Genomic DNA, 144,179 nt, shown 5'->3' on the forward strand with positions numbered 1-144,179 from the left:
TTTTAGGGGTGTCATCTGTTTCTCACAGTGCACTTTTAACAGCTACATGACAGAAATTCAGCAGGTAGTGTTCAACTTCATGCTTGAGAAAGCTTCATTTCGTATTTCTGCTTGTCACAAGCAGCTTAAAGGAACAGGGTCCCTGCCAGGAAAGCAGAAGGGTGGGGTGGAAACTTAAGCTTTCCACTAACCTCTTGCCAGATAGCGAAATTCCTCACCCCCAAATAGTAGAACTATTATTGGCATAACTAACTATTCGAACTAGAGCTTTAAAATGTGGCCTGGAGTGGCAACTGACATGAGAACAGTCTTAACACTACTGTAGTTGTTTTCTACGAAAATCAAAAACCCTCCCACTTCTCATCTCACTGGCTGTCTCCTATGATGGGTGGAGGCAAACAACAGTGGGGTGACCGAAAGGGTTGGATTTCATGCTGCGTCCCAGACAACGTGACTTTTGTTCCTGAGGACGTGCTGTTTATGCAGCATCTATGATCAGTACGTCAGGACTAGGTTGGAGATGTCACCAGTGTCTGCATTTTACAGCAGTAAGGACAACACGATGATCATTTACTTTTCTCCTTGACGAGAAGCTTATATTCCAGGGGGAGAAATGATTTATTTTAAACACAGTATATCACTAGAGGGGAATATTAGGACACTGCCTGTACAAATGTGATTGTTGGAGTTGGAACAATAATTCTGCTTCTAAACCAACACACATAATTCTAAAAACTACCCAAAAGTAATTGTTTAGTTGGCACTGGTTAAATGATTCGTGCACAAGTTAGCTTCTACTGAGCACAGGTTTGTATAGTGATAGTAAATAGATTCAAAGAAGAGGGAGAGTAAACAATCATTTCCTGTTCCTGCCATTAGATCTAAGTAAGAATGTTTTGAATTACTGGAAACTTGCATAAAAAAATGTGAGCTGGTATGCAAATACAGGAACACTGAACTTTATCATATGCTACAGGGAAAAGACAAGGTACCCAAGGGAAAATAAACTAAAACAAGACATATGAAGTAATATCAATAGAAAGAGCGGACTAGTTGTGAAAAATAGAATTAGGCAGTATATTTTCAGGTTAGACTAGGCAAACAGCTATTGCATAATGCATGTTTAATATCAATGGAAACAACAGTTCAAAAATTACTGGTGAAAAAAATATTAGAAATAAAGGAGGAGAAATAAAAGTATTGTCATTGAATTTGGTTATACAATTTTGACAGTATATAAAGGTGTTAAAGGCCGAGGTTCAATATTTCTTTCCTGTAATGTATTGTGACAAAACTCAAAACCAAAAACATTTAATTCCTAGTGAAGGTGCAATTTAATGCAAAAAATATTTTAACTGCTTTTGCTAAATTTAAACTAATATTGTTAAAATTACACCTATATAAGCCAGGAGTTGCCCAGGGATATGAGAAATGGACAAAGTATACAGTAGTTTGTATGCCGCTCAGTCCTGCTTCTCTCATAATCGTCTCTTGCTTTACTTTTTTTTGTTAGGTTGTATTAAATCAGACTTAGACTTTTGTTCCACTGAACACAGTGAAACACACATCCAAGTAAACATGCATAGGATTGTGCTGCTTGAATATTTAAAATGTCAAAAAGACCATAAGGCTATTAAAACTCTCTTGAATACTTTGTAATTGCATCACTTCTTAAAAATCAGTTGCTTGACTGAAGTTGGAATGTCCTGACATGTCACAATATTTGTGCCTGAGATATGCACAATTCTCCGCAGAGTAATAATACTGGAAATAAGCCCTGAGTTTTATTTAGGGAGTTTTTCAGCGTGGAATCCTGATATTAAAAACTGGGCTAAATCTATCTCTGATTAGTCCAAGGATACAGGAGGACAGAGGGAAAGGTAATTTCTTACATTTACATGTGTATGCCTCCCTCCTTTCTTTCCTCCTTTGTGGAAGTCAAAGCAGAGTGCATGTGGTTCTCAGGCAGCCATCCATCCATCCAGGCACTCATCTGCTTAGCTTCAGCTAAGGGGTGGCCTCATCCAATCAGACCATACCCTGAGATAATATCTTACTTCAACATTTGTATGGAGTTGACTCAGAATATTTTATATTTTCCATAAAACTACTGAATTATTAGACAAATGTTGCATTAAAGGAAATAATATTTGACAGACAACCCTATAACCTGGTTCACAAATCACTTTAAACTACAGTATTGTTAAACTTAACTATGGTTTAAAGGTAAATATGCAGCATATACTATTGAAAATTGCAACCACTCCGTTCCTACCCCACCCCTGCTACTGGTATGCTGCTGGGACCTAAAATGTGGCTTGGCTTAGTCAGTGTTGTGTCGAAGCTGGGCACATTCTTTGTTTGTTGGGGGAAAACAAACCATGTGCCTGCATTTGGACACAATGCTAAGCCAAACTGTGGCTTAGCTCCCTGCAACCACAAGCGCAGCAGGAGGGTGGGAAGAGGAAAGCAGCTGTGATTTTCAGCCTGTGCACCAGCACACTGTATTCACCTTTAAACCACAATTAAGCTTAACTACCGGTAAGCAGTATGCAGACACTGACAGTGTTGGAAATAAGGGACCCTCTTTAATCCTTTTCATTAGAAACATGGAAACATTAGTACTGATTAGTTCTTTTTCCTCCCTTATCTATTTAAAACATTTTAGGCTACTTTTCCATTTTAAAATATTAAAAAGCTGATCTCAAAGGTAACAACATATCCTAAAGAAATTATTTACACCACTCAATAATTGATCCATTTATAAATAAAGGCAAAATGAACAATAGGAATATTAGCCAGGATTACTATATAACTCCACCCTTGTCTCTACCCTTATCCATATAGTTTCCTTCCTTCCCATATTCTGTATATTGTGATAACTGCAACGTGCCACCTATGTCTCAGTGCCTCCTGCCATGGAGCTCTGTAGGTCAGGAAGAAAGACATATCCAATACCTTTTTTCTTCTGCATCATTGGTTAGCTGCTGGGACCGGGATGGGAGGGCGGGGAGAGGAAATGGAAAAGCTTCAGTTTGATAGGATTAATGTCTGCCTCCTGTCCTCTGTCTGGTTCACACAAGAAGCAATCACACATAATTTTTGAATATCTTATGTATGCTGACTTTTGTTGCTGTTGAAGACCTTCACTATGGTTGAGACAATATTAACTTACAAATGAGGCTCTGGTGTGTTGGATCGATCGCAGGTCTATCAAAACATATCTAAATTGATGTTCTGGGAGAATATCACAATCCAAAACATCCATAATAGTCAATTAGGGCCCTCCAGTTTTAAAATCAACCGTTACATAAAAGTATATTGTGGAACTATACTGTGAATCGGTGTTTTTGTTTTTTTGCAGAGATTGCAATTTTATCAGTGTTATGGATTGTGAAAGCTGTTAAAGTAGGTCAGAACCTTGATTAAGGATTACTGTGTTAATTAAGGTGGCAGTGTTTTAAAGCAGTCAGCACATTAACTGATCACTGTGGGTTCATACGCACACTGGAGCACAAGTGGGGTAAAAATGACTGTGGCCCACCAGTTACAAAACAGTAATACAGAGCCAGAACAGAATGGTGATGGGTTGAGGCAAAGATTGGCATAATCTGCTAGGAATAACCAACATTTCCTATTGATATGTAATCTCTCTTTGGAAATTGCCACATTGTTTGCCCCTGTTATTTCCTTGTGGTAGGGGATGCCACAGTACTGTGGAAGTACAGTAATGTCTGTACCTAGCCTTCTTCCAGCTAAGTACAGACATTAGCTCTGGAGGTGTTGTAATTAACCTTCTAATTTGAGACAGAATTTGCTGAACTATAGGCTCTAAGTCAGAGGTTCCCAAACTTATTTTGCCTACCACTTCCTTTTTAAAAAAAAAAAATTGCTCTCACAAGAAGTAAATAAGGAGGCCATTTACAGGATAAAGGAAGTCTTTTATTTTTATGTTATGTTTTCTTTGTGTAAGGGGATAGGAGTTTAATTTTGATAATTAAATTGTCAATGGTGGTGGGTTTCTTTGTATGTATGAGTTGTTGTGGACTATGTTGCAAATAATTTTTAAAAAAATAATAATAAAATATAATAAAATTGTTCTGCGGCCCCCTGGAAATATACCTTCTTTAAGCGAATATACAGAAAGGTGCTGCAGCATGCCTGCCCGCCTTCCTTTCTGTTCCTGTTTAATTCCTAATTTCCTTCAATGCTCCCTCAGTCTCTTTCCATTCAAAGAAAGGAGGGATGGGGGCTTCCTGGCTCAGCAGGAGACTTAACTGGAGGAAGGAGGACAGAGTGTGTATGCGTGGAGCAGGGGGACCCAAAGGCTTTGAAGTAGCCCTAGAATGAGTCTTCTACTTTTTTCCTTTCCTTCATTCTGACGGTAGCTTCTGTTCCCCTCCCTTTCTCCTCTTCCTTACTTTCCCTCACAGACACCCAACATGTCAAGGACCTTGAGGAGCTGGAACTGGTGCTGAGGATCTCCTTGAGAGGCCATCAGGAGGAGACACCTGCTGAAGAACATTTTTGCTGTCACAGGAGAAGGTGGACCCACCTTCCAGTCCTCGGGAATACTGGCACCAAAAGGTCCCGGTCCGGGCTGAAGAACAACAGCATAGTATGCGTTCACAAACTTCACAGACTCAAGAGTCATTGCGTGGCTTGTAAGCAAGCAATTCCTGAAACATCTTCACTACCAGCAACTGTGGTTAGGGTGTGGTCTACAAGAACGGAGTTTTCAAGGTCTCCCTCTTAGGCTTCTGTTCTCTAGAAACAACATAGGTTTTGGGCTCCTTGGTGTAATTTGCATGCTTTGCTGTGTTGTATCTTGCCTGAACTCCCTAACCTTAGACTGCTTAGTTTGACTTTGCCTCTGGATCATGTTTTGGACCTGAAATTATCCCCTCCGCTTGACCCTGGTTTGTTTTGACTGTGCTGCACCTTCAGCTTTGCTCTCCTTGGTGAATATTTTGCCAAGTTGCTTATAAATCCTGTGAGGGCCCTGAGGACACCCACTGGAATGTGACACAGCAAGAAGGAATCGCAGCTGTTCACTTAAGACTAGTGAAAGTGAAGGGGTACGCTCAGGTGGGTGGTTCCTTGTCCCTGGATGGACCGTAAGAATTTACAGTAGCTTATTCCTATCTTCATAGCTCCATCCTGGTTTTAATTACTCGGTCACATTAAGTGTGCTGCTATGTTGGAACTGATTGATCTGGCCTAGTTATCTCTGAAAGAACCAGCAAAATAATATATGTTATTCTTTGCTTGTATTTTTACTGCAGCTTATCTGCAGGCTAAAGAATACTAATTACCCTACAAAAAGAGAGAAAAAAGACTCAGTAAAGGAATATAGTAAAAGAAGTTTAGGGAAGTTTTTAATGTTTTATTGTGCTTTTAATTCTGTTGCTCGGTCCCAGCTCCTGCCAACCTAGTAGTTCGAAAGCACATCAAAGTGCAAGTAGATAAATAGGTACTGCTCCAAGCGGGAAGGTAAACGTCGTTTCCGTGTGCTGCTCTGGTTCGCCAGAAGCGGCTTTGTCATGCTGGCCACATGACCTGGAAGCTGTACGCCAGCTCCCTCGGCCAATAACGCGAGATGAGCTACGCAGCCCCAGAGTCGGTCACGACTGGACCTAATGGTCAGGGGTCCCTTTACCTTTACCTTTAAGAGCTTCTGCATGCCTGGGATAATTCTTATTTCCTTTTGGATTGAAGACCCTCTTGCCATATAACAAACTGCTTTTTAACTTCTTCCATTTTCAAAAGTGGTTTCTCAAGCAGCGTGAGCAAAAGGAGGGACAGCTGTTCAAGATACACAAGTCTCAGTCCTCTTTAATGTACAAAACTCATTGCATGGTTCTTATGCATTGCCAGACGTAATTTTAAAGTTTGTTCACACATTTTAATCTATGCAGGGTATGGACTTTATGCCACAGGCAGTAAGTGCATAAAATGTTTTCCGTGGGTACTAGACCTAATTGACCCATGTTAGCCACTGAAATCAATTATTAATTTTGTTGTTCAGCTTTCTATTTCATTAGTGCTTCCAAAAGTACTGACTTTTGGCCATTCTATATCCAGTTATCTAAACCCTGAAGAATCCACCTCCCTGTGCTTCTTCATATTTTGCTGGTGAGATCATGTTGCTCCTTGACATAATTGACACATTGCTGTGCAGCTTCAAACAAAGTCTAACCAAGGCTGCTGTTGTGACTATTGATTGTGGAGAGCAATGACAATGAGATTTCTCTGCAGTTGCTCCAAAACGGCAACCAGTGTGTGTCTGTATAATGGGGAAAGGGGTTAACTGCAAATAAAAAACTACCCATAAAATTTACTAAAACAGATGGGCAAAATATTTATTTATTTATTTATTTTTAATTACTGTGCATGGAACCCTTCATCAGGCAGAATGGAAATGTGATTTGTTTTCCACTTAGGTTGTCTCTGCACTCAGAGGCTGATGCCCATTGAGACTGCTAGGGCCAAAGGAAGGGAGCCCAACAGTAGGTGGAGCCAGAGCCAATGACAGGCAGAGCCAACTACGGTAATTATAGTTTCACCTCCATCCTCCTTCCTGCTGAATTCTTCAGTGGCAACACTGAGACAAGCTGACAGCCAGTGCCATTCTCTGGAGTCTAGACTGGTTGTAATTGCTCCACCAACCTCAGTGCCCATTTGCCCTCCACTGATCTGCATCATACATAAAATGCTCATGGCATTCTGGATCTCCGGGGGATTGGATTTTGTTCCCCATCCCATGTCTACATAAAAGCTGTTCTCTCTCAGTGCCAGGGCAGGGATTAGGATTAGCCTGTTTAGCCAGGATAACTCCTATCTAATTTCTGTTTCTCTTTTTCCAGGGTAATTCTCCATAAGGGAGAGGGACATCCTAGATGTGTAGCATTTGGTTAAGAAATAAAGCTTTTAAACCTCCATTGTTGTCTGGTTGTTTATCCTTATATCTTTGCATTGCCTTTCAAATAAAACTCATTGGCTGTGTTCCCAGACCCGAAAACCTTGTCACACACAGCAAGGCTGTTGTTTTGAAATTCCAACTCTAAACGGGATCGTAGCAAATCAATAACTTCATTGTGCATCTTCTCATAGCTCTACAATTTCTGTGGTTAATCGGAAAAATAATTGAAATTAATGTGTTGAGAATTATCCAAAGATTATTCCACATTGCTTTTTTTTGTCAGCAGAGACTGGTGTAATAAACTATGTGAAAGCAGCATGTAATTCTTAAAATTAAGTATCTGACTGGCATTTCTCTCTGAATTTTTAAGCATGCTAATTGCTACAGATACCAAATGTTCTTTTCAGATATGTCCTCAATAATGACAAGTGAACCAATAATTTAAAACTGAGGGTACATCTTTCTGACATTTAAGATTACAGCTTGGCACTTGAATAACTCTGTCAAGACCTTAACTGTGCTCATTTATTCATTATTTAAGGTTCCTCTTGTGATAAAGACACTTCTTTATCTACTGGTGCTCGGTGGAAATTAAGAAGGAATTTCAGGAATTAAAATCACATTTATTTCCTTTGATGTTTTATCAGGACTATAAAAGCTTTGTTCTCTATGTGGCCTACTGTCACGGCTCTCAAAGTGTGAGAATGAGATACAGGAAGTTGCTAAGGAGATTGGAGCAATTGCCAAACCCTTCCAAGTCTAGTTCTGTGAATTATTTCACTGGAACAGGAAACAAAGTGCTCTCATATAGCTTTCTTCCAGTAAAACAGGCAGCTGAGTGAAACATTCTGCACCCATACCAGTCTGGCATTACTCTCAGAAACAATATAACAGTATTTTTTGTTTGCTTGCTTGTTTAGAGGCCCCTCACAACCCAAGACTTGAAACTCTATTTTACATAGCTTGTGCATAAATCCAGCACTGGATGTTAATGGTAACACCGCAGGATCAGGAGAATAGATGGGATCTGTTGAAAAAAAGACCCAGCATTAGGAGGATTGACCCTGCAGCAGGATCTGAGAGCCTTGTGGGTGCCAGGAAGTGTTTCAACTTGTCTTTCATCACCGATCTCTACTCTGATAGGAGAACTACAAGATGGATGTATAGGATTATAACCAAAGTAATGTGGAAAGACCTCACCCTTATAAAAACTTGAAGGCCAGACTTCCTCTGTGCATAGCTGCCAAGTTTTCCCTTTTCTCGCGAGGAAGCCTATTCAGCATAAAAGAAAATCCCTTAAAAAAAGGGATAACTTGGCAGCTATGCCTCTGTGTGAGCAATAAGGGGACTGAGCTTCCTATTGTTTCCTGCCACTGTTGTTGCAACTAACAAGAGTCCTGTTCATGCCTTGTTATATAGATTGTGCATACACATAGCCTTTGAGACACACGTGGGTCTTTTTTTAGTGTGCTTTTGTACCCTGCAGACTGGTCTGCAGTCAGTCAAGAGTTTGCACAGGAGTCTCAGGCCTTCCTTTGCTGCTTCAACAGCCCCATGTGGCATTTGGTCATGCGCAAGATTATGAGTTTTTAAGTAAGGGTTGACACATGTCCCAAATAAGGGAAGGTCTTTAAATTCTGAACTGTCACCACAAGTGGTATTTTGTAGCATCTTGTTTTTTAGAAGTGAAGCTATGCACAACAGGTCCCCTGCCTGGCAGGGAGGACCATGCACCACTACTACACAACTACACTTCTCTGAGTTAAGGGGAAGGGATTTTTGGCAGCAACTACTCTGTTGCCGAAACATATGGAAACAAGCCTTAATGAGACTAGCATAGGAATTTAAATGCAATGAAGGTTTGTTAATCTGAACTAAATCTTTGAGTGAACATCAGTCTGAAGAACCACATATATTTTCCTGTATACCTCAAGATTTTATAGACATGGAAATGGCAGTTGATGCATGGCACTGAAAGCATTCTAAATTAAGCATCATTTTCAGGAAGAAACTAGATTTCTTAGCAACAGGTATGTGGTATGTTTTTGCCAAGTGCTATTTCCTCCTTTTTCAAGAAAAGGAAAACACTTGGCAGTCTGCAGAATTTTTTGCTCTCGCTGGGAAATAGATCATGTTTTACTGCAGCTGTCTGCTAAGAACTGGAACAGTTGTTTTGTGAGGATTACTGGCAATGTGTATTTCCCTCTTTTCAGTATAAATAATCATCCCAACTGTAGTGAAAGCACTTTGCTTATTTTGTGTGTGGGTAGCATTTACTGTGGAACAATGTGGCCGACAGCAATAAATACATTTCTTCAAAGTTTAAGATGCAGCAGCACTACATGGTTTTATATCCAGGGATATTGAAGATCTGCCAGCTGGGAGACTATAGGATTTGGCATAAGCCCCACAACACAACAGATTGTCTCTTCCAACTCTACAATTCTCTGTGTCTATGGATATGCCAGCATAACTCCCCTAATACACCAGTGATCCCCTCATGAAGCCCCTGCATTCATATCAATTGGAAGACTTGTGTTTAGGTTTGACTATACAGAAAAAATGTTTATGTACAGCACATTTGTTTACAACCTTTAATTTAAAACTATTTTGACTTGCAAGGTGGTGCACTTAAAAAACCCCACTGAATGGCCTTATTTTACCAGATGCACAAGCTTCTGTGTTTCATGAGCTACTATATCCAGTAGGTCCAAGGATTCTGTACAATTAAAAAGTCCCCTCCTCCATCTAAGCTATACTACTGCTATAATATTGTCTTGCTTGATTTGTCCACCGCTAGATAGATTTCTGACCTGACTCATGTGCACCCAGGAGTAAATGCTGCATTGGGGTTGATAGCTCCATTGGTAGAGCATGAGACTCTTAATCTCAGGGTTGTGGGTTTGAGCCCCACATTGGGCAAAAAGACTCCTGCATTGATGGGGGCTGGACTAGATGACTCTGGTGGCATCTTCCAACTCTCCAGCTCTATGATTCTATAGTTCTATGACTTTCAGGAAGCCAAACTGGAATTCCTCTGCATAAGATCTTGGAGAACCACTCTGGTATGAGTAGACATTAGTACATGTTAGAAAACTTATAAAATATTACCGGTATAAACATTCCCTTAATGAATGAAAAGAAGAAAAAAACAACCAAAAATGACAGACACTAAGCTAGATAATTCACATTCTATAATGTTGATTTATGAGAGAAAGAAAATGCAAATATGACAATATGTGAAGATACGTTTATAAAGAACCTTGATTCCAAAGTAAAACATAAACACTTCCTATAGTTTAACTAAAAGTCAGAAAACGAAAGTCCCCCTCCAGCATTTGATCAATTACATAGGGTTTAAGATTGCTTTTCCAAATTCTCTCTAGATGTCTCAAATTATTATTTTTTAAAAAATAATATTTATGAAAGATTTTCTTGGTTTATAAAAGTACATGCATTGCCTCTTTTTCAGGTTGTAAAGTCTTCTCTACAGATCAGTTACATTTGAGATGAGACATGTTATGCAGTATAGGTTCAGGGAGGAAAAGGGGTGGCGACGAGGGGTGGTGTGGTGAAACATATTCTTTTATATAGTGTAAGTGTGGGGTTTTGTGTCAGCATCAACTAGATAGGTTCTTTTTCTATTCACTTATTACATTTCCTTGGTAGTGAGGAGTCTAAAATATTTTTATCCCAAAATTGAGTTTTGGGTGTTTGGAATATGACATACGTTTCATCAGAGGCAGCTAAAAACAAATTCAAAAGTGTAATCCACAGATTTTAGCATTATAGCCACATCATCCCAAGTACCACAAGATCTACCACACCACTGCATTGGCTCTACATCAGTGTTAGTAAGTGTAACCCAAAGGGTTCTGATTTCCTCCTTCTGCCCCCAAAAGGCCCAAAGATCAAGTAGTTGAAGGATGCAAGGACTATTAATGTGCTTGAACCAATGTTTCTGCCATTCCGTTTCAGTATCAGAAGTGCAGAAGCAAACACACACAAATTTGCAAAGCCACCCTAAGTTTATTTACACTTTTACCATAACGTCTCTTATTTCAGCTTTCTGTTGGTTCTGCTATTATTGTTACTATTGTTATTTATTCAATTTGTATACCACCTTTCACCGAAAGATCACAGGGGAGTTCACAACGTAAAATTTTATGTTTTAATGTAGCTATGTGGGCTTTATTTTATCTGTTTGCTTGTTAGTAGCTTTATATTGCTCTGGAAAAAATAAAGCGGCTGGCAAATTAATTAAATAAAACAAAACTTTATTCTTCTACGACAGCTCCGATTATATCTGCAAAGGGTCGCCTGTTCTGGAGGGCTCTGCCTTGCTGGAGCGATTCGAATTTACTGGCGCCTTGGGATCCTCCTTCTCCGGGAAATTCCAGATGCTAGGACCAAGAGACAAATACTGATTCAAAATGAGTAACTCTCGGGCTCCCCTTCCTCTTCTTCCAAGGCTTCTTGGCCACTTGCAGCTTCCTCTGGATCACTCACCGCCCCCTGCCGGCTTTATTCTTCCTCAACGCGGCGCGTCACTGAGCGGGGGCGGGGCGGGGAAATCAAACTAGCACCGCCCACCGCCGCTACCGCCACGTACCTTCCCCCAGCGCAACGTACCTCCCCAGGCCTGTTTCGCCGCCTGCGCAACCGAACACGGCTGCTTCGTCGCCGCCCAATCGTGGCCCTACGCGATGCCCAGAAGGGGCACAGGCTCCGCCAATCCGCGTGCTCCGAGAGGTGGTGCCTATTACTATGGGAACGGGGAACTAGGTTTCGCTACAGATCTGCTTCAAGGGGGTGTATCGGCGAAGAGAGAGGCTGAGAGGAAGAAAGGAAGGAAGGCAGGGAAGGGGAAGGAAGGAAGGAAGGAAGGCGGGCGGAAAAGAAGCCACCAGGTGCCTGGCAACTGGGCTTCTGTTGCTGGGGGCTCTGTAGGCTGCCTCTCTCTCCAGCACGCGAGTACACAATAGGGAGAAGCCACATCAGCTGGAAGACGCTCAGGATCTCTCTGTCTCCATAGCTATGAATCATAGCGAGATAAAGGTAAGTCAGGTTTCCTCTAAAGCTGGACCAGAAGGGGCGAGCTGGCTGCCCGCTGGGATGGTGCACTTGCTTAGACCCCTCCCTGGGTGATGAGCTGAATGGACAGGTGTCACTCTTAAGTTTCTTCTTTGCCCAACAGGTTATTCTGGCAGCACATTTTAAGCCGTGGGCAGGGTGGGAGTCTGATGGATTTATTGGCTTTTAAACTAAGGGGCTGTCAAATTGGATGGTGGTGAGCCATGGCTATTGTTGGCCCTGCAGAGCTTGCCACCTTCTGAGAAAGTGTGATTGCCAAGGTCGGAGAAGTGTAGAATTGGTTAAATTGATGGAGAGGAGCTGGTCCAAGGGGTTAGCTGCACCTGGGATACTCATGCTAGCTAGCACATGTAGTCAAAGTTCCCTTTTGAATGACAGAATTCACTCCTGTTACTTTGTGATGACATCAGTTCACCTGGGGGAAAAGAAGTGGGCTTTTAGAAAGTCAGAAGTATGCCCAGTTTAACTCTTCTTAACTCATCAATGGGATGGAGTGATAAAGGCTTTATGTGAGGAACTCTTTTCCTCAAATATACAATGCAGCAAAAAGTTGTGTGTGTGTGTACTTGTTGGGGTACAAAAGTATTTGAAGTATAATCAAGTGCTTTCTGTTTTACTTCTTGAGATGGGCATGGTAGGACCACAATCTATGAGTAAGCTCTCCAATTATTGCACATTTAAGCCTGTCTTATGCTGAATGTTTGTATGTTTCAGATCCTTGTATTTTATTTTTTTATGCAAGGTGTCCTTAATATGTCAGCTACATCAAAGTTAATGTGTGTGTGGGAAATTATACTTAAGTTAATCTGTGGGTAAGCAGAGTCAGCTCCTTGATGTAGGCATGTGAGTTGTTTCCTTTAAATGGTAGAATATTGCCACTTTATTTTATTGTGCTATCAGAACAATGATTGTTTAGTTCTTTAAAAACACTGTGAAATAACATGGTTCTAGCAATGAATGAAAGCAGGGACCTGTTGCTGATTCATCATAGCCCTTGATATGTGTAAAAAAGAGGGTGGGGGAAGTGTGCAGGGAAGCAAGCTTTCTTTACATTCACAATTTCTTTTGGCTGAAGTGGTTTTAATGCATTCAGGGCTTCATGTTTTCAGATAAGATGGATATCATTAGTCCTGGCTAGGTCCCTTGTGCAAGATGTTCTCAATGGGTGCCATTCCTGAGTGTGCCTACCTCCTCACTGGTGTCCCAACTAACGATTAACTTGCTTTCTCCTTCTGGTCTCAGTCTGTATATCTGCCCAGAGGCAGAGAGTTGTTCTTTCTTGTCACTTTTGCTACTGCTTGAATACTTGGAGAAGACAGGTGAGCAGGTAGTGACAGCAGGAAGGAGCAGCAGAGCCAGGAGATGTTGGGAATTGATTGTGGGCCTGCTGCAAGGGTGTGGTTCTCCGCAGATGACAAATAATGCCTACCTCTGACACTCGTTTCACATGTCACTATTAGTACCTGTGGTCCACCCCTGGCTTCTCAGAAGATTTTGAAAGAGGACTTCAGTGATTGTGGCTTTTATACTGTGACAATTATTTCAGCATAATCATATTACCTGATTTTATCTACATTGTTCAATTCAATAAGATATTTATTTGAAAATGAGGAACGGTTTTCATATTAAGTACAGTTTTGTCAACACCCTGAATTTAGCAAGGTAATTCATTTCACATGGGTGGGAATCTTTTTTTCCATTTTTGATTGGCCAGCTGCTCCACATAGAGCAAGGGCAAATTCATCCATTTGAAGATTTTCTTGTTGCATTCTTACCCTTCTGCCTTGCAGGAAACTTGTAAAACGACAAATAACCATATGGGAAGTGTAGTAAGGCTGACTGTTCCTCGTCCTCCTCTGATAAGGACTCTCCCGGCTCAGAAGACAAACTCCCAAGTTCTGTGCTGGCCCTTCAGGGTGTGCAAACTCCATTTAAAGCCAGTTGCACACCTCCATTCAGATGAACAGACTTCCCAGCACACAGTACAGCTAATCTCTAACCATTTGCTATGCTGGCTGGAACTGTTGGGATTTCGAGTTGAACAATATCTGGAAGGCCACAGGTTCCCCATTCCTGATGTAATGGATTGGTGGTGGTGTTAAACAAATTATTCGGAACACCTTTGCTTTGGTGCCAGAAATTTATGAGATGCTAAATAGAACCACATTTTGTTAACTTACTTGTCTTGCATGAAACAAGTTGGTTGATACAGCTGAACATGGTTTAAGAGTGCCCCTTAGAAGGAATTTTGGGCTTCATAAAAAATGTATTTTGCACCTGGAGGTTTTCCTCATTCCTGTGATTGGTGCCTTCCTTTTTGTTTTGTTTTTCTTTTAAAAAGGTTATAGAAAATAATAATATATTGGCATGTATTATTGGAAATACTGTATCCAAAAGTTGAGAAGGGAAAAAATGAGAGCATTTCCTCCCTGAATATATATGCAATGTGTCTCTTCCTTCAAATCCCTCATTACACCCTTTCTTGGGTGGCCTTGGCTTACCCCCTTAATCCTCATGCCATTAATCCTCATTTCCAACTGTGACCAGTTTTAAGAAGGTGTAACTGCATTTGGTTACATTCATCCCTTCCTGCTCTTGTCTCTCTGTTGCATTTTCCATTGCATCCTCTGTGGACTCAGGAATAGTGATGGTGCTGTATAAAATAATTATTAAATGTCTGAGGAAGCATGATGCAGTAGATAAACCCCCCCCCATACACTTAGCCATGAAGCTTACTGACAGACTTGGCCCAGTCACTATTATTTTAAAGCGTTTCTCCTTCGTTTGCTCTTTAAAAACTTCCAGTGTAGGTTATGTTGAGGATAAAATGAGGATGAGAGAAGAAAAACCACATAAGTTGTATTGAGCTCACTGGAGAAAATACAACATCAAAGTGTTGGAAGTACATCAAAACTAATACCATGTTCAGTTAAATTCGAGGTACAACCACAGACCACATTTTGACTGTTTAATGTTGAAACTGTGGAGAATGGCTTTAGCAAGATCTTCCTTCTTTTTTGAGGTTTGCATCACTTTCTTAGCAGGGTATAATTAACCTGAAGAAAGAGGTATGAGCTGAAATATTTTCAAAGTATTCAAATATTTGAAATCCATTGAAACAGGAAGATTTGTTCAGTTTTGACAAGAAGGGATGTTTTTAAAACCACTACCAAAGATTAGGTTTGGGTTAAACTGAGAAAGAACACCTGCGTACTGTATTTAGTTCAGTAGATGAATATTATTCCTAGAGGGGTGCAGAATCTTTCCCTTTTTCACACTTTTAAAAGAAAAGTGAGCAGTTGTTTATCAATGATTTTTTAAGAATGGGATATAGGATTAAAAGATCCAACTTTGAATCAGGTTACCCAAAAGACTAACTTTCCCTTTATTTCCTGGTAAGGGCATTGAGATAATCAAATAGAATCAAGTCAGTCTTGCCCGAGTCTTAATAATTATCAGCTTATGGTGATGTGGAGGAAGGTTTTTCACTGATGTTACAAAGCATGCTCCCTGTTGAAAGAAGAGATGCCTTATCAGTATTGGTGTTTGCCAGCTTCTGAATACCTGGTTACCCAGGCATTCTCTTGATCTGAGCCTCCGACTTCCATTGCTATGTTGTTTAATTGGAATTATTTTATTGTATATTTTCATTGTGGATATAAAAGGGTGGTATTCAACAAAGTAGTTGGGTGCTTGTTTACATTTATTTATTATTTTATGTATCACCTTCCACAATAAGTTCCAAGGTGATTTACAGCCATACAATAAAAGCAACAAAAATAGGTTTAAAAACAATACAGAAAACATAAGTTGTAAAGAAATGTGATGTATTCCAAATACACACTCTGCTTCTTTGGTTAGTTATGACTTACATAACCTTGAAGGAATATATCCAGGATAGCTTTTCTACAAGTTCCAACTTGTACAGAAGAAAAAAAGAGGAGTGGGGAGGCTGAGTATTTTTTTTACAATCCAGCCTCCTTTGGAAATTATAGTCAGTAATGTCTCAAAAAGAAAAAAAGAGTTTGCTGGCTTCTTAAAACTAACGAATTTATTACAACATTAAATATGGCACAAGACTGTTCAGTATTTTTTGCTGCAAGAGACTAATATGGCTATCCCTCTGGAAACCAAAATCAGGAGGTGGGGGTGGGGGTGGGAGGCACATAGATTGTAATGACGTGTCATCTTAAAGCAGGCTGACTATAGATTAGAGTTGAAAAGATATTGTCTTCTGCTGACAGATCTCAAGAGAACTACATTGCTCCAGCCATCCCAGTTCAACCAGTATAGAAAAAAAGAGGGCGAGGCCAGATGGGGTTGAGGCTCAGGAAAATATGGCTGTTGCAGATGCTAAATTAGCTAGGAAGCCAGTAAAGGGATTTAAGGAGAAAGGTCATATGATCTATGAGGGAATTCCTGTTTGGCCAGTCAGTTAATTTGTGTTCAGATGAGCTATAGAGAAGAAGGGGACGACAGAGGACGAGATGGTTGGACAGTGTTCTCAAAGCTATCAACATGAGTCTGACCAAACTGCGGGAGGCAGTGGAAGACAGGAGTGCTCTGGTCCATGGGGTCACGAAGAGTCGGACATGACTAAACAACAATGAGCTATAGAGCCAGCTAGTGTGATCAAAAGCTCTTAAGTGTAACTTTCCCAAATTTTCCAAATCATGAAATGGCTTTTCAGCATCATACATGTAAGGCAATGTGAAAATTCTGCCTTTGTGTTGATGGCACATACCGTATGAATGGGCTGTAAACCGCCCTGAGACTTCCGGGTGTCAGACGGTAAATAATTTCAAGGTTAGGTTAAATTCACAGTGCAATCTTATGTGTATTGACTTCCTCCTAAATTCCCATTTTTGGTTAGAGCCACTAAGGACAAGGGGCTGGGCTCAAAAGTGCCAAGATAAGCTTAGGGTTTATAATCTTCAAATGGAGAACTCTTAGCCCACGTGAGCTTAGAAATTGGATTTTTGATCAGGATGCCAACCAAGACAGACAGAGCATCCATCATTGCCCCCCATTACTCTACTTCGTACCCCTAAATTAAGACCAATTACTCAAGGCCCCGTTACCTTGAGACTCTGACCTTCCCACAACTACGCTGGGCCTTTGTAGAAATAAGATTCCAACAGATGCCCTCAGCATATTTAAAGGGGAGATATAGGGGAATTCCCCATATGGATTGCAAATGTATGGATGCAATCAGGTAGAGGACATTACACACTATTTGCTGATTTGCCCCCTGTATACAATGCCCAGAGGAAAATTTATATCGCCAATTCTTAAGTGGCTTCCAGGTTGATCCACACAGGAAGTGACAGTTGAACTCCTATCAGATAAACATCTATACATTATACACCAGGTAGCCAAATTTGTGCTGGCAGCCAAGAAGCTCCATTCCAACTATGTGAACACACTTTAATCTTAACTGTTAATATTGTGAATTTCTTCTATGTTGTAAACTGTTACAGGTTACATTGTATGGTTTTAGATGAAAGTTTTCCTTATATTCTCTGTCATCCATTGTAAAGGCCTTTGGGTATATACAATAAAATTGACTGACTGGCCTAAATTCCCATTTAGGATTTTAGGATAGGCTTATGTTTTCTGGGAAATCTGAGAGGCTTTCGGAAGCTGTAGAATTCCCCCAGGCAGGGCAATACAAACATACATGGTTCCGAGTCCATAGTTAATATTTGTTATGCTGATGTGTGTATCTATGAATTTAAATCGGCATGCTTTCTTTTTGCTCACCGTCATCATTGAATCTATGAATTTTGCATTGACTGGAGTCACTACCCTTATATTGCATTCTACGTCAGAGCTGTGACTCACAGCTATACCTGTCTCTGTTCAAAATCTGACTCATTCCATAGTTCTTGAATGGGGTGTGCTGATAATCTAAGGACATGCCACTTTGCATTTGATAATATGTTTGCCATGCTACTATAGCTTGCTACTACAGAAAGTGAATTTATGCATGGTCACAAAACGGGCTGTGACTGCTTATTGTATCATATCATAAATGAAACAGTGGGATGTCCCTAAATATCTGTTGATGTCAGAGCAAAAGCCCCAGTGAAGGGTCCTTTTTAATCCCCAGTCCTGATAAATGTTTTGCTGCTGTTACTAGCTCATTGACTATCCCACTTTGCACCTAGCCTGCAAAGAGACATGAATTCAAGTGTAGCTGAATCACAGGCTACTGAGATTTTTATCTCCTGCAGTCCCAAAGAATGGTGTAAGAGTTCTGATTTCTCAGATATGAACCTTTGAGTCCATTGTTCCCTAGTGTTTTCTTTGTTCTGCCTTTTCTGCTACTATGGATGCTGAATACTGGCATTGTAATTGCTCGTGTGCACCAGTGGTAGCAGCAAAAGCAGGATAGCTCAGTTGGTTAGAGGGTTAGAGGTTGATAATGGCAAGGTTTCAGGTTCGACCCCTGTATGGGGCAGCTGCATATTCCAGTATCCTGGGGGCTGGACTGGATGATCCTCAGGGTCCCAACTCTACAATTCTGTGATGGTGCTAGACAGTGGCTGGGGTGATGAACCGCTTTGGGATTCGTTCTTTAAAATACAAAATAGTATTGAAATGAAATTAGTTATAAGAATAATTTTAGTCAAAAAGTTGGGTGTGGTGACCATAACCTGGGTTTAAGGTGCCAATTGGCAATTAGCTTATATATCTGAGTTTCTAGCACTAGGTGCTGGTCCCTGGTTACTGGAGGGTGAAGTTCCACCATGCAGTGTTATTTTTTTAAAAAAAATGCCTAGGGGTACTCTCATTTTCCTACTCATATTGAAATACTGTCCCTTAATGAGGCCAAACTTAGATTCACAAAATGTTTAGGGGTATGTGTACCCCTGCAACCCCCCCCCCCGAAAAAAGCACTGCCTCCATGTAAGTGGTTTCTTTTATCTTATCAATACTTCTGATTAGAATCATTAATATTTACGTATACTGGGTCAGTTGATCCACTTACCTGCCACATACCTTTAGTAGAGGCCACAGCTTTAAAAAAAGTTGCCATGCCAAGTGAGAGCTAGAAATTAATATACCCCAGTGGGTTGGTTTGGTTAAAACTCTAATGCAGCCATAGTGAACAAAGCTTCCCAAGACAGACAGTACTGAAAACAACACACAGTTGTGACAGCACAGTTGGTTCTAGTGAGATGATGTTGTGGTACAGCTTGACCCAAGTACGTCTTCGACCACTCAGCATTTGCTTAGGACTGATTGTACTGCCAAGACGATATCACAAAACATACTGGTGTTACAAAGGCTTGTTTTATTGGAAATGTTTCAAGGCATTATTATAATAACAAATGAAGCTGTGAAATATGGAAGGAAATATTTAGAATAAGCAATAATATTTTTATTAGTGTCTGCAAACCAGTAGTTCATATTTGGTACAAAGCTGTCCTGGTATATTAGCTCGAGAGACTGCTTTTTGTCAATATGAGACAAAACAACAACAGATAAACTTTATCTTTTGCTATTGCTGTTTCTCATGTGTGCTCTTCCAAGGTTTGAAAGTTCCAACCCCTGATTTGTTTTTCCCTTGGAAAAACAATTAAGTCAGGGACTAAATTGTAGTAGTAGTAGGATCAGTAATAATTGGACCCACAGTTTGGTTAAGCGAACATGCTTGGATTTCATAGATTTATTTCAACTGAAGTGTGGTCTGGCTCCTGTAGGTTACTCAGGTTGCTTCTGCAGCTCAACCTCCAAAATTTGTTATGCCATCACTGGATTTGGGGGAAATGGTATCAGTTCTCCATTTGTAAAAAGGGAGTAAGCAATGTTGTTGTGAAAATGAATAGAAGGATGGTAAAGGTAAAGGTAAAGGGACCCCTGACCATTAGGTCCAGTCGTGACCGACTCTGGGGTTGCGCGCTCATCTCGCATTATTGGCCGAGGGAGCCGGCGTATAGCTTCCAGGTCATGTGGCCAGCATGACAAAGCCACTTCTGGCGAACCAGAGCAGCACATGGAAACGCCAATTACCTTCCCGCTGTAGCGGTTCCTATTTATCTACTTGCATTTTGATGTGCTTTCAAACTGCTAGGTTGGCAGGAGCTGGGACCAAGCAACGGGAGCTCACTCCGTCACAGGGATTCGAACCGCCGACCTTCTGATCAGCAAGCCCTAGGCTCAGTGGTTTAGCCCACAGTGTGGTACCGTACTATAAAAATGGTATGAGGATAGTACAGAAAATGATGGCAGATGTTAAGATGCCACTACCAGACACTTTGCACATGGTCTTACATGTTCATCTCTTGCATTATTAGCCAGAAATGTATAAACTTGTGTTCATAGTTAGTACCAGTCCTGAACTGTGTTCATACTGCTTACTAATGCTAACACCTCAGTTTTAGCCCACTTCCGATGTTGCAGCTTGAATTCACGAGAGTGCAACTATAAATCACTCCTGTCATCCCAAAAGGTGTTATACTTTAGCCTCTTTTATGTTGACAAGGCATGCCTCTGGGATTCCACATGCTTCTGATGTGATTGCTTTTGCCATGGGAACAATCCTGGATAAAGAGGGTTACATGCTTAGAAAAAAATACTTTGCTGTTTTATTTCAGATAAGATGGAAAGCTGTTTTCTTACAACAGTGTCTTTTGCTCCTGACCTATCTTGCTATTGTGCTGGAAGCAGTGCCTATAGACATAGACAAGACAAAGGTAAAAGCAGAAGAACAAGTAGAGAATGCAAAAATAGATAATCCGGTAAGTGAAATAAATACCTTGTAATGGTATCAATGTCATAAGTATATATTACCATTACCCCTGAACTGATGGAATATTATTTCTGAATTTAAAATATTGATACTGTTCAGGGCCATCTGTGGCACTCAGGGTCTGAATTTAGGTCTTCTTCTTTTTGTTAGCTTTGTGAAAATATTGTAGAGAGGAAAAATTAGAGTGAGGAAATGAACTAACCAGACAATTTTGCCTCTCAGAGAAAGCAGCTTGCATTCAAACCACTTTATCCAGTGTTTGGAATAGGAAATTTCTCAGCAGAGAAAAGAAATCCTCCATTAAAAAAAGAGAGATAAACCATATGATATTGGAAAAGGAGTTAATATTTCTGTACTGGAACACCAGACACCAAATATTATTTGGGCTCAACTTGGCTAATTTTTAGCCAAGAAACCATGGGGATCCAGTGATTTACCTCCCCATATCTCATTTAGTTTGAGACCTAAAATTAACTGGGTTCTTAAAGCTAAAAGAAAAACAAAGGAAGGAAAGCTATAGAGACAATATCACACATATCTTATTTACTGTATTCCCTTATAACCTCTGTTGTCTTTCTCTTCTGTACTACTGAGTCCTCCTTATAAACAGCATTTCTAAAGAGCTCAGTTAAATCCACAGAAGTTGCAGTTCCCCAAATAATGTGTATTTATAGCTGCTTCATGTGATTTATCTTCACCACTAGATAAAACAACATGGACACTGATAGTTAGGTCTTAGAATCACAGCTGGGCTAAAGATCACACCTAATTTAGTCTGAAACATCTCTATAGAAAGAGAAATGCTTTTCCTCCCTGGTCCTCTTTCACTAAATTGATATTCATTTTCCTGAAGGATACTGGGCTTTATTACGATGTGTACCTCAGGCAAGTGATAGATGTCCTGGAGACAGACAAACATTTCAGAGAGAAGCTCCAGACAGCCGACATAGAGGCAATAAAGGTATGTAGTTTTAACTGTGTAAGCATACAGCTTGTATGGAAAAATAAGAGAGAAATAAGAGTACAGTGGTACCTCGGTTTTCGAACGCCTCTGTAGCCAAACGTTTCAGAACTCGAATGCATAAAACCTGGAAGTAAGTGCCTCGGTTTTCGAACACACCTTGGAAGTCGAACAGGAAACGCACCTTCTGTTTTGAGTTTTCTGTATTGAGGCTTGGGTTTTGAGGCTTCTGCTTTCGGTTTTCGAACGTTTCGGAACTTGAACGGACTTCCGGAACGGATTATGTTTGAAAACCGAGGTACCACTGTACTCTGGTTTGTCATTTATAAGGGGGCTAGACAGATTCATGGAGGATAAGACCATCAATAGCTACGGGATCCAGTGTTAGAGAGTGAGTATGCTTCTGAGAATTAGCTGCTGGGAATTACAAGCAGGGAGAGTGCTATTGTGCTCAAGCTCTGCTTGTGGGCTTCTCATAGGTATCTCCCTGGCCACTATGAGACCAGGATGTTGGGCTAGATGAGCCTTTGGTCTGCTCCAGCTGGGCTCCTCTTATATTCTGATAGGAGCCAGTGTGCCATACAGGTGACATGGAGTTTGTTCTCAAAGCCAGCAGACCTGATGGGATACCTGCCGGTCTTCAAAGTGGGTGGAATTGAACTTAGACAGCAACTTCACAAGCTCATCAAAAAAGTCTGGGGGAGAGAGGAGATGCCTAAATTATTGGTCTCTTTTTTAAAAAAGGTGATAAAACGGATTGCTGAAACGATCGAGGCATCTTTTTATTAGCTGTGGCCATCAAAATTCTTGCAAGGATCTTAGCAAACCATCTCCTAACAATATCTGAGGCTACCCTTCCTGAATCCCAAAATGGTTTTCGACCTTCTAGAGGGACCTTGGACATGATTTTCACCGCTCGACAGCTTCAAGAAAAATGCAGAGGTCAAAACCAACCCCTGTATCCCCTGTATATGGTGTTCATTGACCTGACTAAGGCCTTTGACACTGTAAATCGTAATGCCCTGTGGACTGTCCTTCTGAAATTGGCTGCCCAGATAAATTTGTGAACATCCTCCAGCTCCTTCATGATAATATGATAGCAACAATTGCAGATAGCAATGGTTCTCAAAGTGAACCATTCACAGTGGGATCAGGTGTTAAACAGGATTGTGTTATCTAGCTGCTCTTTGATTGTGTGGGAGCACCAGTGTGTGGAGGTTTCTGTGCAGGACTTCCTCCTTTCTTTAGATAAGGGAAGTACTGCTTATCTATCTCAGCTTCATGCATTGTGTTCCCCCACCCCTAAGTGAAAAAGGAAGGCCTTCTAAGCATAAGACCTCTCTGTCAGCAACATAGTGCTCACACAAATTTGGACTAAAAATTGGATTGGATCCTTAACTGGCTTACTGTACTCATTTATTATATATGGAACCTGTGAATATTAGACTTTGGGTTCTGTTTCCATTATAAAAGCAGGTAATATGTCCTTCCAGTTGCAACATGTCAGTTGTGAAATGCTTCATCGTCTTCTCTCTGTTAAGAACCTAGTAGAACCTAGTTACCTTCTAAAAAGAATTAACTGACTACCTTTATCAATTGCTTGCTTTATTGACAGAGTGGAAAGTTAAGCAAAGAACTAGATTTAGTTAGCCATCATGTGAGAACAAGGCTGGATGAACTGAAAAGACAAGAGGTTGCAAGATTAAGGATGTTAATTAAAGCCAAGATTGATTCATTTCAAGGTAAGAACACAAAGCAAAAATGTTTCATTTGCCTGTCTTGTTTACAACAGTAGCAGAGATTAATAAAAAATAGAATGGTGTAAGAGCTTTGGTGTTTCCTTTCATCTCATTACACAGTCCTTTCCTGTTTGGAAATCTAGGAGAACAAGACAGACCAGTTCTGAGGAAACAACAGACACACATTTGGGATAATGGTTCAAGAAAAAAGACAACTATAGGAGTTCCATTTTGATATTGTCAAATACTTTTGTAGCTTCTTCATTAATTTCTCTTGAGCTTTGCAAGTTTTACTTTTCTCACTGAGGATTAGCAACATACTTAACTGGAATATAAACACTAATGTATTGATGAACTGCAAAGTACTATCTGATCGGACCACCTGTTTAGAAAGGTTTTTTGAAAACAAAGTATAGCTCAACGGCTGCCAGTTTGCAGGGTTATGAGAATACAGAGCAAAAACAAAATAAGTCAATACTACCCCTGTAATACTTATATTATGAAAATGAAGTAGCATCGTGTTCCTAATTTTTGTGTGGAAGTTAAACACTTAACATCATTTTTCCAAAATGCTTAAATTGCAGATTGCATTGCAATGAATTCATTGAAACAAGGTTAATTAATCCATGGACTAGCAGGTATTTCTAATATGCATAGCAGAACTGTGAGAATTATCTTTTAAGCTGAATGTTGTTTTATGGTTTATGGGCCTAATCAAGCTCAACTGGGCCCATGATATTGTTTTGGGCAAACTATGCCACCCTTTGCTGGGCCTGACTTCATATATGATGTGGGCAGGGTTTTTTTTCCAGCCGGAGGTGGCCGGAACTCAGTTCTACTATCTGCCATTCTAAGAGAACGAGGGAGGCATTTATGGTGATTTACAGCAGCTCTTTTTCTAGAAAAATAGTACTGGATGTAGGGTACAGGGAAGTTCCTACTGCAGCTTTAAACTTCAAGCTGTGGCTAAAAGGAAGAAGAATCGGAATTGATTTCTTAAGTGCCCTTCTGATTCTTCCTTAGCTTCAAAGAGTCAACCCTTTTTCAATTGGCACCTTATCTTGCCACCCTGCACTTTCTTTTTGATGCAAAGGAAGAATCAGGACTATTTCCTTTGAAATTATGTCTCCTGACAACATGGTGATGCCAGTTGATTGACTGGTAGATGGCGCTGCCTACCTATCAAAGTGACCCACAATGGGAGGAGAACTCAGCATCTGGCGCATTGGCCGTATCATGTGTCGCAGTAAAACTTGATTAGAAAAATCACACCTTTTATTGGCAATATCTTGAAAAATGTCTAAAGGAAATAAAACATAGATTTCAGAAAACCAGTAGATATTATGTCCTGTATGATAAAATACATATTCTTCAAAGTACCATGTGTAGTTATCATAATGCAGGTGCAATACTTATCAAAACAGTGACACTTAATAAACACACACACAATTCGTGCAAAATCATTTTTCTGTTGCCGCTGTCCTTGTTTTCAGGTGTAGTATGTAGAAATAGGAAGGAGAAAAAGTTTTGCAATGTGAAATATGGATATATGGATGACTGGCCTGTTCTCTACAGCATTTGAAATGCTTACATTTCAATCAGCAGTAAATGGTGCTTCAGGGGAATAGAGTGTAAGGCCAGGCTTTATGAAGATGGATTATCTAGTTCATGAAACAGTTTTCATTCTTCTCTAAAGCAGTTAGGGCCAGTTCACATGATTATCCATTACAGATTCCCCACCCCCCACCCCTTGACCTGCTTTCACTGTGTTCATGGCAGAAAGATAATCTGAATTGTTGCACACCAGAGCAAATCACAATTCTGCTCAGCAAGCATTAGGAAGGTTTGGGATGGGGGGAAAGGGAGAGTTTAAAAGAAATGCTTCTGCTCTTAACTCCACACACAGCTGGTCTTACCTTGCTGGGTCTTGTTTAATGAAATATTGCTTCTTTTTAAAAAAGTTCACTGTTTAAGAAGAGAAGAAGAGTTTGGGTTTGATATCCTGCTTTATCACTACCCGAAGGAGTCTCAAAGCGGCTAACAATCTCCTTTCCCCTCCTCCCCCACAACAAGCACTCTGTGAGGTGGGTGAGGCTGAGAGACTTCAGAGAAGTGTGACTAGCCCAAGGTCACCCAGCAGCTGCATGGAGACGTGAACCCGGTTCCCCAGATTACGAGTCTACCGCTTTTAACCACTACATCTCAAAGCAGACTTTCATACAGCAAAATTATTTGGGCAGTGAGAGGAATATTAGTAATAATTTTCCTGGTTAGCGGTTGCTGCAGTTAGTGATATTTAAAACTTTCTTTGCTGAGAGCCATTTCATAGAATTGTAGAGCTGGAAGGGACCATGAGGGTCATCTAGTACAACTCCTTCAATACAAGAATCTTTTGCCAAACGTGGAGCTTGAACCCACAACCCTGAGATTAAGAGTCTGTTGCTCTACTGACTGAGATGCCAATATAGAGGGGGAAATGTGCAAACACATCTGTAGATGTATACACAGTGGGGGGGCATCTAGTTGTGTCCATTCTTGAGTAGAATAGACTTCTGCACACATGGCGGGACTTCCCATTCCTCTACACCACCATCCCGCCCCCCTGTCCCCTACATAACCCAAAATCTGCATTGGGGCAGCAGGGATAGAAAAGGAAGGGAAAGTCTTGCTGGGCAAGTGGAAATCCACTACCTGGGACATTATCCCACCTTTGTACGTATGTGCATATGATGCGTATCTGCCTATGATGATCAACATGAGGGTTGTATGCAAAGAAAGACAGAAGTCTTTATTTGTAAGAATTGTGTCACATTTCAGAAAGCCATTGGATCTCCCCCCACCCCATCATTTCACACCCAAGCTGTACTCCCTCCAATCTTGCCAAATATAAAACTGAATTAATTTAGAATCCAAAGCCTTCAGTGCTGGTGCAAACATAATATTACTCTGTCTTTTACCCACATGTTTCTCCTGCAGCCTTCCTCATTTGTGTGGATTCCCCCTCTCCTCTCTTATACTGCAGAGCATCTTAACTAGTGTTTGAAGATGGTTTAACAAAAAAGCCTAGTCCATTTAGCAGGAAATAGCCAGAACATAATATAGTTAAGGGAGAAAGGAAGATGCTAGTGAAGGCACTACAGATTATCACAGCCTGCTTCTGGATTTCCCAACTCTGTTAATTGGGGAACAGTATATCTGCACCTCACCCATTATACTGGCCTTTACTTCTTCAGAATACTAGTCATTGTTAGGCGGCTCAAGCAGGCTAACACTTTTTTCTTTTCCAAATGACACTCCCCATCCCATGGCTTTTGTAACTGCTGAGCATGCTCAGTCCTCACTGATTCCCCCCCCCCCCCCGGATTCCCCCCATTACTTTTTATTTTAAGTTAAATACCTCTTAATTTTACTTCAGAAATTCTATACTTTTGTGTCCCTGGAGTATGTGGAAATTGCCACCTTATTTGTAGGTTAGTTGAGTGCCAATCTGCTTAGCTGCCAAACTAACACCTAATCATCCACATTTGCTATTAGAGGAAAGGATGGATATTGGAACTGGTTTAAGTGCAGAATAGTTGTAGTGTATGTCTGCTATAGTATGCATTTTAGTTTCTGCCTATTAAAATTGTAGTGTAATCTCTCAACGGTTTGACAGTTGTGTCCTTTAGAGTGTCAATATTCATTTTACTTTGGCTAAAGCTCATCCTTGAGATGCTCTTGAGGGCTGTAGCATATAAATGTGATTTTAAAATACATGTTTCTTCCCTCATGCAATGCCAGGAAATTTAACCTGTTATCCGATATATATTGATACATGTAGTTAAATCATTTCTGTCTTTGTACGGGTTGTTTTTAGATTCTGGCATAGACCACCAGTTCCTTCTCAAACAATTTGAGCATCTGAACCACGACAACCCTCACACTTTTGAAGCTAAAGATTTAGACATGCTAATCAAAGCTGTAAGTGTTGAGCAAATATTTTCCAGATGCTTGCTTGCTGCTACTGCTGTATTTTTCTTTAATGGAATCCACCTTTTCTCCCTTCCCCTGCCTCCATTTTGAATAACTTTCATAGTTACCTCAAGAGTCATAGTCTGAGAATCCCATTTGGCTCCGTAATGTAATATTGTGCCACAGGAGACATTTCTGTGCATTTGAAAACAGTCTGCTCATTTTTCTCATAGTGCCTCATGCGACTTGCATCCCCAAGCCAATATAAGCAATCTTTGAAGGTTTTTACAGAGCCTTTAAACTGAGCGCTCTTTTGACCTTTGCCAGCTAATACTGGCAAATTTTCTTCTCTGATTCCTTTAGCTATTTTATGTAAGTGTATTTGTATGTCTATGTACCAAAGGATTTTAACTACTGGTAGTTTTGCGTTGATTAGTCACCTGTATTTTAACTACCGTGTTTCTCACATTTTAAGACACCGTCTTATAACTTTTTTCCCTCAAAAAAACACTGGGTGGCTTATTTTCAGGGAATGTCTTGTTTTTATTACGTCAGGAGCAGTGCCCCTCTTGCTCCCTGGCTCCCTGCGGGGCAGGATTCTTGACTGAAAGAAAAGGACGGGCAACAGCCACCACCAAACTCCGTGAGAGGGAGTCTGAGGGAAGGGAAGTGTGTGCGTCCCTGGCCCAGCCCTCTCTCCCCGGCCCTGGGATGTTCGTGAGGGAGGGAGGGAGGGAGCTCCTCCGAAGGGCTGCTCTCTCTCTCTCTCTCCTCCCAGGTGGGGACTCACTTAATAGCAATCTGCTACACTGGAGCTTCTTAAATTTAAACCAGTACAGTATAATGGAATCTATCTGTGTGATGCAGTACGTATAGCAAATAAGGATCTCTACCAGCCAGCCCAAGACTTAAGAGCGAAAGTTCCAACAATGTAGCACTTTGTAGCACTGATAGCAAAGAGGCTACCGGCTGATAAGAGATACTGTAGAAAACAAGGCAGTTGAGCAGCAATTAAAATGGTAAATGGTAGCAATTGTAGCAATTGAGCCAGCAGGAAAGCGGGGTGAGATAATCTGCTGGTCCTAACTGCTTCTCTTACCCACAAAATGTTAACTTTTAGCAGCTCCTAAACAGCGAGAAGCCACCGGCAGCGATCCCGGTACCAGTAAAAATCCTTAAAGGGGCAGCTCTACAGACAAGCAATAGAAAGAAAAAGAATCCTCACTTTTTAAAAGGTTTTTAAAAGGGGGGAAGGTGGGGGGAAGCGAGAGGTGGGCTCTGTGTGTGTGTGTGTGTGTGTGTGTGTGTGTGTGTGAGAGAGAGAGAGAGAGAGAGAGACACGCAGGGGAGAGAGAGAGAGAGAGAGAGAGACGCGCACACAGAGTCTCTCCCTAAAGGGGAAGGCAGCGTCTTCAATCGCCCCTCTTTTCTTCCTCCTGTTTCATCTCCTCCCCACCGCAAATGCCACTTTTCTCCTCTTCACTCACACAGCCTAGCTAAAAAAAAAAAAATCGAACGGGAGGGGAAATCACGAGTCTGCAGCAACCAGCAGCTATGGCTCTTCGGTGCATTTTTACAAGCTTTTAAAAGAAATACGTGTCTTTGGAGCGACAGCAAAATGGGGAGAGATTTTTAGGGGGGGGGAGTTTGCTGGCGGGAGGGGGGAAGGGTCTATCACTATGTCTTATTTTCGGGTTATGGCTTATATCGCACAATTGCTTAGAAATCCTGCTATGTCTTATATTATGCCTACGTCTTAAAAAAGGAGAAACACGGTAGTTAACTGCTTTAGGTTTAGACTGATTTGCATTTTGCCAAAACCTGAAGATAGGTTCTTTTGAAGTAGCAAAGAATAAATGAAACTTGCAAATAAATAAACAAAAGCTGCAACACCATCTTCAGAAAGGGCATTTTTCATTCTCTCTTTTGTCCACATTAAACTTGATGGAATCAAAACAGGCTCAAAATATAAGCAGGTGTTTCCTAACATGATCATAATTGGTCTCCATAGATCAAAAGCAGGGATGGAGAACCTGTGACTCTCCAGATGTTATTGGACTGCAGCTCCAATGAGTAACAGTTGGAGAGACCACCGGGTCCCCATTCCTGAGCTAATGAATCAGCCAATTAAAGCTGATTGCTCTGTTTTTGAAATTGAAAAGTATGTTTAGATTTGCAATCCATCCTCTACTGAAGGCTTGGGGAGGGTAACAGTATTGCAGACACAAAAACACCAAATAGGCCCCTTTGCTTAACTAAATAATTGGGAAGGACAACTGTCAGAGGCGGGAAAGCCTTACAGATACAGTGGTACTTTGGGTTATGAACTTAATTCGTTCCGGACGTCTGTTCTTAACCCGAAACCGTTCTTAACCTGAGGCGCGCTTTCGCTAATGGGGTCTCTTGGTGCTGCTGTGCCACCGGCACACGATTTCCGTTCTCATCCTGGGGCAAAGTTCTCAACTTGAGGTAACTCTTCCAGGTTAGTGGAGTTTGTAACCTGAAGCGTTTGTAACCCGAAGCGTTTGTAACCCGAGGTACCACTGTAAATACTTATTAATGTTATAGTACTTTAGAGTGTTCAAAGAGTGGCAAATAAGTCATCTTCGTATTTGCTAGCAACAACCCTTTAAAAATAACTAGTACCACATTATCATCATGAAGTTGCAGATGGCAAGGCTGAGACTTGAGCATAGTGAATTCTTAGCTCCCCCTTGTGAGTTCTTAGCTGAGTGAAATTTCCACCGGGAGACTTTGTGACTCATTGTTAGCACACTTTCCTTAAGAAAATAGAGAATTGAGGAAATGGGACTGAGTTTGCTCTTGAAGAATGACTGTGAGAACCACTGTAGAAAAATGGACAGAAGCATAATCAGAATGGCACTACTGGCATAGTCAGCTGCATTTTCAGGTTATTCTAAACCATAGTTTAGTTGTACAACATTAACAACTAGGAATGTGTGGCGTTGCTACGTATGATGAATGCGTGCCGTCGCTACATAGGACACGTGTGGTGTTGCTACATACAGCGCATATGTGTGACACCATGCATGCGTTGTATGTAGTGGTTTGCTGTTGGCTGCAGTGGCGATGGAGGGATCCCACCGCCGTCCGTATGGCGCTTGAGCGGCACCGGCAGCAAACCACTATGCACAGCGCATGTATGGCGTCACTATGTACAGCGCATGCGTGTGACACCGTGCATGCGTTGTATGTAGTGGTTTGCCACTGGTGCTGCTTGAATGCCATACAGACGGTGGCGGGATCCTCTGCTCGTGGCTGCAGCCGCGAACGGAGGATCTCCCACATGCGGCTGCGGCAGTTCAGCAGCTGCTCGCGCCGTCGCGCCTGGGGCAGCAGGGTGAGCACCCTGCTGGGTGCCTTCTTGCCACACCCCCAGACATGGCACCCGGGGCGCACCACCATCACCCCTTCCCCCTTGTGACGCCACTGGCTCCGGTGTGCTGTAGTACCCACCCAGTCAGGATCAGCTTGTCCAACTCTGAGCACTAGATGTGGCCAGGAAGCCACCAGAGACTCCCAGCTTTGCAGGGGCCCACTCAAATGTCAAGGGGAAAAGGCAAAACTAATACCTTCCTCATTCATGTAGTGGTGGCAGTTCATTTCAAAAAAGAATGTGTTGGGCAGCTTAGCTCCCTGCCCTCAGCTAAAGGCAGTGCCTGGTCGATGGTACTGGTGGTCAGGGTCAGATGGAAAGGGAAGAGGGCAAAGGCTGAGTGATAACTTTGAAGTTTTATTTCTCTTTGGCTATATCTTTACATTTCGGGTTAGGGGCACACTAGTTGACTGTTGTACAAGGGGCCCACAAAATTGGGGAATCACCTTTGAGAATCTGCCTCTCTTATAATTTTAGCATTGCTTAACTCCCTGGATTTTCTGTGTTGCATATCTTATTGTTTGAGTTGTGCTTACGTCAAAATTGATGTAGCTCTTCAATGGTTAGTGACAGATTTTAAACCACTTTGTGTACGCTTTCCTTTCATAAGTAAATTGGAAGGAAAGTGTGTGCTGTTCAGCATGACCTCAGACCCACTGCTAGGACACACACAAAGCTTGGATAAAAGGAGTATTTGGTGCTTCATATTGCAGTGGTCAAAAAACACCGTATTCTTAATTGATTTTTAATTTGTAGGCCACAAGTGACTTAGAAAACTATGACAAGACTCGTCATGAGGAGTTTAAGAAATATGAGATGATGAAAGAACATGAAAGAAGAGAATATTTAAAAACACTGGATGAAGAAAAGAGACGACAAGAGGAATCTAAGTATGAAGAACTGAAGAAAAAGCACAGTGATCACCCCAAAGTAAACCATCCTGTAAGCACACAGTTTGTGTCTACCATATAGTGAAGGTCTATTCAGGCATTATGCATTAAAAGGAGAATAAATAAAAGCAGTGGGGTATTCTTTATAGATCTAAATAAATTTAGATTGGTTATTGAACTGGCAGGTTGTTGCTGACTTTAATAAGATGATTTTATACGCTTCCTTTCCAGCCATTTCTTATTTAATCAACATTTATGAGAAGAGATTGAGATCTGTGCTTCCTTTGAAAACTTTTCTAATACATGTTTGAGCTGCTGCTTCCATGACAACTTTTTCTATGGGAAATGGAACCTGACAAAGTTCTACCTACCCTTACGTTATGCCCATCTGTTAATAAGAGTGGCATTGTAGAATGATCCAAATTGTTCTTGACCATGTGTAATGTATTGTTTCATTTTTGTTATCCCCTCTGCTGACAATTTAGGAATTCCTACTGAAGATGTTGACATTAATGGATGATAGATCTGTGCTTTTCAGTGTGTGTGGAGGGGGAGGGGAAATAACTAGATTTTGAAGCTTTTCTTAGAAAGGTAATATGGATTTATTTGGCACAATGTGGTTGCAAGAAATGTCTATCTAATCATTTGCATTATTGCTTTTTGTGATCAACTTACAGGGAAGTAAAGACCAGTTGAAAGAGGTGTGGGAGGAGGCAGATGGACTGGACCCCAATGATTTCGATCCAAAGACTTTTTTCAAGTTGCATGGTAAGGAGCATAATTTTTTTCCTGTAAAGAATGAAGCAACTTGAGTGATACTCTTGGGATTGCCTTCTCTGGAGCAATACCTTCATCATGTGACAACAAAGAATCTTAAATAAATTAACATCTGTAGTAGGATAAAATCCCATTATGCAGATCAGGGCTGAGGTGATACAATTTATCAGACAGTTGAGTTCTAATTCAGCATTTTCACAATGAGTGTCCCTTTTGTACTGGAGTTTATTTACATATGTATAGATCCTTGTAACACAACAGTTTCAATAATTGGTGGGCTTGTTGCACTTATTTTCATTCTGGCACTATTTACCTCAACAGTCTGGAGTCCATACTGAGGAAGAAAATAATAATGTTTTGAAGAAGGAATACAACTTAGATTCATTTTCAGCTTGCTTTGTATTTTTTAAAACTCATGGCAATCACCCTTTCAAGGACTTGAAAACTACATGACCTACTGGACAGATTGCTCAGTCTTTTGAAGGCTCTTTAAAGTTGCAATAAGCAGAATTTCCAAAACTGCTAAAGAATTGATATTCAGATCTGGGCAAATGGGCTAGAGCTTATAAAGCTATGCTCTGCAAATAAAACCCTCTTTTGCTGTTATTGTTAGGAAGTAAGTCTGGACAGGGTTGTCCCAGCTGCCCTCCAGCCACTGGGACTAAAGACGCTGCAAAATATCAAGAAATGGGACTAAGATAAGCCCGCCTCATTTCTGTTCTCTATTTGTTCTGCTATTACACCCTAGAGTTGCACAATGACTGTGTGTGGCAAAGTGACTTTATCAACATTATGGTGTTGTGACAAATGTGCAGGGCTGGACAGATCTGAAGCAGATACATATAAAGAATAGTATATGAGACAGATAGTTAATTCCTTTCTAAGTTAAATAGCACCAACAATTTCTAAACAGCAGTTAGGCACTGAAATCTTACAAAGGTCATGGATGTTCACACCCTTGTTTAACAGGCCCTTGCTTCAAAAGTTAATTATTAAAAGTCAAGCTGCCATAATTTCATACAGATAAACATGATTCAATATGGGTGTGGCTAAGTGGGATCTTATCAAGGGGAGAAGGGTAAAGAGAGGCAATGTATGAATTTTGAATCTATTCAAGGGCTATTTATGTATTATGATTTTATTTTGAGCTATGTTTTGGTTTCCAATTTCATTATAAGAGAGTGGAAGCCCGAAGAGGAGAATTGTCAACGCCTCTAGGTTTTCTTTGCTAATAGAACATAAAACCAAATAGTCAACAGCAACACTGGTCAGTAGCTAAATAGAAAAATAAATGTGCTGTGCTAAAATATTTTGTTAGATATACAGTAGATGTTAATCAAGTTGGGATTGTAGCATGCTAAAAGTCAATTAGACCTGGTGTGCATGAGTGTGCTATGTGATGAACTTACCCTAGTAGGAAATATTTTGGTTTCCACCTGTATGAAAAAGGGTTAATACACCTCCTACCTTGAGTGACAGCACATGATTATGGGGGCGGGGTTATGGACATTCTAGAAGGAGGGAACTGCAGTTAATGACAGTTGAGAGGGAAGAAGAGGGATGAGGGAGTGAGAGAGATATAGTGGGAAAATGGGGAGTAGAGTGTTAGAGAGGGATGCAGGAGCTGTATTAACAAGTCTGTGTTATATGAAAAGAAGATATGTGCTTTTAAGAACCAGAGAAATTCATGTTTATAAGTTAAATAATAAAGTTAAATGTGCTTAAACGTTCACTGACTCGGCAGTGTCTCTGTACCTTCAGAGGTGTGACAAAGAGGCGAGAACAAAGCTTTCCTGTGGAGAAGGAAACTTTGCTTTTTTTCCTGTCATACAAAGGGCTGGTTAGCGAAGCCAGAGGAGCCACATTGTTGCCTAAGGGAGAGGCACATTGTAGCAGTAGGGATCCATGTGAGGGAGACCCCACTGGTGGCAATAGGTTTCGAACGCAGTGCCTGAGGTACCCCAGAGACAAGTCCAACTTGGACACTGGAGGTTTTTCTCCTGTTTGTAGAGAAGCACAGGGAGAGCCTCTGTTGTTAAAGCAGAGGGGTGGGAAACTGGGAATCCCTCACATGCTAATGCTTCCGTGTTCTATATTTATATGTATTATACTTTTTATAGATGTCAATAATGATCATTTTCTGGATGAGCAGGAGTTAGAAGCCCTGTTTACTAAAGAGGTATGTGATGCACATTACATGGAAACTCTTCCTTACAATTGGTTGATATACGGGCTTCTGTCTATATAAAAATGGCAGCACTGGTAATATTTATGTATCCATCAAAGATGTGCTAAAGGCTAAATATTTGTTTAACAAAACAAAACAAAACCCAGGTCAGTTATTCAAGGAAAAACAATATATTCTGGAGCAGGGAGCAGTACCAGATAGTTACTTTCAACACTTTGAAAGTCCATAGCTAAAACCTATAGATGCAAGGGCAAAACATAAAAACTTTATACCAGGAACTGATGCCATTGATTTCATATTCAGGCTGGGACTAGCTACCTGGCATGCATACTTCCAGTGTCTAGGCATAGAAATGCAAGGAGGTTTTACATTTCTCTACGTACAGAGTGGACCAATGCCCAAATGTCTTGGTAAGTTCAAAATTTGGAAAGTTGATATACTGGTCCAGTCTGAAGAGGATAAGCCAAAAGAATTCAATTCAATTCAAACTGATTATATACCAATATGTATTGTATATTGGCATAAAAAGCAGTAATTTCTTGATTTGAAAACAGAAGCCAACTCTGTTTGACATATTTATATAGTTAAGCAATAACAGGGATGGATAATCTGTTTCAAGCACATTCCTTAAGTTCAGTGATGTATTTGCTTCTGTTTTAGCTAGAGAAAGTGTATGATCCCAAAAATGAAGAAGACGACATGGTAGAAATGGAAGAAGAGAGGCTACGAATGAGAGAACATGTCATGAATGAGGTGAGGCCAAAACATCACTCTTTTATAAATAATTGTAGTAGGGAAAACCCTGCTGTTACCACATTCATTTCAATGAATGATATATATATATATGTGTGGACATTTCACACCCTAGTGTCTCTATATCCCTGGTCTGTTCCAGGCAGCTGCTGGTGGGAATCTGAAATTCTCACATAAGGATGGTGACAGTCACAGTGACAAGCAATTCTAAAATGTTATCACTAGGACGGCAGTGTCCCTTGTGGTGGGCACTAATGCATTCTGACCCTTAGACATTAAAAAAAATAGGACTGGAGGAAATACACACAGTTGCTTGGTAACATTTTATAGTATTTTCAGTGAGGAACCCAAGCTTGTGAAGAACTCTCAAGAATAATTAACTGTGGACCTTAATTAGGACCTTTGAACACATTGGGACTTACTTCTGAGTAAACATGCATTGGATTATGCTGTGAGTGAGTGTGCGGGGGGGGGGGGAATTCATTTGGCCACACCGAAGACTTTGTTTTCAGTCATCATTTCCCCCTCAGAATAATGCAGTGCCTGTGCTGTAACATTAAAATACTGTATGCTGATTAATCTTTTGAAAAGCTGGATGCAAATGCAAGTTTGATGACCTAAAGTGTGCTTATCCACTTGTACCTCTTATAAAAGGTTGACATCAACAAGGACCGGTTAGTGACTTTGGAAGAATTCTTGAGAGCTACAGAGAAAAAGGAGTTTTTGGAGCCAGAAAGCTGGGAGGTAATCCTGCCATTTTTAAAGTAGAACATGCTGCAACCACCATCCCTGACTAGGCTTGCCAGACTCAATAGTGGACAAGACTTCTGTGCCTTTAATTGCCCTGCTCTCTTTTGAGTCTGGAAACCTTAAAGAGAAACCAGCAGACCCTTTGTTTAATTTCCAAGCAAAGGGTCTGCCGGTTTCTCTTTAAGGTTTCCAGACTCAAAAGAGAGCAGGGCAATTAAAGGCACAGAAGTCCTGTCCACTATTGAGTCTGGCAACCCTATCCCTGACCCAAACCACAAGTAGCCAGTTTGCCTCAAGCCTTCGATTCTCTTCCCCCCTTCTTTGTTGTATTTATCTGTGTTTAATTATTAGCAACTTTATCAAAATAAAATCTGAACAGTGAGTCCAAGGACACTGTGCACAAGCTGCTTTATGGGACAATCTTAATGTTTGTGCAGGCATTTGAAATAGAATAAGCACAGGCATTTTGACTGCAGTATTCTTTGAACAGAGCAGTCAGTGATTTATATGGGAAATATAGAGAAAGAATTGTGTTATCTTTTTTATAAAGTCAGGTTTATGCCATTTCTTCCCAGATCCTGAAAGAAACGGAGAACTGTTAAGTGCTGTAACGCTGTCATGTATGCTTGGAAGCTGTCTTCCTTACAGTAATATCTCTATAAGCACAGAAGGAGTTCTCTTTGGCAAACAAGATTCTGTTGCACTTCACATTAAATGAGAAAGAGTGTGGGGAAAGCCCAGCAGCATAGAGCAGATAATTGCTCTGTTACCACAAATACAATCTATATGCATAAGCAGATTTCCATTCTTATTATTTATTAAACTTGTTAGTCGCTTTATCTTGCTCAAGGCAACCCAAACCAACACACAAACAAACAAACAAAAAACCCCACATAAATACAAGTGAGGGGGGGACTTTCTGGACCAAAGTTTGTGTATGTAGGAAGGTGGGGATGAAGAGGAGCAGAGGAAAACATACAAAAAATGTGGGCATACTGCTCCTGCATTGTGTGTGTACTGTTGAGCAAATGATCACTTCTTGAAAGTCTGATGTTGTCAACCATCTTTAAGAAGCACAGATCTTTCTATACAGGAGAGTGTCTTCTGCTGGCAGGAGGTCCTGTGTGGACCCTCTTGTGGGGAAAAGCTATGTAATGCTGCAGGCTGATGATTTTCCTTATCAGTCCAATAGGCAGGTTGACTGCCCTTAGTCTTTTCAAAGTCAAGTTGCTGTCAAGGTGTGTGAATTGTGCATGGACAAAGATCAGGAACTTGTTAGAAAAAGAGAGGGGCACTCTTGAGGAACCTTGCTATTTCCCCCCCTTCTGGTAAGAATTTAACTAGTGTAAAATGCTTCTCTTTATCAAAACTTCGGATCATCATCAAAAATATTGTATCTTGCACACATATTTCAAAAGGTGGGTCTATAGAAAAATTTATGAATTGCTTCTTATTTTTTTCAACATTGAACCTTCTCTGAGGGGTTTGCATTTTATTCTTATTGTTGTTAAGACCCTGGACCAACAACAGGTCTTCACTGAAGATGATCTGAAGGAATTTGAAAGTCACATTTCCCAGCAAGAAGATGAACTGAACAAGCAAGCTCTAGAACTTCAGAAAAGGAAAGAAGAACTACAGAGGCAACATGACCACCTTCAAGCTCAGAGACAAGAACTCCAGCAGGTACCAGCTGAATAGCTGCAAATTTCCTTTGGTTATAGAAATGGAATTCATTGTATTTATTGTTTAGTAAGAACAGAACAAATTATCATATCTTGTTCTGAAAGTATACTGTCTTTGGAATGCATGTTAGCTGGGTCTGCTGCTCAGACATACCAGACCTCGAAAGGTTGGAGTGATCTTTTAGGTATTGTGGTCCCAAGCTGCATAGGGCTTTATACACCAGTACCTGTACCGATAGCAGCACCTTAAAAATAGCTTGGTCGCTAATTGGCAGCAAGTGCAATTTATTTTTTTAGCAGCAGTATAACGTGATGGTGATATTCTGTGTTAAAGAACTGTAAAGTTGCTTCATTTTGCACAGTACTGAACTAGATTATTGGATTTGGGACGACTGTATTTTGTTCCAGAGAAAAGAAGAATCCATGCAAAGCTGAGTTTATTTAAGAAGGCATTTTGTTGCAGACATTACTGTGATACACAAGAACTGTATGGATGTTCATATTCAAAGATATAAACATACGGCATATGTAACTTTATTGCATGAAATTAACACTCTGATACACCTTCGATTACCTATTTTCCATTTCATTCCACATACACTTGTAACTGCCCAACAGGCTGTCCAGCAAATGGAACAGAAGAAGTTACAGCAAGGACATCCTGCTTCGGGACCAGGTGGAGAACTGAAATTCCAGCCACGTATGTAAATTATTCTCTTTCTCTCTCACACAGACATATTATTGATGATGGTGTTCATTATTTGTGAGAGAAACTATTCATGCCCACAGTGCAATACAGAACCAAACTTATAGCTTGGCACTTAATATTCTGTTGCAAATAAGAGAAGGAGCCTGCCAACCCATTAGATTGGAATGTAACATGTTTGAACACTTGGATGCCTGAAACTGAACCCCTACTCATATACTTTCCTTGCCAGATAATTCAAATGAAAGAATCTATCATGTTTTACTGTTAAATCGGGGCACCTTTCATACAAGCTCCAAATATATCTCTTAGCAGCTGTACATGAAAGAGAGAGAGGTAATTTGGGCAAGTGTGTCTTTGTATGTGAGAGGGGGAAAAGATGCATTTTCATAAAAGAGAGCCAGCTGGATACCATTGAAAATGGAGCTCTAAAATCTTACTGCACATAAATGAACAAGCAAATACCGCAGACCTTCTTTGTTCTCTGAAAGGTGATTTTATGCAGGGGGTGGGGTGAATCTAGTACCATAAATATGTGGAGTTCTGCTCCAATAACCTTTAGGGATGTTTTGACTATATGTGATTTCAGCTTTATGTATAACCCCCTGTAATGTAACCTGCACGTAAAATTTGAGTCTACTATAATATGTAAAACCACACTTTCTGAGATTTGGATTACCAGGCAATTGCTCAACAGAACTAACCTTTGTTTTCCGTATTTTGTGTTACAGCTGCACCACAGCCAGTTGGAAATGTTCCAAATCATCCTGCGGGAGGCAGTCAGCCTTTACCACCAGGAAGCATACCAGTACAAGAAACAGCTGCAGGATCAGATCACGTTCAGTCTCACCCTTAACCACATGTGCCTCAAATTTGTACCATAGTTTTGGGAGAGAAGTGGGAGGGGATGTGGTCAGAGAAGTAAAAACAAATTGGGAATTGAGCTTAAAATCCCCATTTCAAATCATTGGATTCATGAAGACTTTCAAAGGCACAAATGATACAAGGCAGGTTTATAAAGCTGCTGATCTTTCAGGTGAGAAGGGTATATTAAAATATTCTAATTTTGTAACTAGATTTAAGGATATCCAGATTTTATCCTCAGGAAAACATTATTGTTTGACTTCAATGTAATTTGGCTGGCTGTCTATCATTTGAGCCTTGGAAAATCTCCACCTACTTCACGGTCAAATTAAATATGTTTTATAATCTGCCAGAAGACTCACCAAATGTTCATTTGTAAATGTTCATGATGCTGATAGTTTTGATTGTCGTTGGGTGTAAAGTGGAAGTTTGCTTGATCAAGACACAAGTCTATGACAATATTTTCCTAAAAGTGCCAACAATGGAGAGCAGGAATTTAGGATGGTGTAGTGAATGAGGGTGGTTTCCCCGCCCCCCAATCTCTTTGGTCTTTGAGACCAAATGAATAGAAACCACCTGTGATCTGATTTCAATAAATTCTGCACATAAAAAAGGAAGTCTAATTGGAGCAGGGAGTAATGGGCAATAGTGAATATGCCTAAGAATGGCAGTATAAGAAGCCTTCAACAGAAATAGTGAATTTGAAGTGTATTGATTTAGCCGTCCTTATTGTTGCAAACCAAATGCAGTGTTTCAGCTGGCTACATCCCCCGTAAATCAGCTATGAAGAGGATACTTTCGTCCTACTTCCTTTCATAATATGCCAGTTGCATTTATCCCTTTATGAGCTATGAAAGTGAGCTCTTTTGATGATAAAGTATATTTGCAGAATTAGCAAAGACCTCTCATTGTCTTTTCTTGGACAAAACAGCTTGGCTCCTGATGTAAAAGACTCCTTTGAAAATCATCAGTATGTTACAAACAGCAGTTCTCAGAAGCTGCATTCTGAGTTTAAGCTAAAATCAATTAACACTGGGTATGATTACCTGAATTTTAAAAGGCACGCAGTTTAGATGTGGATATTTTCATGGAAGCTTGAAGCCGGCATCTTCAATAATAATTCAAGTTTCTCCACATAACCCTTTGTTTTTCTGTGAACTTGGCTAAGAGCAACATGGCTTTAAGAGTTCTTTACCATTTTAGCTCAAAAACAAGCATCCAGTTCATTACAGCTGAAACCCAGTTTATCCTTTGAACATGACTCCTAAAGGCATTTTTTCTTACCGTATTATTCCTACTTGAATTTTTATTCAAAGACTACTGAAGCAAATGAAATGACAGTGGCATTTAGACTGTATTTAAAAATGAGTAGGGGAGTATTTTTTTTTTCTGATGGTTGTACTGATGGGGCAGAATAGGAGGTGGCTATTAAAATATTGAAGAACTGTAATGATTTCTGTTTCTGGGAAATTGGCCGTTTTGCTATAACAGAATTATTTATATAGGGCTTCAAGATTTGCAGAGATAAAATAAAAGGCAGGCCTTCCCTATACAAAAGTTAGGGAAGGAGAATTCGGTGCACAGTTCGACACACTAATGTAGATTCTTGTCTTCAGTTGGAGTAGGTTACTTTTTTACAGGAGAGTTTTTAAATGACAACTGCTGGCCCTTGAGCGACCTTGTTCACACTGTATATTACACATAATTGGTAGCATATTTTCCTGCTTGTTCATTTTAGGGCCTGTTTGCATAAGACCGTTAAGCATGTGGTGGATACTTGTGCAGGTTTTCTTCCTGCCCTTGATGAACCGGTAGTGTGTGACTCCTGTCATGCACCAAATTCTCCTTTAATAAAACCATCAGAAACGTCATAATATGAGCACATCTCAAAACGGATAGCAAATACTCACAGGTGGCTTCTTGGAGTCAAAGAGGCCAGGTGGGCAGCCTTTCCATGGAACCAGCCCATGGCCAGAGTGGCCTATGAACCAGTCCTGTGCTTCCCTTTTTCAATTTCCATGATCTTAACTGAATTTTGCATTCTTGCTTCTTGGCATCTCCTACTCCTGCTCGGTGTCAGCCACTCTTTCCTTTTTATGGTCCTGAAATGAATATGGCAATGTAGTTCTGACCTATAGGCTGAATTGCCTTCCTGTAGCCCTAGACTTCTTTTTCCACAGCCCATGATGACCAGTAGAAGAGCCAGCACAGGCAACTGCAACCATGCATAGGAACAGGATTATCGGACTGATACCCATGACTTAATTTATATTAACCATACAGAAGTCCCTACATGAGAATTAAAAGAAGTTCCCAGAGGAAGGCTATTTCTCTACAGTTTACTTGAAACAGTACATTAGACAGCTGCTTAAATACAGGTTGTGATCCTTGTTTGAGGCTCATGTACTACAACTGTTGGAAAGTTATCTTCTGTACAGTATTTTGTTTGCAGCCTCACAAGTATATACAAACCAAAAAAGCATGCTGTCGTTAAATTTTATGTGGCATACATCCCTCTTTTAAGATTATAAATAAAATCATATGACAAAAATAAAAAGTTGGGTTGCAGTATGATTCCAAAAGCTTACCACATGTTCTAATCAAGAAGTTTTTAAAATGTTCACGATACAGAATTTATGGTGTTTCATTTACCACTACTGTGAGCCAAACCACTTTTTACAAAGAAATATGGCACAGTCATGGCTGTGTATGGGCCAGGCTATTCAAACTACTCCATCATTTAAAATGCTGATAAGTGGCTATGGCCATGCTGAATGCAGATGACATCAGGCACAACCAATGTATCTGGAAGAATTAAAATAAGGTTCATTTAGTATTACTAATCTAACATTAAAAATGAATCTGCAACTGATTAGCTTCTGTTTAATTGTTTTATAAACAAATCTTATGCTTGGGACTTTCCCCCACCCCCAAGTATAAAACTATGACACAAAAAGTATTACCAAGTTGCAATCCTAACCACTTGCCTGGGGGCAAGCCCCATTAAATTGAGTACTGACTTCTGAGTAGACATAGTTGCTGTTTTTGTATGGGGACAGAGAGCTTGGCAAAGATTGTTCACTTCCCTTGGTAAGGAAAAATTCCTATCCTGCAAAGTTTTCAGATCAGAACTCAGTGATGGAGCGCATGGTTTGCATGGTGAAATTCCCAGGTTTAATCATTGTCTCCCCAGCTAAAAGAAATTAGTCCTAAACTTGGTATAAGAGACAATTTCATTGGTTTGGTGCTTCATTCTTAAATGCATTTTGTTCAAAGTATTGTTCATTAGTTTTTAGTGCCACTTATTTCTCTAAAAAGGAATATTTAGGATGGTGGCCCAAGTCTCATGAAGGTTGTTTTTTAACTCCATTTTGTTTTATGACATGGAGACTATGTTCCCTTGTCCTTCACCCTGCCTCACATTGAAACTTTTCAGCAAGAGTTCTTTGGCACATAGAAAGCCATTGCCCATCTAGCTCTGTACAGGCAATGTCTCTCCCAGTCCTACCTGGAGATGCTGGGGGTTGAGCCTGGGACCTTCCACCTGCAAAGAAGATGCTCTGGGCTACTGCCCTCCCAACAGATGCATAGGTACATATCTCTGTTATTTCCAGTGCAATACTGTATTTGTATGAAGAATGTTGTTTCACCCTTACTTTGTATACATTAGGTATAAATCAGATTAAATTGAGTTTATAGTCAGTTGCTTTGGGTCCTCTATGACCATCTTCTTCCAGTGATTGTTGTGGCTGAATTATGTTTGGCAGAATTAAAAACAACAACAACACTAGATCATAAACAAGGATGCTTAACATTTAGTATTATATTTATTACATTTATTAGTTGGTTACTACAGAAAATGTGTTGAAGCAACAAACAACTGTAGAAAAACACAGAGATTATTTGTTGTCAATGTGAGACAATAAACCAGAAGCCTATGGGGGAAGTGAGACTTGGAGCATGAATTGATTACTCAGGGGGCTATGGGTTGAGATTTTATTTAAACTCAAGATTAGGCTTAAATTGAGCTGTCAACCATTAGTTAGATTTGCTGAGGTGCTGCGCCCGTTTGGTTTTCTGTTTACCTTCTATATTTCAACCCGGCTTACTCGCTCTCCTCAGCTGCCTGAGAAATGAGGATTTCTTTTGACGCTACGGATACAGGCTTCGAAAGTTTATTGCCTAGTACTCAGCTGCGTACAGGAGCTGTTTCTTGGTCGGAGTTTTTATTTATTTATTTATCCCAGTTTAACTACTCAAGCTGTTGAAGTTGACTTTTGACCATGCGAAGCTTCCGTGCGATTTTAAGTTTCGCGGTCGCCCCCTGTCCACTATCTGCGTCAGGTCCAAATACAACCAAAGCTCACAATATCATAAGCGAAAGCGAAATCTTTCATAGGAGAAAGCCATTTCCAGGAACCTGCCGAGTCCTTCGCGAGGAAGGAAAGGGCAGCGCCTCACCAGCGAGACCCATGGATCGGGGAGGTGGGTTGGCGGCCCGCAGGTGCCTCCTGCTCGTCTTCTCGGTGTTCCTCCGTGGCGTCGTCATCCTCCAGCCGGCAGGTAAAGAGAGCGGGCGAGAGGCAAGACTCGAAGCCGCGAGGGGCGTCGCTGCTGCTGCTGCTGCTGCTAAACTAAACTAAACTAAACTAAACTAGACTGCTCGGCAGCCGCAGGGCGACTCGCTCCGAGAGTTTGGCTCCTGCTTGCGGGGAGAGAGAGCGGAGGGCGCTTTCGCCCCGGTGGAAACAAGTGGAAGGAGAGCTAGTAGGGGAGCTGGGTGGGGCAGCACAGGCCAACCACTTCCCCTCTCTTGGAGAAGCGAGTTTTGTGACAAAGGGCGAGGCGGACCGGACGCTAACTTTCCTCCGTGGAAAGCCCAGCTCTTCCTTGCGCCTCTTCCTAGCGCCCGCTAGGCCCGATAATATACAGTTGTGCTTTTGAGACTAGGGAGTTTTCTCTAAGTATTTCAGGGGCATGGACTGGAGCCATAACGCGTGTGGAAGGAGAGAGAAACCCTTAACGGAATCCAGATTGGACATCCGGCGTCTTCAACTTGCATTGGGGAAGCGGGAGAAACCACCCCCTATTGGTTTCAACGGGAGTTTCCCTCTCGGTGTGCTAATTTCTAGCGCTTGAGGAGAAATCCCTGAGAGCAGAGTGTTAAATCCGCCAACCAGCTGCGTTACCGTCTGGATCAGGCATCCCCAAACTGCGGCCCTCCAGATGTTTTGGCCTACAATTCCCATGATCCCTAGGTAACAGGACCAGTGGTCAGGGATGATGGGAATTGTAGTCCAAAACATCTGGAGGGCCGAAGTTTGGGGATGCCTGGTCTGGATCCTCGTGAGGCACGTTATCGTTATTTTTATTAACTAAATTTCTATACTGTACTGCCCTTCATCCGAGGATCACAGAGCTGCTTACAATATAAAAACACAAAAATACATAACATAGTAACAAACTGAAGCAATAACCCCCTCACAGGTCATATAGATGGTGTGGGAGAAGAGGAATGTTTTTGCCTGGCGCATGAACGTAGCCAAGGAGGGGGGTAAAACAATAGAAATACTTAACTGGGCAATCACGTTGGTTCTGCCCACTAACAAAAGTCCTGCCCCTCAACACAATTATTATCCATTTCTGCATGGCCTGGCACCTAAAGATGTGTCACAAAGGCACCAGGCAATCCTTCCTGGGGAGAGCATTCCACAAGTGGGGAACCACCACAGAAACGGGCTGTTGCCAACCTCCAGACTTCTCACAGAGGGGACACACGAAAAAGAGCCACAGGTGACAATTGCAGGGTCTGGGTTGGTTCCTATGGGGAGAGGCAGCCCTTGAGGTATTGCAGTCCTGAGTCATTTAAGGCTTTATAGGTCAAAACCAGCCTTTCAAATTGGGCTCAGATACTAATTGGCAGCCAGTGCAGTTGGGCTAGGATTGGTATAATATGCTCAAACTGTCTTGCCCTGGTGAGCAACACCTGGAGTTTCTGAACCATCCTCAGGGGCACCCCCACTTATAACATGTTGCAGTCATCTAATCTAGAGGTTACTAGAGGATAGGCAACAAAAGTTAGACTGTACCTGTCCAGATAGGGGCACAGCAGCAGGAGCTGATGGAAGGCACTCTGTGCCACTTGGGGCCACCTGAGCCTCAGGTGACAGCAGTGAATCTAGAAGCACCTCCAAGCTGCATACCCACTCCTTCAGAGGGAGTGTAAACCCATCAGGAGTTTTGGAAATTTGTGTAAAAATGAACAAGCCTTCATTCCTGGCTAAAATGTGGCCCTTTGGCATGCTATTGACCAGGGGTAGGCAACCTAAGGCCCAAGGGCCGGATGCGGCCCAATCGCCTTCTCAATCCGGCCCGCAGACGGTCCGGGAATCAGTGTGTTTTTACATGAGTAGAATGTGTCCTTTTATTTAAAATGCATCTTTGGGTTATTTGTGGCACATAGGAATTCGTTCATATTTTTTTCCAAAATATAGTCTGGCCCACCACATGGTCTGAGGGACGGTGGACCAGCCCATGGCTGAAAAAGGTTGCTGAGCCCTGCTGTTGACTTTCCAGAAGCCCTAACTCAGCAACAGGAAATTCTCTGGCCTCTAGATGGCACTGTGAACCCCAGAAAAACAGTTCAAGTTGAGAAAGTCAAAGAAAAAAACAAGTCGTTAAATTAAAAAATCCTCAAACCAGAGCAACAGCCTAATAACAGTTAGTGACAGGACATCAGCTCGATCTTTTCATTGCTAAAAACAATATAGGCTACACAAACATAAATGAAATATAGAAAAAGAAAGGGATCCTCAACATTTTGCCATTGTCTATCCTAAAGTATTATTGACTGCCCATTCCTTAGTGTTAAAGATTTGAGTGAAGTTCACAGGTGAAATATAGGAGACTATGGTTTTTGTCTTTATTTTTTGGCAAGGTGTGTGCGTGCTGCAAAAGAGAGCATGTGATCTCTTTTGCAAGGGAAACTATGAGTGGGCAGTGAGTTCCTAACAAGTGTTCATTCAGCAAAACAGACACTTGTGTTCCCATCCCAAATGACTGTAGACACCTGTTTAGGGGAAGAAACACCCCAAATTATTATCCATTTCTGCATATGCTGTATCAACAGGAATAATTTCTTAAGGCTATCTAATTCATTCTCAAAACTATTCTGTGATGAAGGGCATTGTTACTCCAGTTTTAGAGATGAGATATGAGAGGAAGTAAAATTCCTAAAGCCAAACAGAGAGTTTTCATATCCAAGTAAGAATGTTTCTTCTGGGGTGTGTGTGTGTGTATAACGTAAGGCTGTCATCACACAGCTTCTACTGGATGATTTGTAGTGCCTCATCACAATCCTGGATGTGCATGACATCAGGGCAGGGGAGGGAGCAAAAGAGAAGGCAGAAAATAGACACAGAAGCAAAAGGTGGTTTAAAACAACAGCAGGGGTGGAGAACAAAGGGGGGAAGTGGCTATTTTAAACTGGCAAGAGGTTTGAATAAAGTGAGCAGGAAGGGGAAATAGCATTTTAAAACAAGGTTTGAGACTTGAGTACAGAGAGAAGGCAGTTAAAGAAAGGCTCTGTTGTGCTAGCTTCTCTGTACCTATCTGTACGATTTCTCTTTGCTAAAAGTGTTTTGTTTTGTTTTTTTAAAACCAACCCCTTAGTATCCTTCCACCACTCCTTTACTCAATCTTCTGCTTAAAAGCCACAGAATCTTTTGCAGTAAGTATAAGCACTTGGCATTTTCCTCAGAAACAGGCTGGTAACCAGTGAATATATTTTAATAACATATTCAAAATAACCAGTCACATTTATAGCCAGAGTCAGAAGGCTATATCCCAGCAGGCTGCACAACCACTTGACAGAACATGTCTTTCTTCCCTTCACATCTGTGCTTGGCCTAAATTAGACAGACTGCAAGTTTGGAAAAAGTTTGCAACTTTATTCTGCTTGAGACAACTTAACTGTTTTACTAAAGCAAGTGTAACCAACATGATGCCTTGCAAATGTGGCTGGGAACCAGCTCCCATCAGCCCTAGCCAGCTATGCCAACAGCCATGGATGGTGGGAGACAAGCAACATCTGGAGGGCACCACGCTGTCTACTCTTGTGTTAAAGAATTCATTGAGTCACAAAATCCCCTCTAGCAAGGGGCATCTTGCTCACTCATGTTGTAAAAAGTTGCAGAGTAATAAACAGTGTAATGTTGTACACGCAGATCCTGCTATCCACCCACTTGTTATCCACCAGTTCACTTATCCAAACATAAAGAATTATGCCCAAACCTTGCTATACACTTTGCAGCTTCAGATATCTGAGCAACTGGAGCTTGCCCACTTCCTTACTTGTTGTGCTTTGCTGGTTGGCGGCAGCCATTTTTGAGCAGAAACCACGGTGAGAGAGAGAGATCAGACAAATCCCTTTTCCTTTTCCTCTTGCTGGTTGACTGCAACCATTTTGAGAAGAAACCATGGCAGGAGGGGGAGAGAGAGCACTGATTCCCATAGCAATTAATAGACAATGTTAGCCCAATACTTACTTAATGAACAATTTCCAGGGAATGCATTGTGGGTGGATAGTGGGACCTGCATGTATAGGAAGATGAATGTGTAGATAAACCTGGTTTAAGAAAGATGATTAGGTACTTTCCAACTATCTGATTTCTGCATTCAGGGGTAGTCAGTGTGGTGCTCTCCAACTGTTTTGGATTATGACTCCCACCATCCCTGACTGCTGCCCATACTGGCTAGGGCCAGTGGGAGTTGCAGTCCACATCATCGGAGAACACCAGGTTGGCTACCACTGATTTATATTATATGGGAGGAACTCAACATTGCACCCTTCTGGTCATTCAGCGCAAGCATTTCTGATTGCCAGGTAGTACAACCCCCCTCTCCTCCTCCACCTGTGCAGGGTTTTTTCCCAACCCTCCAGAGCAATCTCAGCTATAGCATCCATGACAGAAGGCCATCCAACCTCTGCTTAAAAACCCCCAAGGAAGGAGAGTGCACAACCTCCCTAGGGAGACCAGTCGTTCGTGACTGGTCTTAACTGTCAGGGGTCTTTTACCTTTTTAGGCTAAGGCAATTTCTGTGTCAGTTTAGGAAAAAACCTCCTGTTTCGCTTATTTTTCAACTGATTGGACTTATTTTGGTATCAAAGTAAAGGTAATTGTGATCTCTTTCAAAATAAGGTATAAAATAAGGTATCAAAATGGTATTAAGTGCCACAGAAAAGGGCCACCGACCATTCAATGGGAAACAAAAAGCTATTTTGTTTCCCATACATGTAATATGGGCAGTGATGAATCATAGCCTCCTGCTGTTAGAAAGGTCAAAAGACTATTTGCAATAATGCTATTTTTTTCTTTATGAAGAATCTCTGAAAGTGACAATGGAAAGTCGGATGGTGGCGGTCTTGGATATAGATGTGATGATACCATGTGAGATCTCTGAATACAGTACTCCAGAGCTAAAGATCACAAACATTGCTGTTGAGTGGTATTGGAAGGCCTCTTCCAAGGAAGTGGAAAATATAGTATACACCATTGTTTCTGGAGTGCCTACATCTTATAGAAACGGTGCAAGAATGGATGAAAGTGAACTAAAAAAAGGCAATGCTGCACTTTTCCTCCCCCAAATACAGATTAGTGAAGAAGGAATATACAGATGTTCTGTGACTGTCACCCCAGTTTCAGATGAAGGAACCACTGTTCTAGAGTTAATTGGTAAGTATTTATGTTGTACAAGTTTGTAGAAAACTTACAGAGAACGAACTTGTACATTTCAGAATTTCCCGGTAGTTTTAAGGTCTAAGTAAGCATTATATAAGGAAATGTATGTGATATCACCCATCATTAGAGAAAAGTCACTTTGCAAGACAGTAATTTAGAACAGAGAACTATGGGGGTGGGGTGCTTAGTCCTTTTCGCCAAGCACCAAAATACATTCCAAGCTGCTTCAGTCCCCCCCCCCCGTGGGAGATGCAGGTTCTAAATTGTAATAATCCTATGTATGTATACCAGTGAAATTTGTTCTGTATCCTTCAGTGTCAAAATGCTATGAATAAATAGCAACAAAAATAACAAAGCAGAGGAAGAAAAAAAAATACCTTCATATCAATGGTGGGGAAAAATAAACCAGCTGGTATTTTGAAGGACCTGGGAACATAAAATGCCCCTCCAGGTCCGCCATGTACTTTTCTGCTTTTTCCATCCAGTTGTGCAGAGTCGCTCGTAACTCTAGTTTTGCCCAGTTTTGGTATTCTCCTGGAGTCCTTTCTTCAACTCTTTCCCTCCACCATTATTTCCCCCCAAGTTCGTTCTTGTTCATTTCTATTACCACCAAGGCTCTTGACCAGCCTTCCCTCCTTCCCACCCATAGCTCATAGCTCCTCTTGACCCACAAAACACCTTCCTCAGGACTTCTCTTCTGTGCCTCTTGCCCCAACATTCTCCTTCTACTTAAATAACCCTCACCCCAGGTTTTTAGTTTAGACCATGTCCTTCTGAGAAATCAGGAGTATCATCTATGACTTTCACTTCAACTTGTATTGGATTTTAAGTGCTCTTTGTTGGTTTGGAAACCAGTTTTTGTCTGAAAAAACTGTATAAAAATGCAGCAAAACCAGGAAAGAAATTGACACTTTTTATTATCTCCATGCAGCTCAGCCTTCTATAAAGCTGTCTCCCAGGACAGTTGAACTAGAAAATGGCAAGGAGAAGACCCTGTCATGTACAGTGAATAAATTCTATCCTCTTTCGATTGAGGTTCATTGGGAGAAAAAATCTGAACATGGCAATAATGAAGTTGTACCTGCAGATGATATTTGCACAGGGGTACCTGTGAAAAATGGAGATGGCACTTTCAATGTAACCAGTAAACTGGGGCTACAACCATCTTTACAGGATAATGGAAATGTCTATAGTTGTGTTGTGGGACACAAATCATTTTCCATACGGCAGGCCTTCAATGCCACTTTGATAGTAACAGGTATTCCTTCTGTTGACCTTTTCTGCCTGTGTGTGTGTGTGTGTGTGTGTGTGTAATAGTGGCATAGCTGCCAAGTTCTCCCTTTTTTTTTAAGGAAAATTCCCTTATGCTGAATAGGCTTCCTCGTGAGAAAAGGGAAAACTTGGCAGCTATGAATAGTGGGTCACATCCAACTGGTGTACTTCCATGAGTGTAGGGGCTTTTGATCCAGAAGGAGAGGGGATATTTGCCCACACACCCTGGAGCCTTCAGCAATTTCCACTAATTCTGCCCTATGTTCTGAAATGTTCTCCTTTCTCCAAAGATTCATATTGTACTTACAAATGCATTAGTCTTTGGGACTTCCATGCAGGGGCATCACAAGGAAAGGGATAAAAAATATTGTAATGCCTTTATACAAATCTATGGGAATCTTGTGTACAGTTCTAGTCGCTGCATCTCAAAAAGATTATTGTGGAGCTGGGAAAGGTGCACGAAAAGGGCAACCAAAAATGATATTAGGGATGGAACAACTCCTTAATGAGAAAAGGTTATGGCACTTGGGGCTTTTTTTTAAAGGCAAATACGAGGAAGGGACATGTTAGAATTGTTTAAAATTATGTGTGATATGGATGGAAGTTGGTTCTCCATTAACACAATATGGGATCATCCAGTGAAGTTGACTGGTGAGAGGTTCAGGACAGACAGAAAGAAGTACTTTTTCATGCAACACATGCTTAAGTTACAAAATTTGCTGCCATGTAGTGGTCTGTTGATGGCCATTAGCTAAAATGGGTTTACAATAAAAAAATTCCTTCAGTAGCACCTTAAAGACCAACTAAGTTTATATTTTGGTATGAGCTTTTGTGTGCATACACACTTCTTCAGATACAATGTGATTGGACACAATTGTGTACTATAAGCCCACCAATGGCTACCTCCAATATCAGAGGTGGCATGCCTCTGAACAGAACTTTCTGGCAAACGACAACGTGAGAGGTCTTTATGTCCGGTCTGGAAACCTTATAGTCATGCTAAATCAAATTAGTTTTTGGGCTGCTCCAGCAGGACTTTTCTTATGTGCAGTTGGAATAAATGAGGCTAAAATGACTTTGCCACAATTGAGCAGCTGAATATGAAATATTACTTGTCATCAAAAGGTTGCAACAAGGCTGAAACATTTTGCTATTTTGTGTGATAAGTAACAAGAACAATTTTTCTCTCTTTACAGAACCACCACCAAATTTTATCTGGTTGGCCGTGATACTTGTTTTATTATTACTTGGTATGATTCCTGTAATTCTGTACATCAAGTACTTTAAGAAAAGTAAGTAATGGGAAGCATTTAATTAATTAATTTATTAATTTTTTAAAATTAAGATAATTCTATACTATTCATCAAAGGTGGTTAAGGGTGGTTTACAAAAATAGATTAATATGAAACATAATACAGGCACGTATTCATTATTATTAAAGTAAAATTAGTATTTTTGTGAAATCTTAATCTTTGGTAAACTTAGGTCTGAAATGACAGTATTCAAAAAGTCCTAGGCACCAGTACACCAGGCACAAAAAAATCTTGCTTGTGGTTAAGAATTTTGACTAAGTTTTCTTTTAAGTGGCTAAGATTTCTTTGCTGAATCAATTAGGGAAGGGCCATACCTCAGTGATAGAGCATCTGTTTTGCATGTAAGAGGTCCTAACTGGTTAGTTCTAGCTTCAGCACTATCTTGGAGATGGATGGCTATCAGTGACAGAGTGGTGGCCCCAGATTTATCTGCTCACTAGAAAAGACTCATGGAGTCTATACAACTGAAGCTACTATTTGACATTGCAAGTACTCAATTAGCAACCAATAACATCCACATAAAATAAGTCCTGGAAGAGACCTTGAAGGTCATTTAGTCCAAGCCCCTGTCACAGATAAAGCACCCTTTCTCAGCTCTTTTGCTTCATTCTACATGATACAGAAATAGCACACTGTGCAAGATTCTTAATTCAGGACTACAAAGCTAACCAAAATCCTTGGGTGGGATATGTACAAAAGGAGTAAGAAGGAATGCTTAATCTGTGGCTACCCTGCACTGAGTGGGGAGTGGGGAGTTGGACTGGATGATTAAGGTGTTAAGGAATATAGCTAGTGTGTTAATTCCATTAGTGAGGAAAAAGCTGACTCACTCTGATTCATTTCCAAAATGCATCTGACTCAATTTTACTTCTTTATCAGTTTACTGGGCAGATTTGGTTGCCATGTGTCCTCTTATTCCAGGACACGTCCTCTTTTTCACGGGTAAAATTTCTGTCCAGGTGGATTTTTAAAATTTCCCCAAATGTCTCTGGCTATACTTTCTGGATGAGACATAGACTTGTTTTCCTCTTCTCTTCCCCTGTCCCCCTCAGCATTATATCACAGCATCTATATCCTACATATAGTAGAGGTATTTGAAATGAAAGTTGTCATAGTGTCCTCTTTGTTGCTCTTCAAAATATGGCTACCTTAGTAAGCATGTTACTCTGTGTATAAAATGGCTTGGATTAGACAGTATTGGTTGTGGGTTGGTGGCTGTTATCAGGAAGGAGTGAGTCATTGTGAAACACTTTGAGGAGAGCTCATCTGAAAAGAAGGCTTGGGGGATTGTCAGTCTTCAGGACTCTGGAGAACTCTAAGCTGTTGCAGGACTCTCTGTAAATTGACTTAGAACTTGCATGTGGATTTTGCTCAGCAAGGATTTTGAATTACACAAACCCCTCTGGGACCAAAGATAGAAAAGCCTTTGTGTAACCTGTATATAGTGTGTAAATATAGAGTGTGTATTTTGTGTGTGTCAGGTAAAACAACTGCTTAAACAAGAACTGTTTTGGGTTGGTGAGCTAAGCAACTTTACTGAAGCTTCCAGGGCACACACACAGAGAGCAAGATATATAGATTGAAGATAGCACCCCCTATACGGTTCTTTTAAACTCTTATTATTCTGTGGGAAAGGTACACATAGCCAGTACACTTCCATCCGTTATGTGTTAATGGGTACTCATAACATATCATGGTGGCTTCTGCTTAAGCCGGAACTAATCACAACATAGGATATCTACTCATATCCATCCATATTGTCTAAATAACACCTCTGTTGAGGGTGTGACCTTTAACAGCTGCAAAAACCAGCATTTTGGAGCTTGAGAGAACATGAAACTTAATACAATACATTAAGTTGTTTTTGTTCACTGAACTGTCACTATTTAATGTCTTATTGCCACAGAGGAATTATGGAAGGAATGATCTTCCAAATCAGAAAGATTCTTTTTGCAAATTCATTTGCTGCAAAAATCTTTTTAAAATCCCTGCTCCTACCTTCTGGCTTTCTATCATATCACCCCCAACACTTGAAAGCTAAACAGTCTTTGTTAAACTGGCTTCTTAAGTATGGCTGTTGCTATACTCAACTGAACCTCAAACAAACTCTTCCTAGTCTCATGGAGGCTTCATCCAGGACTGTCTTTTTCTTCCAGTTATGCTTTACCTGATCTGCACTGCAAGCAGTCTAGATAGGGATTGTGCCACTTGATCTTTGATACAGCATCTTGCATACATTGTTCTTCACCACGTAGCAGTCACTGGCATTTGCAATAGACTGAATGTGATAATTACAAAAAGGAAAAATTCAGTCATACCTCAGTTTAAGTATGCTTCGGTTTGAGTACTTTCAGTTGAAGTACTCCGCGGACCCGTCTGGAACGGATTACTCCACTTTCCATTACTTTCAATGGGAAAGTTCGCTTCAGGTTAAGTACGCTTCAGGTTAAGTACAGACTTCCTGAACCAATTGTGTACTTAAACCGAGGTACCACTGTAATGCTTTGTTGTAAACTGCAGTAAGAATGTTCCTCTTACAGATGACTTGTTATAATAGTGTCAGTTGAAACACTGCTACAAGTTTCTACACCTGAAGTTCTTCTTGAAACACTCATTTGTGAGTGTTTTTGTTTTTTGTTTTGTTCTTTATAGTTCAACCAGGGAAATTTTCAGCAATTAAAAATAAAGAATTGAAACATTTGGAAGAAACACTGGTGGTGTTCTTGCTGCAAGGCTTTCGTCCAAAGCGTTTAGAAATAGTTTTTTTCTTAAAACTCCCAAGCTGGAATGAAAAACAGGAAATATACTCTTGGAATACTATGACAGCCAGCAATCCTGAACACGGAGAAGATACACCTCTTATCATCACTGGAAAAGGAGAAGAAAGTTCTGATCTTGTCATGAAGTTGAAGACCATGTTTACTTTTGATCCAACTTTGCAAGTAAAACAAAGGCGCACTTTTGACGTTTCCTGCAGTGTCAACATAGTTCCAGATGTAAAGCTGCTGAAGGAGTTTGAACTTACACTTGAAGTTAGACACGAGGCCTTCCCAGATTGTTTGTCTACTGAAACAATATCATTTAAAGTCATAGGTAAGTAGGAAATATGGGCTGAAATGATCACTTAGAATAATACTATTTCACTGGCTATTATAAGAATTCTGTCAACAGATGAAAGGTGAGAGAGCTGCATGAATGCAATGGGATACTTTCTGCTGCCATAGCCAATGATGATACATAAAGGGAAACAATGCAGGATTGTAGCTAAACTCTTTGATCAGTCTACAAAAAGTGAATGATAAGATGGGAAAGCAGCATAGGTGGCTTGTGTGGAGATTATTTCTCTTAAACACGTTCAGTTTGACTAGTTCCTTATAACTTGTGAGCTCATACAAAGGGCGAAGTGATGACCTTTAAAGCATTTCATGGTATAAGGCCTGCATGGGATTCAGATCAGAAATTCATATGTGGACAAAAGAAAGTCCATACTTATTATCTTCTCCTGTTGCATTCTACTTACTAATAATATCACTTTTTTGGTATTTATTTATTTACAGAATGTACTCCCAAAGTCTCCAAATTTGAATGTGAGCCTCCTGTACCAGAGTGTGGGAAAATCATCACATTATCTTGTTTAGTAGAAGATTTCTGCCCACGGGAGTGTGGCATTTGTTGGCTAAGAGGCAATAATGAGCCTTTGGATGCTACAAGTAACACAGAGAAGCCACAGCTGGACCCAGTGTCAAATCTGTATTGCAAGAAAAGCAGAGTATCCTTTATACCTCAACCAGAAGACCACGCGGTAGATTTTATTGTTCAAATCAACCATTGTCAAAAAGTTATAAGACATAGTTACCCACTCCTGTTAAAAGGTGAGTACTTGGCAAGTTCTTCTGCAATGAACAACTACTTGTGCTTCCTGTCTAAATAGTTTATATAAAACTGGAGATACACAATTGAGTTGTTTCCTGTATCTGTATTTGTTGTGGGTCTTTGATCACTTGTAGTGAAAGAGATCACTTTTATCTCTTTGTCATTAGGTGATGCTATCGTGGGTTTGTCCCATGGAAAACATGACTCAGAGAGCCCTTGCACAGAAGTGTCAAGTCCTTCATAAAATTAGAGTTTAGAACCTTTTCTGGGTGAAATCAGCAATGCATGTTCATAGCTGATATATGCATCTTCTCAGGAAAATTATAGTGTCAGCTAGTGGCAAATTGCAAACATGACAAGCATTATGGTGAAGCCAATTTAAAACATGAATCAAATGAGAAATTGGAGCTCTCATCTGTTTCAATCCAGAAGGTCAAAGATGGCACACTTTGTATTCCAACCAGGATAAAACAGCCACGTGTAATCATATACATTTAATAACAAATAATATATATATTATATTATATATAATTATATATTATATATGGGTGTCAGATATATTAGAATATGTTACAGACTGCCAATGCTCTCCTGCCATTATATGCATACTGTTATCATTTCTTCATATACCATATCGTGCGGATTTGAACTAGTTAAATCTGCAAAGCTTTTAATTTGTAATTTTTGTGAATTGCTGCGATTTCACAAAAGATCTGACTCCCAGAGTTCATTGGGAGAAGCCATAACATCTAAACTAGGCAAATCTGGTAGTTTTGACAAGACTGTGGTGTTAATTGCTCATTCTATCCTATAATTTCCACAAGGATTGTAGTGAAACTGAAAGGATAAGCAACTGAAACTGAAACTGAAAGCAAACCTATCTCTAGCTCTTTTTTGAGAGAGCCTGTGTGTATATATCCATGTGTGTATCCACTGAGAAAAGGAGTTCATGCATCATATGACATAGGCTGTAGTCCATGAAAATTTATGCCATGATGCATGTGTTATAAAGTGGCACTAGGTTTGGTTTTGCTTTAACATACTAATGTGACACCCCATCTGCAATTTGTCACTTCTGATTTACTGCTTTACAATACCGGATGTACTAGCATTCTTTGAATTTAAACTAATGTTTTCAATTCATTTTGTTTTATCTGCATCTGCATTTTTTAGGTTACCCCAAAGTTACAGATATTACATGTGAACCAAATGATCCTAAATATGGAACTAAATTGTCTCTAACCTGTAAAGTCACAGATTTCTTTCTTAGTGACATAAAAATTAAATGGCTTGATGGGGGTATTGAAATAAGTGAAGGTGTGGACACAGAGAAGCCAGTCGAAGGCTCAAATGGCTGTTTGAAGTTGTCTTCTAAGCTCCAGCTGATACCAACTGCTTTGGATCATAATAAGTTCATTACTTTCAGTGTGACATATGGTGACCTGAAAAAGCCCATTGTTAGAGATGTGTATCTAAAGCTCCCAGGTATGTACTGAGAATCCTTTGGGTTCTTTCAACTTTTGGCAAATGGCAATTTGAGCTTGTTTATTTAACAAAATTTAAACCACTTAATTTTAAAAATGTCGGTAAGTGATTGTAAAAATGTCTAAGTGGTTTACATAAAATAAAATGTATATTAAATTGAGGATAAATGTAGTATTCTGATATGAATCGGTTCCCTTTGCAACAAGGGAGGTTTGACATATTTGTGTACTCTGATAGGTGTATGTCTCTACTAGCAGTCATGTGTCCCTAATATCTGCCAGTTTTGTTTGTTTTTTTGAAAGTCCAAACTATCTTGCAGACTTGCACTTAGTAGTTCTGAAGATTACCTGATAGAAAAATCAGGTAAATCTAATAAAAAACTAAGAAAGCAAAAACATATGTTCACACGTACACTGATGGTACTACTTCACTCCAAGTTTTTTTGAAAATCAAAAATCATATTATCGGATGTATATTCATTGAAGATGAATATCCTGGCAACCCTGCTGATCTGAAGTGTGATTTAAACAATGGCACATTTAAATGAACTTGTCTTTCATAAAATTCCTTTATTTTTTTAGAATAAAGTTATAGAATAGGCTCACATTGGGGAAGGGGAGTAGAACATCCAGGTTTAGTCCCTAGCATTTCCAGCCAGGGCTGGAAATATCCCCTGCTTGAAACTGTACAGAGCTACTGCCAGACACTCTAAACAATACTGAACTAGATGGATTAATGGACTGACTTGGTATTAGGCATATTTTTATGTTCCTGTTGTCTTGTATTGTTACTTCAAGTCACATCCTTTCCTTCCCATGTAGTTCACCGCCCTGAGATGTCTGAAATAAAGAAAACACCAATGCAAAACAGTGAGAGCATCTCTTTGGAAACTGTCATATCAAATTTTGCACCTTGCAACATAAGAGTGACGTGGTATGAAGAATGGGAAAAAATATCTGAAGACAATCCCAGGAACATTCAGATTGGAGAAAACAAGTTAGGTTATTTTGTAAGCAAATTACAGGTTAGTCCAAAAGGCAGAGACTCCAAAGAGACAATTAGATGTGAAGTTTTTCACCAAGCGACACAGGATTTTAAAGAAAAAAGCTTTGTGTGGGAAAGCAAAGGTAAGAACATTTTTTTTTAATCTTTTCAGCGCAGAATGTACAGAATTTATGTAAGGGATTCAGACATCTCCCTTCAAAAAACACTGCTAATGGGGGAAAAGGTGATTCCTCTTCTCAATTAGCATTTCCATTACTTAGGACTCAGCTACATTAGTACCGTAAAAAACACACCAGTTTTTTAAATCCATTATAAAGATGCAACACCAGGTGGCACTGTAGAGCACAAAACCTTTTTCCTTTTGTTTTTTCTTTTGTTATAACAATATAATTTATAATTTAATTATAGCATTCCCCCCCCTCGGTCACGGCTGAAAGGTGGATTTGTAGTCTTTTTGGGTAGCTATGATATTTCTGGTGACATGTGATAGAATTCCCCAATCATTGGGAAGAGGGGTATTTAACTTAAATTTTATTTTAAGTCTTTGAACACTGGAGTGACTCAAAGAGTAGAAGCACTTATGACTCAAAGAGCAGGAACACTTACAGCTGCTTTTTCAAAGTGTTCTCCAGTTTCTCCTCACCCTAGTGCATTGTGTTGCAATGCATTGGTTCTTTTCCCACCGAAATTACACACCACCTGAGATAGTAGTTTGAGATTTTTTTCTCCAGCTCTCAGTAAGTGCCTTACTGAGCTAGTGCTAAATTAACTTTGCTTGCCAATATGGACCATTGAATTGTAACAGACCTCAGGTGTACTTGGGGGCTGAATCAGCACAGCCCATGGTCTGTACAACAATGTAGGTTCTGCTTTATTGCTGGCCAGGATGTTTTGTGATTAGTCAGGTCAGTACTTTTGGTGATTCCGAGGCCTGTGGGCATCTAGCTCCCACATATGTTTGGCTTTTGCTGGGGCTAAGCTGTCTATATTGATATGCATGGAGAAAAGGGAGCCTTTGTAAATTGATAGTGCTGTTAGGGGGTGAGATTGTAGAATGAATCAGCATGAAAACATCCTGAACTATACCTGTTTCCTTCCAGTGTAAGTAATAGTGTTGTGATGAATGTCAGCTGTAATTTTATTTGTGGTAGATGCTTTTAAATGATAAAACTGGGAAAAATGAAGACAGTGATATAGGCTTTCAGTTTGTTTTCATTGTAGCAGGTCATCTAGAAATTCAGCAGTGCTCTTTGAGGATGGCTCATGATTTTCTCATATTCAATAATAGTATTCAGAAGACTAGCATATCTGGTTGTTATGAATACAAAAATCAACATAATGCTCTTACAACACACCTGGTGTTAGAAATTTTGTCTTGAATTCATCAGAGGAGAACTAGCTTTTGAATTTTTCCATGAATATTGCTCTGACTGTATCCCCCCCCCCCCGCAACCTCCCAAATGCTACCCTTGGAAGACAGTTGGCTAATTGCAGTTGAGAGCATGTTGATTCAGTTGAGTAGCATTTCTGTTGTAAGTATTTCTGTTACGTGACATGATGCCTGCCCAAGGCCTAATATGTTATTTCTTCTTTTAAAGAAGATTGCTGCGATAGCCTTGACAGAATGTTGACTTCACCAGTGAGCCAAAACCATGTAGGACCATTAATAAGTGAGTATTGCACCTCCACATGTAGGTAAAATGCAGGTACATTACACATTGACCCAGTGATTTCATATCCTGGTTTGTAGTCCCAGTTAAAATCAGAAAACTGTTTAGATGTTTCTTGAAAGAGGCAGTGGGAGAACGTTATAAACCATTATTTATTAAAGTGAGATCATTACATCTCAACCAGACCATTAAGTTACTCTAAACCTTATTTTCATAAGGATGATTTGAAAGATCATCTTAGTCCATTCTGAAAAACTTGTACGCAGGGATCTGCAAACTTTCTTTTGGCATAAAAGCCAGCCACTATTTGTGGCCACAGTGACCACTTCAGCCCTCCACAAGGAAACAGGAAAGGGTGCAGAAGAATTCCTCATGTCATGCTTATATTTATGCCATCCCTCTACTGTTTAATGTATGACAATATAATTATATACCACTGGATAGTTTTAAACAATCATAAAATAATAAAACAATAACAGGTTTAACAAAACAACTATGTGAAACATTAGTTTTAAAGCAAGTAGTCTATGAATTTATATGCCAACATTAATATCTTAATAACTGAGTCTCTAACAACCGATAAAACATACTGAAGACATATGAAAGACATTCATATATGCTTAACTGAACACATGAAAGTCCATCCCGACAAAACTACAGATTGGGGCTTGAAGATAAAATTGTAACCTTGTATTTATTTAGGGACCTGGCACATCCCAAATAGTAAGAGTTTTAATATCCTGACTTGGCATAACTGCCCTCTTTCCAGCTATCCTTTTACGGTACCTAGGTGTTTATTTTCTCCATCTCATTTGCCCTCACTCTCCTGTCCTGGTTCAGTTCTTCATCTTCCATCCTCAACAGATTCTCAACAGCTGTCACTTACTTTGACTCCTGCCAGCAATCCATTACACTCCACTGCTGTCAGTCAGTCATTCATTCTTACAATACGGACCACTCTAGTTCTCCAGTGGCTTGCTATTGCTTTTTATTCCTCTGTCCTTAATTGCCAATGTCTTTGACTGTAGCTTCCATTCACAGCACCAAGCAGCGGCTGGGTAGGGAACAGACATAATGCAATGTGAACAGAAAGTTCAAATTATCTGACTTGAAGAAAATATGCAAATGATTGGAAACTGAACATCACAATCACAGACAGTTAATGTTAGCGAGATGCCTCTTCCAGGTATGTACTTCAAGAGCAGTTTCCTATTCGGTTTCCCATTCCCTCTCTCTAGATTCTAAGCTCACCAGTGAAGAACCAGTTCAGCCTATGAAGATAGAATGTGTCACCAGCAACCCAAAGGCAGGCGAGAAGGTGACTCTTCGCTGTTTTGTACCTGGAATAAGAGCAGAGGATGCCAATGTTTCCTGGTTTAAAGGAGTATATCCAGTTGATGATAAAATAGAGAATGCAAACTGTGGCGATGGATCTGGTTTTATTTCAGATGTGGTCATTACAACTGAAAAAGATAAGAAAAAATATGAAATCAGATGTGAAGTTTATGTAGATGCCAATTATGAAATCTTGGAAGAAAACTTTTATTTAGAACTTTGAGAAATCATTGTACTGTATAAAGACAAAGAATATATAAAAAGAACCACAGGAAAAATTTGCTGCAGGTTGCTTTCATACATCCCCCGCTTGCTTCTATGAGGTGTGTGAGTCCTGTTGGTTCTGTTTTGTGGGCCCCCTCAAAACTGATAGGCATTTGGGTTCAAATGGTGTGTGTACACTGCATCATGTGATTGATTATGTGGTGCGGGGCTTACCTGGGCTCCCACAATATTTTATTCAAGTTGGCACCCCTGCTTTGAAGCCCTGTGTGAAGAAAGTCTGATTATATTAAAGAGGTTGTAATGTATATTATGTAATACAATGAAATATAGCATAATGTAATGTTCTGTATTGGGATGTGGGTGGCGCTGTGGGTTAAACCACAGAGCCTAGGGCTTGCCAATCAGAAGTTCGGCGGTTTGAATCCTTGCCACGGGGTGAGCTCCTGTTGTTTGGTTCCAGCTCCTGCCAACCTAGCAGTTTGAAAGCACATCAAAGTGCAAGTAGATAAATAGGTATCGCGACAGCAGGAAGGTAAACGGCATTTCCGTGTGCTGCTCTGGTTCGCCAGAAGTGGCTTTGTCATGCTGGCCACATGACCTGGAAGCTTGTACACCGGCTCCCTCGGCCAATAACGCGAGATGAGTGCCTCAACCCTAGAGTCAGTCACGACTGGACCTAATGGTCAGGGGTCCCTTTACCTTTACTAATGTACTGTAGGGTGATGACGTTGTTGAAAGTCTCTACTCTGGTTCAGTGATAAGCTGTAACAGGACGGTGGTAGAATTTTCAGTACACAAAAGGGGGACTGACGGTAAGCATATTTTGATTGGTGGATATATCTAGCTGAGCACTGGCCAGCAAAGCAAGTTCAGGGGTTGCCATTGAGCAGGAGTCAAAATAGAGTTGCACTTAAATAAATCAGTAAAGGACCTAGCTCAATGGTAAATGAAGGGCCTTGCTTGTGCAGACCTTGCTTGCAGAAGGTCCCAGATTCAATTCCCAGCATCTCTCAAGTAGGGTTGGGATGCACTCCTGCCTGAAACCCTGAAGAGCTGCTGCCAGTCAGTGTAGACAATATTGAGCTAGATAGACCTGTTGTCTATCTCAGTGTAAGGCAGCTTTTGTGTTTCCATGTCTGATAGAAAAGGCTTCCAGCAGTGACCTCATTGGTTAAGGCTTAACTGGGATGGAAAGAAAAGGGGCAACCCGTATTACTATATTGAAGTAACTAGGTAACCTTGTCCATAATACTGAAACAAGCAAATGTTGGTATATTTGCTTAATATAATAGCTAATTGCCTTTATACTGCCCCTGTATAAAGATTATTGGTTATTGGTAAGTTAATTGTCCAGAGGGAGTAAGGGCACGGCACAGATTTAGGAGAACTTTTGGAGTGGAAGTTGAATGTTGTTATTTTAGAGAAAGTAGCGGGAGGGGGGGGGGACCCTTCCCTCCACACTCTGCATAATGGCTTGAAATTCAGTTTTCAGAAGCTTACTCCCACACAAACCTGCCCAAGTAATGAGCTCATCTTCAGGGGCCTTGATCAGAAGTTAAGACAGCTGGCAGAAAGGGGGGGGGCATCTTGTAGAAGTGTCTCTTCAGAGATGTACAACTGGTGCCAAATAGGGATGTGAGCACTTGCAGCAAGGAGCACCCCTGCTCAAATTAAAAAGCAATTTAAAGGCAGCATAGTCACTCTCGGAAGCTTCCTCCCTCGATTCTGCTCCCTTGAACCCTGAGCTCTGTGCCTTCTATTATACCCTTGAGTGTCATGTTCAGGAGAGCTGCTGTCCTGCCATAGGACCTTAGGAAGTTGTCTTATACTGAGTCAGGCTATTGGCCCAGGTCACTTAGTATTATTGATACTGACTGGCAGTAGAGTTTCAGACAGGGCCCTTTCTTAGGCTCTACCTGGAGATGCTATGGATTGAACCTGTAATTCCCTTCCTTCCTTCTTGAGTCCCAGGGTGAGTGTTTTCTCCTTGAGGACAGGTAGTGAGCATTTGCTGAAATTATTAAAGACCGCAACAGTGTAATGCTATGCAGGTTTACTCAGAAGTAAGTTCCATTGTGTTTAGTAGGGCTTATTGTTGCACGCCACCCCAATCTAACAGTGTGAGATTCTACCCGGAGCACAGTTTCCTTTGGAATGAGGGACAGCAGAGACTGTAGTGACTTCAGTATATATGGTTTATTTACAAATATATACAACCTGAGCCTATGATGGAGAGGCTCACAGCATGGCAGACTAAATATCTTCTGTCGGCAGCTTGCCAACAGAGATAAAGACATAAACATTGGCTATCAAATTCACTTTGGAGATAAGAGTGAGCAGGAGATTAACCGCTGATGTTCTGAAAAAGTTGTTTACTACATCAGGGGACTGTGAAGCGTTGCTTTTTTCTGGGCATACTCAAGGATATGCAGCCTTTTTCTTCTTCAAATGTTAAAAGTGTGGCACTTGCTGTAATAACTTCATGGTGAGTACTGGCACCCTTTTTCCTTAAAAAAAAAAGCACTGCTGAGAAGCTTTCTAACTAACAGACTATTGAGGTAGGGCCCCCCACCCATTTGGCCTCTGCCACAGAGCCACTTCCTTTGTTACCATAGCAGCACATACTTAGGTTGCCAGGTACAAGGCCTGGTTATTCCAACAATTGAGGGCCTACCCCCCTCCCACCAAAACTCTCAACAATATTTTTGTACACTGCTTTTATATTTTTCATGCAATGCCCTTTTATAAATGCTTTTATAAATAAATAAAATCATCAGCAAACCTATTCTGGAGTGGGTAAGTTCTGAATGTTACTCATGTGTAGCCTGTGTAGCTTGATAAATTGTAAATGCACAACTCCATATCATGTCAAATGACTAGGTTTTTTCCGGACTATTGTGCATAGGCTGCTCAGAGCATTATTTAAAAGAGACTTGGTATTGTTAGAATTAAGAATAAGTGTAATTCCAATTGATTCTAAATATTTGAATGGGATATTCTGTTATTACTTTAAAATGGTTTGCGAATGGCATGATTCATCTCCGTACAAGTGCAGCCATTCACCCATGGAGGGATCAGGTCAGGACTCTGTTCCAAACACATACCCCTCATCTTAACATGCCCATCATGTTTTTTTTTAAGGCAAGTAGAAAGTATCTGATTTAAAATACCTCAATCTGGCACCACACCTGATTTAGCATCCTTAAAAGTTGATCATGCTTCACTATTTGAATGGGTGTTTGCAGTTTCCCCTCATCTGAAGATTCACGATGCTTGCAATCTCCATAAATTCCTGCTCGATCTCTTCTTGTCTTTTAATAGCTTGTGTCTGGGAAAGGACACGCCATTTAGTAACATGTATCCCATCTTGCTACTGAATCAAAAATAGTACACAGAATCATAGAGGGAGTCCATGAAACATTTACTGCTTTGAATTTAGCCAAGTGGCTCTCCCAACTAGTTTTCGCCTGAAGCAAAACTGCCATAGTTCAGGGTGCAAGGATTGCTTGAAAATTCTCTCCAGTGTCTGCCCTGCCTAATTTTTAGTCCCCCAGAATGATGCTTGCCTCAGTAAGGCATGCTTTGGGGTAGTCATTTTCCATTTAGGATAGTCCCTGCACCATTTAGAACTCCAAAGGAGTTTTTTTTAAATATATTTTTATTAATTTTCCAATTAAAACCAATTATATCACATTCATTATTTCAAATTATACACACATATATATCAATCAAACCGAATGTTATGCCAAATCGTCTAGAGAATTTTTTATTTGGGTTCCCATGCTTCAAGAAATTGGGGATTCCTCGCAACCGTCCACTGCCGTCTTTTTTCTAAAGTTCAAATCGTCCTCCAAGTTCATAATAATCCAGATCTTCCCCTTACAGTCACATAGATGTTTTCCACTTTCAACCGATTGTTTCCCAGCTGCTGAGATAAATATCAAACAAGGTTTCACAGATGTTCTTTCTCCTGTGTGGGTTAATCAGTCCAGCCTCCCCATAAATCTTCTTGGTCTGGAGCTCCCTGTTGCGTCGACTCTCAACACGAAGCAGCGCCATCTTAAAAAAACTCAAATCACTTTCGTTTTCTCTCATAGCCATGAAGATTAACGATCTTTATAGAATTTACAGCTTTTCCAGGCAGAAGACCCAAACATCAAACCATAAACTCTTGGTAAATTAATGGATCTCCTTGCCCTATAGCTGAACTTAGCTTCAGGTCGCTGCTCCAATTCAAAGTGCGTCACAGCTCATAAATCCTCCGAACGCGTCCAGGACTCCTTCCGTCCGACTAGGGGGGGGGGGGCTTTTCTCATCGGCAACTCCACATCTTTAAAAAATATGCTCAGTAACAACAGTTTATAAAGTTCAACTCACACAGTCTTTTGCTTCTCTTTCACTCCAAACAAGCCAGGACATCGCGTCTGGGAAGGTACGAAGTAACTCATATGAAGAAAAATAAAAAAAAACTCAATTCCCTTATCGCTCCGTCCCCATCAATCCTTCTTCCAGATGATATACAGCCTTTGACTCCTCTCCCTCAGCAGCATAAATTTCTCAGCAGTAAACAGCGCTTCTTCCCCTCAAAGGAAGTAGAACTTTCACTGATTCCACTTCTTCTATGATAGCATGTTAGTAATGGAGGGGAAATCCGCTAGATGGCACTCTCTTTCAGAATTTTAAACATTATTAGTAGGACATCTCTTACAACCTGAAAAGATTTCTGTGGAGCCTCCAAGGCAAATAATAATAATAATAATAATAATAATAATAATAATAATAATAATAATAATATACTCAAGGGCTGTGTCTGGTTCACAGGCTGATGCTTGCATTAAATCTGTTCAAGCAGATTTAGATCAAGAAAATAGTTTTGTTTTCTTGTACTGCTTTTAAGACTTGCAGCTAGCAGCCAATGCTCTATAAATGATGAAATAATCAAGATAAAAACAGCAGCCTCAAACTCTTGAGTCCCTTTATTCTGAACCTCATGATCTTCTTTCACTAAAATACTATGAAAATATTTCATATGCAGAAGGTGGAAGGAACCTGCATTGGAACCTTGCAGTCCAGGAATAAAATTTATATAAAATGTCCAAATGCATTATTTTACTATGAGCAAATAACTTTTTGGGGATTTTTTCGGTACTAAAACAAGCAATAAAAGATACAATAAAAGACAGTTATAAAAACTGTGTAATGCTATGTAATAAACAAGCCTTGTGTTTATTATATATTATTAGTACTACTCAGTAGGCTACCAAGAGACAGCTCACTGAAGGCAGGCACTTCTCTGACATGGAGATCTTCTTGAGGACATACCAAAGGCTTGAACAACCCTGATCTTATTTCACTGAACCTGGATTCTTCGCATTGGTAACTCATGAGGAGGCAAGTAGTTGTGAATTTCCCTCCTGCCCTTCACAGAAGTGCTGCCTTTAGTGAAGCAAGCAATAATGGAAGTCTTGCTGAATTCTGTGAAGCCAAAATTCTCCTGTTTATTTTTAATTTTTTTATGCTGACACCTCAATCAGCTCCTCCTCCATTGGCAGACTTTCAGCTTGTTCCAGCAGAGTTGCTTCTTGAAATGTTGCTGTGAGGAAGCTGCACAGCGAAGGACACAGACTTTTAATGTGTTTAGTTTTCTCCTAAATGTTCTGCCTTGTGAAGGCCACACCAAACCTGACTTCTCATTATTTAATCTGCCTTGGCTACTCATTGAAGGGCTCCTGAGGTGCCAGAATTGCCTTTATGGCACTGTTTCCAAACTTCTGCAGCTTTAAGGACCCAACCATTAAATGCCAACTATGGCTCGCAGGTGGGACACAGGTGGCACTGTGGGTTAAACCACAGAGCCTAGGGCTTGCTGATCAGAAGGTCGGCGGTTCGAATCCCTGCGACAGGGTGAGCTCCCGTTGCTCGGTCCCAGCTCCTGCCAACCTAGTAGTTCTAAAGCACATCAAAGTGCAAGTAGATGAATAGGTAACACTCCGGCAGGAAGGTAAACGGTGTTTCTGTGTGCTGCTCTGGTTCGCTAAAAGCGGCTTAATCATGCTGGCCACATGACCTGGAAGCTGTATGCCGGCTCCCTCGGCTAATAACATGAGATGAGCGCTGCAACCCCAGAGTCGGTCACGACTGCACCTAATGGCCAGGGGTCCCTTTACCTTTTTATGGCTCTATGCTACTGAGTCGAGGCCGAAGCTCAACAGACTGATAGCAAGGTTGCCAGCTCTGACGCAATGGGAGTACATGTGCTCCTGCGCCTTAGCTTCCATTCTATCCCCTCTGCTTGGAGGAAGAGAAACTCTTCATTGTTCACAGGTGACTCCTGCCTATCCTCACACAGTTGTGCCATGCAAAGTCAGCCATATACTGTAGATCTTTCAGAGGAGGGGTGTTCTCTGCTCTTCTGCATGGTGTTGGTATAGGGTATGCAGGATAGAGCAACAGTCCATCTTTTGTCCCGCTCTTGATCTAACGGATCAAGGCAAGTTACGTTTCTGGTTTAAAGTATGTATCTAGTGTACATGAGGATCTTTGCAGCAGCAGAACTCAATGGACAGTTGCTGCTGTCAACAGGGAGAACAGATAGGCCTGGATTCAGTTCCCTACACTCCAAATAGATTAGTGCTGTCAGAGTTGGCACAGCTGATCTTCTCCTTGGCACTGCCCACGTCTTCAGCCTTAGGTGCTGGGTGTGGGCATTGTTGATTACCCCACATTTCACATAGCACTTCTTGCATTCAAATACACAATCTAGAAAGGAGATCTGTTTCCACAAGCCTCCTTCCTTGGGTATATCACCCTTCCTGGATAGAGTTATAGTGTAGCAAAGTCTGGGTTTTTCTTTCATTATATTGGTATTTAAAAGCTCATATTTTTCTTTACTAAGAGAATCTGATGAAAAACTGATATAATTTTGCTTGTATTGTGTTTGCCTTTCCTCATTTGAATTCTTTTTAATCCCTTGATTACTAACCCATTGGGTGAGGGGAAGCTTTTGGTGGGATTGATCCTACCCTTCCTGCTGCCAGGACTCTTGCATTTAGCAGGTGCATCATGGAGAGAAATCTAAAATCAACAGGCATGCAAATGCTGTGATGAGAGAAGCTTCAAAGAGCATAGAATTGGAAGGGACTACAAAGCTCATCTAGTCCAATCCCCTGCAATGCAGGAATCTTTTTCCCAATGTGAGGCTCGTGCTCCACATTGTGTCCACATCAAGTGTCTCCACATTAAGTGTCTCATGCTCAGTTGCAATGTTTCGCACAGGGAAAAAGGAAGTGGCAACTCCTTTCCTGTGTGAAATTAATTTTACATTTATGTTGATATTTGTGTGTGCTTTTTTGGCATCAAAACCACATTTCATAAAACCGCTGCCTAGTGCTTTCTTGCAATGGCATTTGTATTGCTTTTTAAGATTAGGTTAATATGAATCACTGAACATTCCTCAAAGCATATTTGTGGCTTGAATTTAAAAGACCATTAATTTGAAATGAATCAAAAGTTATGTGATACAGTTCTCATTTTAGCATGAGATGGTACATTCCAAACCATTGTTCTTATTCAAATTACATGCCATTTATTAGAACCTTCGGAACTGATGTTTAAATCAATCTTATTTAAAGCACATTATATATATATTTCTTTTCTTCTTTGACATGTTCCCATTACATTTAGGGGATATATTTATCACAGGCATGATACATGGGCATTTGAGTCAATAAAGTCTATTTATAATTGCTAAATGGTCTAAAAGAGTCTGAATCAATTTTAACAACAACAAAACAAAACAACAAAACAAAACAACAACAAACTGTGCAACTTGGCGTCTGTCTACTCAGAAGTACGTATTGCCAGGTTCTGTGGGACTCACTCCTGTGTAAGTGTGTACAGAATTGCAGTTGAAAAGCAAGTTGACATTTTTTTTTAATGGGCATGAGGTAGTCTTTGCTGATCGCCGAAGAATTGATGCTTTTGAATTATGGTGCTGGAGGAGACTCTTGAGAGTCCCATGGACTGCAAGAAGATCAAACCTATCCATTCTTAAGGAAATCAGCCCTGAGTGCTCCCTGGAAGGACAGATCGTGAAGCTGAGGCTCCAATACTTTGGCCACCTCATGAGAAGAGAAGAATCCTTGGAAAAGACCCTGATGTTGGGAAAGATTGAGGGCACTAGGAGAAGGGGACGTCAGAGGACAAGATGGTTGGACAGTGTTCTCGAAGCTACGAACATGAGTTTGACCAAACTGCGGGAGGCAGTGCAAGACAGGAGTGCCTGGCGTGCTATGGTCCATGGGGTCACGAAGAGTCGGACACGACTAAACGACTAAACAACAACAAGTCTTCGCAGATTTGCCACCATTTGTGCTGACAGCACTTTGATGTTTCAGGACAAATATGCCTTCTGTTCAATTTCTATCACTAAGCTGGTTAAGAATACAGAAAGCATCATAACAGAAGAGAAAGGTACATCTTTACATGGAACTAAGATGGTGAGTATGCCTTAAACTGGGTTGCAGATTGAGCTAATTGATAGGTTACCAGAGCTACAGTGAAGTAATACTTTCAATGACAGTGGCATAGCTGCCAAGTTTTCCCTTTTCTCGCGAGGAAGCCTATTCAGCATAAGGGAAAATCCCTTAAAATAAGGGATAACTTGGCAGCTATGGACAGTGGGGGGAGAAAAAGATGCTAGCTGTAGGAACACAACACACTAAACAGTGTAAGGGTGGATTCACATGGCCAGTTTCCCCACTGGACATGTGAAAGTACACCATAGGGTTTTGTTCATATGTCTTACGGATTGGACTGATGCAGGTTATGAGATGAATTAAGAGGAAAAGGAACCCATCTGTTGTTACTGCCATTTGAGCTTTGACTGCAGCAGCCCCAGAAATGGGAAGTTCTGGGGACATCTCTGTTGTCATTTTTTAATCAGGGATGGGGTGCCAGTGGATTTTTAATACCTGAACTAAGGAGGATAAGAGCTGGTGCCCAGAATTACCTGAAGGAGAGGGGAGGAGCCAGGCTTGGGAGCATAGCTGCCAAGTTTTCCCTTTTCTCGCGAGGAAGCCTATTCAGCATAAGGGAAAATCCCTTTAAAAAAGGGATAACTTGGCAGCTATGCTTGGGAGATGTTGGGACAAGGGATTGGGGGGGGGGGGAACCTGGCTCCTTCATTTTAATATGAAGCCATTTTCTGTGTAAATGGCTATGAGAGCCAAAGCCTTCACCTAGAAGATACCCATAGGCTGCATTTATTCTTCTCACAGGAAAAAAAAATCATTAGTTTTGAAGGGAGAAGTCCCTGTGGACAGCTTTTGAAAATATCCCTCATCACCAGTCCTTCTATAGTGTGACAAAATCTATTCACCAGCACTAATGCCTCTCTCTACAAGTATCCTTCACAGGTGCTCAGTGTCCACAATAACCTTGCATGCCAAAACAACTGCTTTCATTCTAGGGCTGGCTAGAATCATTTTGCTGCCCGAAGAATGGCACTCCCCTCCATCAAGGTGCACAGTATCCAAGGCAACTGTAATAAATAACTTTGTTTGCTTCCCATTTATGACATCCCAAATCTAAGGCAACTAATCCTACTCCACCTAATGGAATGACCTAGCTGAAACAACCCTGTTATCCAAGTTGTCTTTTCCACTGACCAAAGTCAGCCTACCAATACCACAACCTTCTCCCTTGGCTTTAATTTGCATTTGCACATTGAATGCACATTGAATACACTTGTGCTACTTACTTAGGCATAGTGAGCGGGGCTTACATTTTGGCGTGTAGCAATATCTACTTATAGATCAGTTAGGAGTTACTTCCTAACCCTGAAAGATTGTTCAGTGATTTGTATAGGTCAGGCACCCCCAAACTTCGGCCCTCCAGATGTTTGGGACTACAATTCCCATCTTCCCTGACCACTGGTCCTCTTAGCTAGGGATCATGGGAGTTGTAGGCCAAAACATCTGGAGGGCCGCAGTTTGGGGATGCCTGGTATAGGTGGTAGGGGTGAAGGACGTATATTGTGAGCATGTAAAACAGGTATGGGGAATCTTGGGCCCTTCAGAACTGCTGAACTACAACTCCCATCAGCTCTAGCAAGCATGGCCAATGGGCAGGGATTGCAGCAGTTGTAGTTCATCAACATCTGGAAGGCTGAATGCTCCTCACACCTGGCACAGAGCCAGGGAGTTGGCAAGGCAGAGAAGGCACCTCTGAGAAATCGCAACATATGACCTAAAACGTGGGGAGAGATATCAGAAGTACCATTGCTTTCCTCAATGGTACCTCTGATATTATAGGAAAAAATGAAACAACCTGTCCTTGAATAAGTGTGCATAGGGAGGAATAGGGTTAGTATATTGTTATTAAGACTTCAAATAAAGAACCCAAGGAATACACATAACCAGAATTCAGAAGGAGTAAATTTATTGCTGTTTAATTAACAGGGCAGTCCTACACATATCTGCTCAGAGGTAGGCCCCATTGATTTCAGTGGGACTTACTCCCAGGTAAGTGTATATCTGATTGCAGCCTAAAGTTATCAACTTATTTGTTAACAAAGGGAAGCAAGGTGTGTATTAACATATTTTGTCATTACAGTTTTGCATTTTTCTTTAAAATATGACAGGAAGAGAATGAAAATTTTTAATTCAGCGATGACCCAAATGTTATTCCTGTCTGTCATAAAATTTTTGACTATCCATTTCTTTGGCCATCTGTCATTCTGCAAATACATAGCTGCCAAGTTATCCCTTTTTTTAAGGGAAATTCCATTATGCTGAATAGGCTTCCTCGCAAGAAAAGGGAAAACTTGGCAGCTATGCAAATAGACAAAGCCAGGTCTCTTGCTATGACAGCCTCAGTAGCACTGGGCCCTGAGAGCAATTATTCTAAATTTCTCCTTCCTTGTTCCCCAGCTAACGATACACAGAACAAAGGGAATCTATAAATATATAGATTTCCTCAAGCAATTGGAAACACAAAAAGTTGCATGAATAGGCTCATGCACATCTTCACCCAGACCTATGTGAGAATTATATCACATGCTTGATTTAACAGCTGTTTTAGAGCCTCACTGTTTAACTCAGCAACAATACAGCAACCTCTTGAGTACCACTAAAGGCAAACTCCCTAGTCTCTCAGCATGCAAACCAATTCCACAAATTGGCAAAGCAGGTGCAGTTAGATTCCAACCTGTTTTGTCCCAATCAGCAGTTTAAAATAAATTTAAACCCAAGTGTTCTGGGTTAATGAATTGCAGCCTAGATGTTAAAGCTACATTTCAGTATACCTTACAAACATCATCTTGATGCTGAATAAGGGCACTTTAGGGAGTGAAAGCAATTTTCTTTCATTTGAAATCAACAAAATCTGTGTGGCATTTTTACAATTAAACAAGGATAAGTAGAGGCAGGCTGTAAAGATCATATGGGAGATTAAGAGCACTTACATCGCTGGAAGAAATTACACAGATGTCGCAAACCATACAGGTGAGATATCAAAACAATCCTCAACTGTATTAAACAATGTGATCATAATAACAGGCATTTTAGCACAAAAATGTGTAGCTTTTAATTTTTCTGTTACCAGAATGTAAAACCATTAACTTTGTTTGGCTGCTTTATTCCAAGCCACATACTGTACTGCTTCTGTTTAGATATTGTGCAGAGGCTGAACAGCTATGCCACACTTGCTTGTGTAGCAAATATCTTAAAAGCATGCAAATGTATTAAAAGGTACTTACATGCTCATGTAACGTGCATTTAAGACTTTACATTTGGAATTACAGTTCCTTTTCCTACACTGTTTTATTTGGTAGAATAAGGTAATATCTTTTTTTTATTAATACATATATGATCTGTAACTCGATAGTCACTCAGTCGAGTAACTTAAATAAGATCAGTTTGAAGAATTTTGATTTAATTTGATCTAATTTCATTGCATCTATTTGGATTAAATTACGGTAGTTAAAATCTAAGTGCATTTACTGATTTAGACTCCGATTGTCAGTTGAGTTCCATTATCATTTTTGGTGTGGTAAATGCCACAATTAGGTTCAGTGTGATTACTGTATTGGCAATCACTGACTTGTCTCCAATAATAAGTACTAAATAAACGGCGATAAGAATTTATGTACTTTATTTATATCCTGCCTCTCCTCCAATGAATTCTGTACAAATGGTTCTCTTTTCTTTTCTCCTTGCAGCAACATTGTGAGGTAGATGAGGCTGAAAGTATTGACTGGCCCAAGGTTATCTGACAAACCCTATGGGTAAGTGGGGATTTGTTCCTGGGTAGTCCTAGATTGACACACTATCTACTTTGCTGTCTTTTGTATTGTCTATTAAAACAAAAAACATTACTGCAAGTGTATGATGGTGCTGTCAAGGCAGGCAAGCAAATTGTGTTGACAGCAAATTGCTTTATCTTGCTGTTGCCATTTATTGACAAATATGGTTTGAATTTAAAGGATACGGAGTGCGTAAATATACTGCTTGCATATCGTTATTTATTTGTCTGTTACATTAGAAATCATCTTAGAAAGTATATTTGTACAGAATGTCCACTATTTTAAAATGAGATTCTACTTAGGTCAGAAGGATCAATATTGGGTACTGAGTTTGAATTAAGTTGAAGGATCTAATTCCTTAGTTCAAATTAAACTGGGTCAAAACTGAATGCGCCTACAATTTCAGTAGCAGGCAGCACTGATAAAAAGCTTATAAGGTTTATACTTGTGTTATGTAGGATTTGGAAGCTGGATGTGATAGACTAAATAAACACACTTAAGACATTTCATTTTACTGTTTACAACCCCCACCTGCAACTACTATATCTTATTACTGTCTACTATTTTTGGCATGAACTTAATTCCAGTAGAATTTAATTACAAAGTTAACGAGTGCCAATGAGATTATACATCACCTAGTTCACTTGCAATTAAAATAAACCATGCAATATTATTTATGGATTAAATTAAATAATTATTTAAGACAAAGCACTGCAGTGTAAACAGGCACCCTTGTGTATGCAGCCTCTTTTTATCATAAATATTAATAACTTATTTCTTTATCATTAAGCCTACTTAACTTAACTACTGTACTGGAACTGAGATGCTTGTATATGATGACAGTTAAAAACATATCAAATCTATGCATTGCCAGATGATAAATAATACAACTTAATACATAGAAAACGATTTCTTAAAAAAAGGCGACTTTCTGTTCAGCTTGTTTATCATCTCCAAGTGTTTGTGCAAATAAATAAGAAAGTCAAAGGGAGATGATTCAAACTCAGTGTTCCTTAGATGTCCTGAATCACACATTTGTCTTGCACAAAACAGTATCTTACATACCTTGTGGAACCACAATCTGAATAACAGAAATAGAGGGACACATGGGTGTCCTGTTTGCTGGCTGTGTCTGATACAGGAGCTGAATCTACGTGGTGTGTCAGGATGGTTCATCGGATATGCAAAACATGGGCTTTAACCTGACAGACCTTTTCCTAATAGTGCCCCTAGGTGAAAAGGAGATGCTGTCCAGGATGCTCTGGTTTTCCTCCAGTTGCCTGGCAGTGCAGCTTGGGGTGGGCACCTTCACAGTGTTGCCAAACTTGGAGTAATCTACGGAGTACTGCCCATCCTCTTCGGCCACTATAGGCACAAACCTTTGTCCCCAGAGGATCTCGTCGGCCAAGTAAGACGTCCTGGCTTGAGTGGTGATGCCCGTAGTTTCCACCACCCCTTCTAGGATGACAATGACTTCCAGATCCTCGTGGTGGTGGAGGTTGTCCGGGGCCACGTCGTAGAGGGGGCTGTTCCTGTCTATCACGTGGCAGATGATAAGCGGGGAGACCAGGAAAATGCTGTTTCCCCCTACCGGGTTCTCCATGTGGATGTCGATCTGGTTGAGGGGCACCACCTCCCCCTCGGGGCTGGTCGTCTTCCTCACCACCTGCATGCGGATGGTGGCGCTGATGATCATGCTCTTGCGCAGATCGCCCACGCGCAGCATGAAGCAGAGCTTCCCCTCGCGGAGCGCGATCACGGCGTGCTTGCTGAAGATGAGCGTCTCGGCTCGCCGGTGCGCCTGGGCCGTCTTCATGAAGATGCAGCCCAGCATGATGGCGTTGATCAGCAGGCCCACGATGTTCTGCACGATGAGGATGAGGATGGCGGAGGGGCACTCCTCGGTCATCATGCGCCCGCCGAAGCCGATGGTCACCTGCACCTCGATGGAGAAGAGGAAAGCCGACGTGAAGGAGCGGATGTCGGTCACGCAGGGCACGAAGTCCACCCCACCGCCCAGCTCCCCCGCGTCGCCGCCGCCCTGCCGGTGGAGCTGCTGGGTGCTCTGATCGAGGTCCCCGTGGGCGAAGGCTATGAGCCACCAGACCATGGCGAAGAGCAGCCAGCTGCACAGGAAGGTCATGGTGAAGATGATGAGCGTGTGGAGCCACTTGAGGTCCACCAGGGTGGTGAAGACGTCCTGCAGGAAGCGGCCCTGCTCGCGGATGTTCTTGTGAGCCACATTGCACGTGCCGTTCTTGCCCACGAAGCGGGCCCTCCTCTCCCGGGCGTGGTAGCGGGACGGATCCGGGACATCCTCGGCCAGCCGGGTCAGCACATACTCCTCCGGGATGATGCCCTTCCTGGACAGCATGGCTGGCCTGCGCTCTTCTCCTCCTACAGCCCCCTGCTGCCCGTGGCCGCTGCGGCGGCGGCGGGGACGGTGTCGGAGGGAGCCATCGCTGCTGCTGTTGCTGCTGGTGCGCCTCCTTCGCCGCCCCTCCGACTGCCCTGGCCGACTCCCCTTCCCCGCCCCCCTTCCCCGATGCGCCCCCTCAGCTGCGCACGCCAATCACAGCCCTCTCCGGCTTTTGCAAAGGCGGCGGCTTTCCGCGGCTCTCTCTCGCAGCCAACCAGCCCGCGGCAGGACATCACCCGGCAAGCCAGGCACCATCTCCCAAAGCCGGGATCGCCTGCCTTGAGCTGCCGGCTCTGGAGAAGCCGGCGGCAGCGGGGGAGGAGCGTTCAGAGGCAAATCCGCTGGCGGCGCCGCCGCTCGGGCCCTGACTCTCCGGAACGCTCGCCAGGCGACAGCAGGGGACGCTGTCGCGCAAGGGAGTCCCATTATGGTGGCAGGGCCGCGCAGTCACGAGAATGGCCCAAAGAAGGAGCCGGGCGCACAAAAGGGATCGTAGGCTCACGGGGTTGCAAGGGACCTTGGCGCTCATCTAGGCAAGGCCCTGGCACAGCAACTAACTGCTTTGCAAGCAAAAGGTTCCACGGTCCCTGGCATCTCCAGGTGTGGCTGGGGAGTCTCCTGCCTGTAACTCTTAAGAGCTGCTGCCAACCAGTGTAGACATTACTGAGATAGTTAGGCCGTTGGTTTGACGTGGTACAAGGCAGCTTCTTATGTTCCTATATGGACCAGGCCCTTGCTTGGTGCAGAAGCAGTGAATCTTTGAAGACCACTGTCTTCCTCCCCTTAACCTTCTGTTTTCCAGGCGAAATATGCCCCTCCTCCTAGCTGCCATGATGGGTGGCTGGGGAGGAGAGATCAAGTACAGCAGGGGTCAGCAAACTTTTTCAGCAGGGGGGCGGTCCACTGTCCCTCAGACCTTGTGGGGGGCCAGACTATATTTTGGAAAAAAATATGATTGAATTCATATACCCCACAAATAACCCAGAGATGCATTTTAAATAAAAGGACCACATTCTACTCATGTAAAAACACCAGGCCGGCCCCACAAATAACCCAGAGATGCATTTTAAATAAAAGAACACATTCTACTCATGTAAAAACATGCTGATTCCTGGACCATCCGCGGGCTGGATTTAGAAGGTGATTGGGCCGCATCCAGCCCCCGGGCCTTAGTTTGGGGACCTCTGAAGTACAGTTTTCATATGCAAAAAGCCCTAGAACTCTTGCTCAGCGCACCTGCTCAGATAAGCTGCCTCTTTTACAGTATTTATCAAACACCAACCACTCACTGCAGTGCAGAACAGGGGCATAGAGGAGGTCTGGAGCAATTTCTCTCTAACGTGACAATATTTAGGGCTTTTTATTTTGGGAAATGGTGAGTAAGTGGAGCATGATAGAGGTGTATGAGATTAGACATGGTGTGGATAGAGTTGTTCCCTAATACTCAGGGCAGTCCAATGAAGCTGAATATTGGAAGAGCCAGGAGACAAGATAAACAGTTTTTCTTCACACAGTACATAGTTAAATTACAGCCACCACTCCCACTAGGTGTAGTGATGGCCACCAACTTGTATGGCTTAAAAGAGGATTAGACAAAGTCAGCAAGAGTGAGGCCATCAACTCAGCTGTGCAGGTGACCTCAGCCTTTTTTTCTTCAGGGATCAACCACGCAGTTGAGTTCTTCATAGGGAACTCAGTCATGCAGCAAATCCAGCTGTGTTTGTACCTGTCCCACAACTGATGTCACATATAACTTCAGGTGTGTGGGGCAGGTGCGTGTGGTGTTGGGGCAAATTTGGGCTGTGGGTTGGAGGTTCCTCACCTGTGACCTAGACAGAGTGGAGGAGTGCCTACCCCTTTCTAGTGTATCACCCGGAGGAAGAAAGCACACAGATTAACGTGGAAAGAGATAGATGGTGGCATATTTGCTCACTTGTTGGTGCTCTCTTATTCCATTTGGGCTCAGAAGCAGTGGGAATGAACTTCATTAAAATGAACAGGAAGGGGGGGGGATACGCCTGCATTTATGCACCAGTCTCTTGATGTGCAAATGCTAGTTTCCATGTTTAACAAATGTTACAGTTCCCATTATCACTGGTAATTGGTTTGCCCAAGCTCTCCACAACCGTTTCCTGAACACAAGATCTGGGTAAAGTTCAAGAGCTTTCTCTGGCTACTTGATTATTTTTAGTGTCCTTGGGACTGCCGAGATGTTTAAGTGTTCAGGCACTTCTTTTCATCTTTCACTGAAGGGATATTTTAAGATCCAAGCACACAGATATACCCTGAGTCAGATAAAAACAGTTAACATTAGACATATCCATTGAAGTACTTTGCAGGGTATTAAAAAGCACACATCCCCATAGGGAGATAGAAAATAGTATTTAATTGCATATGGGGCTGTATTTATGCATAAATCTTCTGTTATAAATTTGTGCAGTGCTCTGTTACCTGTGGTAATTTATAGATAATAAATTATTAGAATTAACATCACCACCTGTGCAGGTACATAAGTAACTCGGCCTTATTTTGCTATAGAATACATATTTTTGAGAGCGCATCAGACCTACTTTCAACAGCTTACATTGCAAAGGTATATTATACCATGTCTTTTAAATGTTATAATATAGTAAACTGTGATTTAGCACTGAAGCAACAGACTTTCACTGCTGTATCTCCTAGAAGAATTTATATTAATGGAGGTTGTCTGGCCTTTTTGTAGTTTGTTGGTTCTTGCACAAGATTAATAGTCTGTGATATATATCATCTAGCAGAGTATACATACAGTGGTATCTCGGGTTACAAATGCTTCAGGTTACAGACGCTTCAGGTTACAAACTCTGCTAACCCAGAAATAGTACCTCAGGTTAAGAACTTTGCTTCAGGATGAGAATAGAAATTGTGCTCCGGCGGTGTGGTGGCAGCAGGAGGCCCCCATTAGCCTCAGGTTAGTGGTGCTTCAGGTTAAGAACAGTTTCAGGTTAAGAACAGACCTCTGGAACGAATTAAGTTCTTAACCAGAGGTACCACTCTATTGGGTTTTGCCTTCAGCTAAGTTTTACTCAGGTCCAGTAATTTCATTGGGTTTACTCTGAGCCATAAATGTTGAATGCTACTCAAATTTTTTTAGTCATTAACACATCATTAATTTAGATTATATAAGAGCTTAGATCTTGATGAAAGTAATTGTGGTCATAATCTTCTGGGACAGTATTTTCAAAATATTATGTAGGTTGTTCAGTATGAACTAACTGGAGAGTGAGGTTAGGGTGAAGCTATCTCTTCCTAAGAATTTGCTTTGTAATGCTTCATTGTGTCAGTTTCAAACAGGGTTTTTTATTGTTTTAGTTTTCACTTTAATCTGATCAGCACAAGAGCATAAATCTTAGCTTTGCGGAGGATCAGCATGGTTGCTTCAGATATTGGAGCAGATGGACACACACTGCAGGGGAAGCTATCATCCCAGTGTCCTGTGGTTCTTGCTCTGAAGGGGTGTCATTCATGTTACTTTTATTGCTTCTTTCAGCCTCTCTGCACAGTTGATTTTCAGTGCATGTGTATGAAATACTAATTTGTTGTATAGTGTCCCACATGGTTTTCCTCAAGGTTGTATTTATGTTACAGAGATCGTTCAGATCCCCAACACTGGTTGTAATATATTTTGTACCTGGGAAATTGTTAATACTTCCCCTCCACCCCTGAACAGTACGACACCTATTGATTGATTGATTGATTGAAACATTTTTCAGTGTGACATTGAACATGCTCATCCATGCCATTCTGACTCCTGATCTGCATGTGGTCAATGAAACAGGTGCATAAATCATATGAGTATACAAGTCAGGGTTCCTAGGAGTTGTCTCCTATGATTGTGAGGCTGTTTTCAATTTTATACTGTTTTCTATTGTCCACTTAACCTGTATTTCATATCTGAATGACTGGGTCACATAAGGACATGTTGTTGATACAGTTATGAAATCTCCCTTTTGAATTATCTGCTCCTGATTAGGGATAAGAAAATGAAGGTTGGATATGGTATTGTCTGAAATAACTTTCAGATAAGGAGTGGGTGTGATCTTTTATTTAAAAGCCTCATTGTTTAAACTTAATTTTATACCTTAGTGTTCTTGTAATCGTTTGATCCACTGTGACACACCTTTGGTATAAATCAGGTTAAATAAACAAAAACAAGCAATAATTACTAAAAAATTGACTGCTTGAAGAAATTCATAGAGCAGGACAATGTATTCATACTTAAGAGGTAAACCAATTTTGGTGTCCCCCCCCCCCAAATGAAGAGACTCAGCCCTATATTATTAAATGCTTTTTATTTACAGGTAATTTACTGAATTATAAAATCGATAATAAAATTGCACTTGCAAATATTTAATTTATTTATATTTACTTGTCCGCTTGGACAAAAGAAGCAAACACACTGTCTTCTTGTTCCAGAAGAACCTCTGGTTTGTCATATTCCAGAATAACTCCTCTCTTCATTACAATAACCATATCTGCATTCAGAATGGTGTGCACCCGATGCTACAATAAAATAAAATAAAATAAAATAGATGGTTACATATATAAATAGAATTCTCATCCTAGCTATGGTAGATATACTTTTAGATCATTAGAAAATACAAGTATGAGAAAAAAATGATTCAGTTTTCCAAAAACCTTTTTGCTCATTGGAATGTAATTAGCACTTCATTGATCAAGAGCGCCTCAAACCTACTCCTTTTTTTACTGCCCTTCTCACAGAATATCACAACAATTTTGCTCCAGTTGGACTGGCTCCCCATTTGTTTTCAGGCACAATTTGTACTGGTTTTTACCTTAAAAGCCCTATCTAATAGGAAGCCAGAATGTCTATAGGACCACTTCCTGTCATATGAACCAATCCTGCCACCCACAAAGGCATAGTTAGTTACTCCAGAAGCAACAAAGTTCTGTTGTGGAACTCTCTTGCTAAAGAGGTTCAGTTGGCTCCCTCTCTTTTAAGCTTTAGCAGAAATGTGACTTGATCTCTCTCTCTCTCTCTCTCTCTCTCTCTCTCTCTCTCTCTCTCTCTCTCTCTCTCTCTAAGTCTACTTTTTAACTCTGTTTAAAGCACCTCTCCCTTGTTGATTTTGCTAATTTGATTTATTTATTCTGCTCTTTATTGTATTTTAATTGTTTCAAAGTCACAACGTGAGGGAATAAATTAAAAGAATCCTGCATTTTTAGAAGCTTCTGTCGTTTTAGGAGCTGGAGCTGCTTCTTAGTCCTCTTTGTGCTCAACATCCTCTGTCCACTTTCTGTACTGATAGAAGTTGTTGAGCATACTGTAAGCACCTTGGCATGCTGATCCTCCTCTTCCGCGCCGTGGCGGGAAGTGATTTTGTTAAAAAATTTTTTTTAAACTCTTATCCACAGAAATACTGTTCTTCCAGCCTACAGTTTCAGAATGCCACCTGCTGAAATAGTTAATAGGTAATAGCTGGTCATGATCAGTATAAAAATGGCTACGTCTGGGTTCTATGCAGTTTCCCCAGACGGTGCTCCCAGTTCATGCTAGCTGAGAAACAGAAAAACCACAAGCAAGACATCTGGGAACTGCTGCTGGGAAAGAGCTTTGTAGAAATCCCCAGGCAAGAATCTCTTCTGGGCAGTCCCCAGGATAACAGCTGACTATTTTCATTTTGGTTTGTTGCAAAGAGTTTGCCTGAATTAAAACAAAACATTGTAACTGAGTCCCCTGAAATGTAAAATAAATAAATAAATGAATAAATGGCAACACTTTATTTTGTTATGGGAGGAAGAATTGTATTGATTCAGATGTGTGAAATATAATATAATTGATTGAAAATAAAAGGAAAGTTCTCATTTTAGAAGCAAGAGCGAACAAACCAGGCTGATGTTACAGGTATATTAAAAATGTATAACACATTCAAAAAAGCATCTCGGCAGCAATATACAATACTTACTGCAATTGTCACCACAGTTCGATCAGCAAATGCAGTCATTACAACCTTCTGAAGAATATTTTCCTACATAAGCAGATACCAAATATTTTGTTAATTCAGACACATGCATAAACAGAATGAAACATTGTGTGCAAACTACCTAATTAAAAACACACACAAATAAATTAACAATTTTTCTTCCCTTTCAGGGACATGTCATTTGTAAAGACAGTCTGTAGAAACTTACAGTTGCCATGTCAATTGATGCTGTGGCTTCATCCATAATGAAGATACTTGTCTTCCGTACAAAGGCCCTAGCCAAGCAGAACAGTTGCCTTTGCCCCAGGCTAAAATTTTCTCCACCTTCTGTGACAATGGCATCTGATTAGAATAAAATTAATATTTAGAGGAAACCTGTGAAAATATACGGGTTCCAGTGACAATGTGCCTTAAGACCCAACAGCAATTGTTGAGGTGGTGGGGGAGCAGCACCTTTAGACCTGCACCTCACCGATCTTACTGACTTCCCTATGTGTACTGCTTTCTCTTTAGACAGATGGCCTTTCTTTATGAGCCCCATGCTCAGGCAGAGGAAATAGCAGGAAAGAACTTGAGAGGAAGAAATGGTAAGAGAAAAAACAAAGTAGTGCTTCAAAAACAAACAAACAGTGAAGTGTGGGAAAGAAGCCAAATGCGGAGAGAGAAGGAACTAGGGTGAAGTCTCCTCTGCCTATCTAAGTCTTTACACCTGCATCATGTGAGCCTACCTGTTGTGGTAGTGGGTGGAGACAAGCCATCTCTGAGTGTCTCCTTCCCCCTAAACACAGAGGTGGAGTGTGGGAGCCCAAGGCTTCATTCTGGCTCATGAGTAACTTTCTGACTTGTGGGCCTACCAGGTCTCCCCATTTAGTCTGTGAGGCCACTATGGTCAAGCCATGCCCACCTGCCTTCACCTGGCTCAGATTGCCAGCACTTGTGTCTTGTGTCTTGCAGAGTGCTTTGTGGGCTGTGCATTTGTTCACACAGTTTAATGCAAAATCATTGTGCTGTCAAGTGACTGTCAGGGAAGCCCTACCCACCTGTTAAATGTGGCTCATGGGGAGTGAGAGAGATAACAATATGGCTCACTGGTTGGTTCCAGTTCCTACCCCTGAACTAAACCATTGATTTATTGTTACATGTGAACCAGATCATTTTAAGTCTTTCCTGGAATCTTCTTGAAGTGCTGAAGAAATGTATAAAACCAGTTTGACCAAGATCAAAGCAGAGCAGAAAAAAATAAATGCATCATGTATAATGTATTTTCTACAATTTCACTTCCAATAAAGGTATACTCTGCAGCCTAACTTCAACTAACAATCTTTTTAATGCTGGATTTCCTCAGAGGTAAAGGAGTTATTACCTAGCCCACCAGGTAAAGCTTTCACCACATGCTTCAGTTGTGCTATTTCCAAAGCTTCCCACAGCATGCTGTCTGTGCATTTCTTTTCTGGATCCAGGTTAAATCTGTGAAAAAAGAAAAACTACTAAATAGCATCAGGCCATTTAGCTTTTTTGACACCTGAGGTAAGCAGCCACATGTAATGATTGCCTTGGTATCTTATGAAAGAACAGTGCACAAAATATTGCCAGGCTGGCAAGAGAACCATGGGTGGTTTGTTTGTTTTTACTATGACTATACATACTGTACATGCCTTGCACTAACCCAAGTCACAAAAATCATTGGGAAATGTTAAGTAGACAATCATATGTTATAAATCATTTGTGCTATGTTCAGGTAAACACAGCAAGTAATTAGCCACATATTTTCATGTTAAAATCCAGCAGTATACCATAACACACTGAAAGAATGGGATGAAGAGACCCATCTAGAAATACTTCAATTGTCCTTTCTGTAATTCCTTTCCAGTGAATTGTGATTTTTGAACCCAGGGAGGATCCAAAACAACAGTGCATCGAACCATTAATGTTATCCAGGCACCTTTTCTTATAGAAGACATTCCTTTTTGCATTTTGAAAGATGGAACAGCAAGTCCCAGCGGCAGTCAGCAGTGATTCTGCAACAGCAATCCATGCAAAATTCAAACAGTGACAGATAGTGCAGGCCATTATCATGAATGTGCCTAATTACTTACATGATGATTATAACACTTACCGTATTGTTCCGCTGAACAAAATGGGGTCTTGGAGAATGATTGACAACCTGGATCTCAGTGTTTGTAAGGGAAGCTTGGCAATGTCTATGCCATCTATAATGATCCTTCCTGTGGGTTGTTTGTAAAAAATGAATGGTGTTCATATGCTTCATCACATGGCTTATTTTTCTAGCTGTATCTCACAGGCACTCAGCCAGAAAGTAATATACTGTATATTCCAGCGTATAAGATGACTGGGCGTATAAGATGACCCCCAACTTTTCCAGTTAAAATATAGAGTTTGGGATATATACTCACTGTATAAGAAATATGACCCGGCGTATAAAACGACCCATGACTTTTGAGAAGATTTTCCTGGGTTAAAAAGTAGTCTTATACGCAGGAATATACAGTACCCCATTCACCTCACTCAGGATGCCACTATAGGTACAGCAGCTTAAACCCTCTTTACTTCATTATAGGTAAATGGATATATAGGATTTGAAAATTAGGCACCCAGGTTATAATGCCTACATCTAAATGAAATACAGTCATACCATGGTTTACAACCATAATCGGTTCCGGAGGTCCAGTTGTAAACCAAAACAGGTTGTAACCCAAGGCACGCTTTCGCCAATGGGGCCTCCCCCCCCCGAAATGGGTTGTAATCCTAAAAAAGGGACACACTTCAGGGTTTGATGTGGTTGTAATCCAAAACAGTTGTAATCCAAAATGGTTGCAAACCAAGGTACCACTGTAAGTGGCTCTTATGTCTCTGGATGCAGGATACAGTTAAACTATGGACTTGCTCTTATGGAAAGCTGCCATGGCCACCAACTTAGATGGCTTTACTCCTCTTCTAAAGCCATATAAATTGATGGACAAAAAAAATCATAGAGGAGAGGGCTATCAGTGGCTACTAGTCATGATGTCAGTGCTCTGTCTCCATTATCGGAGGCAGTATGGAAACCACAGGCTAGGAAAGTGCTATTGTGTCTGGGTCCTCCTTGGAGGTTTTCCACTGTCATCTGGTTGGCCACTATGAGAACAGAATGCTGGACTTGATGGGCCATTGGCCTAATCCAGCAGGCTATTCTCATGTTCTTATATTGTTGTGTACGTCACTTTGCCAGAAAAGCCTTGGATTCTCATCATGGATAAGGCCATTTGGTTTGTTACCTGCAAAAGGGCTTTCCGTACATGTACAAATTTGACCTCAGAGTATGGGAGTTGAGGTCTAGCTAGTGGTTGAAGGCAAAATCATTGCTCCCTCCTTTGGAATCCTTAAATTCTAAAGGAGAGAGAGACTTTGAAAGTTCTAGCTGGAGCAGGGCTTTTGCTTTCAACCACTAGATGGAGCTCGACTCACACTCTGAGGTCATCTTTACATATACAGATAATTGTAATATTAAAAAATATTGCAGATTAACTATCACCTGCAGTAAATTGATTTTTTTTTACCACTGACATCAGTAAAAACAGCTATATTTAACAGTACAAGCATGCTAAAATGTAAGTTACCATGCAGAAAGCAAACTCTTTAAGCCTGTATCAAAAGGGGGGTGGGAATCACCACCTTGCTCTGCTATATTATGTCGGAGATAGCAAACAGTCAAGCCAAATAGTATTTTATGTCAGCTTGAGAGATGGGTGTGGCAGGAACTGGAAAAGGAGATGTGGTCTCCTCGTTTGAAATGTAGCCAGGAGGATCACAGATAAAAATGAAACTAATAGTAATTCAGTCTGATGTGTACAAGTGTAGCTTTACCTTCAAAGGTGTCAACCATCCTGAAAAAGGCGAGAGAAAAGGATGATTTTCCACTGCCTGTTCGGCCACATATGCCAATCTGCAAATCATAAATAAACCAGTTTTATAATGGGAATGGCAAAGAAAATATTAATTCAGTAGAATGGGAAATACGTGTACAGAGTGATTGCCACAAGCACTAGTAAGTAATGCTAACGTGTGAATGGCAGACTAGAAGGTTTGTTTTGTTTTGTTTATTTGAGAAGACAGATAATTTATGACCAACTTTGGGTACAGTTACATTACTAGCAGTGCTTATTACTCGAGAAGCTGAGTTGGATCCAGAGTTGTGTTCAGTGGAATTCTGCTCATGCTTGACAAAAAGAGCAGGTAGCAATTTTCAATGATTCTTCCTTTCCCCTGCAGCCCCCTCAACACTGTTCCGCAGAGTTGGGGTAGCCTCCAGAACAGTGGGAGGCAGCAGTAGAGGCTGCAAGAGGAATTGGCCAAAATCATTCCCCTACACCTCCAGTTTTTATCCAGGTCAGTGTGTTTGTGTGTGAGAGGGATCTTGCTTTGCAGTATGCGTCCACTTAGTTAATGACTTTAGAAAAAGAATAGATCTAAAAACTTTGAAAACAGGAATACTGAAGTTATTTCTCTTATCATTTCAAGCCTCCCATTTTTAACGTTTCCATTTCTTATGCCCACGATGGTGGCAGGATGCAGGGGTGGGAAGGTTACAGATTTGACTCAGTTAGAGATTTGACTTTATAAACCCCTTTTATAAAACTGTGTGTATTTCTGTTGGGTGTCAGATCTCCTTGTATAATACCATTGGCTTGGAAGATGTATGCATGACTTTACAACTGCAATCCTACACAAGGTAACCTGAGAACATGTTTTATTGATCTCAGTGAGATTTATTTCAGTGTAAGCAGGCTTGGGATCAAACTGCCAAAGTGTGAATATAGAAAACACTTACATGAACATCAAAACAAAATAAAAAAATTCCTTCAGTAGCACCTTAAAGACCAACTAAGTTTATATTTTGGTATGAGCTTTCGTGTGCATGCACACTTCTTCAGATATTTTGCTTCGACTCAGACCAACACGGCTACCTACCTGTAACTATGAACATCAAAACAATGGGTTTTTGGAGGGGCGGGGAGGGAAGAGATTATATTGTTTCATTTTGTTTAAAATAGGGATGGTATTCTGAATAAACAAGAAATGGTTCTGCTCTCAATAATATAGTTTTCATGGGTTTTTGACAGCTAAAGTCATTACTTTGAGTGATCATTTGTATTACCTTTTGCCCAGGAGAGATGTGGGCACTGACATGCTTTAGCACAGGCTTCAGAGTACTGTCATAGCGAACACACAGATTCTGTATCTGAATCTCACCATGGTCAGGCCAGTTCTGAGGAATTTGTGCAGGGGCTGCAATCAAAACATAATATGTGGAAAACTTGTTTTTTTAAAAAATTGGTTTGCTAAAAGTTCATGCTTATTTAAAAATAGTTTTCTAAAAGTTCATGGCCATTAATGAGACTTAAGTGGGAATAATCAAACAATTACCAAGCCCTTTCTACAACTTCTACAGCACCATACTCACACAACAGCCCTTCATCACTTTCAGCCTCAGTTTTTATGAGGCCATTGAATCTTTTCACAGCTCCAAGCTGGAGTTCCATATCAGCCAGGTTGCGAACCATCCAGTTTAGATAGTTAGAGACCTAGAATAAATAGTTAAGATTTGTGTCTGGAACTGGTATAGAATGTAGGAAGGATCTCATAACCAACATTTCAAAATTATCCAAAGTTGTCACTGTCTGCTCCCATGAAAGAAAATGAGAGCTTCCATTTGTCCAGAAGTCTAAATATTTGACTACTGTGCCAGTCTTCTACGTCAGTAGTTCCCAAATTCCACCCTTCCATGATCCACTTCAAAATTGAAGGTCTTGACAAACAGCTTAATATTTTTTCTGCCTGTTGTAGCAGTTGTAATGTGCTGTGCAAGATTCTGTATGGCTTTTAATTTAATTTTTACAGACATGCCACATACCACCTGAATGAAGCTCACAGGCTATTAGTGGACAACCATTAAAAAACCCCTCTTCTAGGCTACCCAAACATCTGTTAGTTATTATGAATAAAACTATTAGTGGGACTAAAACTATTGGGATATTATACACTTTAAATTTACCCCAGCTAATTTTTATGATTACAGTGTTTGACCAGCAGCTGCCAATTTGCTAAGCTTGAGACACCTAAATGCTTAGGCCAAATTATGCTGCATATTTTCAGAAACCAATGCAGAATAAATGACAACCTTAACACCTGAGTGGAGCCTCTCCTCTTTAATTTACTTACCATCAGAGCATAGGTTAATCCCAAGCCTACAAGACCCGAAGAGAGGTTATTGTGGAGAGATTTCGTAATTGAAGCAACAGCTGCAATGAGCACTACACATGCCCCAATATACTCCTAAAATAATAACAACAATATAAATCATCATAGCACACAAGGAGTTAGCAACATTTTAACTATTTCTGAAACTTTAGAATCAAATACTAGGCTTTTGGATTTACTGAGGCTGGTCAGGTTCTGACATTTGGCAGTCAGCAAAGGATCTTTTGACCAGGCCAAGTATTGAGGCAATTATAGAGAATAATATTGAGGTGAGTAATTGGATAAATGTGCATGAATGGAGTGTACATACTGATGGGCTGAGGATGGATTTGTGTGAATGTTATGTGGATGAGTGTTGGGGGTGGGTGGGACACTTTGACCCCACCCACTTTTTCATTGTGGCCCCATCCCTTTCTGGATTTGGCACTTCCCACCACTGGCCTGCAGATTCTGGAAAGATACCCATGATAGATTGTGGCCATTGGATTGAAAATGACTCTCAGCTCTGCATTACAGAGACAATTTGCAATGGTATTAACTAAATCCAAATTTTGATTGTCAGTTTTTCTTCTTATAATGCTCTTGATCCATTTAACTGATGTGCAACAAGCAGAAGTTAAGATTTCTCTGGCAAGCAGGATAAAGCTTTGCCTACTGAGCTTTAGCAACTGAGAATTTGGTTGTTATGCAACTGTTAAAGACACAGGACCCTTTACCAGAGAAAAATGGGCAACCCTAAGCAATTCCCATGATAAAGCAAACCATCTACTGCCGTTGATATAAACTTAATGACAGATCATGTACTTGCCATCCGAACTTCCAGCCAACGATTGGCAGCTGTAAGGAAAAGGGAAGCGATGTTGTTAGAATCTGTATATTCAAGAAGCTTCTGTTTAAACCGGGATTCATACCTTTAAAAAAGAGAAATGAGAGACACCCAGATGTTAGCGTGAATGTCCATTCATAATAGCAAGGTATATTTTATGGCTTGCTTATGCAAAATAAGATATTCTTTTGAAAGGAATTGTGGAATGAGCAGGGGATCTTATATGAATAAATATAAGTAACAACATCCTTTACATTTATAGTCATGCCAGCAATTAGAAGGAGGATTAGAACAGGGAATTCAAAAAAACAACAAAGTTTTAAGTCTCTGTGTTAAAAGTTTTCAAAATATTGTCAGTAGAAATATTGTCAGTAGTTCAAAAAATTATACTTGTGACAATGAGTTCATTAATTTAAATTCTAATTCTCTGCTACTGAACTATTAAACAGATATAAGAAAATAGGTGCTATATTTTCATATGGTGAATAATTTAGATAAAATATAGTAGACGGGTCATGCACTGAGCAAAAATAGCATATAGAGATAGTGGATTACTGTATAAAAATATATTTTATGAAGATTTATCTGCCATTATATAATCATTTTTCCCCTTGCACATTTTGATCAAATTCAAAATACCTGCCTGAGGGTCAAGAAGAACAAGTATTTGCTACCTAGCTCTTTAATTTAGTTCTGTTTCAGAGCTAATTTTAGAAACTCAAGATCTAAATACTTTGCTGAGAGATTAGAATCCAAATGTCACTTCTACTGCATGCAAGGCAGCTGAAACGAAGTGCCTAAATATAGCACATGAAATAGCTTGACAACAAATAAAACACAGGAGCTGTTAAATGCTTGCTTCTGTCTGGGTCAGAAGTATATCAATTATTTTGAATTGAATTTGCCTGCCTAAATTCTGAGCTTGTGCTACCAGGCAGCAATTTCAAGGTGTCAGCTTGCCTTCTATAGAAAATATCAAAGGAAGTTCTTGTTCATGCAAAGCTCTGTGGAGTCCTGTGCTAATGGTTACAAGGACATTTTTAATCTTCTCAACTGGAGAAGGTTGGAAATTACACACACACGTCATGAGTTAAATACATAATGGAACGTGGTTGACTTAATTTTCCCAGTGGTATAGAAAGCCAATTAGCAGGAGCTGATTCTAGAAGCCTAATTAATATATGATAATCATAGTAATTAAAATATATATAGAACTAATTTTGCTGCTTATGTTCTTCCCAGCCTGTCTATACAACTGAAAATAGCTAGCAGGCTATGATGGCACAGTGCAAGTCAACACAAATGCTGTAAGATGGTGCCCTTGTGCAAATTGAAACAAATGGAAACATAGTGCTTCATGTCTAATTTGGCTCTTTCCCATTTTACGCCCTCTTGTTGCTATAGCATTGGGGCACCAAGGGAGAAGAGGAAACACACCCCACAACCAGTGATATTGATGTGCTAATTTGGACTGTTTTTCCTAAGCCAGAATGGGGAACCTTTTTCAGCCTGAAGGTAACATGCTGTCACGGTCAACCTTTGGAGGTCACATGCCAGCCATGGGCAGACAATGGGCAGAGCAATCTACAGTGGAACCATGACTCTTAAGATAGGAGGCTGCATTGGAGCCATGCGAAAGTCAGTGGTTTCTGCCCGCCCACAGACACCTCTTTCCAATCTCTATCCAGGCATGCAAGAGGCATTGCCATAGTTTAAGGACACATTCAGGCAAAAATAGAGCAAGGTGGTGAGGAGTGCTGCCTGGGAAGTGTCCCAAGGGCTAAACAGAGAGGCTTGTCTGAGGGTTTCCACCCCAGACCTAAACTTTATAATTTCCAAAAAAAAAATGCTGCGATGAACGGTGTTTGTGCCATTCACTGACACAGACAGTTTGTGCCATTTAGTTTTGGCAAATGGACAAAGGTGGCAGGAGTTGCTTAGGGAAGAGAACTCACAACTTCCCCAACCCTTATTCCAAACTAGAGCCATGTGGCACACAGCTCACCCTGCTCAAATTCTACATCAATTCTTTTTGTGCCAAGATACGGGAACAAGACTGCGGAACATAGGACAGGGCAGAGCTCTGTCCATTCTGACTTGCAGCAGCTCTCCTGGCAGAGAGAGGTTTTCCCCATCCCCTGCTACTTTATGCTTTTTACCTGCAGATCCCAGTGCTGCAGCTGGGACCTATTACGTACAAAGCAGGTGCTTTGCCATTGTGCCATGGTCCCTGCACCAGGGGAATAGTGTGGAATGATGTCATTGGCATGTGTGAAGTTTGGGTTTTGATGTGCGATGGATGAATCAATGCTCACCCATGTTGAAGGTGCCCTTAAAGGTACTAGAGGAAGACTACTCTTGGGCACTTAAATATATTACTCATTTCTTTAATGTGCCTTTTAAGCACTATGGTAATATAAACAGCAACATTATTATTTAGAGTCTTATGGGGCTTCTTGTGATTATCTATACTGTACTTACCAAATTCTTCATGCATAAATAGAGTGAGGCAGATTATTCAGCACATAACTACAAAATTCCTTGCAGTTTTGGAAAACCCTTACAACTTAAAAACAAAACAAATACCTGAATGCTCGTATAGTTGTTAGACCTTCCATAGTCTCTGAAAAATGAGAAAGTAATGGGAGCTGGGTACTGTCATCCAATTGCTGCAGATCCCTGAAAACAATGTTTTATTTTTAAAAAGCAGTCAGTTTTCCCCCCATAAGAAATTAAGCTTTATTTACGGGGTGTTTAATTTTTATGCAACTGTTAAATTGCAGAAGTCTAGCCAGGAAACAAACTGGCAGTCTAAGCCTAAAATGGTACCTATTCTAAAGAGTAAAAATAAGGCAGGAGCTACCAGGAAAAGCAAGATGATAATCATTAATTCAAACATGGGCTAGATGTGCAATCTTTTCCATTTGTACTTTTACATAGACTCATATATCTATATATAAATGTTCCCACTGAGTGCACGGAGGTCACAGCCTTGCTCCTTAACCGCTGAACCAAATTGCATCAAATTAGGACAAAGCGTACCTTGCCCATCAGGGAGGGATCTGGGATAATCCCCCCCCCCAAAACCAAACCTTTCACACCTAAAATAATGATTAAACACAAAAAGTGGTGCCCAAATTAGACACCAGCAGCAGAAAGTCTGAAGACTCCAGCAGCATCCAACAGAAAGACAGATCACACGCTGCTGCCTCCAAAGCCGCACCACCAGATGACATCACAAATTTCCACAGCAACCAACAGAAAACAGGCTTTTGCAGCAACAAGGCCCAACATTGCCCAGCAGACTGAATAGGCTGCATCAGACTAGGCCGCTTTGCAGACTAGGCTGCGTGGAGGTAGGGGCCTGCCTGGGGGGGATGGGGGGGGCAAATAGGGGGCAGGGATAGGTAATGGGTCAGAGCAGGGTGGGGGGAGACACAGGGATGAAACCTGCCCTCTCCATAGTATCTCACCTTGGCTTTGCAGACTAGGGCAATTTCCATACTAGGCCAAGTGGAGGTAGGGGCCTGCCTGGGTGGGGGATGGGGGGGCGAATAGTTCATAGGTTGGGACAGGGTGGGGCCAATCACAGGGATGAACCGGGGGATGGGGGGAGGAGGGACAGAACAGGGTGGGGGGAGACACAGGGATGCACCTATGTAAACATAACACACGAAAAACGGGGACTCTGAAAGTGAGGGGAGTCTGAAGTGGGACTCTGAGGCTCCATTTAACAAACTGAGCCACCGCAATGCGTGGCAGGGCCAACTAATACATAATTACAAAGTCATATACCTACATATAAACAAGCCATTTTTCATACACTGTGACATACTTGTGAAATGCTTACCTTGATGCTACTCTAAAGTATTTCTGGATGAAATAGCATATGACAGCAAGAGGAACTAGAGCTATGAGAAACATAGGTGTAACATACGAAATCACACCAAGAGCAGATAAACAGAGCAGGGTAGAACGGCTCAAGCACTCCAGGGTGGCGGGAATGTGCTAAGCAAATAAACACACAGAATAAATCAATAAATATTAAGTGCAATGAAAATAAATCAAGGCTACCATGAAATCAACAGTTCCTTTTGCTCTTTCTTCCCTCTTTCAAAACAAGTCCATGTATGGTGCTGAATAATTAATTTTATATTTGTGTTTGATATGTGGTTTTTAAAAATTCAATAAATATTTAATAATTATGATTATAATATTCAGTAAAAGGACTGTAGGATTTTGGTGAGACTTTGTATAGCTTCATTGCTCAGGCAGAAACTAGTCAGCATGAATTTTTAAACAACTAATAGCACAATTAACAGCACAGGACTGGGCTGTCAATTGGGAACCTCCTGAAAGCCCATTAGAAAATTCAAAAATTGAATACCATTCTTATTTTAATATGAATAAGCCATTAATTAGTGCTGTGTCTACATTCAGTATTCCTGGGTTGAAAAAGTTAGGGCTGCCACTGAAGCCTGTTACTTCTGAATTTGTGATAAACTGCTTAAGAGAAATATTGGGAAGTTATTCCTACAGTGAAATATGATCATAAATACGTTGCAGTTTCTGAGTTAAATTTGCATGAGGGCAATGGTACTTAGTGTGGCGAATAGAGTCATGCACATGGGAAAGCAAGTCCTGCAGAAGATTGAGGCACAGTTCAGTATAAAGCAAGTAAGCAACATATTGCCTGGATTCAGATGTAATGTGAAATAATGTGAAACCATGATTTCTCCAGCTCAAACCTGCCAGATAACCATGGTGGGGTTTTCTGTTTTTTTTGGGGGGAGGGGGAACAAACCAGGGTCTGGAATTGCGGTTTGAAATTAGAAGAAACTGGAATTCGCATATTATTTATTATATCTGAAATAACAGACAACTGACAAGCCACAGTTAGGGCCATTGTGGCTGCTTCACCATGAATGCAGGAGTGCTTTTTGAAGCAGAGTCCTGAGCATATGGGAAACAAAAGCAGGGCTTGTCTTTTGGACACCAGGAAGCTCATGCTACAGTGTGGATTCTTAGTTTAGCACAAACCATGGTTTTGTGTTCCTTCTGAAGCCAGTCATTGTCAAGCTAATGGAAATGGGCTGATGGGGGGGAAAAGACAGCCACAGTTTTAGCCAAGGTACTTTGATGTAGCTATTCAGACCCTGAAGGTATGATAGGTTCTTTATTTATTTTTAGTATCAAATTGCATTGTCTTGTAATGAGACATTCTCTTTTTTTATTTGTTCTAAAGGGTTTCCTCATGGAAATTTATATTAGTTATATAAAATGTTCTGACAGCATTGCTACAATGTATAAAATACTTCAATATCATTCCCTAGCAACATTATTCATATTGTTCAACTATAGTCTGAATATAGTTTGCATTTAGATTATATTTTGCACTGAATGTCACTGGAAGAAATCAGAATTTACTTTTAGTGACTATTTTTTTTAGTGTGCCTACCTGGTCAATAGTGTTACAATCGGCTGAAAATCTGTTCAAGATACTTCCCAGGGGCGTTGTTTCAAAAAACCTGTAACACGCAATTGACACCACCAAGTTTGATATTGAAAGAAATTTAAAAACTGATTTAATGTCTATTTCAGTTATTTCTGAATTAGGAACAATACCAAACTTCACATAACTCTATTTAACACTGGGGAATGAGAGGCTTTTGTGTTATCAAATAAACTTCATATAATTCCTGATTATTAAACTACTATCAAATATATACACATATTATAGAAGTATGACTCATTCATCAGATTCAATTCATTGCATAAATTGAATGATACAATTAAATTGAGAAACTGTTTTCTATTCAAAGATACAAATAATTGCATACAAGTAACAAATTATTTGGAGGTCAAATGAATAGCAAAAAGTGAAAAAGTGTAAGCTTAGCATGATATTAATGTTTTATTAAATGACAAGGTATGATAGTTCTAAGACTCCATCTACAAATTCAGAGGAAAGCACATGGGAAGATTGTATGGCTTCAGATTGCAGTTGGGAAATTGCACGTCTGAATTCACCCTTCATCTAAAAATATAGCATGTTGGGGAGAAAGCACAATAGTCTAGAATGGGAGCATTTCATTTACTTTCCATATTTTATGCTACAGCCCATCAAGTCAGTTATCTCTTCATTAAGTATAAGCAGGAACACAAAATAATAAATACTGTATACTAAACAAAGAAAAAATCGCCTCTTCCTCATTACTCATGCTATGTTCCCTTACAATTAGAAATCAAAACTCTAATCAGGCCTCTAGTGATTTTTGTGCAACTCTGTAATGCAACAATTCCCTCTCTGAGGCCTGTAAAAAGGCACCATGTTTCATGAGGATGGTAAGGATGAATTTGGTGGGAGATTGGTCATTGACTTGTTAACATAACATAAATAAATGATGGCCAAACATTTATTGGGTTTGGAAAGAAGGGAAATGTTATTCACCCATCATCTAAACAAGAATATATTCTCAACTGTGTATCTCTGTAATATCTGCTCAGTAAAAATCCCTTTTAATATGTTGTTTGAGATATAAAAGGTCTCAGGAGTTAAAAACCAATTCCAAATAAACCTACAGTAATCAAACAGCCATGGTAGTCTCTATTTTTCTGAACTGAAGAGTGAAACATTAGATTACTCTTCAAAGTAGAGGAGATTAAAGGAACGGAATATCACAGTGTCCATTGGAAGACTGTTGAGAGGGTCAATGGGAAGATTGTTGCAGCAGTAATAAGTAATGGGCTCAATGGGACTTTAGATGCTAATACACATTAGCATCTCAAGAGGGAGTAAGAACCCTTGGATCTAATGTTAGGTTCCAGAGTTAATTATCTTACTCCCTCTTTAGATGCTAATGTGTATTACTTCAAATGTTGTTATGGCACCCCCCACCCTATAGATAGTAAGATGGGGTAGACAGTGTGGTGGCTTCTAGTTGTTGCTGGACTACAATTCTCATCATCCCTGACAATTGGCCATGCTGGCTAGTAGTCCAACAACATCTGGAGTGCATCACATTGGCTATCCCTGTGAAAATATATATCACTTCATTTATTTCAAAATGCATCAGCCCAGCCCTACTGAGCTTTGGAGCTCACTCTGTTGAGTGCACCTGTATGTCAAAGCCCCAGCCTGAGAGCATGCAACACTGACTGGACATAGATCGGACAAGACAACTATGGCAAATAATAGTTGTTACAGGAACATCTCTTATAATACACCTAGAGCTCTCTCCTTCTAACAATTATATGAATTGCATGTGTAGGGGACTGAAGTGACTGATCTTTTTAGCCTTTTGCTTCCTTTCAGTGCCATAATTTTATGATTCTATCATAGTGCAGTGTAATATGTAGTTGGATTGAGATGGGGATATATATATATATATATATATATATATATATATATATATATAGAGAGAGAGAGAGAGAGAGAGAGAGAGAGAGAGAGAGAGAGAGAGAGAGAGAGAGAGAGAGAGAGAGATTATTGTGGGACTAGATGAAGACGAGCAAAGGCATACTGATATTTAGGGTTATGAACTATGGATTAGGATAGGATTACGGTATATTGGATAAGAACTCTGGGTTAGAATAGGATGCTGAGAAGGCCATTCATATGGTCTATCAATGTCTTTGTTTGCTTAGTAAAAGCCTGTTGTGACAAGAAACTACAGTATGCTACTGCGGTTCGCCCTTGGGACATTTGGGTGCATCAAAAACAAAACAAACAACAATTATTAATCATTTAGGTAGAACTACATATGAAATGCTATCTTAAAATTACATGCAACACTGTTATCACAACATTATCTTTGAATTTCATGATAGTAGAATACCTCATTGGGGCCAAAATAATTTTATTCAGCAGAAAACAATGTAGTTTCTTGGCAACTTTTAAACCAGTCCATTCTACTGCTATTGATGTTACAAGACATAATATAATTCCAAGGCAACAGAGAATGCTGAATATTCTTGTATAAGGAGAATGATTAAACTTGGATTCCTAAAGAAGAGGATGGAGAAGGAAAACGGTGAAACAAAAAACACAAAACTTGTCAGGATTGCAGGATTAACTGTAGGGTATTTTACCATTTACCTGTCTACATAGCCATGGTACTCATTTCAGTCTCTCTTGATATTTATGAAAATAAAGCATTTAGCACTTAGACTTTAGGTTTGCTAAGATACAGTATATAATTTGACAATGCTTGAAATACATTTCAATGACTATAGCAGAAATGGGCTAGTATGCATATCTAGTTGTTACTCGTACTTATCCTCAATCACTGTGCAGAAGAGCAGACTATGTCAGTCCATCAATGGAATGGACTTCTGCTTCTGCAAGGAGACAGCCTCTTCCTCTTCTCCCCACTGCTGTCTGCTATGTGCCCCACAAGTCTCCTCTGGAGCATTGGGGATATTTTAGAGCAGATTGGGGGCACAGTGGGGAGGAGGAGGATCAATTGCACAAGTAGAAGACTGCTTGTGCAGAGTTTGGATATCACCCTAAGAGTTTAAATAAAATAGACTGCTTATTTATAAAACACAAATTGCCAGTAATGATTCAATCTCTTTTATTATTATTAAATAATGCATGCATGACATCCGACTCACAGGAACAATTAGTCCCTGAATGAAACAAGTAACTTAATTATGTTGATCTTCTTTGAATTGATTCTGTCTTTTTTATTAATACAGACAGAATTTCCATGCCATTGCATTGCAATTTACACAAGATATAATCCTTTAGTTTAGGAATAATGGTTGTACAGGAAAATGAAAGATTTTTTAGAAAATCTAATTGTAATGGTTGCTTCAATTCTTATCTCTTCTGATGAGATTAATTATGATTAATAGTGATGTAGAAGGGCAACCCACATCATGAGGTCATGCCATGAAAGAATTTCAGTAGATGTTTACAGAAAATTGTGAGTACAAACACTGATATACCATGTTTGGTGGCAGCCCTATATATCAACATTCAAAATACTTGTGCTCTCTTGTTCGCATGACGAAATATGTGCTTTTATAGATTCATAAGGCAATCCTAAAATGTCACTCAGAAGTAAATCCCATTGAGTTCAATGTGATTTACTCCCTAGTAAAATGGTTGAAGACTGCATTGCAACAGTACTCCAGATGCATAAAATACTTCTTTTTAAACCATTTTCAGCAGCTAGAATGCTACATCCCAGGAAAACAACAACATAGTAGTACTCTCTATTCATGCTATTTTTCAAGGACCACATTTTTTGCAGCCTTTAATTATAAAAATGTAAACAACTTCAGAGGGCATATGAATTTTGTATAGCATGTACCTGAGCAGAAAACTAGGAAGATATTACTTTGCATCAAGAGATCAGTGTTCGGATCTTAGAAGGCACCATACCTCACAAAGAGAGCAGTTCTTCCCCGTGGGCCCCACCTTGAAAGCAATAGCATCATATGTCCACTGGGCCAGCCAGAAGTCAATGGACACCATAACAGAATGCTTTAGGAGCTGTGAAAGAACCAGCAAAGGCAAGAGTAGGAATCCTGCTGAGCTAAGGTATTTCCCACACGCTCGCCAAGGCATCTTTGCTCTTTGGTGAAAGACAGAAGATAGATTGTCGTCGTCATCACTTTCTGGAATTTCATCTGTAAAGGAATATTGTACTGTAAAATAATCCTCCTAGGAAAATCTCACCTTTCTCCCCCTCATCTTTATGTAGTGCTAACAGTATGTTAAGTCCTGGAAAAACAGGACTAGCATTTCTTGCCCATAGACCACAAACAGCTAACTTGCGGCCTTCAGGAAGTTGCTGGAACAATTCCCATCAGCCACAACCAGCATGGTCAGTGCTCCATAGGGGAAGCAGGTCCCATTTCTCCACTTGAGGCAAAATGGGAAGTGCTGCCTTGCCGTCGTTGTCTGCCCTGCTGCCGCCAGAGCAGCAGTACTGGCTAATGGCTGACCTAGCCCTGATGCTCAAGGATAATGTAGTCCAACAACATATACAGTAGACGGCTAAACTACTTCCAGAGGTGATCTAGCATGTTTAATCTTTGCATTTTTATTCACAACAAGACCCAAGTTCAAGGGGACTTACTAGCAAGCAAGTATGCAACAGATTGCAGTTTTCTTCCAGTTTGTCCGTTTTGCTCTATGCATGGTAGGTGGGGTGAGTACACACATAAACTGAAAACCTCCAAATATTATGTAGATATTTTCAGGTGTTTTGTACGTATATTCAAATGTATACAAAGGAGTATGTAAATGTGGACAGACTAGAGTAATGATACAAATCTAAAGAGAGGATATTTTAACACATCTACGCTGATTTTTACATAACATGGTGGCTTAAGAATTCTATGATAGAAAATAAAAGCTCTACAAAAAAATTTAAGTAAAATAGTAGAAGGTCTGCTGACTAGCCATTCATTATTCTCACATTACTCTCACATTTAAAGAGCATTTAAATTATTTAACAGATCTTCAGAATTTTCTTGGGACACCATGATTTATAGATGCATGGAGTAATCCAATCTTAGCAGTCCACAAGAAAAGTGACCCTTGTATTACTTCTGAAGTCTTTCACAATGAAATAAATACCTACATATGCATGAATGTTCAATTATGGCTCTAACGTGCAGTTAAAATTAGTTCTGCTGAAACAAGAATCTCCTATTAAACTTGTGCTAGCAAACAAAGAATACCTTCGACTTGTACAGAAGCAGTTCGAAAATAATTTAAAGTACTGGTGTTGTGAACTATTGTCAAGGACAGAATGACAAGAATTATTCAGAAAAGTCCTGTTTGGAATACAACTTCACCTTCATCCTCTTCTTCATCTTGGAGAAGAGTTTCTCGAGAATGCTTTGTCCTTTGGTGGTTTGTCCTGTCTAACACAGCTTTCCGTTCAATTAAGGTCTCCTATAAAGCAGGAGAAACAAGTGACACTGAGTGTACAGGTTTTTTTGTTTTTAAAGGTTTTGTTTCCAAACAATTATATTTTCAAATCAATCTGCTGTTAGAAATGAAGCAAGCGAAATGCATTTAACTGTCATGAATTAGTAATCCCTTATGTATACACACACCAGGCTCTCAAGATAGGCAATGCCATCTATCATTTGAGGGTGATGCAGACATAATGGCAGCTCAGCCATTAACTAAGATTAAGGGATCAGGATATGGGTTTCAACACCAGGGTTTGGAGCATCACAGCTAAATTCAACAACAATCAGATTACACCTAGCTATGGCAAAGAGGGTGAGCATAATTCACAAATGAGCGATAATGTACTGAGTAAGAGAGAAAGCTCTAGCTAATAGCGATAGTTACTTCAGGTAACTGATAGATAGATACCGTAGATAGATAGATACCGTAGATAGATAGATAGATGATAGATAGATAGATAGATGATAGATAGATAGATAGATAGATAGATCAACTACAAAGGCCTGTTGGCACCACACCTCTGATCATCCTGCTTCTATTCAGTATTCACATTTTAAACATCTTTCCCAATATGTAAACATAATCCGGGACACTGCAGAGCAAACTCCCTTGTGCTAGTGTGCCTTTATGGATGGGGCAGAGGTATCCTGAAAGGGTGGTATCTCAAAAGGGTGGTGTCCTGCCAGCAGTCCACATAATGCTTTGAAATGGGGGTGTTGCAGGGGTGGGGAGGGGCTGCCCAGGACCCACGTATTCCCAAACTGGTTCCACTGCATCACATGATGGCATCAGGCTCAATTTGGGCTTGATTCTTGTGCCACTCCCAGGTTGTTGCAGCAATTTCCATCCTGCTGCGTTCCACCTTTCCTGGTATATGCTGCAGGGCTGAGGTCCTACCACTCTGTTAAGCTCTAGTCAGAGGCCATGGTTTGGATTGCATCCTAAGTCAACCAATTTCTTCTTCTTCTTCATATGTTATGACCTTACTTTTATTTATTATGGTCAAATTTATTTACCATGGACATCTCTTTGGGAAGGTTGATTCAAACATGGTTTCAGGTACAGACCATACAGAAGAATAACACCCCCCTTGCCAAATTGAGTGACGAAGGATCATTGCATAACTCCTGATATGTGCCGTTAGAGGGGGTTAGGAACAGGAAAGCCACATTCTGGTGGCTTCTGCTGCTGCAGACAGGCGAGAAGGTGGACTTCATCTCTGCAGAGGCCTCTGTTGCACCCACAGGTGAATGAGAAGCTATCTCTGGGTAGGTTTGGTTTACCGCTTACTTGATATCAAGTGTCCTCCCATTACTAGTTTCTGAGGCTGCATGCATGTGATGTTGCCACAATGCATATTGATCCTGTAGTTTCTCGACAAAAACTGCTGTTTGATGTGTTTTTTCTCAAACTAGCTTAATCTGACTAGAAAACTAGATGCAGAGAAATTCATCTCATATATGCAGGTCAGCACATATGTGCAGATGGCATCTTAATGAATAGGAGGGGTTTTTTGGTGTGTGTGTGTTCTGGGGACACACACCAAAAAGATCATACACACCAGGGGAATGCATTCCCAACCTTTCTCATGTGAACAACACTGTGCAACTGTGGCTTGAAACACAGCAGGGGGAAATTACTAATGTGAACATAGCTTCTGTCTGGCAGTGTTCCTGCTGGCAGTAGCTGGTGTATGGCTTCAAAACAGGCAATGCTAGTGATGGATCTATTTGATTCAAAGCTAGTCCATTTGTCGGAGGAGGTTCCGATCTGGACCCTTCTGCACCCCCAGCCTGCCACGTCTCTACCTCCAACCCTGGTTGGCAAAAATGGGATGGGTTTGGTAATAGATCCCCCACTTTGTTCTTCCCTGCTGGGCTCTGGACTGTCCTGCTATTCATTTGAATTTCATTTATCATTCTGTATTTTTGAACTACAAATGCTTCAGGTAATGTAAACCTAAAGAAAAACAAAACTGGCCTTCTCCAGATCTTGGTCCTGTCGATTCATGAGTGTTTTCCAGTGTTCAAAGAGCTCGGATTCTGATTTCTGAATATCTTTGAGAGTGCCTTCTCTTTGAATGGTACCAGCTTTCATTGCAATAATCTGAAACAGTTTTAAGATGTAGCGTGTCAAAAAAGTCTGTTCTTTTTTATTATAAAAAAATCACAAATTAAAAGCTGCTTCAATTGGTATACATGTTTTTAACTCTTATTTAATTCCTGCTAAGTTTCTTTCCTTTTTGATTATATATTTATTTTACTTGCTTAAAGGAGGGCTTGTTCTCTCTCATCCAAAGATAGTTTTAAACTTCACTTAACTTGTGAATGACAAGCAGAATTAAGCTATGTGTTAAAATTTATTATTCTAATAGGTGAACTTGTTTTGAGCGTGCAATGCCACTCTTTTTAGAAAGTCTACCGTGGTGCTTTAAAAGGAGCTGTCTTTCAAATTGTGCTTCGTTCCTTTCTTTCAGGTCTACTTACATACTTAATCTTTTGGCATTTTTATGGGCTGAACCTAAATGCCATTGACAATGGTCCATTTTATCTTTGTCATAAGGTATATACAATATTACCTAAAAATTGTCTATGACAGCTGCAAGCACACCAAGAAGCTGCTTGCTTGAACACCCTGGAAGTAAATGAAATGTCTTAATCACAAGTAATATGGGAAATAAGAGTCCCTTCCCAAGTTCTGCTCCCATATTTAATGGTCATTGGACTTCAACTCCCCACCAGCTCCAGAAAGCACGACTAATGGAGAGGATTGACATGATTCAGTGAATGATTCAGCAGCCTCTGGAGGGCCACAGGTTCCCCACTCCTGAAATAAAGTGTGAATTGACTCCAAGACTTGCTGTTACATTACCTATGATGGGGTCACCAAGGGCTATGGCAATGCAAAGTCACAAAATATAAATATTTAACCAGGGCTGTAGAGATGTTAGGACAGCACATAATTAAATGCCCATTTCATTGAAATAAGTTCTGTTTAAGAATGGTTATCTTTGGTTGAACCAGGCATGCAAACATTTACAAGCAGGGTGTGAATATTAGCAAATCACGTTTTTCTTTTACGGTATATTCAAAGAAAGCTTCATCACCCAATCAGCATGGGGCAGATACTGTAGTTTGTGGGTAACCAGAACAACAGTCCTCTTGTCATTTCTTAGCATATTCAGGATTCCTTCTTGCATGAGGTGGTCACTCAAGTGAATATCCAGTGCAGAAAAAGGATCATCCTAACCAAGACAAAATATATACTCAGATATTTCCTCAGTAATGGTGCACTGTTACTTTTGCAGGAAAAGTAGCTTTTGTTTTGTCATATTTTTTATGTCCTTCCAGGAAAGGCGGAACCTTCCATATGAATCCTACTATATGAATGAAAACAAAACTTTCTAGATGTGCAATAAAATAATGTAAAATAAATTCACATGAATTCTCCCCCCCCCCAAAATTGTTCATAGATTCTGAGGAAAAAGATGCTAAAACCTATCCCTGCTCTTACATCACTGTACCATCCATTCTGGAATACTTATAATGGTCTCATTTCCATGGTGTCATATCACTGTATTTTGAATATTAATTAATATAATATCAGCATTGTGCAGGTGGATGCCTATATGCGGGCAATACAACAGAATTTTGCAAGCCTCAGTTTAGAGAGTGGATTTAGTTATGGCCAACCTACCAGGAATACAACATTTGTGTGTTGGTAGAGAGCTCTTGCCACACTGATCCGCTGGCGTTGACCTCCAGAAAGATTAATGCCCTGGAATAAAAGACAAATCAATTCAGTTTGAAAAGCTGTATAATCAGTTCTGAAGCATCATTGCTCAAGTTTTGCTTTCATAAATCTTCATATGGGAGTTTATCAAGTGACTTTGAAAACGATAGACAGAAATACCAAATGCTGTTAAACAAGGCAGCCAGTACTGTATCTTCATTCTCATTCTTCAAAATATTTACCCTATTGTTAACAATTTACAAATCACTTTTAAAATACAAGTGTTTCATCAATGACTTTCACAATAGCTCTTGAAGTCAATATGAGGAACTATGTCTGCAACAGTTTGGGGAACTTGTGGCTCTCCAGATGTTGCTGAACTCCCATAATTATTGACCACTGACCATGCTGGCTGGGGTTGATGGGAACTGGAGTCAAACAAAATATCGGTCACAAGTGCCCCATCCCTAATGTGATATAATGACTTGACTAAGACTCTTAAAGCGGGGGTGGGGGGGGAAAGAGATTCTAATGCCCTCCATATATTGCAGGGGCACAATTCCCATTATCTCTGACCACTGGTCATGCTAGATGGAGGGTCACAGGTTTCCCATCCCATGAGATATGGATCTGTCTCATGTGTAAAAATCCAACACTTTATCCCATTGTATTTTGACAATGTTATCTCTGAAAACATATACTGCTACAAGATGAGATGTTATCTCTGCAACAGAAAACCTTGTTTGTGCAGCTCATTTGCAATGCTTTATATTCTTCCTGTCCTATCCTTGGTGTTTCTAAGACTTTTCTCCAAATCTTGTATGTTGCACCTTAGCTACTCTTACCGTAGTTTTCTTGTGTTCTGTGTGAACTTCCCTTACAGACTATGCTTCTATCTCATTCCTTCAACTAGATGTCTGTATCTCATGTAGGAGATCCAACAAGCCAATAATATCTGCTTTGTCTTTGATTATCAGAACACCCAATAAGTTTTTCCCCAATTCAACTTTGTCCCCAACTGAAATCCTGTTACTTTCTCATATAAAAAGCAGCAGCTACCATTTATTTCTATACATAGCCTGCATCTTGTTAGTTCCTACTTAAATTAGAATGTTGAAAAATATCATTCACTAATACATGCTAGATTACTAAAATTCTTATTTTATTCAGTAAATATACACCTCAAATACAATATTTCAGTGAGATCAGGAGTGGTGATTACAGATTGGAAACCCTCCTCCCCTTTGTTAGATGAAACGTTAACATTGTTTCAGACATGTAAAGAGTTCAAACCAATTATATCAATTTGCTTTCCAAATTGGTTTTGTCAAGTAACAGTTAGAATTTCAAGAACACATGACAAGTTTGGGTGCTTAATTAAAAAATGAAAACAAAACATATTGCATATGGTCACTAACCCTTTCTCCAACCTGTGTTTGGTCTCCATGAGGAAGTATGTCAATATCAGGCTGAAGAGAGCAAGCATCAATTACTGCTTTGTACCTGTGGAAAACAGAACTGGTAATTGTTAATTCACCTAGAGACTGCCTCACAAGCACATTTTACCTGCTTTTAAGAGCAAAATTAATCAGCTGGAGAAGTCACATGCTGGAAAATGCATGTTTGCTAAGCACTAATTGTTCTAATGGGAACTCTGTTCCAGGCAAATAAATGCCATTTTAGCTAATAATGCACTCTACTACAGGTAGTCCAAAGGTTAGAAATAAATGAAGCATTCCCTGGTTCTGTTGCTGGGATCAATCCTCTGAGGAGATGAAGGGCTTATCCACACTTCCTCTTATCCCACTGCTTTTCCCCAGGGAAAATGGCTCTTTAGCACTCAATAGGAGCAAATGGTAATTGAGTTTTCTTGGATTATTGTTTCTTCTGATGAAGAGCTAAAGAGTGGGCTTTTCCTGGGAAAGAAGTGTGGTAAGGGGGAAACTATGTGGACCTGTGCTTTCTAGGCAAGTGGAAGTGTGGATGAACCCTAACATACATCTACAATGCAACCCTTTCCTTCTGATTCATGTGGGTACAAATCATACTGCCAGACACAACTTTCAACATATAGCAAGGGACTATGAGACTTTGAGTAGGAAGCTGAAGGGCCTTGGAGCACAGGCATTTCTCTCATCACTCCTTCCTGTTGAACACTGTGGCCCAGAAGGAAAATACTGAAAATAAACCACTGGCTGCACAGGTGATGTAGTCAGGAAAAGTTTGGTTTCTTGGACAATGGTCTCTGCTTCCTTGAGGAAGGACGTCTGGCAAGGGATGGGTTGCACCTCACATAATGCTGGCAAAAAGTCTCCCCACACAATTGGAGCATGCCATCTGGAAAGCAGATTCACATATTGAATGACTTTTGTGACACACGGAAATGTTTTTCAGTTGCTTCCTTGTGGGTGATGTAATGCTTAGATTGGTACTCGGTCAAGAAGGTGTGTTATACCTGCAGTCAATACTGAACTTTTAAGGAACGATCACTGCTCAATATAATTGAATGTTTTAAATCATTACAGTTCAAAGACCGCCACCTCTGTCATAACAATTCAACATTTGTACTATGTAACCAGGAGAGGAGTACTGTCAACAGCAATTAAAAATGTTCACTATAAGGGTGGTAAGATAGACATACTATTATTTGCATTTACAAGGCATTTAAGTACACTAACCTTTGTGTATTAAAAGGGCTTTCAAAAGTGATATTTTCTTCTACAGTAGCATTTAGCAACCATGGTTTCTGGGAAGCATATGCCACCGATTCTCTTTTCCTGGAAACAAACAAACAAAAAACCACAGAAGGACTTTGTTTTATTTTACTGAAACAGACATGGAAATTATTCTTCATTAATGTATCCTTCAATGTCTTATTTTAAATATCTATTAATATTCCATCTCTCTCCTAAAAAAAAGATATGTTTTAATAAGAGATGTGTCCCTGGTAAAATGTTATTGTGCTTAAGGTTACAGTCAGGTTAGCCTGTAATAGCTTTAATTTCTGGTTTTTGTATTACAAAAAGCATCTTTTTTGGGGGTAGCAAAAGCTGTTTTAAGTGACTCTAGATTAATATTACATTGCCCTATAAATATGAAGGATACCCTAGTGAAAAAGGTTTTACCTAACTCATCCTTGAGTCCCCAGCTGTTGTTGGACTACAACTCCCACCATCCCTAACTAGCAGGACTAGTGGTCAGACTCAACTGAAGGGACTATTGGACCATGGTTTTTCAGCATTTTTTTCTGTTACAGAAAGAGCTCTGAGTTGTTTTCAGAGAGGAAAATTGCATCCACCACCAAGCCGGGCGCACTTGCATTTGGCAGTGCAGTGGTCAACAGACGTCGGGGAGTGAGGATGCTCCTGAAGAGGTCTAGCAGGTGGCCAGATAATATTTTGGCCACCAAAGCAGCTGAAGACTCCTGTGGTGGCAGCTGGGCCTGGAAAAAAGGCCAAAGTTTTTTGAGCTGCAATAGGAGTTGGGGAGCCTCCCTGTGGTAGAAAAATGGCTCTTACTAGTGCCTGGCATAGGAGCCAACCCCTAGGGGATGAGATCCCTCACCCCCCAATAAAATATTTAAGGGCCCCCCAAAGTTGATGGGCATTGCCACAGCACTTTTAAGGGATCCTGTGCATGCTACAACAACTTTCTGGGGGCAGTAGCTTTGCCTGGAAGCCAGAGCTCATATTACCTGATAAGCCCAGGGAGGCATACACTTAGATAGCCTGATGCCATGGCTTATACCACATGTTGTACTACATGGGCTGCCAGATGCCCTGGTGATTCAGCTAGGCAAGGACGACCTGGTTGGCAGCAAGGGAATAGATCTCATTTTCACTGTAGCCACTGAACTTGAGGCCCTGCATGTGGGACATCCTAAAACGCACAGGCAAGGTGGGCTTGGATCTCATAGGTGCCACAGAAGAAAGTGAACAACCCAATGTTCCACAGAATGTCTCACCTGGGGGGCCAGGTAATTCAGCCCCCTAGCATTATGTTCAGTAATGCGGATCTCTACAGGCCTGATGGCATGCACCTATCACTGATGGGAAATGAGGGTTGGCTGTTGGACCTCTACTGGGGCCTATGTGATTGGTTGCAGATGTGAGAGGTGTGGTGGTGAACAAGCAAGGTGGGGCTGACTCAGGTAGTGCAAAAGGCATAGGACTGGATCCTTAGTCTAGGCAAAGGGGGTGGGATGGAGCCCTACCCCTTTCCTAGCTCAAAGAAACAGCATACCCCCGTAAAAGAATCCAGGAGGAAGGATTCTATCTAAATGCCCAGATGGGGGGGGGGGGGCTAACAGGCTGTAGAACTCCCCAAATGACATCCCAGAAGGATCACCAGGACTGGATGTGGATCATAAGGTGATTCATAACCCAGGATTGACCCTGAAGGAATAATTAACCAGTACCTGGTTTCAGTGTCAACAGCTGTTTCTCTTTCTGGGCTGCAGAAAAAGGTACAGTATATCATAAAATGGCAGTATTAATGCATTTTTGCAAATACTTTAGAGATGCCTGAGTTCTAAAATCAAGAGAAGTAAATAAATGACATATACATTGACAAATTATATATAGATGCAGTCATGGGAAAAAGAAAGTACACCTTCTCTGAATTCTGTGGTTTTATATATCAAGACATAATAACAATAATCTGTCCCTTAGTAGGTCTTAAATTGTTATTATGTCTTGATATATAAAACTACAGAATTTACTTATTACCCCGGGTCTCCCCCGCCACTCTGGGCGGCTTCCAACACACATCAAAATACATTAAAATATCACAGACTAAAAACTTCCCTAAATAGGGCTGCCTTTAGGTATTTTATAAATGTCAGGTATCTCTCTGACCTCTAATGGGAGAGCATTCCACAGGACAGGTGCCACTACCGAGAAGGCCCTCTGCCTGGTTCCCTGTAGCTTTGCTTCTCGCAGTGAGGGAACCGCCAGAAGGCCCTCGGTGCAGGATCTCAGTGTCCGGGCTGAATGATGGGGGTGGAGACGCTCCTTCAGGTATACAGGACCGAGGCCATTTAGGGCTTTAAAGGTCAGCACCAACACTTTGAATTGTGCTCAGAAACGTACTGGGAGCCAATGTAGATCTCTCAGGACCGGTGTTATGTGGTCCCGGCGGCCGCTCCCAGTCACCAGTCTAGCTGCCGCATTCTGGATTAATTGCAGTTTCCAGGTCACCTTCAAAGGCAGCCCCACGTAGCGCACATTGCAGTAGTCCAAGCAGGAGATAACCAGAGCATGCACTACTCTGGTGAGACAGTCTGCGGGCAGGTAGGGTCTCAGCCTGCGTACCAGATGGAGCTGATAGACAGCCGCCCTGGACACAGAATTAACCTGCGCCTCCATATATCTATACATTTTCATTTCCTATTCAGTTATGACTGTGATTTGACTCTCCCCACTCTACTGTATCAATTATAACACAGTCTTCTGGCAATCATTTGAATAATAGTTCACTTTGTTGTACAGGTACATTTATGTTGGTTGATTTGGGGGGGGGGGATTTGAATCTAATTCACACTTTTAAAACCTCTCTTCAGAAAGCAACTTGTAGAATCAAGATACAATTGTGATAGAGGGCTTGGTACTATATATACATAGGTGGTTTTCTTTCTTTCCTTTTCTTTTTCTCCTCTTCTTTCTTCCTGCCTTGTTTTTTATTGTATCTTTTGTTGAAAACTTGCAATAAATTTTAATATATACCATAAGTTACATTCCAAACACACTGCTTTGGAATTAATCTCCATGTTAAGCATGTTTCACATGTGACTTTTTTGTATTTTAGTTTATAGGTGGGGGGGGGGAACTGATCTTCATCAGTGTACGATACTATGCATGAAGATATTGAAACTGTCTATTTTGCTGAGCAAAAGTGTCTAGATATCATCTCATAACTAGGATAAGCTAGGGAAGAAAACTAATAGGCATGATGAAAACCCCAGGAACTGGGAAATAAGTAATTATCTATTTCCATCTCTGCAGGAGGTGGTACACGGACACTCTTCAGAAAAGCAGTGTGAAGCAGAGGAGCTTCGTCAAAGCAAAGTGTGTACCTTTTGGTATCTAGCCTTTTAGGCTAGAAGACTAAGGAGTGTTATAATTAAAATAAATACATAAGTAATAACTATTCCAACACATGCTCATCTGCCTAGCAGATTCTTTCATTCCATTTGGGATGTGTAAATAAGAAAAAAAAAGAAATGTCAAGAGAGCAAGAAAAAATAAGTAAAAGCTGAAATGTTTAATAAAGAATCATTTCAGAGAGCTAATACTGTAAAGCCAAACTGTACAGTACTTTGTTTCTATGCAGCGCAATAGATTTACGATATCATGATGAACAAGAATCATGCATATTACTATACCTGACATCTTCCCCTGTCTCACTGTCAGGAATGCTGCATCATCAGTAAAAAAAGAAAAAAAGAAAATTGTTCATACAGGTACTTATGAACCGTTTGCTCACAGGAGGATTAACGACAACATTCTACTTTACATGTATGCCGCAAAATATTTTTCATAGAGTTGCTTCAAATTGAGGTCAACAGCATCTTACTTCAGGCCCTTATATTTTAGCAGTCAACCTGATGCAATATGATCAACCAGTGCAAGACTCCAGTCACATGGATATTTAGTACAGTATATTTAGTACAGTACTTTAAAAATGTTCATGTGAGCTGCAGTGGAATAATACTTGCATTAAAGACTTAAAGTTGAACATGAAGGAACCCTCATGAATCCTAAAAGTTTACATTGCTGAGTTATGCCAATTCTTGGTGGGCTTGATATATAGTGTGATACAGCAAACTGAGAATGCAAATTCTATGCTGAGAGTAGGACTTGTCTAAAAGTTATTAGTGCGGGTTCCAAGCAATGGACATCATATGGAGAAATTAGGTTGCTAATACCTACATTTAAGTATGCCAGAGCAACATACTGTATATCCAAACTATGGTTCCATGGTGAAGAATGATGTAGGTACCATATTTTTTAAATAGGACCCTAACCACAAAGAACCCATACAGGTAAGTCATCCCCTAATGCCTGCTGTTACAGGATATCTCTTTTGTAAATTTATTTCAACCAATGTTGAGAGGCATGCTTTTCCATTTTGCAACTACTCCTCAGAGAGTAATTGCTTAATTGTTGTTGTTGTTTAGTCGTGTCCGACTCTTCATGACCCCATGGACCAGAGCACGCCAGGCACTCCTGTCTTCCACTGCCTCCCGCAGTTTGGTCAGACTCATGTTGGTAGCTTAGAGAACACTGTCCAACCATCTCGTCCTCTGTCATCCCCTTCTCCTTGTGCCCTCAATCTTTCCCATTTTCCAGGGAGTCTTCTCTTCTCTTGAGGTGGCCAAAGTATTGGAGCCTCAGCTTCAGGATCTGTCCTTCCAGTGAGCACTCAGGGCTGATTTCCTTCAGAATGGATAGGTTTGATCTTCTTGCAGTCCATGGGACTCTCAAGAGTCTCCTCCAGCACCATAATTCAAAAGCAGGCATCCCCAAACTGCGGCCCTCCAGATGCTTTGCCCTACAACTCCCATTATCCCTAGCTAACAGGACCAGTGGTCAGCGATGATGGGGATTGTAGTCCAAAACATCTGGAGGGTTGAAGTTTGGGGGTGCCTGTTCAAAAGCATCAATTCTTCGGCAATCAGCCTTCTTTATGGTCCAGCTCTCACTTCCATACATCACTACTGGGAAAACAATAGCTTTAACTATACGGACCTTTGTCGGCAAGGTGATGTCTCTGCTTTTTAAGATGCTGTCTAGGTTTGTCATTGCTTTTCTCCCAAGAAGCAGGCGTCTTTTAATTTCGTGACTGCTGTCACCATCTGCAGTGATCAAGGAGCCCAAGAAAGTAAAATCTCTCACTGCCTCCATTTCTTCCCCTTCTATTTGCCAAGAGGTGATGGGACCAGTGGCCATGATCTTGTTTTTTTTTTTGATGTTGAGCTTCAGACCATATTTTGTGCTCTCCTCTTTCACCCTCATTAAAAGGTTTTTTTAAATTCCTCCTCACTTTCTGCCATCAAGGTTGTGTCATCAGCATATCTGAGATTGTTGATATTTCTTCCGGCAATCTTAATTCCGGCTTGGGATTCATCCAGTCCAGCCTTTCGCATGATGAATTCTGCATATAAGTTAAATAAGCAGGGAGACAATATACAGCCTTGTCGTACACCTTTCCCAATTTTGAACCAATCAGTTATTCCATATTCAGTTCTAACTGTAGCTTCTTGTTCCACATAGAGATTTCTCAGGAGACAGATGAGGTGATCAGGCACTCCCATTTCTTTAAGAGCTTGCCATAGTTTGCTGTGGTCAACACAGTCAAATGCTTTTGAATAGTCAATGAAGCAGAAGTAGATATTTTTCTGGAACTCTCTAGCTTTCTCCATAATCCAGCGCATGTTTGCAATTTGGTCTCTGGTTCCTCTGCCCCTTCGAAATCCAACTTGCACTTCTGGGAGTTCTCGGTCCACATACTGCTTAAGCCTGCCTTGTAGAATTTTAAGCATAACCTTGCTAGCATGTGAAATGAGCACAATAGTGTCGTAGTTGGAACATTCTTTGGCACTGCCCTTCTTTGGGATTGGGATGTAGACTGATCTTCTCCAATCCTCTGGCCATTGCTGAGTTTTCCAAACTTGCTGGCATATTGAGTGTAGCACCTTAACAGCATCATCTTTTAAAATTTTAAATAGTTCAGCTGGAATATCATCACTTCCACTGGCCTTGTTATTAGCTAGCATTTGCATATAAATATGATCAATAATTTAGTTTTACTCCATTTATTTTTTTAAAATGATAGTGTTTCATATGCTATCATATTTTATAATACCATATAAACCTATGCTGCAGAGCCAAGCTATCAGTTTATTACCAGTGATAATAAAAAAGCTGATAAACTGACTGACAGAACATAAGATGCATTTTGTTGCATTAATTTACAAGGAATCACTTATCCAAACTAAGCTAAGTAATGCATGTTTGCATTAACAAATACTTAAAGAATAAAAGGGACTTGAAATTTGAAAAGCTTTATTGTAACCCTTTACAATAGAGAAGGGTAACAAATGTGTTGTCTTCCAGCTGTTGTTGGACCACCTCTGAGCCAACCCAGCCAGCATAGCCCAAGGTCAGGGGTGATTGGATACCTCCATGGGCGTAGGCAGGGGGGGGGGCAGGAGGGGGCAGCTGCCCCCCCCAGAAGCAAAAAAATTAATGTATTTTACAGACCATAACCAGCACTTTTCCCCTCCAAAAACTGAAGTGGAAAGGGCTTTGCTTTAGCAAGAGCAGCTAAGTCTCCGCTTGCTGGGGGGGGGGACACAGCAGTAACAAAAACACATCAAATAAAAGCAAAGTGGCTACCAGTAGTTAAGCAGTTAAGACAATGGAGCAGATATCCCCAGGCAAGATTCGATAGCTGACCATTTCACCCTATTGTTCTTAAATGGGAGTTGTTAATGAGCATTCAGGAGCATTAAGAGTTCTATTGGCGATTTAATGAGGGTGCAGACTCAGAGGATTCAATTTGACTAAGGTGGCTCTGCAAGGCTAAAAAGAAGTGAATAAGAAAGGGAAATCAGCCCTGAGTGCTCCCTGGAAGGACAGATCGTGAAGCTGAGGCTCCAATACTTTGGCCACCTCATGAGAAGAGAAGAATCCTTGGAAAAGACCCTGATGTTGGGAAAGATTGAGGGCACTAGGAGAAGGGGACGACAGAGGACAAGATGGTTGGACAGTGTTCTCGAAGCTACGAACATGAGTTTGACCAAACTACGGGAGGCAGTGCAAGACAGGAGTGCCTGGCGTGCTATGGTCCATGGGGTCACGAAGAGTCGGACACGACTAAACGACTAAACAACAACAAGAAAGGGGGGAGGCTGTAGCTTTGACAGACACAGTGATGTTTATAAAAAGCATTGGTGTTCCAGTCTGCCCCTCCTCCTGCATCTGTATAATGTAAATCAGGGGTGGCCACCTCCCAAGAGACTCTGATCTACTCAGAGTTTAAAACTGGGGGTGATCTACCCCCTTTTGGGGGGTTCAGGTCAAAGCTGCTGAGTTTTTTTTAAAGGAAGGGAAGCCCTGTTTTTTTGGGTTTAGGTCAAACTTGTTGAGCTTCTTTTAGGAGGGAGGGAGGCCCATTTTTGTTTAGGGCTTCAGGTCATAGTTCAACTTTTTTGAGGGAGGAGGAAAATTTTGGGTGAGCTTTTTTTTAGGGGTGCCAGTGACCTACCAGTGATCTACCACAGACATCCAGTGATCTACTGGTAGATCACAATCTACCTGTTGGACGTGCCTGCTGTAAATCAAGCAGAGAGAAAGCTGCTTACAAGGCTCCTGTACATGCAGAGTTCCAGCATCACAGCGTCACCCAGAGGCACCCACAAATATGAGTTATCCCTCTCTCTATTTCTTCCTTCCTTCCCTCCCTCTTCCATCCTTAATAAAATACGGGGGGGGGCAGATAAGCCCCACATAGAAAGCCCATCAACATGGGGGGATGACTCTTTCAAATACGGTATTTACCAGTAATTGGGGGGGGGGGGAGAGGCACCTAGGCCTCTAGGAGTTGGCTGCTATGCCTAGGAGTAGGACAATTCAAGAAAGCAGAACGATGCATATGGTATGGTAATATATCAATAGAATCGTAGAATTGTAGTCGGAAGGGACCACAAGGGTCATCTAGTCCAACCCGCTGCAATGCAGGATTTTTTTCCTAAGGTGGGGCTTGAACCATGGTTGAAATATTATGCTGATATGCAGCAACACCTTGGAGCCGTCGTGGCTGCGGCCATGCCTTGCCCAGCCCTCGCCCGCCCTTCCACCCCCTCTCGCCTGCCCGACCCTCCTGTCCTCTTGCTGCAGAGTTATCCCTCTCTCTATTTCTTCCTTCCTTCCCTCCCTCTTCCATCCTTAATAAAATACAGGGGGGGGCAGATAAGCCCCACATAGAAAGCCCATCAACATGGGGGGATGACTGTTTCAAATACGGTATTTACCAGTAATTGGGGGGGGGGGCACCTAGGCCTCTAGGAGCTGGATGCTATGCCTAGGAGTAGGACAATTCAAGAAAGCAGAATGATGCATATGCTATGGTAATATATCAATAGAATCATAGAATTGTAGTCGGAAGGGACCACAAGGGTCATCTAGTCCAACCCCCTGCAATGCAGGATTTTTTTCCTAAGGTGGGGCTTGAACCATGGTTGAAATATTATGCTGATATGCAGCAACACCTCGGAGCCGTCGTGGCTGCGGCCGTGTCTTGCCTTGCCCTCGCCCGCCCTGCCACCCCCTCTCGCCTGCCCGACCCTCCTGTCCTCTCCAGCCAAGCAGGGTAGCCGCCAATGTTACCAGCCCCAGAAGCACAAGGTGGCCGCTGCTGCCGCTGCCACGATGTCATCAGGCCCGCTGGCCCTTTAGCCCCTCCCACTTCGTGGCCCCTCCCCTTCCGTGCCTTGGCCCCGCCCCTGAACGACCATGGCTTGCCCCCCCTAGTTTTGATCCTGGCTACGCCCCTGGATACCTCTGCTTTGAATCATCCAGTTCATTTAATGGCTCTAAAGTTGGACTTGGCAGAATTAATGCCCCTGAAGTCAAAGGGAATGGTTTTATGTGGGGGGAAAGTGAGCAGCCCCTTATTGGAACAGGAGGGAGAGGGCAGGCAGAGAAAGGATTCTATTTTTATATTCACTTTTATTTAAGTGGAGAGCAGGCGGTGGGGACAGGAACAAGGGAGAAGTGGGAGGGGGAAACAGCTATGGAGTGAAGGGAAACAGAAGAGGAAAGATTTAGAAGAAATTCAGAGGAAAAAAAGATTAGCGAGAGCAATGGTGACTGGCTGCACTTCAATCAAAGGCAGGAGCAGAACTGGATGCCTGACTCTCAAAAGGTTGCTGCTTGCCTTTTGACCACTAGGTGGAAGAACTAACCCGCTCTGCTGACTTTTCACTGAAAATGGGGGGAAAGCTAATAAAAAGCTATTTGGGTGTAAAAATTATATAAATTACACTTGCTGATTGGGGAAGTACATACAGAGGTATTAGAAATTGTATTTTCTATTGTATACCTTAATAATAGACATAGCTACAAAGTGGATAGGAACGAATTATAACAGCAGTATGTTCATACATGATTTTAGAGACACTGTCAAAATATATATATAATAAAATTTATATTTATTGCAAACTGTCATAAAAAAGAACATCATAAGGATATATGATTTGGTCACTGGAATGGAGATGTAGCTGAGAAAACAAACTGCAATGTGAACTGCTGGATTCCATAGTGTATTTTCTTTCAAATTACGGTAACTGAATGTTTTAACAAAAGTACTGACAAAGAGAATATTAATTGTGAGGCAATTATTAATAGACCCACAATGATTTCCTAATTTAAGATAGTGCTGATTCTGCATAGAACATACCAGCACAGGCATAGTAAATATAATTTCAAGCCAACAGTTCTGCTTTCTTTATATGTAGTTTCTGTATACGGTAATTCTCCAGGCTCTTAAAGCGGTATTCTTGAGCTTTGGCTGAAATCAGTAGGGTTTACTTACAAATATATATGTTTAGTATTAGGGGCTGTTTGCAGCTGCATATACATGGAAGAGGTAAGTAAGGCAAACTGATGTTCTTAACCAGGCATAGGCAAACTCGGCCCTCCAGGTGTTTTGGGACTACAACTCCCATCATCCCTAGCTAACAGGACCAGTGGTCAGGGATGATGGGAGTTGTAGTCCCAAAACATCTGGAGGGCCAAGTTTGCCTATGCCTGTTATTAACCACAATACGAAATATACAGTATAAACATGGTTTGGTCTTCACCAAAACAGTGATTTAATTCACATGCACCAAGAACATAGCTTTCAAGTTAAGTCTGCATCCCTTGTATAAACTACACAGTAACATAAAGTATGAATAAAATTACCTGTTCCAGATTACATTCCCAGATACCTTCTGCATCTCCCCAAGTATCCCTAGCAAGAGGGATGACTTACCACAGCCCACCTGTCCCACAATCATTGTTAATTGACCTGCAGTAATAAAAAAGAATTTTATTTGAAGTTTAAATTTACTACAGATAGTGAGCCCTGATCCAGAAACAGTTGCACTCAATGAGTAAACATTCAATAATACAGGGGTGGCCAACTCCCAAGAGACTGTGATCTACCCCTTTTTTGGGGTGCAGGGCAAAAATGTTGTGCTTTTTTAGGGGGAACAAAGTTTTCCAGGGAAGCAAAAGTTGCTTCTTTGAGAGGAGCCAGTGATCTACCACAGACGTCCAGTGTGATGATGTTATGCAAAGAAAATATATGTAAAAACCAATAAAACTTATTGGGGGGGAAATATAATGAGTGGGTTAGTACCTTGAGGAATTCGAATATCAATGCTGGACAATGTTGGAGAGCCTTCAGGTGTCCAAGTGAAAAATCCATTTGTGACCTATGGCAACAATAGCAAAAAAGATAAATAATCCATGTCGTTGCAAAATCTCACTCAGATATTTTCTTTAAAAATTATTTGCAGTTTTCCAGTAAGACAGTTTAGCCCCACCTACCCCACTTTGATCTAATTTCTTGCTTACCCTTTTTTGACCAATTTGAATTTCTATGCTTCATCTGAGTATCATTTTAAGAGATTCTGTGGTTTGTGGGATATATTAAAATGGGCATTCTTGTTTGAGAATTGTTACGGTATGTATTTTTTATTATATTAAAAATATATTTTTGACCACTTTTCTGGGCAAATGTGCATCAAAGATGGTTTGCAGTCCAAAATAGATGTAAAAACAAACAAACCAATAATTGGAAATTTTAAACCTTAAAACTACAACTTGGTAACACCCCACTTACAGTGATCCCTCGACTTACGAACTTAATCCGTTCCGAATGCACATTCGTAGGTCGAAAATTTTATAAGTCGAAAAGCGGATTCCCATAGGAAAAAAAATATTCAGAAAAATTAGTAAGTCGAGGAAACAGCATCAAAAAATTCAAAAGCCGAGGAAACTGCATTTAAAAGAGCCAACAGTTTCCGTTCGTATGTAAAAAAATTCATAAGCGTGCGGCCATTTGTCCCATTTGTAAGTCGAAAACATCGGATGTCGAGTAATCCGTAAGTTGAGGGACCACTGTACATTCAACCAGATAATATCCAAGCTAATAATATCTTTTTGTTCTTTAGGGTGCAAACCACAAACCAACTGGTCTGGTACAACTCCTTCCCCTGTGCCAGGGAAACATGGTGTCCTTATTCATCAAACCTTAATCAAACCCCAAACTTTCATAGGAGCCAGAACACTGAGATTATTTCGGTTGGGCATAGTAACTGCAACAGTTCCCAGCCAGGAGCCTTTCTGGTCTCACCATAACCAGATACTGGCAACTGCATGGAGATAGATATACTTGTATGTTGCATCAGCACAGTATTGTTTGGGCATCAAATCCAAACTGCCTTACCATTTTTTTAAAAAATGAAAGATCTTAATTTACCTCTTGTGGCTTATACAAAGCAAACACAAAACTCCACAATTCTTCCTGTTGAGTTTTATAATTTCCTTCAGAGCTGGTTGCAGAACCTGTTTACTCAGAAGTAAGTTTCAGTGGTGCTTGCTCCCTAATAAATGTGTCGTGGATGAAAGCTCCAATGTGTACATGAAGATATTTCTCATTCTTCTGAGTAAACATGCACAGGTTTTAAAAAATGCTCAACTTAATCAGAACATATAGCTTAATTAAATATAAACCACACAACTAAAACAGTCAATAACTCAATTTGGGTAAAGTTTCTGAGGAGAACTGCCCTCAGAAGTTGCTGGGAGAAGGAATTCCTGAGCTACAGAAAAACCACTTGTGCCCTTGTCGTTCATATATAATGCAAAGAAGGGAGCACAGAAGGACATAGGAGTGAAGGTTAGTAAGTGAGGAATCATACAGCTGGAGGAGGAGATGCTTAATTTCTAGAAAAAGTGTCTGCCTGAAAACACTACCCTTTGGACTAGAAGCCTTTCACTCTAGCTTTTGATGTGTGAAGACAATGTCAATAGAAATGCACACTGCGTACTAGCTCAGAGACACTCTTATCCACTCTCACACAATATTTTCCAGTGTCAAGCTCTAGCATAAAAAGCACATACTAGTTCGAGACCTGACACAAATTATGCCCAAACACATCTTGAAAGCTGGGCTAAATTGGAATGTTTCAAGAAGATCCATTTCACAAACTGATAACCATGCTACCAACTATTTTTATTTCTATCTTCAAGAATTATGGTGCTGGAGGAGACTCTTGAGAGTCCCATGGACTGCAAGAAGATCAAACCTATCCATTCAGAAGGAAATCAGCCCAGTGCTCACTGGAAGGACAGATCCTGAAGCTGAGGCTCCAATACTTTGGCCACCTCATGAGAAGAGAAGACTCCCCGGAAAAGACCCTGATGTTGGAAAAGATTGAGGGCACTAGGAGAAGGGGACAACAGAGGACAAGATGGTTGGACAGTTTTTTCGAAGCCACCAACATGAGTCTAACCAAACTGCGGGAGGCAGTGGAAGACAGGAGTACCTGGCGTGCTCTGGTCCATGGGGTCACAAAGAGTTGGACACGACTAAACGACTAAACGACAACAACATCTTCAATATACAGATACATAGCTGCCAAGTTTTCCCTTTTCTCACGAGGAAGCCTATTCAGCATAAGGGAAAATCCCTTTAAAAAAGGGATAACTTGGCAGCTATGTACAGAAAAATACCACAGTCTTTCAATGAGAACTTACTCCTCGACAGTCATGTTTTGTTTTGCTTTCTACATGCAAATGTGGGTTTTCCAGGCAAAAAATATTTGTTGCTTTTTGAACCTGGAACCATGGCTCTAGAACTCTGAGCTTATTAGTAACAACATTATTAGAAAGAGTGACCTTATTACCACCTTTACACAATAATCATCTGCTTCTGTGGTGCTAACAGGTCTTCTTAAAGGAGAGCTGTAATTGTTCCAGTCCTCTCTGGCAGGTCTCTTACGGTTAACAACTTTGAGGGGCTGTGCAAGATCAGGAAGACAGAAATACATGGTGAGTGGTGACAGGATTGTGAAAGAGTCTTAAGCAAGAGTGGACAATGACTTGGTTTTCTGGTGCAATCATTAATCATGACTGGGAAGGGACTGAGGGGAAAACCCCTCCCAGAAATGGTTGGTAAGAAGCAGAGGAGACAGGTTTGTGTGTCAATTAGCATTGTGCAACTGTGCAGTGACTGCCTGGCTAGCAGACCCTACAGACAGCAACCATTGCCTAAATTAGGCCCTGGAAGCCAGTAACAAATTGTACATTTGCATGGGACTGGTTGGCTCGCCTTCAGCCGTTATTGCTGCCTCTGAACCATTTCTGGTATGGATGGACTTTCTCCTCCCCACTTGATTATGAAAGCCAGTGCCTGCCCCCCCCCACTGTATCCATTGCTGGCCTTAAACAAAAATAGTCATGGTATAGTCCTTAGCTAGCTTTAACATTTTGCCAATGTAGCTATTAATTAATTACAAGGGAAATGACAAAGTTATTGGGGTGGTTCACAAGGATTAAAGAACAGGAGGTAAACATTTGGCTTGCAATCCAATATTAGCACTTACAACTGCCTGGTATTTGCTGTGGTTGTCCTTGCATCTTGTCTCTGCACATTTGTCATGTTCCTCCCCTATTTCTTCACTTGAGAGAAATTCACTTAACTTTTGAACGCTATGAAAAGAGGGGAAAGGTAGTAAATTAAGGAATACTTATACATGGTGCCAGTTACAGTAACAGTGTGCATTTCAGAATTCCCAAGGTACAGTGGAACCTTGGGTCTCGAACAGCTTAGTTGACAAAATAATTTGGCTGCTGAACGGCGAAAACCCAGAATTAAGTGTTCCGGTTTTCGAACATTTTTTGAAAGCTGAATGTCCAATGCGGATGTTGGCTATTGTTTCCGGGGCGCCTGCGCCAATTGGAAGCCGCACCTTGGTTTTTGAACTTTTTGAAAGTTGAATGGACTTCTGGAATGGATTAAGTTTAAGAGCCAAGGTTCTATTATATAGATTTTATTCTCAGAAGAAATCCTGTAACTGTGTACAAAGCTGTAATAAAACTGTAATGTTTTATTCCAGTGGCTCCAGTACAATTGGTGGGATCAAGGTCTAATGCCTTAAACTTTACATCATCATCATCATCATCATCTTGTGGTGATACTACTTTTGTCAAAGGTGTCCCCACCCCACCTGAAAGCATATACGGTAATTTCATATAACTTATTGCATGAGCTGGGAATGCAAGAACATAGCTATAGTGGCTGCATATGGGGTGGGGAAACTTACTATGGGATGGCCTTGGAAATCAGTGAGTCTAATTAGAGGGCAAAAGCATTGGACGGATACCACAAGCTCTTAAACACTGCAGTAAGAAGCTTCATATGTAAGACAGAAGCACTCCAGAAACCTTACCTTACAAGAGCTTTGACTGTGGATCTAACCACACTGGAGAGCAGGAACAGTGGTGTGACAAGGATGTGAAAGAGGGAGAGTGAAGCAAAGGCCACCGAAGGAGAAAAGTCAGCATTTTCAAACAGGTGGGCATGGACCACAAATGTCTTTAAAAGAAAAGACAGCAAAACAAATTATTTCACCCACCTCTTATATTAAAGGTACAAATGCAGTGCACTTCAAAGGCCCTAATGATCAGGAGGAGACATTATGCAACTAAGCATTGCAAATTCTGTCAGGCAGACTTAATATACATTTAACTATCAGCTATAAATACAACAATTATATTAAGAGCTTTCCCCATTATAAAAACAAATAAAGAAGAAAAGAATGCATATTGAAGAAATATTATTATGTCCATCTGGAAGTCCAGAGCAGTATAGAGTTACTCTCAAAGATGCATCTCGGAGCAGAACTTGGGCAACGGTAATATTGAAGGATGTTCGTGGCTGCCCTAGTACAATCTATGCATGGTAACAAAAGTCTCCAGATGGATTCCCTTACTGGATTGGCTCCTTCATGCACCAAAATGGTGCCATCTAAAGGAAAGTGTCAGTGGGAGCTCCCTGAATCCATTTCTTAGGTTCTGTATAGCCTGTGTGTTGTAGAATAGAATCAATTACAGGCAAGACAACAAGACATCTTGTATGGAGATTACTTGTATGGAGATACAAGATTACATCTTGTATGGAGATCTTGTATGGAGAGCAGGCATCCCCAACCTGCGGCCCTCCAGATGGTTTAGCCTACAACTCCCATGATCCCTAGCTAACAGGACCAGTGGTCAGGGATGATGGGAGTTGTAGTCCAAAACCTCTGGAGGGCTGAAGGTTGGGGATGCCTGTTCTAAATAACATGGTAACTGGTCTGTGTGTACTCAGCCACTGATACTCTGTCAGCTTCCATGATAAGAGGACACGACATTCTAGACTTAAATATAAAAGCACAGGAGGATGCTGAGAGAACAGTGATACATGCTTCAAAATGTATCATGGGAGTGATGTCCATATTTAAGATATAAACAGCAGTAAGATCTAAGTATCAGTAAAGTGATATTACAGTCATTCAAGAAAGATCTATTGATACATAAAATAAGATAAGGTACAACACCTTACACACACACACACACACACACACACACACACACACGAGTTCCCAAATAACAAATTGCTCTCTATTGTGATTTAATTCTCTATGCTTTCTGTAATTCTGCGTACACATAATTAAACATCATTTTGCATCACATCTATTTCAGTTTTCAAATGCACCTATTGAAGGACAGGATAGCAGTACATAAAGTTTATATTTTATTAGTAGTGTAATTTAAAATGAACTAGAGAAGGAATAATGCATTTGTAACCGACAGAGGGCTTTGTAGCTACACTCTTCTCTAAATGTTAAAATGTATCTACATTTTTAAAAGTAAAATACTTACTATAAGAACAGCTGCAATAGGTATTGCTGCATTCATGAAAACTGCAAGTAAAACAAATATATTTTACCGATTATTTCAATATACTTAGGCTTCATACATCTCTACATGCATTTCATTTTTGTATCTATAACAGTTCTTTCTGGTTTTCTTTTTTTCTACTTAGGTTTCAACCTGTCTTGTTCGGATGCCGCCCTTTTCATTAGGATATACTGGAACTGCCATTATAGTGTTTTGAGTTAGTGGGGGATCCCCCAGATCCCTGGGTGCCAGGTTCCCCCCCTCTAGATTCTTGGATGCTGGTGTTTAATCAGAGCTGAAATCTGAGCTTGTTTTTCTGTCAGACAGAGGGACAAAGGGAGATGATGGCCCTGTCATTAATTCATCTACAAGACAAAAGACCCTGCAGGTAAACAAGGGGGAAGTTGCCAGGGCATTGTGGGTGTGATGCCACATAGAAAGTTCCCTTTTTTTGGGCAAGGTTATGGGAACATGAAGGAGGAAATAGGGAGAACTCCCAATGGTACTGGTTGGAGGAGGCTGGGGGCCATAAATGGCTGCTGCTTTGGATCCAAGCTCACTGAAGCTATGAGAGAAGCAATGAGGGACACTCCTGGGATGTAGGGCTCTGCACCGCCTCCACTGAAGGCTCCAGGTGTTTTTGCTGGCATCCATCTGCCTCAAGAGACAATGGAGTGCACCTCTGGGGGTGAAGTCGAATGAAGAAGTGTGCATGCACATGAAAGCTCATACCAAGAACAAACTTAGTTGGTCTCTAAGGTGCTACTGGACAATTTTATATATATATATATATATATATATATATATATATATATATATATATATATACACACTGCATCAGACCAACACGGCTACGTACCTGAATCTAGCACTGTGTTAACAGTACTGAAGTGACTAATTATGTGTAAAATAAACCAGACATTAGCTCCACAGTGCCTTGATTCCACAATGGAAACAGAACCCAGCGCGAGTGCATGGAACCTCCTGGAATTTTGCTACCACTCAGCAGAGATTGGGGTGGCATGTAATAATACAAGTGAATAATGGCAATAAAATAAAAAAGTAGTCATTTCTTGGAAACATTGACCCGACCTTCTGTGTACCTAGGACACAATGGCTTTCCCACTGTGCCTAGTCAAATCACTGTCGCATTTAGATGTTATTATCCCCAGATGGCTGGGGAATGGAACAAATGCTTTTTCACCTTGGGTTCACTTTTAAATTTGTCATTAACAAAAATTATCTCCTGTAATGTGACTAATTATCCCTTCATAAGCATTGCCCAAACTTCTTACTAATTTGAGCAAGCAGTAACCATGTCTAAGTACTCAATCTATCTCAATAACAGAGTGCATTTCTGGCGTTCTGTTGGATTTCTTGGTTGATCCTGTAATCTTGTTGCAGCAGCTAAATATAAACAGGAAATGTTTCAAAATCGAGTGAAATTAGCTGCAGGTTGTGCAGAATGAGAGATCATCATCAGCAATATAATCCTTCAGACTTAAATAATAATATAAACACGAATCTTGATGTCCTTTGATTCGATTATGTATTATTTTACGTGATCACCATCCGTAAAATTGGAGTTTCCACATCACTGTTCACACTTACTTGGAAATAAGCCCACTGAACATCTGAATAGACATGCATATAGGACTAACTGCACATAAAACAGAGCATGGTGTCAGCTTCTAAGATCAGCTTGCCATCAGTTCAGAGCTGCCAAGCACTCATATTGAAAGCTGGCACCACATGCCCGTGTGGATGGTAGGGGTTGGGGCTCTGAAAAATGGCTTAATTTGCACTGTCATTTAAACATTGTTTATTGTGTATGGCTTGGGGCAATCTATCTGGTAAGAGTAATCTTTATGTGCCCTCATGTGAACTGGTTCAAATTCTTGTTGGGTGTGTGTGTGTATTTACATGGTAGCATGGTTCCAAAGGAAGCTCTGCCTGGCATGCATATCCTTTTCAGGACAGGCATATGTGGGCAGACATTTAAATATTGCGTCAGTGAAGAGAGTTTCAGCCAGCAGCCACAGGCATTTAAATTGGCCCTCAGAGGCTTGCCAGGAAATGCAAATCAATTACTACCATATTAAATGTTTGTCTCCTGGTTTTCACATTATTTCTTTAAGAACTTGAGATTTTTTTTAGACTTGGTTTCACTGGCAAATGTAAAACACAAATGCAAAACCACTATAAATTATGCATTGTAAATGAAACACAATTTATGCCTATCATTCTATTTATACCTTTTCAAGTGGGGGAAAACAACTATTTCTGTCTGCCTTACAGTATCAAATTCTGAACTGGTATAAAACCAATTTTTCCTTCAGTGACAGTCCTGATTTAAATAAGCAAGTGACATTAACTAGTGACTCAGCTATACAGCTGCAACTAAAACATTTTAAGTGCCTTTTAAGTGCACTATACAATGTGACACTAGATGGCGATGGTGAGCCTTATGGAAAATTCAATGTCAGAATGGTTTTTATATGTGTGTAGATTCCACCTAAGTGAGATGTTGCTGGCCTAAGGCTGGAGGAAATGTGCTTATAGCTTAAAAATAATGAGGCCAGTGACTTCATGCTTAAACCTGCCATATGAGTACAGTTGTACCTTGTTTCTCGAACTTAATCCGTTTGACTCCTGAAACAGTTTGAAAACCAAGGCGCGGCTTCTGATTAGCTGCAGGAGCTTCCTGCACTCAAGTGGAAACTGCAGAAACCGCGCCAGACATTCAGCATGGAATGGATCAACTGAAAAGGACTTTAATCATCAAGGCCATAGCGAGCAGCTTGATACTATTAGTGGCAATCATTTCTGACACAGATACACCCATGTTATAAGGCACAGAGGCTGGATCTAGACACATCCAAAAAAGGTTTCAGAAAAATGCGTTGAAAACCACATAATGGGAAATCACGTTGGTAAAGATGGAAGTCTCTACAGCGCCATCTGGTGTCACAGTGTTGTTACGCATTTAAAACGCTTTTTAAAATTTATTTTTACTAATGTAGCTGAGTCCAGACACATAATTGTGACATTTAAAGAATGACGTAGAAATAATATAATATGTGAAATCTTTAATTTTTCTTGATGGTCCCATGTTATATCTTACAAACATTTCTATACTGCCTTCATTAAAAATAATCCCATAAAATAATAACCCCATTAGTATTTTGAATCAAGATTTAGTGTCATAAATTTATGACACTTATACTGATTCACTATTTTGAAACTTTAAAGCGATGCTTATCAAAAAGCAGAGACATGTAAGGGCAGTACATTCCAGGAACCTTTACCAACTATTCTTTTCTCATGGGCGTCAGCTACATGAATCCCCCCCCTTCCTTGACCTCAACTGCTCAGAAAGTATTAACTATACTACAAAGGGCATAGGAAAATCAGAGGCATATATGGCGCTTGGACACAAGAGCTTTAATTCAGGAACTGTGCCTGGAGAGAGTGGAGGAAAGGTAAGTGTAGATAAACCCAAACTCTACTTCAAACTCTAGTTCCTGCATTCAGTTGCCAGGAGGCTCAATACTTACCAGTAAATGGATTACATAAACCTTTTCCAAACACAATAAACTGTATTTGTGCTACTGGCAGTTCTGCTGGTATATTATAACTGGAAAGAGACTCTTAAACCTGCAGCACCTTTAAATGGCAAGTACACTCATAGTTATGCTGAGACAAAAACTGATCGTGGGACAAAGTCAAACAATATACTTACTTGATATGGAGGTATAGAGAGCAAAAGCTCTGAGGCTAGTCATTTCTTTTTGCCGGGTTTCCTCCACACTGCTGTGAAATATGTGTTCCCAGGCGTAGAGCTTAAGGAGTTTTATGCCTCGAAGCATTTCATTTGTTTTCTTAAGCCTCTCATTGGAATATTCCTGAACCATTGACACAAACATTAATTTAAGGAGGATTATTGCAACACTGCAGCATACTGTGTTATCTAAGGATACACGCTATGCTAATACAAATTGACTACAGATGTTCTTGCAATATATGCTGCACAATACATGCTGCACAATATAGAACTTGCGTGTTCTGCTTCCCAGTAAAACCCATTACTTGCTCTTCAGTTTCACTTTGATCTCTCTGGATGGGAGGTTATCCTTACACATGGAGGTATTTATGTATATTTAATTTCAGCGCCTTTCAGCGTAAGCTTACAAGATGACTGGAAGAATGTTGACAAAACTTACCTTGAAGCAGAATTTTCTGTGTTGATAATGTGCAAAGCATATTTTTCCTACAATAGTGTATCTGCATGGATATATACAGAGGCGTAGGAAGCTGCTTACGCACCCGGAGCGGCAAACATGACGCGCACCCAGGGGCTGGGCATACACGCTACGTAGCGGGGTGCCACCGCCGCCGCTCGTGCTGCCCCCCAAAAGACGAAGCTGAGAGCAGGCCACCCCCTCCGCTCCCCCCTTGCTACACCCCTGGATATATACTCATAACCTAAAATAACACGCCTGAAAAGACTTACCAATGTGCTTCTTTGAGCTTGTGAAAGTTTTGTGGCTACAAAGTACTGAACAGGTGCAAGCACTATGATCACTGCAGCTCCAATTAAGGCACTGATTCCAAGCAGGTAGTAGAGTAGAATGACTCCTACAATAATCTGAGATAACAAAAAGAGAAGGGACACTATATTTCCCAACCAATACAAAGTAAAGAATGACCAGGAGTTGGATGCTATTAGGTAACCTGTATTAAGGGATAGAATTTTAGCAATCCATTAGTTCCAAATCTGACTCAAAAGTCTCACAATCCCCAAATCTTCATTGAGACATTACTACAAACAGCACTTTGGGGAGGGGGGTGAACCACTGTTAAAAATCAAAATGATTCACTCAATATACAAGATTTTATAGGATGTGGAAATGTTTAGGAAAAGTGTTTGAAATTCCCTGAAGCAAATGATATTGATTTTAAAAGATAAAATTTGCTCTAGATATCAGTAGTAGCAGCAGGCAGCATCTACTGATTTCATTCAGTCAGCCACCGATTAGGATAGGAGTAACAAAAACAACCTATCATTCAAATGGAACCCTGAGGCTGAGAGATCTGGCTTGCTTCTGGATAGTGAGTGGGAAGAAAAGGCTAAACTATTCCTCCCTGCACAGCCACCTCCCCTTCAAAACAAAAGTAGCAAACATTTGTTTGAAAGCATGCTTAAGAGCATGTAGTCTGCCAGTCAGGGTAGACAATACTGAGCTAACTGGACAAATGGCCTGACTGTATTCATCAAAGACAAAAATGTTTTTAGATTACATGTTCTCAAAAACCACAAGGTGTCCAGATTTTAACTGTCCCAGTCGACACCTGTCCTATTGTATGTCCATATACATGTACAGTCATACCTCGGAAGTTGAACGGAATCCATTCTGGAAGTCCGTTCGACTTCTGAAATGTTTGGAAACCAAAGCACAGTTTCTGATTGGCTGCAGGAAGCTCCTGCAGCCAATCAGAATCTGCAGAAGCCCCGTCAGACATTTGGTTTCCAAAAGAAAATTAAAAAACCAGGACACTCACTTCTGGTTTTTGATCGTTTAAGAGCTGGAAAGTTCGACTTCCAAGGCATTTGGGAGCCGAGGTACAACTGTACAACATAGAAAAAAAATCTCTTACTAATACTATATAGCAGAGATTAATAGCTGAAATGTAGCAGAAGCTGGTGAGGTAGCAGAGGCAATGAATGAGAATAGGCAGCTGCCACTTATTGACATCCAAGGGTTAACGTAGCCACCATATTTTTACCAGTGGTGAGATGCAACAGGGTGATATAGGTTGGGGCAGTTGAATTCAACATGGCACACTGACTAGGACTGCCCATTTCATGTGCTGATGTAAGCGGCCCAGACTGCACATGTTTATGTGATTATAGAGGTAACCCAGCTGCCTCCCCACCTCCATCCCTACTTGTGTCTTCCAGGAAGCATATAGGAACTCCCTACATTCTTGTTTACTGCTCACCAGTTGGGTTCTCTGATTATTCCTTCCCACCCATTGCACCGTCTCACTGCTTAAACGTAAGCTCCTCCTTTGTTTGTACTTCAAATAACTAATATGGAAAAAACCATTAGCAACCTGATGAAAATTATTGTGTCCAAAAGGCAGCTCAGACGTTGTCTGCAAAGTAGTACGTAAGCGATTTAAATATCACCAAAGCATAATAACCTTGTGAAAAAGCTGTGTAATGAATGACAGAATTCCCTTCAAAAAAGGCTGAAATCATTTAACTGGTTTTAATGAGGATTCTATAATAACTAATATTCACAAAGAAACCTTTTTACCATGATTGTATTATCCTGTGAATGAAGCAAGTTTTATTATCTTGAACATTTAATGAGAACAGATAATAAATGAAGGAAGTGAGTAACTTTTATCGTGCTTTTAAAAGAAAAGTAAGCTATTTAATTAAATACAAACATTACTCCTGTGCATGACTCATATGTTTAAAAATTGCATATTTTGCAATTCTACATGGAATTGTTTTCCTGACAATAAATGTCAAACAAAGAAGGGGAGAAACCCGACACTTCTAAGCCAATCAATCTAAGCCAATCAAAAGTGCACTGGAAATTGTCTCCTGGGTCTATAAGCATGTGCCTTCAAGGAACCCTGAAAGCTAACTGAACATATAAGTACTGCAACATCAGGGAAGGCAGAAAAGATAGTCCTGAATGATTCTGCAGTCATGGTTTCTATTATACAATTAGCTGCACCTATTCTACTGGCCACTTGGAAATGGTAGGCTGTAGTAGGAAAGTTTCTACTCTGGCCCAGGACAGGACAGGACGTAAATTGCTCATGCCAATAGTAGCTAGAATTTGAGGGAGCAAATTGGAAATGGGCATGTGTTCTTGTCTGACAGTGCTTACTCTTAATTGAGCCACTGGATATATTTTACCCCTTTCAGACTAAAAGGGCAATCCAAACCCCAACTACTGAGTGGTGATGCTTTTCAGAACACTGTGGCCACTGCCATATCTGTAGTCCTGCCATCAATGGTGGTTGGGCAAGAAGAGCAGAGGCAGGACAATCCGTGAGCCATGACTGGGCCCAATGCTCAGGAGCCAATGGCTCCAAGTCAGGCTCAACCCCTTCCCCATTCTTCCTTTAGAAGGCCCCATTTGGTGGCTTTCTGCTGGCTGTTGCTGGAGGTGATCTTGCTGGTGGCACTTTCACCCACCCATTTGGTGGAAGGCCACCTTAGCCAGGCAGAGGCAATTCTGCTTCACTCAGTACAAGGGTTTATTACTGTTCCTGTTACTATTATTATTACTCTGCAACTTGATGACAAGAAGGAGCCACAGCTTTGCTTTTTCCTCAGGTTATTTTCAATAACAACTATTTTTTTAAATAGACGTGCATTTTCCCAGCAACAATATTTTGAATATCATGTGTCTCTATATCCCAGTCTCTCAACAAGTGAGCAAATACTCTGTTGTGCCACATACTGATTCCCCATAATAACTCTCACACACCAAATTTATCTCCATTTACATGGACTAAAGTTATATAGACTTTCATTTCCTTACCTGCACTGGCATAGCCCAAAGGTTAGGGCACAGGAAGAAAAACCACATCAGCTGGTTTGTATCTATAGCAACCAGGTTACAGATCTGACCTGAAGTCATTTCCCCCATGGACATGTTGGAAGTTGACAGCCGCATAATCTTATTGTAAATTTTAGTCTAGAATGAGAAATTTTTTATTTAAGAATTTATAAACCATTTCCCAATTAAATGTTTTGAGCTGGTGTACAATAAAAGGTAGGAAAAAACAAACTTTATAATAGCAATAAATACTGTGGGTTGAATTCAACACTGTGCTATTTCAATTGTTCCATCAGTGTAAGTATTTCAGCTTGTCCTCCAGAACCCATAAAGCTCACCTGAGGGGAGGGGGGGAAGTCCCATTGTGCTAGTGGGACCCACTAGCACAGGCATCCCCAAACTGCGGCCCTCCAAATGTTTTGGCCTACAACTCCCATGATCCCTAGCTAACAGGACCAGTGGTTGAGGAAGATGGGAACTGTAGTCCAAAACATCTGGAGGGCCGAAGTCTGGGGATGCCTGCACTAGCACACCAACTTGCATGAATCTGGTCCATTCACAGCAATTTATAAAGCAAATCTTAAAAATAGCAAGTTACATATTTTTAAATATACATCTTAAAAGTGGCCTAGTGATACCTCAGGGCAGGCCTGTTTTTAAAAAACCTATGTGAGGAAAAATAACCACAAAGTCATCCTAAAACAATTTAAAGCCGTTTGCTGTTATGAAAAGATTTTATAAATTATTTTCTTATAAGATGTGCATGTTTGTATCTGATCTGGTTCAAGTACTGCACATAGCTTACTTTCTCTGTTTTATGCAGAGAGAAAGTGCTGAATTGTATAAACTGTACAGCATTTATTCGAACACATTGTCTTCCTGAGGAACCAGACTTTAGAAAGAATAGGGGATTTCAGTTGAGGCTGGGGTTACATTTCAAAGTCTACATGGTACAGTTATATTCAGATTTCACACTTCTTTTGGTGCTGAAGGATCAGTTCTCAAATCACTTTCTTCCCATGGGGAGGGGAGAAGCTGAGACTCACCAGGTCAAACTACACGTTGTCTTAAATATGTGCTTTAAGGTACATATTTGAAGTTCTCCTTCTTTAACAGAAAGGAACTTCCCTCATCCCCAGTTGGGTAAACACTAATTTTGGACCACAGATGCAACATGCAAGTTCAATCTACATGTTTCATGTGATAGAATAAGTGGCTTTTAAGCTTACAGATAAAAAATGATTGCTTATTTGAAATATAGGGTGTTAATGCAGTATAGGAACCCAAACTATGTTTATTAAGTCAGATGTTATCTATCAATCACAGAGGACCTATAAGACATAAGACCCATAAGACAGCTGCAGGCTTCTGTAGGAGAAAGCAAGGACATGAAAGATTGTCACATAACCAGGAGATTATAGAAGAAAGTGAAATAAACCAAACATCCTGGCATGTCAGGAGATAAGGTGATTTTTGGGATACAGATTATATGACATTTAAATTGAAGCATGATTCTATTTTATGCACAAATCAGATACTTTCCACATGGTTTATTATGTTTCAAAAAAAGGTATTTTTTGAACTCAAGGTTGTTTAAGCTTTTCTTTCTTTATTTTTCTTTTAATTGGTGGAGTTTTTTAAAAACATGCTCCTTTACTCAAAAAAGTTAACAAGTGATTGTATAACTCATTAGGTAAAATTTTCTGGAGTATCTGAAATACCTGTATTGCTCCTCTCAGGTTAATTCCTGTTTCAATGGCAACATAGTATGATGCTTGGAGAAAGGTTCTCTGCAACAAAAGGGCAAAGAAAAGGAGGACTGCCAACACATAAGCATTGGCCAGGAATTCTTGGGATGAAATGAAGGAAACACCAAGTATTTCAGTCTGTTAGGGGTGGGGTGGGGAAGAAGAAGGCAATTCAGAATTAATTTTGCTTTTGTATAATTCTTTATATAAATAGAGTTCTCAAACATTTGAAACTGAAACAATGACCTGAATAAACTACGTATTTCAGTGATTCAGACAATCCTTTTACTTTATTGAAATGAGAGACAATGCTAGTAGTCAGAACCAAAGAGAAAGTCAAGACTGAGGACCAAATGACAGGTCAGTGTTGGAGAAAGCCAAAACTCAGAAATATAATGATGTCCAGAAGTCCTCATATTCTTTCTTGTCCAGGAGGATTCAATGGTCAGCCTGGATGGGTGGAGTCCAGGACCTAGGTGAGGTATGGCTAACCTGTGGTTCTCCAGATACTCTTGGACTACAACCCATACCATCCTTGACCATTGGCCATGCTTGCTGGTGTGGATGGGAGCTGCAATCTCCAGTCTGGTAGCTCACCATATATGGGACCCACACACAGATCAGAACATCTGGAAGCTCCTGACATGAGTCCCAGCCAAGGACTGTCCATACTGAGTTGCCACCTTAATGAAATCAAAATGTGAGTGTTGAGAAGGTGACTATCTGATCATAGCAATGAGATCTTTTTGGCACTCCTAGTCCTTGAACCATCTGTTTCCAGGGCAGTACAGAGAATAAAATTTAATTTATATCTCCCTCCCTACATATATCCAGCAAGGTATCATGTGAGAAATAGTCATTACTGAACACAGTAAATACTCAGTGGAGCTCTCAAGTCTCCCTTGGCCTATCCAGAACTATGCAACTTTGCAACCTGAACACATGCTTAGCCAGACAACCTATCATAAAGATATGTGATTTGCTTGCTTTTCTTAATGATATATGGTATCTTTCAGAAGCATAAAACATAAGTTTTAAATCTGGAGGCAAGAACTTTAGATATTCTCAAAATTAACCCTGTAATGGCAGTTAAATATGTAGCAACTCTTTTGAATATTTGATCTTCATAGTCGATTTGCAATATAACATGATCACTTGCTGGTTCCTCAGCAGTAGAAAAGCAATGTTAAACGCAATGAGAGAACAGCAGTGACAGCTTAGCATTTGAGGTTTACTCATCAAGACTTAAGTAGCTGCCCTTGAGAGATGCTAAGGAGACTGCATGTGATGTGATATTAGTTTTGTGTTACAAGAATAACCTTGAGAAGTATATATTCAAGACCAAGTTCTCCAGGACAACTTTGTTTCACTGGCTATTGGAAAATGAGAGAATTCTTTGGAATGTATATACTCAGTCCTGTTCCTGCATTAGAAAGAGGTTTCCACAGAGCTTAACAGCACTCTGTTTCCCTCCCTCCTCCCTCAGCATCCACCTTGGGAACCTTCAATATCTTACTGCAAAGAGGAAGAAAGCAAGAGCTAGATAGCAATAAGGGAACCATACAACCCCCACAATGACCCAGCATCCTTCATATGCATGAACCCGTGTACTTGCCCCAGGAGAACAAAGGGGTACACAGCTCTATTGAGCCCTATGAAAATTTTGTCATGTGTAATTCTTGTGCCCATAGTGGGTTGCACCTTGCTAATAGAATCTGACCAGATATACTGATGATCCAAATTGCACATAATCTCATCAAACTGGGGACACATATGTTCAAAACCAAGGTGTTTCATGTTGGGGAATAAAGGATACACAATCCTTTATGATTTCTGGGAAATTATCCAAGATGGTGAAATAGACAATTCTGCTAGATCAGATCATAATTCCTTTACAATTTAAATTTAACCACTGAATGAATTTGATTGACCATCTGAGCATCTGTTAACCCTGGTTTAAATGGTAATGTTATTTACTGTATCACCTTTCTCCCTAAGGCAAATGTTTGAAAGTCTATACCCCTTAAAATATATGTTGTTTTGATTTGGCTAGCAATCAGCTTCTTTGTATCTCAAAATCTATTCCTGAACTACTGACAAATTAAAAGTGATCTCTAGATATATGAATGGTATATGCTTTTATTTTAAAATGTATTTTGCTTAAATATTTACCAGGTGAGAGGTAAGATCCACCACAAATGGCGTGATTAAGATTAATACATGTTTAAAAGGCATGTGGGAGGATAGTGACATACCATCCTCAATATGCAGAAGGTAGACAAATTACACTGAATGCTGATATCATAGAATATATTTCTAGGTGGACATTTATAATAATGTGAAAAGTGCATAACACAGCATCTGTAATAAAATTTCATTTAGTCAAACCCCCTGTGAACACCCCTGGCAGGAAGTCATCCAAGCTTTTGCTCGAAAACTTCTAATGAGCAACTATGTGCATATATATCAGCAACTTAGGAAAATACTTCACACATCTGATGGAGATGAAAGCTTTTGTGGCAACAGATAGAACTTAGTCTTTAAGGTGCCACAAGGCTCACTGTTGTTTTTGCTGCAACACACAATCCTTCAGGTAATATGTTTATTTTTTATTATTCAGTAATGAATAATTTCTGGGTCAATATGCTGAACTTCAGTTCTTGATGCTTCCCATCTACAGCATAGAAAAGGTAACCCCTTGAAATGTCTCCAGTAAGTATACTAACATGCTGAAGAAGGGATGAAAACAGCAGCATATTGATTGATTTAGAAACATAAAATTAGTTCTTCATCCTCATCATAGGACATCCATTTCCATTCCATTATGGCAGCAGATGCAAACCCATTAACAACAGTAGAAGTCTTTCAATCAAACTGGCTTGTTTATGAGTCTTTTAAAAGAGACTGTGATGCATTAACTAGCAATAAAAACACACCATGTTGTTAGCCCTAATTCATAACCACATGCTTGATTTGCATCTGTATTCTGCAGAAGAACTGCTTCCTCCCCCAGTCCCTGGAGAGTACTCCAGAAAATCACAGTCTTCATTTTTTTTATTGAATATAATGTTCTGAGATAATATCATCCCCATGTATGCTTTTATTTTATCTCTCTAAAGATTCTGATGGGAATTCTTTGTCGCAGTAAAATCTGCTTTTTTTGTTACCGATACTTAAAAAGATACTGTTTAGAGCAACCTCCTTTCCATTCTTTAGCCTCTTCAGTATAGACTTTGAGGTACTAATCCATAGAAACCTTCCTTCCTTAAATACATCCCTGCTCAAGTTAGTAATGTGTTTAACTTTAACACTTGAGCCCACAAAAGCATGGGGTTAACACGATACTGTTTTGTTTATGGCTACCCTTTTTTCATGGACTGCAAGAAGATGAAACCTATCCATTCTTAAGGAAATCAGCCCTGAATGCTCACTGGAAGGACAGATCCTGAAGCTGAGGCTCCAATACTTTGGCCACCTCATGAGAAGAGAAGACTCCCTGGAAAAGACCCTGATGTTGGGAAAGATGGAGGACACAAGGAGAAGGAGACAACAGAGGACGAGATGGTTGAACAGTGTCAAAGCTACCAGCATGAGTTTGACCAAACTGTGGGAGGCAGTGGAAGACATGAGTGTCTGGTGTGCTCTGGTCCATGGGGGTCACGAAGAGTTGGACACGACTAAACGACTAAACAACAACAACTCCCCCCCTTTTTTTTGCTCAACTGCTGCATTCACCTTTGGTCAACTGTATAAGAAAGTGAGCTTCACAATACTATGTTAAGAAAAGGCTAATATAGAAGTTAAATAAAATAATAATAATTAATATACGGTAATAATAATACAAAAATAGTACCTTGGGATGGAAGGTATTGTTGCTGCCTTTTCCAACATGGTGAACAATTCCAGAGATACACAGTGGGCCAGCAAATCCAAGCAGATCTGCCAGAATACGGAAAGTGCTGCTTAGGACCAGTGGTCTTCCAAAGGCATTACAGAGGGCACACCAGATAGACTTGGATCCTTGCGGATTTGGAGTGTTTTTATTCTGTCATATATATAATTTAAAGAAAAATTGCTTTTAATGGGAAGAAAGTAATATTCCAAAGTGATAAATAACATTCACAAATCATTTTCATAAGCCTCTCACTTGACTTATCGATTTATCATTACTTTTTAAAGTACCTAGAATTTACTTAGCACTCCACACAGGTCTACCACCTAAAAGGCATGGCACAAAAGGGAAAGTGGGGGGAATAAAAAAAAAGCAAATATGCACCGTTGGAATAATTGTGCTGTTACAAACAGTGCATTTAAAGCTGAGCCAAAGAAACAGATACTAGCAAAAAAATTCTTACATAAAAGGATTTTAGACACCAAACAGTTTAACTCTGAGAACATCACGGGCCAAATTTTCAATCCTTATTCATTTTGATAGGTGCTTAAGAGAAGTGAGACAGTTTTCTACCGGACTGTAGGCATGAGCATTCCATTGCATGCATGGAGTTCTTCTGCCTGCATCCAAGTCATGTTTAAAGCCAGAAAAGTAGTTGTGGGTAATCCTTTTCTATTCATACCTTTGGAGATTCAAAGGCCTCATTCAGGCGCATGTAATTTGTCAAAGCTCTCATGGCAATAGGCAGCTTTCCTATGGCTTTCAAGTCTATTGGTTTCTTGTGAGCTGTTTTAATGAATGCATTCATCCACCAGTATGTTCCTTTGGACAACAAATTCACAAATGGTTGCAGGAATCTGACTCCAAGATCCTGAAGGTCCTCAGGAGGCTTAACTTCCTTGGGTGTTTTGAAGAAAACGTATCTCTAAACAAAGACAAAAAGAATCTTAGGTAAGTTAATGGAGAGGAGGCAGGAATAATAGGATAGTGTAATATGTGTCATCCTCTGTCCAAGAGGACCAGGCTGCCATGGATTTTAAGGCATGTATTTTCAATTGATTCCTCACCTTCCAGTATCTCAATGCTTGACAAGCAGTGCAGTATAGATTTGGCAGGACACTGCTGTGTTTCTGGACAGAACACATTTCTTAAGCAATATTTTATCCAGGGAGTCAGAATTGAAGGCTATTATGGACAGGATCCAGCAACATTAAACACATTCAAATTGCAATTACATCATAGTAGTGCTGCGAACTATAAGTTGGTGCTCCTGATGCTCAAGGAGATGGCAGAGGAAAGGGAAAGGAACAATGTCAAAGTAGTTTGTCAATTACTTGAGCTTGATTATAACTAGCATGTTGGCTTACAAAGCTGTATATGGCCAAATTTATTTTCACCAGGAGGCATGAAAGAGAACATGACTGAATTGGGACTGACTGGATGTCATTCTAATATCCCACCTCCTTCCAAGAAAATGTATATGGAAACCTATATTCATGGGACTTCAGAAATACTAGTACGTACAAGATGCAGTTACTAATGGACAACATTAACAACTTTACTTTTAACTATCTAAATTATCAGGAAATGCAACTTACCCTTACCCTGATGACATTAATTTCTACAAGAAGCAACATTCCATAAAGAACTACTAAGAATCCTGTGAGGCAGAATCGAAGCTGGAGAGGTCCAATATTATTATCACAAAACTTTACAAATTTGATGGTTTTGGTTATAAAAGCTAAAGTCCAGTAGACTAGCAAGGCTGTTGAAAAAAGAATAAAGCACTTGTCAGTACAGCACTTCAAAGTTAAAGAAGGCAAATAAAATTACAAGATTGTTCCTGAATAGTAGCAATTTAGATTTCTATAATGTTGGAAATTCTGAAGTTTTGACTAAGCTTACAACCACAAAGATAAGTAATAAATATAACCATTCTCAGGCATGACTACAATAACTTTCTCTGGCATTGATTTGTACCTGCTTTGTACAGTTAGAGTTGAGTATGCTGAATGTACTTGGTGAAACTTTCACACACACACACACACACACACGTGTGTGTGTTTGAAAGAAAGAAATTCTGACTAACTCCTACACAAGCTTCCCTGTAAATATTCCCTTGTAAATATTCTCATTCTCTTTCCGAGCCCCATTAACAAGAGCATGTTTTTAAATAGCTCCCAGTGACTTCTGCTTCACACAGCCAAGCTGTACTGTAATTTGCCCTGTGGAGCAGGGAATTTTTTTGCAGTGGCACCAGAACCTGAAAAGAAAAGCGTTAGTGGGTGTATTGAAAGGCTTGCCACATGGAGGCAATCACATTGGGGAGGAATGACAAGTGAGTTTGATGTATCAGTCTTCGGTATATTCATTGTAAAATAAGTAATCAGCAGTCTTGTTTAACATCCTTGTGACTGCTACACACGCCCAAGCACAGGCTGTTGTGCTGTTCACAGGAACTACAGGCAGCTAGTAGCTTGCTTTATGTGCCAATCAGATCTAAAAATTCAAGCCTTTGGCAGAATTAGAATTGCGAGTTCTAGTTCTTCATTTGAGTGTGGGGCAGGACACAGCCAGGCAAAAAAAACAACACCCCCCTACATGAAGCAGTGCTAGTGGGGAACAGTGGACTGTGGAGAGTGTGTGTGATCTGGGGAGAGTTATAGGAGCCAGAGAGAAAGACCTGGGGGGCTGTATGTTGCTGCAGAGCTGAAGTTCTTCACCATATTCTTAGATATCAATGCTATAGAAGAACAAAGTGATCCATCTTTTATTTAGATATTTTAACTTCAACTTTCCAAACAAAGCACAGCTTCTCATTCAGCAGATAAGACTAAGTATTGAGTTGTTCAAATACTGTAGTTAAATAAATACACATAGGAAGTGCTGGTTTTCTGACATTCAGTCTCATGAGATTAGACAGGAAAAAAATGGTCATTTTCCATTTTCTCAGAGAAACATATGGGCCTAACAACTGTGGAACTATTCACATATGACACAAATTTCCTGTCAAAGGATGAGATGACATCCCATAACTATTCCCAAGAAAGCTACATGCATCAACAGTACAAACAAAGACACTATTTGCCAACAATTCCAGGAACATCAATTCTGTGGAGCTAATTTTTTTAATTCAAAAAATATCAAAGCAATATGTGTATGCTGATAACAGCCATGTAGCCTCAAAGTATTGGTGTGGACAACAAATAGATATTCTGGAATATGAGGTGGGACATAATTCTAAATCATGGGAGTAGCCAAAGGGGAGGGGGCAGAGAGGGACAGTTGCCCCCTCCCAAATCAAGTAAATCAATGAAAATACTGAGGTTCTGCCCCCTAACATAAATCCTGGCTATGCCCATGTTCTTAATAAAAAATAAATGGGGGGGGGAGTTCATTTCATAAAAAATATTAATACTAGAGTCTTGAAATCAGCTTTGTTAGTGGGAAACAGAGGAGAACAGTACTATTGTGGTACCTCGGGTTAAGAACTTAATTCGTTCTGGAGATCCGTTCTTAACCTGAAACAGTTCTTAACCTGAGGTACCACTTTAGCTAATAGTGCCTCACACTGCTGCCGCGCATGCACAATTTCTGTTCTCATCCTGAAGCAAAGTTCTTAACCCGAGGTACTATTTCTGGGTTAGTGGAGTCTGTAACCTGAAGCGTCTGTAACCCGAGGTACCACTGTAGTAAGCTTTAGTTAGACAATAAAATTTCAGTTGGGGGGGGGCACTGAAGTGAACTTCCAGCAAGACCTAACAGAGCTTCTCCTCATAACATATCCACAATTTCATATTTTTCTGTATTGTGGGTACATACCTATTAATAACTTTGGAAAATTTGATGTTTCAATGTTGTGATAGTAAACAATTGATGTGATGGCTGCTAAGAACGCCATTCCAGGTGGCATGTACAGGTGCAAATGACGAGAGTCTGAATCCCTAAGTATAACAAAACACATTAATCAGGAGTACGCTGATGGAGAGTAGCATGTTTGCTCTGAAGCCTACATGAAGATCCAAATTTATTTGAACAGAGATTCTGATAACACACAAAGGAATGCATGTATGGTTCAGTCACTCCAGGTGGTGTGTGTGTGTGTGTGTAGGTGTGCAAATACACACATAAAGAGTTCCCATTCCTAAGATACAAGGCTGAAGCCCAGTGAGTGGTCGCCCCCAAATGCATGCAACAATGTTAGCTTCCCCATCTTTCTTTTTCAATCAACATGTAATTTATTATGTTCATGATTCATATGAGGGCAGAAAAGAAAGGAAAATTTCCATGCATCACTTTAATTTTCAGTTTGGGTTCATCCACACTTGCCCTTGTCCTGCTACTTTCCCCTGGGAAACCTGATATTTACTGCTGAATCAGAGCAAACATAAATCCGGTTTTCTCTGGATTGACGTTTGCTCCTTTTTTCTTTTTTTGCTAAAGAGTGGGTTCTCTTGAGGAAAACATTGGGGGGAAGGGCAAAACCCCTCAGACATGTGTCTAAAAAGCACAGGACAGCAAAAAACAACAACACTTGGACCCATGCTGGATGTGCCCAAAACTGAATGGCAGCACAATCATATACAGTACATGCCTCCTCAGAAGTAAGTCCCATTGAGGTAATGGGTATATCATTGCAGCCTTAATGAACTAATTATTGACCAAAAAGTAAATCAGTGCACATGAAGATTTTATTCCCTTTCACAGTAGATTTGTTTAAATGAGAATATGATTGCACTTAGAACAGAAATAATTTTATAGCTTTATTTGAAATATATTATACAACAACACTGGTTTAAGGGGCTTTCCCACCTGTTTCTCTCCCTCCCCTTGACACACATAAGGAAACATAAACAAAACACAATCATAAAATAATTCACACCTGTCATAAGCACTCTGTGCAGAAAGCTCCAATTTCAGTTTGATTACCCAGCTGGGCAGAAAGTTGTTAAGCAAGAGACAATTGTCAAAGTCAGATTGTGTAGACCTTTGTCTACGTAGCAACTGCCTTGCTAGATCAGATCAAGGGTCTGTGTAGTCCAGTATTAATTAATAAAAAATTTAAATGGTGGTCCAAACGTGTTTGGGGATTCTCATAAATACCACAAGCTTTTCTGATTGACAGTACTCCCCCCCAGAGCAGTGTCAGCTTGGCACAATGTATTCTTAAAGTGAAAGGGGGTTGTCTGACAAAGGTATGAGTCCAGCTTTTTACTAGAATTGAAGAGAAAGGCTATAAAATTCTATGCCGTGGGTTCATAGTGCGTAAAAGAATAGATGCGTTTTAAAGGCAGAAGCACTATCTTTCATTTAAGCAGATATATGTAGATGGGAAATGTTTTCCCAAGGATTTGCATGGATTTCTTCAACCTCTGTTCTAAACCTGCCACCATTTAAACTCCCTTATATCGATTGTAAACACTACCAGAAGCCAAAAGAGCCCAGAGGAATATTGAAAATTTGACAGTTTGACTGCTAAAGCTGTGAGTATACTATGCAGAAATTTGTCAGGAAGATATGAGCAACAGAAATTTTATTATGTGGTGTTATCTTAAGGACTGGCTGGGTGCCAAGGCCTAACATAACCTTCTGCTGCCAAGTAGACTGTTAAAAAGATAAACTGTTTGGGATTCAAGAAGCTGTTGTAATCCCCTTTTAAATTCACTGAGTTACTTTCTGTACTGCTGATTGCTCTTCAGATGCAAGTATGTGCTAGCATTTCTCAAGTACAGGACAAGAACTTCGGATAACCACAGACATTGGCTCTGATACAAACTTTATATCTGTGAATGGATCCAATTTAACAGTCATCTAATGGAGCTTCTCCCCCTTCCCCTTGCACAACTCTACAACAGTCTTAAAATGGCATTCCCACAAATGTGAATGGAGGAGCAACTTAGGATCCAAATAAATGTTTGAAATAGCTGCTACTCCAGCTTTGTTTAAGCAGCAAAACAAAATGAACTGGCAATTCTAGTAATTTTAGCAACATTTCACATAATTTAAAGCAGGCATCCCCCAACTTCGGCCTTCCAGATGTTTTGGACTACAATTCCCATCTTCCCTGACCACTGGTCCTGTTAGCTAGGGATCATGGGAGTTGTAGGCCAAAACATCTGGAGGGCCACAATTTGGGGATGCCTGATTTAAAGTATGTCATGATAGTGCTATTGGCTAAAATTATCTGAATCTCCCAATGCACAATGTATCATGTTGAGTTTTTGTTTTTTTTAAGGGGATTTGATGTAACTTCTATAAGTTTGGAGCTCCCTTTCAGCTGTTCTGCTTGACAGAACAGTGCAATGAAGGGTCTCATATTGTCTCTTACTTTGGATTCCTATTATCTTTTTCATCCATAGAGGATGCAGCAAATTTTCACAAGAGAGTTGGCAAACAGACAGAATGAACTGGCTAGCTAAAGATAATTTAGAGTGTATGTGTATTTGTACACACACATTCTTGGCGAGGTCTTTGGAATATCTGACACAAGTCAGTAGATTAATCACCTCGAACACAGATTACATTTCTAACAAGCAGAGTTGGCAGTAAACAAACTTGTGTATAGCAAGTTGCATACAACTGCATTAAAAATGAGAAAGTATTGTGAAAATGAAAAAAAAAACCAATTATGTACTTACCCATCGGACACTATACCCTCAGCTATTTCACATACCAGCACAAACAAAAGAATGAAAGTCAAAATCCAGCGTAAATTGTGACCAGGAAAATGAAGCCAAGTACTGTGGTGGATATGAACTTTGGAGCTTTGACTTCCCCATCCTAAATGTAAGAAAGCAAATAATCACAATTATCCTGAGAGTTTTGTGCAGAAAAAGTGAATAAAAATGCAAACCCCTGTCCATTCTGAACTGGAAATAGAAGTGGTTCTTTTGCTTTTAAGTATGAAATGGAAACAAAGTAAGAAACAAAACATTTGTTTAAAACATCATAATTGCATTAAGGGTCTAAAATAAGATACAAATGGGATCAAATATCCTTTATATTTAGACTCTTGTAATCTAGTAAATACTAAATAAAAGCTAGAATTCTGAATTTGCTCTATAGTTGGAACAACAATGTATATATGATTGAGAAACTGAACACTAGTGCTAGTGTTAACTGCTTAACTGAATAAGAAGGGGCTTTCAACACTATTAGTGCAAACACACCCCAGATTCATTCTAGCAATGATTTGCATGTTGTTGTTTAATGCAGTGGTCTAGGACCTGGGAGACCCATGTTCAAACCATGTTATGAAATTCACTGCCTAACCCTAGGCCAGTTACTATCTCTCAGCCTAACCCACCTCACATGCTAGGAATGATGGTTAAATTGTGTGAGGAATATGTATGGCCCCTTAAGTTCCTAAGAAGAATGGTGAGATAGAAATATCCCTCGCCTCCCATCAAAAATGTCTCATTAACTTCAGTGAGACTTACTTTCTAGTCAGTGGGTTTGGGGTTACAGTATTTGTGCAGTACAAATTACTTTCTTGTGTTCAACATAATATAGAGTGCATTGTGTATTTATTTTCATGAAGAGCCTGTTATACTGCCTAGGATATTAGCTTCACCTTCCTAGGATATCAGTTTGTGCTTCTGTCTAGGCAGGAAGGGTATTTTCAGAATGGGAAGGAAGTGTGGGGGAACCTCACGGGTACACTGTTTACAAAAATAAAACCCACAACAAAAAGTGGAAGGTAGCCTGGGGTTATACATCAAATAAATGCATATGCTCAAAGTGAGTAATCAATCTATACCTATTAAAACTTTTCTAAAAAAAACAAAGGTTTAGAAAATAATGGTGAGAGGAAAGAGTTATAGCACTCTTTCTAGCAGGTGGATGTTATACTTGCAGAATCAGAGTCCTCACACCATCACTGAATGGGAAACAATTCATACTGTCTGAAGTGCTTTGCATGATCAGATAATAGACTTCCTGAAGTAAAAGACTGATTATATTGAAACACTGAAAATGATCAATAAGCCAGTCCTTTAGCTTTAAGGTGAATAGGCATTGCCAAAGGACATCAACAACAGTGCTGGATTTGTGGATTTCTCTTACGCAGCTCTTTCAGCATTTCTCTTGAAAAAGAAGTCTAGAAAATGTGTTTTTTAAAACAGCATTTGTGCCATCATGTGTT

The 144,179-nt window shown here is 40.5% G+C and overlaps 4 protein-coding genes across 13 annotated transcripts in view; 2 read left to right on the plus strand and 2 right to left on the minus strand.

Moving 5' to 3' along the window:
* Positions 1–11,741: 11,741 nt before the first annotated feature.
* Positions 11,742–41,280, plus strand: NUCB2 (nucleobindin 2). Of its 2 annotated transcripts, XM_035120265.2 has the most exons (13): positions 11,742–11,980; positions 20,620–20,763; positions 21,628–21,735; positions 23,351–23,477; positions 27,331–27,434; positions 31,579–31,764; positions 32,390–32,480; positions 34,610–34,668; positions 35,338–35,430; positions 36,085–36,174; positions 37,693–37,863; positions 38,481–38,562; positions 39,300–41,280. In XM_035120265.2, the coding sequence occupies exons 1-13, from the start codon at positions 11,960–11,962 to the stop codon at positions 39,422–39,424; spliced, it is 1,401 nt and encodes a 466-aa protein (XP_034976156.1). In that variant the 5' UTR covers positions 11,742–11,959; the 3' UTR covers positions 39,425–41,280. The 2 variants fall into 2 exon arrangements, with proteins under 2 accessions (XP_034976156.1, XP_034976164.1); XM_035120273.2 differs by lacking the exon at positions 39,300–41,280 and having other exon boundaries at positions 38,481–38,570.
* Positions 41,281–42,130: 850 nt separating this feature from the next.
* NCR3LG1 (natural killer cell cytotoxicity receptor 3 ligand 1) lies at positions 42,131–63,907 on the plus strand. Of its 5 annotated transcripts, none has more exons than XM_060275993.1 (10): positions 42,131–43,995; positions 48,816–49,166; positions 50,104–50,430; positions 51,641–51,736; positions 54,410–54,850; positions 55,315–55,629; positions 56,804–57,115; positions 57,937–58,242; positions 59,719–59,790; positions 61,029–63,907. In XM_060275993.1, the coding sequence occupies exons 1-10, from the start codon at positions 43,716–43,718 to the stop codon at positions 61,346–61,348; spliced, it is 2,820 nt and encodes a 939-aa protein (XP_060131976.1). In that variant the 5' UTR covers positions 42,131–43,715; the 3' UTR covers positions 61,349–63,907. The 5 variants fall into 5 exon arrangements, with proteins under 5 accessions (XP_060131976.1, XP_060131980.1, XP_060131984.1 ...); XM_060275997.1 differs by having other exon boundaries at positions 59,722–59,790; XM_060276001.1 differs by lacking the exon at positions 61,029–63,907 and adding an exon at positions 60,832–60,963.
* Positions 61,131–76,165, minus strand: KCNJ11 (potassium inwardly rectifying channel subfamily J member 11). Of its 5 annotated transcripts, none has more exons than XR_004692842.2 (3): positions 74,720–76,165; positions 64,521–64,678; positions 61,145–61,253 (listed from the first exon to the last, which is right to left on the minus strand). XR_004692842.2 is itself a non-coding variant. In XM_035120287.2 (1 exon), the coding sequence occupies exon 1, from the start codon at positions 76,026–76,028 to the stop codon at positions 74,817–74,819; it is 1,212 nt and encodes a 403-aa protein (XP_034976178.1). In that variant the 5' UTR covers positions 76,029–76,165; the 3' UTR covers positions 71,774–74,816. The 5 variants fall into 5 exon arrangements, 1 of the variants encoding a protein (XP_034976178.1); XR_004692846.2 differs by having other exon boundaries at positions 61,152–61,253; positions 64,539–64,678; XR_009557788.1 differs by lacking the exons at positions 64,521–64,678; positions 74,720–76,165 and adding an exon at positions 65,728–66,241 and having other exon boundaries at positions 61,131–61,253.
* Positions 76,166–80,365: 4,200 nt separating this feature from the next.
* ABCC8 (ATP binding cassette subfamily C member 8) overlaps positions 80,366–144,179 on the minus strand; it is a 65,312-nt gene continuing 1,498 nt past the window's right edge. Inside the window, exons 2-39 of the mRNA XM_035120206.2 lie at positions 142,675–142,816; positions 139,859–139,980; positions 137,635–137,801; positions 136,719–136,961; positions 135,998–136,189; positions 132,118–132,282; positions 130,379–130,534; positions 127,321–127,455; positions 126,550–126,712; positions 122,790–122,830; positions 121,316–121,461; positions 120,470–120,575; positions 119,774–119,884; positions 117,217–117,292; positions 116,778–116,883; positions 110,192–110,224; positions 108,227–108,262; positions 106,488–106,586; positions 105,228–105,312; positions 103,774–103,854; positions 103,184–103,321; positions 102,058–102,183; positions 99,954–100,053; positions 98,530–98,777; positions 96,977–97,143; positions 94,597–94,666; positions 92,989–93,146; positions 91,725–91,817; positions 89,121–89,223; positions 88,274–88,387; positions 87,516–87,636; positions 87,210–87,340; positions 85,919–85,997; positions 84,171–84,279; positions 83,418–83,521; positions 82,263–82,396; positions 82,037–82,099; positions 80,366–80,612 (exon numbers count right to left, since the gene is read on the minus strand). Of these exons, the coding sequence (XP_034976097.2) occupies positions 80,475–80,612; positions 82,037–82,099; positions 82,263–82,396; positions 83,418–83,521; positions 84,171–84,279; positions 85,919–85,997; positions 87,210–87,340; positions 87,516–87,636; positions 88,274–88,387; positions 89,121–89,223; positions 91,725–91,817; positions 92,989–93,146; positions 94,597–94,666; positions 96,977–97,143; positions 98,530–98,777; positions 99,954–100,053; positions 102,058–102,183; positions 103,184–103,321; positions 103,774–103,854; positions 105,228–105,312; positions 106,488–106,586; positions 108,227–108,262; positions 110,192–110,224; positions 116,778–116,883; positions 117,217–117,292; positions 119,774–119,884; positions 120,470–120,575; positions 121,316–121,461; positions 122,790–122,830; positions 126,550–126,712; positions 127,321–127,455; positions 130,379–130,534; positions 132,118–132,282; positions 135,998–136,189; positions 136,719–136,961; positions 137,635–137,801; positions 139,859–139,980; positions 142,675–142,816 (4,601 nt within the window). The 3' untranslated portion in view covers positions 80,366–80,474. The remainder of the gene's footprint in view (positions 80,613–82,036; positions 82,100–82,262; positions 82,397–83,417; positions 83,522–84,170; positions 84,280–85,918; positions 85,998–87,209; positions 87,341–87,515; positions 87,637–88,273; positions 88,388–89,120; positions 89,224–91,724; positions 91,818–92,988; positions 93,147–94,596; positions 94,667–96,976; positions 97,144–98,529; positions 98,778–99,953; positions 100,054–102,057; positions 102,184–103,183; positions 103,322–103,773; positions 103,855–105,227; positions 105,313–106,487; positions 106,587–108,226; positions 108,263–110,191; positions 110,225–116,777; positions 116,884–117,216; positions 117,293–119,773; positions 119,885–120,469; positions 120,576–121,315; positions 121,462–122,789; positions 122,831–126,549; positions 126,713–127,320; positions 127,456–130,378; positions 130,535–132,117; positions 132,283–135,997; positions 136,190–136,718; positions 136,962–137,634; positions 137,802–139,858; positions 139,981–142,674; positions 142,817–144,179) is intronic.

This window comes from Zootoca vivipara, chromosome 1, assembly GCF_963506605.1.
Source record: "Zootoca vivipara chromosome 1, rZooViv1.1, whole genome shotgun sequence".
In the NCBI taxonomy this organism is placed as follows: domain Eukaryota; kingdom Metazoa; phylum Chordata; class Lepidosauria; order Squamata; family Lacertidae; genus Zootoca; species Zootoca vivipara.

What these genes read in the sequence shown, in the direction of transcription:
- NUCB2 (XM_035120265.2), top strand. Translation starts at nt 11,960, where the DNA reads ATGAATCATAGCGAGATAAAG. An exon ending in CAAGATTGATTCATTTCAAG is followed by an intron (nt 23,478 to 27,330) that starts GTAAGAACACAA and finishes GGTTGTTTTTAG; the next exon opens with ATTCTGGCATAGACCACCAG. An exon ending in AAGCCCTGTTTACTAAAGAG is followed by an intron (nt 34,669 to 35,337) that starts GTATGTGATGCA and finishes CTTCTGTTTTAG; the next exon opens with CTAGAGAAAGTGTATGATCC.
- KCNJ11 (XM_035120287.2), bottom strand. Translation starts at nt 76,028, where the DNA reads ATGCTGTCCAGGAAGGGCATCATCCCGGAGGAGTATGTGCTGACCCGG.
- NCR3LG1 (XM_060275993.1), top strand. Translation starts at nt 43,716, where the DNA reads ATGCGAAGCTTCCGTGCGATTTTAAGTTTCGCGGTCGCCCCCTGTCCA. An exon ending in CACTGTTCTAGAGTTAATTG is followed by an intron (nt 49,167 to 50,103) that starts GTAAGTATTTAT and finishes ATCTCCATGCAG; the next exon opens with CTCAGCCTTCTATAAAGCTG. An exon ending in CATCAAGTACTTTAAGAAAA is followed by an intron (nt 51,737 to 54,409) that starts GTAAGTAATGGG and finishes TGTTCTTTATAG; the next exon opens with TTCAACCAGGGAAATTTTCA.